Source organism: Lissotriton helveticus, chromosome 3_1 (assembly GCF_964261635.1).
Source record: "Lissotriton helveticus chromosome 3_1, aLisHel1.1, whole genome shotgun sequence".
Lineage (NCBI taxonomy): Eukaryota > Metazoa > Chordata > Amphibia > Caudata > Salamandridae > Lissotriton > Lissotriton helveticus.
In genome coordinates, this window is record NC_136061.1 from 1,294,455,973 (window position 1) to 1,294,600,151 (window position 144,179).

The window sequence follows — 144,179 nt, forward strand, 5'->3', positions numbered from 1 at the left end:
GGATGTTGGTTGCTATCTTGAGAAGAGAGGAGAGCAGAGCCAAACACGTTCTGATGTGGGCAAGTTTGCAATGAGATGGGTAAATAGACAATAATTGCAATGGACCATGGTTGAGGTTGGACAGGGCATGATGCTGTTTGGTAACTGTAACCATATTTTTAAGTATATGTTGATGGGTGTCCAGGATTAATTTAGATCTGGCCCTGGGAGATTATGGATTAAGAGACATAGGGCCTCAGTACGATGTCAGTCGGAAAACCTCTGCCCCACAGTTGGAATTTCCTAGACCGCATAGGAACCCTTCTGAATGACTGGGTCGCTATATAATCTGCCTGAACCATTACGATGTTCGGAAAGTAAAACCACTATTCACCAAGGCAGAACGGATCTACGACTCATTGGGTCTTCGACCTTTGAGCGCAGATTTATCCTCTACTCTTGTGCCAGCTCAGGACTGCCAACTTCCCACGATAACTAAACTCTCTGAGTGGTCGCTCTTTGATGATGTCTCCTTCACCTGCTGTCTAAAGAGCATCAAATCTGGCTCTCCCTGTGATCCTCTTCCGGCAAAAATTTTAAAACAGCTTGATCTAAACCCCCGTCACGCAGTGATGAAACTCCTTAATGCCTCACTGATAAAATCATGTGTTACACAGAAGTGGAAACACGCGATGGTAGTCCCCTTGCTGAAAAAGGCCGGAGCGGATGCTTCATACTTATCTAATTATAGGCCCATTTCGTTGTTGGCTATTTTCTCGAAAATCTTGGAAAGGCACATTAACTCTCAACTATCTCATCTGGTAGAGAGTTCGGACTTTCTGCATCCATCACAATCTGGATTCAGAGCTCACCACTCCACTGAAACTACTCTCCTGGGGGTTACTGAGAATCTACGGCACGGTATCGATTGCGGGGAGACATCGGAGCTTATCCTGCTGGATCTAAGCGCAGCGTTCGATACCGTGTCCCATTCCATTCTTCTCACATCCCTCCAATCCTTGGGAGTTGGGGGTTCAGCCCTAACTTGGATAGCCTCCTTTCTGAGCGAGCGTACCTTCCAGGTTTTCTCGGCCAAAGCATCCTCCTAAATTTGTGCATCGGCGTACGGCATTCCCCAGGGGTCTATTCTTAGCCCATTACTTTTTAACATCTATGTTAGACCCCTGGCCACTATTGTGGAGGAAGCTGGCTTAACCTTATTTTCGTACGCCGATGACACACAAATTATTTTCTCCCTGTCTAATAGGGAAGGCAATAGTACTTCGGCTCTTAAACAGGGTCTGTCCCAAGTGGCAAGATGGATGCAGGTAAATTTCCTTAAGTTAAATGACGATAAGACCGAGTTTGTGATCCTGGGCAAGGACAAAGATCTCTGGGGCCCCCAACATTGGCCCGAGAGTATGGGTCCTACCCCGAAGCCCGTGACCCAGGTTCGCAATCTCGGATTCTTAACCGATGAAAAGCTCACAATGCGACAACAGGCCGTTAAGGTGGCTTCCATTTGCTTTGCTACATTAAAATGGCTCCCAAAAATCTTGTGGATGCTTCCTGTCTCCACACAAAGGACGGTGGTCCAGGCTTTGATAACATCTCGCCTGGACTACGGGAACGTCCTGTATCTTTGTGCCGATTTGACAACTTTGAATAAACTTCAGGTTGTTCAAAATGCGGCCGCACGGCTGTTACGCAATGTTCCTCGGAAAACATCCGCCTCCCTAGCCCTTCGTGATCTGCACTGGCTAAAAATCAAGAACAGAATTAAATTCAAGGCCTTATGTTATAACTTCAAGATAAAACAGGGCTCTGCCCCCAGGTATCTTCATAATCTCATTCATGCTTACATACCTAGTCGCAGTCTGAGATCCGCCGGAAAAGGAGATTTTGTTGTTCTTAGATTTAGGCTGGTGAAGATGGGCGGCCGCTCATTTTCCCATTTAGGCACCAAATCTTGGAATGCTTTGCCTGTGAGGCTGAAGTTGGAAACTGATCTTCTTCAGTTTCGCAAGGGTTTAAAAACTTGGCTTTTCCAGCAATAATTTTGAACAGTTTTATGGTAGCTCCACTCATTGATGCCTGGTAGTTCTTTCTTCTCCAGTCTATCCCTTGGCGCCGGGAAACCCACTGTGGGTAGCTGTGCGCCTTATAAGTTTAAATAAATAAATAAATATTCCAAATCAGTTCCGACTGTCTCTCGGAGTATTTGTGTCTGTCGGAAATGCATTGTGCACCTCTACGAACAGCGTTTCCAACCGACTGATTACGATGTCAATTTCCAACAGCCTTTCCTAGTTGGCCTGTCCAACTTGTAAAGGCTGTCGGAGAGTGACTTTGGGGGCCCCTAGCAGGCCCCCTTCATCCTGTGTCCCCTGGTTGAGGGCCAAGGCAGTAGCTAAGTGACCCCCTGTAAATCCCTGCACTTTGTGGCAGGCACAATGTGGTGTCCGCTACAGGGTGCAGGGTTTTTCGCACACACCCCATTTCCTTATAACAGCCTGCTCGGTGCTCGGAGTTTCCGTAGCCCACTCCGAGCACCGGACGGAGCAAAATAGTATCAAATTGGAAGTACGGCAGGCGTGCACTGGTATCGCAGCACCACAGACATTAAGGAAGCTTCCCCACAGGAAACTAAAGAAATGTGACAGGGAATTATTATCTGAACAACAGGTCTCTAAGCAATGTCTCAACCGTGGAGCCCTTTATCAGCTCTCTTTGCCCAGCCTGAGAGGACGTAAAATAAGTATAGGAACATATCACAAGCTCGCTATAAACTGAAAGACAAGAAGAACCCATGATTTTATATATATGTATATGCACTTGTCGTTGTCTATGTTGGCCCTGATGAAGGTGACATAAATAATATGAGTTCACCGAAACGTACGTAGGCCCTACACACCTGAGATCTACGCACAAGAAGAAAAAGAAACAAAGGAATTAGTAGCTGATAATCTATGTACTATTAAGACAGAGAGATGTGGTTGTAAACTTGTGTAGAAACGTATAGATTCTCAGTTGTACCGCCGTTTCATGTTACTGTTTTTGTCGATTTATGTTGGTTTTCATCACCAGTATGAGTATGTATGTCTTTGTGAGAATGTCTTGGAATGAATGATGATGAGAACGCTTGCACTATTTATTTATATGTGGGGTTCATACAGAACTTATCATTGGATTGAATGAACTTCTAGTCTTTGAATAGTAGAATGTACTGTAAAAAATGAAAAAAAAATGTCATAAAAAATGGTCTTTTCTACTTTGAATTATGAAAAAGCAAATAAATGGTAATAAAGATGACAAATAACATGTCTGCCTGAATATTTCTCATAAGTGATGCATGTATTCCCTCCATAGCCTATTGGTGCCTGTGGCACTACAGGGACATACTGCCAAACAAACATATCACTATGAGCCCATACCATTTACATACTTGTATTATACAAACGTTTATAACAATGTAAGATGATTTTTTAAATTGTATCTGTTATTATTGTTTATATAAAGGTTAGTTTTTTTACATATCGTTTGTAATTTTAAGTGATTTAGAACGTTTTTTAAATAGTAATTTATCGTGTTATAGGGGGTTGTTGGGTTTATACTGGGGTAGGATGGGAAGTTAATTAATTAATAATTGTTTATAATGTATTTAAAAGATTTTAATTCAATCACATGACTGATAGTTACTATGTAAATTATATAATATTGATTTATTTTTGTTATATGTTATTTGCAGGCTGTTAGGGTTCTAGGGGTATAAAGTGGGAAGTTAAGTAAGTAATAATTAACAATACATTTATTAATTGGTAATTATTGGATTTTAATTATGTAATTTTATGGAATACTTATTTATTTGACTTATATTTTAGTTGCAGGCTGCTAGGTTTGCAGGTGTCTAGGGTAGGAAGTAAAGTATATCATTAATTGACAATTTAGTATTAACTTTTAAATAATTATTTAATGAATTAGTATGCATGTAAAATATTGAATACTGATATATTTTACTGATATTTTAGTTGTGATATGCTGGCCTGTAGGGGTATATGGCAGTAAGTTAATTAAGTAATATTTAATAATAATTTGGAATTTAGCTATTTAACTTTACATATTAAAATTATGGAATGTGTGTTTATGTTAATAATATTTTAGTTGGGGGCTGCGAGGTTTGTAGTGTTCTAGGCAGGGAAATTAATTAATAAATAATGTGTTTACTAATTATTAATTGATTTAAAATATGTTAACTATGGAATACTTATTATGTAAGTTACATTTTAGCTGGGGGCTGTTAGATTTGCAGGGGTATAGGGTGGGTAGTTAATTAATTAATAGTTGAATAATAACTATTTATTGAGACTTTAATATTATTTCTACATACATTGTGTTAGTTATATATGAAATGTGTTTAAAGTGAGTAAAACTCTTAGTGTAATACTCCACCTTGCCTGTCTTTCCTTTAGGGGAGATCCACACATATCTAAGTTTACCACTAAGGGGCTGATTACAATCTCGGAAGAAGCAAATCCGATTCGGAGGTTATGTTTACAAACAAATCGTCCCCCGAACCTAACCACCAAGTATGATGCGAAGATCTCATTCAAGCAGCCTGAATCGGTTCCGAACCTGTTCCTGTCGTGTGACTCGTTCGCAGCTGAATCGTGCCACGCAATGGAGCTGGCATCCGAACAAGCGAGTACGATGCACGATTCCGACAGCCATATCGACTTGGTTTTGCCGGGACAAACTTTGGGGGGCCATGGCGGGCCCCCCTTCACCCGGAGCCCTCCAAATCAGTCGCAGGGGGGTACCCATGGGTCCCCCTTTCCATGCATCCACAGTGTGATGGGAACCATGGGGTGCCTGCCACAGGGGGCATGCTTTTCTCCACCGACCCTTTTTTGCAATGGGAGCCAGTGAAAGCGTTTTGTAAAGGGGCTCCCATTAAGTTCAAGGGGCGACGGAGCGAGCCATCTCCGTCACTATATGGACACATCAGAATCAGTCGCTCGGACTCCCGGAGCACGAGTCATTCGGAAAGCTCGACAGATCCGAGTCATCTGGAAGGCTTTCTGTATGAGATCGTAATCAGGCCCTAAGTTGTACATATGAGAGGGGCCAGGAGAGCGGATGGAAAAAGGGGCATACTTACTGCTAAATTGGAGGGTTTTAGGGAGGAGTGAGGGGGGCGTTAGGGTGGCCTGGAGAGGGGTTTAGGGAAATACATACATAGCAAAAGTTCGGAGGGCAAAAGACCTGAAAAGGTAGGCGAAAACTCACTAATCTTCCCCTTACGATTTGATTTTCCAAAGACACCCAGGGTATTTGAATTGTAGTACCTGACATGTAAGTGCTATAAAAGTATTTAGGGTCTTTTGGCAGATGCAGAAAGTGCTAGAATTGTGTGGTTGTGTCACTGTGCATCATCTTAAGGAAGGCCATCATGTTCCTATATATTTATAAAGACATACTCTTATATCAATGAACTTATTCAGGATGGACATTCATTTTATTGCATGTGATTACTCTGAGTTCCGGACCTACTGCCACTACTTTAAATAAACCTTGACCTCTCAATGTAGATACGTTTGGAGAAGCAAGTGTAAAAGAGCAGTAACTTGCTCATTCTGTTGCAGCTCAATAATACTTAAGGTCCTATGACACTCCTGTTAGAAGACAATAGTCATCATTGTGGCGGCCGAGTAAACATCAACTGACAGTCCACAAAGGCATCACATTGAGTCACATGGATTAGCTCTGCATAGATTTCCATCTGTCAAGGGGAAGAGTACTCAGCCTTTGTCCATGACCCTTTATTTCTTAGTCTTCCTTGCAGGGGAGTGGTGATCAGATGTTTGCTGTAGTTTTGAGAGCAGGAGAAGTGACTTGAAAAGTAATATTTACTCAAGGCTCCCTGCCCTCCCCTATGATATCATAAGCAGAATCTTCCATTCAGAATCTGTCTCCAACCTTCACACTGCGCATTACACATTAAAAAGTGTTCATATATGCCTCTGGCAGACCCTCCCCACATTAATCACTCCCTTAGATTTAGCTTAGTCCTTTGCTTTTATCACTTTTTAAGTGCTGGGTTCTTTGATCATGTTTTCCTTAATAATTCAATCAATCAGGATTGGTAAAGCGCAACTACTCACCCGCGAGGGTCTCAAGGCACTAGGGAGGCAGCTCAGCTCCATGGAGTGCTGGGGTAAACCGAAGAGCCAGGTCTTGAGGTCCTTCCTGAACTGGGACTGTGTGGGGGCTTGCTAGAGGTGGAGGTTGTTCCAGGCCTTGGCTGGAAGGTAGGAGAAAGATTTTCCTCCCGCTTTGGTCTTGCAGATGCGTGGAATAGTGGCCAGAGAGAGGTCTGCTGAATGGAGGTGTCTTTTGCATGCGTGGAAGGAGAGGCAGATGTTCAGGTTTGTTGGTCTGGTGTTGTGGAGGGCCAGGACCTAACATTTTCTGACAATCCAATTGTGATCCAATCCACTTGTGACAAGTTTCTTGTGACACTATGCCACTTGCTGCATCATTTCATGTGAGATATTCTAAAGGATCGGATTTGGCTCAAACTTTCCTATGAATTTCCAGTTTTGCATAGCTCGACCACTCATACAGCATGAATACCAGGGAATAGCTGGATCACAGAAGGAGTAACACACAATGTGAGTTTCTAAACCCGTTTGGCATTACAAATGCCAATAAAGAAACATGTGAGTACATGCCTGTTTGGCCTAAAGTGAAAATACCGGTAATTCTTGCATGCATGCCCAGTTTGTGGGCGCACATAGCCTCATTGCAGTGCACAGAGACATTACATTGCCACACACAGAGGAAATAAATTAGAGGGAACATTGCTTCCCCCAACGCAATAGCTACACATCCGTACTGCCGACACCAGGGTCAACTCGCTATACAGCCGTCAGAAGACTGCCGGAGTGGTGTTCTACTGACGGATGCAGACACAGTTCTTGGGTGGTTGGACAGCCAAACATGTAATTAGACCCTTAGTCTTTTTTCCTAGAGTTTAAAGTCTGTCTTTGAGTGAGGCAAGATCCATGGCTGAAGTCGGTGAGGCTCCCTCACAGTTGCTAAGTCATCATCAAGTTTCCAATGAAGCTGCTAGTTTGGTGCCAAAATCAAGCAGAATAAAACTGAATTTTGCAGCCACTTAGGTTGCTTTCCCACTGGAATAGATTGACACTTAAACCTGTTCCAGCATTATACATTCTGACTGTCAGGTAAGGCCGCAGCCAGACTTCACAGGAGCGAAGATAAATACCCCTAACTTCCAAAAAGCAGCTCCCAGAATGGAATGTGAAACTCACTCTTAGGCACTGCTCTCCAAAAGTATGGGGGAATTAAAACCAAGGAGTGTCCACCACTCTCCCCATACGTGGATGAATGATGGCGAGGATTGGGACAGCCAGGAGGAGCAGGTGCTGGAAAGAAAAATAGCAATAACAACACAATGCTTTTATATACTCAAATTGCTGTGGTACATTGATATGTGTTCAGTGCCACTTCACACTCACCCGGGCTTTTCTGTAGGCATACAATAAAGTTGTCTCAGAAGTAGGACCGGAGCGGGATCCTTAAGGGTGTCTTTGACTTGGTAAGTGATATCAGGAACATGGCCTCCGATCCTGTATTGGGATGTCTACTGAGACATTCATTCACCATTCATACCAAGAGAACTGTGGTGGATCAAAATAACAACATAAGTAGTGCTAAAAAAATAATATGGCCTTGCAATAGAACTCAGAGGAAGGCCCAAATCCTAATGACCGGGATCTCAGGGGAAGGGATTGAGGTGTTTCGGCCAGCTCTTCCGACGGGGAAGAGCGGAGAGGTGTGCCGTCCGGCTCCAAGGGGCCAGTGGAGCGGAACAGCAACACGCTCAAGGGAGGAAGGGGAAAGACAAGACCTGCTCAAATAGAGGTGATTGAGCAGAGCCAGAACTCGCAAACAGGCGTAGGGAAATAGAAAAGTCAAGGGTTGGCTCACAGTTACATCACATAGCAAGACAGCAAGGTATAGGGAAAATATTGCAGCGAGGGAGAAGCGCTGCCAAAATAATACCGCTCAGTAAATCAGGAAAGCCTTCGACCTCGAGGAGAGATGAGACAATATCGGGCAAGCGGCACACAAGACGCTGAAACTACAGGAGACGCTGAACGCCAAACAGGGAACAACGCGGAAGCAAGGAAGGGGCGTGGTCACGGACAGGATCAGTAAGCCAAGCGTCAACCTGCATGAGAGGCGTCCCTTTAGAGGATTTAGGGAGCGTGTAAAAAATGTATACCTCGTGAGTGCGGCCCGGCTCTGAACACAGCTCAATGCCTTCCTCTTTGCCCCTGAACCCTAACATTGACTCAGTCACTATTTCGGTTCTCAAAATCCATCAATTGGGCACGACTTGAAGCTGTAGCCAGGCAAAGTTTCTTGAGGCTGGATAACTTTGCCATTAAGTGCAGCAGAATCAGTTTTTAACATAGTATTAATCTTAGAGTTGGGAGGACTTGTTATATTTGCCTGGCTTTGGTGGCCCGCCCATGGAAAGTCTCTGCACTTTGCCCCGGTCTCTGGATTTTGAAAAATAATTCTAAATCCCACATTTCTCCAATTCCTGATAAAGTTATTTTTGGTCACTTCTGCAGCCCGCTTGAGCTCATGGCAGGCTTCTATGTACCAAATCTCTCCCCAGACAGAGTTCCAGCACGGTCCAGTCTTCTGTGGTCAGGTGGGCTGCCTTGGAGTCAGGGGGACTTCAGTTTTTTTGTTTCCCTGTAGCAGCTAAATACAAGTACTGTAGTCTGGCCCATTGAGAACAGTTACACCCCTGTGTGTCAGCAGGACTCTGTAGTCCTTAAGTCGTAATCCTTCTAGCAGGGCCTTCTTCAGGTGTACTCTCCTGAGATCCAGGAATGTTCTGAAGCAGTGGTGGTAAGATGTCAGTCTTCTCTTGTGCACACCCATTGATTTTTTTATTTTTTTATTGAATTTTGCCCACCTGGTTATGTTTTCTTTCTCTCACTTTACACACCGCCTTGTGCAGTGCCTAATTTTTGATTTACTTTAAAAATTACCCAAAACCATGAATCCAAAATGGCTAACCCCTCCTTGAACCAGGACAGTCTTTGCTTTCCCATAACCATGCCCCTATTTAGATGAGTTAACCTTACATGTCTCCGGGTTCAAACTGTTCTGTCTCTGGCTGGGTTTGGTGCATGATGGAGGGCCCTGGGCACGAAGAGTAACAGATACTGTCTACCGCATTTGGCATCTCTAGCTAACGAGATAATATTAAAGCTGCCCTTTGTTCTGCCACCTGTCCTTCTCTTTCTCTCAGAGTCCTAATTCCTGCTTAGTCGCCACTTATTAACCATACCAGTGCCATCCTGAGCCCAGACACCCAGCCATTCTCCTCTGAAAACAGGATTGTTAACTCCTGCCTGGAATTAATGTTGAGCTTCATGAGTTGAGATGAATGGCAAAATTGGTCTTAAGCTAGTACTTGTTCAGGCAGTATAAATTACATTTTTACACAGCATGTTTCCACTGAAGTTATCATGAAACATCTGCTTCCATTATTAAATAAGATGCTTATAACTGAGTTGAAAATTACTTTGATTCATTTTCCCTGTATTTACCCAGCCAGAAATATGAATTAAGGACCTTAATTGTACCTGGGCATGTCCCTGAAGAATGTATCCTAAACCTACTCTGTGAAAACAGTTTGATCTGGGCATTCAGTCACTTTGAGAGCACACTATTCAAATTTGTAGTGTGCCACATTTTATATAATAAGCCTCCTGTCCTGCCCACTTACAAGGCACGCTTTTAGGAGTGATTATTTAAAAGCAGGTTTCCTAACATGGTGAAAGCACTTTTCCTTTTAATCTGTCTTTATAGTGCTTTTAAATGGTCATATATGTTTCTTATATATGTTAGTGGTTTAAATATGACAATAGCCCACAATATGGCGTTCATCTTCTATGCAGTTACTGCATTTTCTGAACATTTACTATAGCCTTGCTGGAAAGTTAAATAAACCAATTGGTGAAACCAATGTTAACACTAACATTTGACAGCTAGAGCATGCACACATTCACTTACCAGCAGTGTCACAGTACACAAAATCCTAATACTACCTAATAGCCCAGAAAAAGTGAAAACTCAACTTTAACCATGCAGAAAATGCTGATTCCCTCCACATAGCTATGGCAGGCACATTAATTTGCATCATTTTGTTTGCACTGTTGACTACTTAGCCACCATAGTAAAGGCCAAAATCACTGCCATGTACTAAATCAATCAATTACTTTCGTTACTCGTCACCCATGAGGGTATCCAGGCACTGGCAGGGTCCAGTTGATTGGCTGAATAGCCAGGTCTTCATGGGCTTTCGGGGCTTTTGGAAAACTGCAAGAGAGGGCGCGGTCCTTAGATGAAAGGTTAGCTTCTTCCATGTCTTAGCTGCCAGGTAGGAGAAGGAGCGACTTCGCATCAGTTATGTTGGATGCGTGAGTTGAGGGTTAGTGAAAGGGAGGCAGGGCGGAGGTGTCTGGTGGGCTGATGGAAGTTCAGCTGGGAGCCTTTCCAAAGCCAGTTTGCTCACAAGGGATCAGTCTGGTGACCATTACATATTTTTATTAAAGCATTTAAAAGTAGTCTAGCAAATAATTTGCAATTGGAATTTGAAAGAGATATAAGTCTATAGGTTGATGGATTCTGCCTATTACCATTTTAAGGTTAGATCAAAACAATGATCTGCTTTAAAACAGCTGCACGTAAAACAGACCTTCTCAAAATACCGAACAAAGAAAAGGGTGTGCAAATAATTTCCTTCTTAAATAACACTATTGAGAAATCTCTGAGCCTGTTGATTTCTCTTCCTTTGGTTGGTAGATCTTTTATTAGTTGCTAGCGAGGTAAGAGGGAGTTAGCATCGCCTTTAATTATCGTCCCACATGAACAAAGGTAGTCCTGTAATAAAGCCAGGACTACTAGATGAAGCTAAAGGGTTTTATTACTAACTCAGAAAAAACTGATATAGATGAGCCCCAGAAACATATTTTAAAACTATAGTATCAAAAGAATAAATCGGAATCTTCTGGTGAAATTCAACCTGAACAATAAAAAGCACACCAGAAACTCAGTGGCGGCTATGCAGAAGATTAGGAGGAGGATCTGAAGATTGAACTGCAAGATTCGATCCTAGACATTAATAGATCTAAAGATATCTAACTTATCATACTCTAAACTAAATACGAAAATTCTAATTAATCTAAGGAAAGCAAGGACAGGTGTCACCATTATGGAGTCTTTTGTAAAAGTACTGCAAGTCCAAAGAAAGCGTAGAATGAAGACATACAGTGAGAAGAATAGCAAAGAGATCTGCACCTCGTGAAATCCTAAGGGTCTCTGCTCTCCTACTAACAATGCTACACCTATTAACAAACAAAGTATTGTACCAACGTCATCCTCTCCAGTATTTTTCCACCTTCCTCAGTAGAAATTGGAAACATTCAGCTCTTCTCCCATACCCTCCATTGGGTACATTTGATCGACCTTAAGCATCCTTTCTCTGCCATGAGAACTCATGTCTAGCTTCCTTACCATGTCTTCTCGCCAAAAGTTCCTTCCTGTACCTTACCATGGCTAAAAATAAACAATGCCTTTTTACTAATTAATAAAGCCTTGTATTTGCACCTGCAGAGGAGAGAACATGCAAGCAAAACAATTCCCAGTGAAAGTTTAAACACTGAGCTCAGAAACCTAATGCCCCTAGTTATGCTAAGTTAGCACAGCAGCTAAATGATAGATATGATTACAACTAACACAAATAAATTAATATTATGTGGATTGAAAAACATCGAACTGTGTGTTACCTTTTGAAACATTTGTATAGCTATGAACGAGAACTACATTTTTCAATAGAAATGTTTAACATTAGTATGCACCCATTCTATAATTCTATGTTCGAGTCATGGAACATTCGAGGAATATATTTGGAACTTCATTGTTTATTCATGTCAGAACACATGAAATATAAAAGTGGCAATCTGCCCAAATCAACGTAAATATGTGTCGTGTAAGGCTGTAGCCAAAATGTAGCTGCTCCACCACTCATTGAAAGTCTATTAGGTCCAGGATTTCTCGCAGCTCGGGAGCCATTGCCAATTCTCTGAAACTATATGAAACTCTAAGGTATTCGACTTCCTGTTGCACAGTGCTCATTGAACCGCAAAGTGCCTCAATGTATGCTTACCAAGAATTCAAAGAAATAACGAAATGGTTGCATCACGAAGGAAGATTGCAACTCGGCCTCTATTTCTCTCCATTACACAGAGCCACCAATGGCCTGTCGGTCGCTTTTCGACCAATTACATTACAGATTTACCCAACCACCATAGTAAACACTTTTGGGGTTAATATTTACAAGGCCCTTCCGCCTCTTTTGCGTCATTTTTAGCATGGGAAAAGTGACGCAAAAGTGGCGCAAGGGGGCTGTAAATCTGCAAATATGGTGTAAATTCTCGGAAAAGGAATCATAATCTAAATGAAAGATATACATTTAATTAAGTTCAGGGCTATAAACATCGCACAAGAATGCGTGTTTAAGAGTAGCCTCCTGCTTTGCAAGTGGTGGGTGTACCCTAAATGCGCCCATTCACTACTCCCACATTTTGCATCTGCAGAACCGTTTCCAAATCTCTGCTTTCGAATCCAAGGTCTGGATATTGTCAACTGTGTCTGTGGTAGAGTCTCTAAAGCAACATAGCCCGTTTAACACAAGCAACTCTAAGGCCAAACGTTCGTTTTCTGGAAACACATTATATTATCTTCTTCATAGACTACAATCTGGAAACACCACTAATTTTGTAAAAACAGCTATAATCCACAAAATTAATTTGAATTCACTAACCTTGAGAGTTGTAAGGGGATGTGATTAGCTGATGGGCTATTATTAACGCGTATTTTTAAAGTATGTACTTGGTGGGTTTACATCTGGGTAAACTAACGCTCCCAGTTGCCATCCCTGGTCGTTTATAACAAGGTCAGATTGTTGATTTTGTGTACCCAGGCTGGTACTACAGATTTTCACTTGTTAGTCGTTTTATCTTTACCTGCTCAGCTTTTTTGGTTGATTAATACTGCTTCTCTTAATCGAGGTTAGAAATAATCCCATTCATTCCTTTTTGACCGGGTACCTACCCCCTTCCTACATGGACACTCACCTGGAGGTTGCACCACCAGCACTAAAGCAAAGGGATATATTTGGTGGCGTTGGGTTTTGTTTTATCCCCCAAATAGTATTTACTGCTTTCCCAATTGGCTTTGCTATTTCCATTTAAAACAATACAATGATAGTCACCGGAAACAATTTTTGTAGGGTGTACTTCAAGAATACCTCACAGCTGCTATCAGCAAATGATAAATATGTCAACGAGAAAAGGAGGCCTAACAATTTTACAGTCGATCCTGATTTAAAAAAAACTAATTCTGCCCCAGATCTACAAAGATAATACGATGTAATTGCCTTTCTTTAATCCCCTCCGTTGCACCTCAGAATGGCCCAACTGAACATTGTGCACGTCCATCCCTCCGCCACCACAGAGTTAAACATTGGTCTTCCAGTGGTGGCCGTCGGGGATTATAGCGCTGTTGAAAGTTGTGTTACTTTTACCAGCTGAGTTCACGCTGTTCTCCATTACTGACAACTTCCAGCAGTTTTCTTCTGCTAGGTGTACACCGTCATGGCCTTTGTTAAGTTGTAGCCTTTGATCATTTCTAGGCAGGTCAAGGCTTATGCCATTTTCAAAATCGCATATCCAGGACCCAGGACATCTTTCTCCATTACATCCAAAGGAGTGAGATCGTAAACACCCAAGGGCAAAACTACCGTTAAAGTTGACTGTTTTGTTGGGCAATTCTGAACTCTGCCTACTTGTTAAACCACTACTCTTCTATCATTGAGTTGTCAGGGAAAACTCACTTTTACATGTCAGATATTCAGCAACGCCACTGGACACTGCTTTCCCAAATTCCGTTGGTGTTTGACCACCAGTTTTAAAGATCTAAAAATTCTTCAGTTTTTCATAAATCATATTTTTTAATTCGGACACTTGCTGGGTAATGGACAAATGTTGGCCTTTCTAGTGTTGTCTAGTGTCTGGAGGGTTGCATTCATATGCCAAGTATAAGTTCCTGTCAGGGCATTTCATTGTGTTACATATAACCTTCAACAACCACCTTCAACAACTCTCTTACCGGTTGCCTGGATGGTTCCTCGAACCTTGTTGTCTTGAAGGGATTCTGAGAAAAGATGTCAGTCCTTCTCCTAAGCAGTTCCTTTCTCCATACTTTCCGTTCCGAGCTCAATATTGTTGGCAGACAGGCATGTTTGTAATTAATTGGGTACTGCATATTTCGAGGGATTTGACATATTTGGATCGGACATTAATAAAATGGAGTTGTTGCCCACTTTATCAACCGAAGAGAGATGAGTAGATCCCTAGTTTAAACACTACCAACGGAGTCTCGTGTTTAGTAGATTGCCCTTTTAGTGCAGCTACTACCTAATCTAATGGCACATCAGTTTCTATAGGCTCAAGACTTGCTGTATGAGAGTATGTCATTAATTTAGATATGACAGCTCCTCCTGCTCAAAAAATCTATTAGACACAGTTTAAAAGCTGAAAAAGTCGCTAGTTTAAAAGTGTTTTTTCCAGTTCTTCAGCCTGGTGTGCACCAAGATTTAGGAACACCTGTATTGTTTTTGTAGGCGTAGGACGTATCTCATTGACCTGTGTGACGTCATAAGGTTTCTCCCAGGCTGCAGAAAGAAACAGTGGTTTTACTGGTTGTTACACCTGGGATCCCTGGTTGGCTGAGGTAGGTACCTTAGGCCAAGTAGGGACCCGTGTTCCAACGTCAGGGAAAGGAAGGTCACCTTTTTAGATAGCTCCGCTCACCCCCTCAGTAGCTTGGCAAAAGCAGCCAGGCTTATCGTCAAGGCAAATGTGTAAAGTATTCGCAACCATGCTCACAATATTCCAATAATGACACCACAAAGAGACTCCACACCAGTTTTATAAAACAAGTTTAAACTTTATGTAAAAAGATATATGATAAGACCACATGATATAAAACCAACATATGAGGTTGTGTAATATTGTTAGGCCAGCCAGCCCTTGTAAGTTCTGGCGATGTCAATGAGCATTTCCAAACATTCTCCTGTACTCCTAATATCATATCATACAGTTCATAATGCTAGAATCAGAAACTTTTGCAATGTAAAAATACTGTAATGCGTTCCATAGCAATCAGACAATCTGCAGTGAAAAGAATGGAATGCGTAACGCAACAATCAGGCACTTTGCAAGATATAAAAATGCAATGCGTAATACAACCACCAGATATGTCATTCTGCAAAAACAAGGCAATGCGTATACACTAATCAGGTAGTTTGTTATGCAGGAATAATGCAATGCATAATACTTTAATCAGGTACTCCGTTATTGAGAAATGATGCAATGTGTAATACGACAGTCAGGTACTCCGTTCTGCAGAAATAGAATAATGAGTAATACACTCAGGCCCCGATCACCGGGCCTTAGATGGTCTCTCCGCCTCTCTGTCTGACCTGCAGTCAGCCTCTCACCGTTGCCCCCAACACAGTACGATGTAATCCCAAAGTGCAGCTTTGCACTCTGACCCCTGTACCGCCACTCCATTGGCAATAAGGGCCGCGATACGAGCTGAATCAAAGGCACGCGCTGCCAACATGAGAGAGAGGCCGAGAGTGTCTCCCTCCAAGCCCGCACCCCGCCCCAGGAGTCGACACATGTTACTCACTCTCCTCTCTTCGTTCAGCGGCTGGGCCTCCAATGCAGCTTTGTGAAATGGCAATGGCGGCTCGGGCCGGCAACTCAGCTCCTCTGGGACTGCCGGTCCGGGCCACTTCAATTACGTTCTCAGGCTGCCACAAAGCACGTGCACACAACGTCGCTGAGTCTTCCTTCACTCCGGGTGCACAATCACTGGGCACTTCTCACGCAAGTGCCATGCTGCACGAAGATCACACGTGCAGGGTCGCTGAGACTCACTTTACTCTGGTGTACACAATAACAAGGCAAATCCTCACGAAGGTCTCATGGTGCACAACGCACACGCACACAGCGTTGATGAGACTCACTTGGATTCCGCACACACAATCCCACTGAGACTCACTTGGCCGCCAGGTGGCTACTATTACAGGTAGTTCTTACGAGGGTCTCAGGCTGTAACAGGGACGCTCACACAGCGCTGCTGTGACTCTCCTGGAAACTTTTGTTTTCATGTGTTTCCGAACAGGGAGCCAGCTCAACTTAGGCCCTTTGGGATAGTTACTTCAGGACACAGCACACCACAAAGTCCTTCAAGCAGGGGGACACAGCACACAGCAAAGTCCCTTTAGCCTTTTCTTGGTTGCAACTGCATGCCAGCCCCAGATCACACAGCAAGGGTCAGTTCTATCATTCATTCTCTTCAGTTGTTTCTTCCTTGGCAAGGGTCCTCTTGACCATTAAGTAGCTCCAGTTTAGTTCAAGCCATTCTCCAAAGCTCTGGGGCTTCAACTCTCACAGTTATACCCCTCAATGGCTATGAAGTATTTGTGCTCCAGGGGGCACTGACCCTTGTTCAAACCAGTTCTGGGTGCCTCCCTGCCAGTGACACCTTTCTTCCTTTGATTAGTGTGGGTCTTGATTCTTAATCACTCAGCAGACTATGAGCAAATTGTTTTATAGCAGCAACCCAGGCCTCTTCACCTCTAGGGGCTTCTCCTCCCCCTACACTCTAGATGCAGGTCAGCCTGTTGCTGTCTAACCTCTTCCCCTGGGTCAAGACATTCCCCCGATCCTATCGCTTCAAATCCAGTCAATCCACAGCCAGGCACATGTCAGAGCACAAAACTCAGCCACTTCTAAAAGAGTGGCTTCTGAACACTCAATGCAAAAAACCACCTACATAAAAAGATGTGTTATTACATTGTGAGTTCAGGCTTACTAAACTTCACCTTTCCATCTTAAGCCTTTGGGATGATAGGCTGGAAAACATATTACACAACCGTCCCATTGTGTCCTATGGGCAAGATGGCCTTTCAACAGTGAAACAACGAAATGGAGATATTTCACTCTCAGGACAAGACACACACCTTAGTACATGTCCTACCCTTCACATGCACTACACCCTGACCTACCATAGGGGTGTCTGAGAGGGAAGGGTAAGGTCTGGCAAGTGAATGCACTTGACAGACCAACCTGGCAGTTTAACAAACTGTGTGCAGTCCCTGCAATGGCAGACCTGAGTTCCCTTTTTAAGGCTACTTGTGTGGGTTGCACAAATAGTGCTACAGGCCCACTAGTTGCAAAAACCACAGTTGATGGACAGAATGTAGAACAATGTCTTACATTCACCCCAGTACAAAGATCTGGGCCTAAATCCATCGTTTTTTTGCACTCCACACCACCCTAGGTCAGACAATGGCTATATGCAAATCAGCATTGACCCTGTGCCTCATGGGAACAGTCCAGCCCAAACTACCAAGCCAAGTCTTTCCCAGACCGGAATCAAGCATCCAAGGACCGGTTTCTGGCTATCAGGCCCACTAGTAGCATTTGCATTACCAGACCTGGCACACCTAGTGCACTTTACTATGGACTTTACTAGTAAGGCAAACATACCAATCATGGACAACCAATGACCATTACTTTATACAGGAAACACTTACACTTTGATACTGTTTAGCAGTTGCAAAGTTTCCAAAGCATCTAAGGTGGCAACCCCATGTCAGAAAAAAGGTCTAGGGGGGGAAAGCAAAAGGTTTTGTGACTTTAGCCCAAAAGGGCCAAGTCCTACACTGGTAAAATGAAAATCTATGGGACTTTACTGCCTCTGTTGCAGGGATAGTGAGATAAAGTGGGCACCTGTCGGTATCGTTGCACTGATGTCTACAACTGGCATTTTGTTTCTTCCCCTGGAAGAAACCCTTGTAAATGGATAATATTTGCTTATTACTCTGCTTAGTTTCTAAATGAAACTAAACATGCCTCACATCGCATCTCAAAACAGGCTGCTAAAACCTCTCTTTTATTTAGTACGTGAGTCTACGAAGGGCGTTGCCAACACCACCTGCTACTCATGACCTGGATATTTCCATAGTAGTCCCAATACTGACACACCCCACCTAACAGTACTTCGATTTCTTTGTGACCCACTATTTTATAGGCACTCCTGTCTAAATGGTTTAGTAGTTCATTTTGAGTTTGGGTACTCAGTCGCCTTCTCCACATTTGTTTTCTGAAATTCGTTTTTGTTGGCCTTAGTATTCAGTGCACTTTTCCACTGCTAACCGGTGCTAAAGTACTTGTGCTCTCACCCAAAAACATAGTAAAATTGGCACATTTGATTTAAATATGTTTCTAGGAAATTTGTTCTAGATGTACCTGTAAATTAAATGCGACTAGTGGGCTTGCCGCACTCATTATGTCACCTTACAACATGTCTCAGGCCTACTACTGCAGCTTGTAGTGCAGTTTTAAACTTTCAGTTTGAACTGGCAAAATAAACCTTTTGCCAGGCCTAAACCCTCCTTCTTAACACCCCTAAGTTACCCTTAAGGTAGGCCCTAAAGCTCAAAGGACAGGGTGCAGTATATTTAAAAATGTGGCCATGTACTTTTCAGTTTTACATGTTCTAGAAGTAAATAAGTCCTAAATTAATTTGTCATTGCTGGAAGGCCTGTCTCACCCATTGGATAACATTGGGTTACCTTATTGCATTTAATAAGTGATAACTTTGGATTGGGAACAGGTAGGAGTGTAATATTTACACTCTAATGAATTGTGATTTAAAATCTTCCTTAGTTGTACAGTCAGATTTGAGTATACAATTGTGAAAATGCCACTTTTAAAAAGTTGGCCTTTTCTCGTCCAAACCATTAGGTGCATGCAGCCTGTGTCCTAGATCACATGCCTGGGTTTAGTTGGCAACTGGCATGTTTGCATTTCTCTCAGACAGTGAGTTAAATGGGTACTAGGTCTTGGTATGATGGGCCATACACACAGATGCGTATGGTGGAGCTGTACCCTTCCCCACTTACCTTTCAAAGGGCCTGTCTCCACCACACTCACAAAGAACTTGACATCTGTTTATTGTCACCCCAGATTCCTTGGAGCCTGGGCAAGTGAAAGAAGGAAATTCCAGAACCAGATGTGGTGGGGGCGTTTAGAGGTTTCTCTCACTTCAAAAGCTGGCACCAGATATAAATATTGGACTCTCAGATCAAGTCTTCAGTGCCCTCCTAGATCTGCAGAGGATACCCAGAAGGACTGCTTGTACTTCAAAGGACTGCCTGCCACTTGAGAACTGCTTTGTATCTCAGACATCTACCATGCTACTACCAGAGGACTGTCACTCCTGTTGCTTTAAGCTTGCCCCGTACCCTTAAAGGACTTCCCTGCTGATTTGAGGCCTGCCTTGCAGCATAATCCTAGGACTAACAGAGTTACTTCAAGTATCAGTTGGCTGAACTCCAGTTCTGAGATACAGGGACAAAACAAGCTCCAGTGGCCTCTCTGCAACTGCTCTATTGACCTGCTGCAACTGGCCCTGCCTAGCCATGCATATGAACCAGCGTGGATCTGCTGGAGCCCTGCTAGTCTCTGCTGGAGTTCCTCAACCCCAAGAGGTATCTCACAAGGCCATGGACTCTTGGCTGATATCAGTTGAGTTACTCCTGAGAAATCCTGAAATTTTAAATTCTGTGCGCTGGTCTTTGAGAAAGCAACTTTTTCAGTGGGACTAATCTGGTCCCTGTATCCTGCTTGCTCTCCATTGCAGTCAGCCTTACCATGTGACTTTCAACTGGTCTAACACGACTAAATGATCGCAAGTGGCGCTTTGTGCTTTTACACGCTATACTTACGTAAAATCTTTAAATTTCATATCTCCAGTTCTACTGATTGGAGTCTTGTCGTTTTGGCCTCTATTTGCTAAAATGTTCCCTATTTTTCTAAATTGGTGTCGGATATATCTTGTTTCATGTTTCACTTTACTACTGTTTTTGTGCTGCATAAAAACTTAACACAGTGCCTCTAAGTTAGGCTTGACTGCTTTTGTGCCAAGCCACCAGAGGGTTAAGCACAGGTTCATTTAGTGACTTTAGTGACTCACCATGACAAGGACTGTGGTTGTTGCTTCAGGAGCGTATTCACCCCTTCAATGAAAATCTCAATTTCTTACAGCAAAACAGTAATCTACTTATTCCTCCTAAGTCTAATTAAGACTCTTAATCATTGACTTTGGCCGCCCAGATCTTCCATTCTGAGAACATGCAGCACATATTCCCTAACTTATGGTACTCTACACACAATTCTAGAAATTAAACTATGTTACAGGTTTCTGAATTTAAGTCAGACCTCCTCCACTAAACTGCTCCGCAAAGCAGGGGAGCACAATTTGTGGCACTAAAATCATTTACATAATTTTGAATAGAACCAGAAAAGTGCTCTGTAGTTTAAAAATGTGACATTCCTCTTTTGTTAACTAATCTTGTTGGCTTTTTCATAGCTCTGCAGCTTTTACCAAACCAACAGCACTGTGTGGAAAAGACTCTACGATTTAACGGCAGCCCAAAAAAAGATTCTCACTGATGGTCTGAGCAAGTGTGGCATGAATGTGACTTCCTCCAAGGTTATCCCCAGGTGAGAGAAGACATCATCAGTAACAATGTACATTGCCTGGAGTATTTCTCTTCACATAAGTGAGGCAGTGTGCATGTGCCAATCAAGGCCGGACTGGGAACCGAAACCAGCCTTGGCAAACTGCTCAGCTGGCACCTGGGGTGGGTGGGGGAGGGGGTGCAGCCGCGCTGGGTACTAGGGCCGGTTTCGGCAGATTTTGTCACAGGGGGCCTATATTGCTGGCCCCTGGTAACAAAAGTGCCCCCCAGCGCCAAAAAAGCAGCATTCACCCTGGCGGCCCACTTGGAAAATGCCCAGTGCCTGTTATGGCCAGTCTGGCCCTGGTGCCAGAGCCTAGCAGGAGGAGGATGAAAAAGAGATATATTTTTTCCCTTACACACAATATTATAATGCTTTGGAGGCACAGAACTGAAAATTGGTTCAGAGCAATGTGCGGGTATAACTAGATTTTTTGATCCATTTGAGATAGAGGGCCTTATTATGATGGCAGTCTGATGAACGTCTGACCGCCATCATTGCGGGATGGATACCGGCTGACATGTAGTCGGCGGTTCCACTCGCCTAATTACGATCTGACCACCATGCAGGTGGTCGAAAACATACCTATTTCTATTATGGCTTGTGCAGCGGCCCGGAAATGGCCTGTGGCACAAGCCACAATAGAAATAGGCATGTTTCAAAAATCCATGCACTGTGTGCCAGGCACCATAAGGTGCTCAGCACAGTGACCATGAATGTTTGGTGGGCCACCACATGTGCCCACCTGGCCCCATGGCGGAGGCCAATGGGGCACGGGGCCCTGCTAGTAACCTCCAAATTCCCTTTCTGTCTGTCGGCACTTGACAGTTGGATCGCCATGTACAGGCTGAGGGAAATGGTCATTGTGATCCCTACACCAATGCCTGAGTAGGCACCATGCTATTGTAGGGATTACGGTCTGACCGCTGTCCCGACGGGCTCCTTGAGCCCGTCAGAAAATCTGCGGTCTGTCCCTTCACTGATGCTCTCCGATCGCAGGATCAGAATCCAGCTGTCGTACTGCTTCAATGGATGGTGGTGGGACCGCCATCGATGGGTTGCTAGTGGCAGTCCCACCGCCATGGTACTGAACCCCATAGTTTTGTATATCTATTTTAGACTGAAAATCGTGACATATAGCGCAGAAATACACATTTCAGATTAGTCGTGCTTTCCGAAGTGACACAATCCAGCCGCATCTCCCTAATGCCGCATGTTCGGTATAAAAGTAATAAACAATTACAATTGCCCTAAATTAAACAAGACTACAATTTAAAATGTGGAGGACTAGGTGGTTTCTTGTAAGCTCCATGGAACCAGAAGGATACAAATCCTATTCAAATGTAGCTTGTCCATCATTCAGACAAAATAAAATGAAAAATTGTTTACATTAGTGTGTAGCAGTGCAGGCTTTTCAACCTAAAGAACAAAAACCTACTGAATGGTCTGCCATGTTATTAGTAATAATCGCCTTGCACGACCCTCATATGTTCAAATCAATTCAGTCAATATATCAAATGTCATTATAGTCAAGAGCAACAATGTCCATATAAAAATCTTTAAAAATGTTAAGATTGCTTCATCTTAAAAATATTTCACTCTTTCTCATTTCATTAGTCAAAAAGCCGATGAATTGTTTATAGGCGAACTATATTTGTGTCAAGAGCAAAATAAGGTATCCATTTCTTTGCTCTAAATAGGACCATTCCTATTAAAAAAGATAATACAATGTTTTTAAGACTGTATAATGTATAATAGAATTGAAAAGGCTCCACCAAATAAGTGTGCCAGGAGGCACATAATGAGTATAGCTATAGGCATCTTCAAGAGATTCCTAGTTCGGCCTCATTCGAGAAGGCTTCCAAATGTGCAAGATTTTTCCTTCTTAGAGCAAATATAATGAATGATATAATGGCAAGATGATGATTAAAAGCATCCTGATAGTAATATATTTTACCGGCTTTAAGAATTGCCGCTAGGTATTGTTTTCTGAGATCCTTATAAGCTACAGCACAAGATAAAGTATATTGTGCTTTGGCTGGTTCTACCATCACATGGGCATTTTGGTAATGTGTCAGCCCACTCCTCCACTTTTGGGAAGGTAACCCTCAGGTGCAATGTTCCTAAAAGCAGTCTAGTGAAGTAGAACCTATAATGGGTGTTCTTCATCATTACCAGGTAGTTTTGCAGGTCGGCGTGTACCGGGCCTGACAGGTATCTACAAATTTTTTGCGCTCACAAGAATCTCTTTCTAGCTCTCTAACTCCCGTGAGTATAGATTTAACCTCAGTCCTACTATATTATAAGAATGTAACTGTGTCTTTAGCTCCAATACTATTATCCACTTTTCTTAGGTGGTTTTCTATATAGGTCAGCCAACTTATCTTTCCCCATGTGTCTAAGGTTAGGCACTCTGATATTATATCCTTGGCAAACTTGTCCCTACTTTGCTCCATATGTTATACCACAACAGACCGGGGCTGGCATGTAGGTCATCCTCTAAAAAAGGAACTGCTACTTCCTTATGAGTAATGTAGGATGAGCTGTTTTTTGGAACAGCCAGGAGTTGGGATAAAAACAAAGGTTTGCAGAGTCACAATTTGCTCCCACCACCTCCACAGTGGGGCACCGTAACTAGCACTTGGCAGGTATTACTTTTATATAACAACAGTATTTCCCTAATAGCCTACTTTGCTTGCAAATCTAAAAATGGATTCTATGGCTCTCAGGAATTTAATTTGAGATGTGTTTAATTTAGTTTCCCATCGCCCTGATGCTGTAATTTGGACTCCTTGATATGAGAAGCAATGGGTCTCAGCTAATCTTACTCCCATAATCTGGTGTGCTCTCTTTTTTGCCCTGCCTTTCCCACTCACCATGATAAATGTTTTCTGTAGATTTACTCTCAGGTCTTTATCTTCCATAAGGGTGACAACATTTTCAATCAGGAGCTGTATATAATAGGATTGGAACTGGGCGGGATTCAACCATAGAGGCGTCAGCATTCACTTTCTGTAACATCTCATCCACTCCATTTATATGGAGTGGGAAGAGCAGAGGGCAAGGACACAACCCTGTCGTACCCCCCGGGCTACCTTAAATCGTGGGGTACATTCCCCTTTCAGGCCATAATGTACCCGTGCAGTCAGATGGGAATACAATTGTGACAGGTAGCTTTTAATACCCATCGGGAGCCCATGTCCATGGGAGTTTCCCATAGTGTTTCATGGTTTACCAAATCAAACGCACTGCTTAAGTCTGCAAAGCATAGATAAATGTGTCCTTCTTTTGCAACTGTATCTTTATTGATAAGCAAATGTAGTTTAACACATTGTTCTATCGAACCAACATCCCTCCTGCGCCCATACTGGGTATCAGTGAGGATATGTTTCTCCTCTACCCACTGTTCTAGCCTAGCCAAGAGAATTCTACCCATTAACTTGGCTTTGGAATCCAGAAGGGATATTGGGTGGTAGCATCTTGGGTCCCCTCTGTCTCCTTTTTTGAATATCGGAACAATTGTACTCTCTGTCCAAGTACCGGGGAGAAAACCTTTAACTATAGCATTGCACACTTGTGATAGCAAGGGGGCTCACAAAATATCATGTGTCTTAAAAGTATCTATTGGGACCCATTGGGGTCCAGAGCTTTCCCGTTAGCAGATTTACTTAAGGCGTTAATTACCTCTTCTAGTGCCAAAATGCTCTGCCCAGTCCCCCTGTTGTACAAAAACGTCTACCCTAGGATCCTCTATATCTTTCCGGAAGGGCTGATTTATTGTCTTCCAAAAAATGATATTATTATTTAGCTCTGCAGCCTTCAATAGATCATTCCAAACCTGTCTTTCATCTCTCTCTTCCTTTTATCCAGGTCAGATTTGTACGTAGCTCTTAGGGCCCGATTATGATGCGGTTAGAAAAGCATTCCCACCTAGGGCCCAATTACTGGCCAGATTCCGATCTCGCTCGGAAAGCCCTTTGGCTGACTCTGTCCCATAGAGATTTCTGAACGACTCGTGCTCCTGGGCTCTGAACGCCCAAGTATGATGCAAGTACGTGCTAACGGACTCGGTCTCTTGAAGCCCCATTGAAGACAACGGGAGCCTGTTGTACATTGCATACAGAGGCTTACCTTGAGAAAAAAGTACGCCGCACTGTCCTGGGGACACGTCAGTGCTGCCTGCACCATACATGCATGTGTAGGAGGACCCTTGGGTACCCCCTGCGACCGGGTCATAGGGCTACAGGTAAAGGGGGGGCCCGCTACGGTCCCCAAAAATCCCTTCCCAAAGCTTTTTCGAGTCAGAGGCTCAGAGTCGATCCGGCTGCTCGATGCACGCATCATATTGGTCGCTCGAAAATTGGACCCATAGCGCTGCACGAGTGCCTTGGGTCACTGACAGAATATCGACGGGCAGAATATCGAAGTACAGAAATATCGACACAAGAATATCGATGTGCAGAATATCGAAGTCCTATCTACATCATGGTAAGTACAAAAATATCGGAAAAAAATATTGATGTAAAAAATATATGTACAAATATTTGTTTTTTTATGTTAAAAAATAATGTAAAATAAAGTAAATAATACATACAATGAAAAGAAACATAGTACAAAATATTTTAAAATGTTAAAAAATGATAACTAATACATATGGTGTCGATTCCGATTCAGTAAAATGCCCACCGAATAGCCGTACGAAGCTTTTTTCCCGTACGAATCATATGCAGAACCGTACCCGTACATACAATGTAGTACGATGTGTACCCAAAGCAGTTCTCCGTACGAATCGTGCCGAAGACCATACAACTCACTAATCCGTATGAATCGCATTCGGAACGCGCAGTACGCAATGTCCGTACGGATCGAAGCTGCATTTTCCGACCCAGCAAGTACGAATTGTATTGACATCACTTCGTACGACTCTTTTTCTACGGGAGCTTAAAACATCCGTAAAAGTAGATTTTGCCTCGAAATGCGTATGAAACGGACCCCCCCCGGGTACGGTGCGTACACCCAATGACTGCAGGGGTATGGTGCATCAGGGTACAGTGCGTACACCCCTGGATTTCAGGGGTTCAGTGCATATGTCCACCTGCGTACACCCCATGATCGTAGGTGTACGGACCGTAGAGGTACGGTTCGTACACCCCAAGGTCGTATGTGGACGGTGCATACACCCCATGCGTACACCCCTTGATTTTAGGGGTACGGTGCATATGTGATAGTGTTGCCCTCTGTACGAATTGCTCATACGCGACATTTACCGTACGAATCACGTACTGATTCCCCGGTCCAGATCGTACTTGGCGGGTCGTGCGGCATTTTCACGAATCGTACTGTTCACTGTGCGGGTCGATGTCGTACTGATTTACCCTTCATTTTCGTACGGTTCGCAATGATTCGGACGTATTTGCTCGCAACGGATCGTACTACGCGATTCGGACGGATTCGTACGATTCGGATGGAAACGGCTACGAATACGAATCGTCGGACGGATTTGTTTCCCGAATCGGAATCGACCCCATAATGTAAAAATAAATTAAACATATACATATAAAATATAATATAATATATATACTTACTTATTAATATTCATAAATAATTATTTTAATAACTTATAATTGTTTAAAATCTTTTATAAATTATAAATACATATACACACATACAACAATAATATAAATACAAATATAAAAATGTATATAACAATAAAAAAATTACAATATTTTTTATCTTTTTAAAATAAATTATACACTACATTAACAAAAACAGTAGATGAAATATTGGATCGCCGAGGGCATAAAATTACTATTCCCACTTCAGAGAGTGTAACAGTAGGGAAAGTGTTGGATAGCGTAGGGGTAAAAATTACTATTCCCACTCCAGTGAGTGCAACAGTAAGGAAAGTGATGGATAATGTAGAGAATAAAATAACTATTCCCACTACAGAGAGTGTAACAGTATGGAAAGTGTTGGATAGCGTAGGGGTAAAAATTACTATTCCCACACAAGAGAGTGCAACAGTAGGAAAAGTGTTGGATAGCATAGGGGTAAAAATTACTATTCCCACTCAGAGAGTGCAACAGTAGGAAAAGTGTTGGATAGCGTAGGGGTAAAAATTACTATTCCAACTCAGAGAGTGCAACAGTAGGGAAAGTGTTGCATAGCGAAGGGGTTAAAATTACTATTCCCACTCCAGACAGTGCAACGGTAGGAAAAGTGTTGGATAGCGTAGGGGTTAAAATTACTATTCCCACTCCAGAGAGTGCAACAGTAGGGAAAGTGTTGGATAGCGTAGGGGTAAAAATTACTAATCCCACTCCACTGAGTGCAACAGTAGGGAAAGTGTTGGATAGTGAAAGGGTTAATATGACTATTCCCACTACAGAGAGTGCAACTGTAGGGAAAGTGTTGGACAGCAGAGGGTTCAAATTAACAAGCTTGTCACTTAAATATTTTTTTAAATTAAATAACCAATTAATAATTATTTAACAATACATTAATTATGGATACCAATACATTAAAATTCATATTTATTTCAATAAAATGAAATGACTTTCAATCAATCAAGAAATTTGTATAGCACGCTACACACCCGCCAGGGTCTCAAGGCGCTGGTGGGGGGAGAAGCAGCTAGTGGTCAAAGAGCCAGGTCTTGAGCAGTCTTCTGAACACCAGGAGGTCTGCAGTTTGGTGTAGGTGGAGGGGGAGGGCGTTCCAGGTCTTGGCAGCACGGTGGGAGAAGGATCTGCCTCCAGAGGTGGTTCTGTGGATGCGCAGGACGGTGGCCAGGAACAGGTTGGCGGAGCGGAGATTCCTATTGGGTGCTTAGAAGGATAGTCTGCTGTTGAGGTAGGCGGAGCCAGTCTTGTGTAGTGCTTTGTGTGCATGGATCATGAGTTTGAAGGTGATCCTTTTGTTGACGGGGAGCCAGTGCAGGTCTCTCAGGTGGGGTGATGTGGTTTCTGCAAGGGACGTCGTGGATCAGGCGTGCGGAGGCGTTCTGGATTCTCTGGAGTCTGTTGATGAGTTTGGTTGGGGCTCCGGAGTAGAGGGAGTTTCCGGAGTAGAGTCGGGTGAAGATGAGGGCGTGGGTGACTGTTTTTCGAGTGTTCGTCGGGATCCATTTGTAGATCTTGTGGAGCCTACGGAGGGTGTGGAAGCATGCGGAGGAGACGGCGTTGACTTGGTTGGTCATGCTGAGCGTAGAGTCGAGGTTGATTCCCTGGTTGCGTGCGTGGTTGGTCGGTGTCGGGGGGACTCCCAGGGAGGGGGGGCCACCAGGAGTTGTCGCACGCCCAGGGGTTGGGCCCCAGGATGAGGATCTCCGTCTTGTCCATGTTCAGCTTGAGCCGGCTTGCCTCCATGCAGGCGGCGACGGCCTTCATGCTCTGGTGCAGTTTGGATATGGTGGTGAGGGGGTCCTTGGTGAGGGAGAGGATCAGCTGGGTGTCGTCGGCGTAGGAGATTATGTTGAGGTTGTGTAGTCTGGCGATGCGTGCGAAGGGAGCCATGTAGACGTTGAATAGCGTCGGGCTAAGGGTGGATCCCTGAGGGACGCCGCAGATGGTCTTGGTGGTTCCGGATTGGAACAGGGGAGGAGGACTCTCTGTGTTCTGTCGGTGAGGAAGGAGGTGGTCCAGTCCAGGGCCTTATCTCGGATGTCTGGGTCGAAGAGGCGTGCTTGGAGGGTGTGGTGGCAGACAGTGTCGAAAGCGGCGGAGAGGTCCAGGAGGATGAGGGCTGCTGTTTCGCCGTTGTCGAGGAGCATTCTGATGTCGTCTGTGCGGCGATAAGGGCGGTTTCAGTGCTGTGGTTGCTGCGGAAGCCAGACTGGGATGGGTCCAAGATGTTGTTATCTTCTAGGTAGCGGGTGAGCTGGGTGTTGACGGTCTTTTCAATGACTTTCGCTGGGAACGGAAGCAGGGAGATGGTTCCCCCATTAACCCATAACCCACTCCTAAAATAAATTATCATAATTAATATAATAAACAATTAATAAAAAATAATGACCAATTATTAATTAATTAACAATAAATTAATTATCAATTCCAATAAATACAAATTAACAATTACTTTATTATAATTAATTTACTTCACACCATATTCCCCTATACACCCACACCTGTTCCCCCAAATATTAACACAATTAATATAATTATCAATTAATCAATCACTAAAAATTAATTAACAATGAATAATTAATTAACAATAAATTAATCAATACCAATAAATAAAACTTTATAATTACTTTACTATCATTAATTTACTTCCCCCCATTACCCTATAAACCCACAACCCACTCCTAAACTAAATTAACATAATTATCAAATAATGAATTAAGAAAAATAAATGACCAATTAATAATTTATTAACAATAAATTAATTATCAATACTAAAAAATAGAAATTAATAATTACTTTATTATAATTAAATTACTTCCCACCCTATTCCCCTATAAACCTACAACCCGCATGGGAACTAAAATGCTAAATTTAATTAAAAATAATTAATAATTTCCAAAATGTATTATTTAATTTACTATAATTAAATAACTTCCCACCCTATTCTGCTATAAACCCACAACCCTCTACGGTACTAAAACGCAAAATTTACTTTACATTTTTTTTACTAACTTTGAAAAATGTAATGCTTATCAAGCTTATTTTGTCTGTCATTTGTGCTTATTTTGTATCTCTCTTGATTTCACCCGTGTTTAGCATTTTTTTCTGTATCTTGTGCCTGTTTTCTTCATTTCTGACCGTCCTCCGGCCTGTTTCCCGCCTCCCTCGCCGCCCCCTGCTTCCCGCCACCAACGCCGACCCCGCGTTTTCCTTCTGCTCCCTCCCCGCTCCCGCCTCCCAGCTGCTCCGCCCACCCGCGCACTTGGCCTTAAATGGCGACCGTGCGACACAGGTGAGTGTGACCCACTTGTGGGACACCCCTGCGCCGCACGGCCACCAGCTGCTGCGTGTGCCCTTTCCCTGTGCCCTCTGCCTCGCGGCTTGCCTTGCTGCCGGCTGACCCTGCTGCTCTGTTGTGTTTTTGACAATCGTTTGTGCTTGTTTTGTTTTTTTCCCAGCTTTGGCCCGTGTCAAGCTTATTTTGTCTGTCATTTGTGCTTGTTTTGTATCTCTCTTGATTTCACCCGTGTTTAGCATTTTTTTCTGTATCTTGTGCCTGTTTTCTTCATTTCTGACCGTCCTCCGGCCTGTTTCCCGCCTCCCTCGCCGCCCCCTGCTTCCCGCCACCAACGCCGACCCCGCGTTTTCCTTCTGCTCCCTCCCCGCTCCCGCCTCCCAGCTGCTCCGCCCACCCGCGCACTTCGCCTTAAATGGCGACCGTGCGAACGCGCAGCGGGCGCGCCGATTGTGCGCCGAAGGCGCGCCAAAGGTAAGCCCGTCTGCGCCCGTCCGCGCCTGGACCGCGCCCAGTGCCAGGACCCCTGGCCCCCACCGACGGAAGCCGTCCCGACGAACCTACACCGCCGCCGATCTCATCGCACTCAACACCGGCCGCATCCCAGGATGTCACCAAGCCGCCCCGAAGCACACCCACGGACCCTTCAGCTGCCACGCCTGCAAGTTCACCTGCATCCGGACCTCCCCTGCACCCGCCAAGCCGAACACCAGCAGCAACCACCTCAAGTGCATCCTGCTCAACACCCGCTCCGTCCACAGACACGCCGTAGAACTCTGGAACCTCCTCGACACCACCGCCCCTGACGTTGCCTTCCTCACCGAGACCTGGATGAACGCCTCCTCAGCCCCGGACATCGCCATCGCCATCCCAGAGGGCTACAAGATCATCCGGAGGGACCGCACCGCCAACCAGACGGGAGGAGGCATCACCATCATCCACAAGAACACTATCCGCATCACAACCAACACCGACGACACCCTAACCACCGCTGAACACCTGCACTTCCAGATCCACACCAACCCGAAGACCACCCTCAGAGGCACCCTGATCTACCGAGCCCCGGGTCCACGCACACGATTCAGCGAGGACATCGCCGACTTCATCAGCCCGCACGCCCTCCCCTCCGCCGACTACATCCTCCTGGGGGACCTCAAGTTCCACCTGGAGAACAACAACGACCGGAACACCATCAGCCTGCTCGAAAACCTCGCCAACCTCGGACTCAAGCAGCTGGTATCCACCCCCACCCACCTCGCCGGACACACACTCGACGCCGTCTTCTCATCCAGCAAAGACGTCACCTTCAGCCACACAACAGGACTCCACTGGACGGACCACAGCTGCGTCCACTTCACCTTCAGAAGAACAACGATCCACCACCACCAGCAACAGGCTGCCCGAAGAAGCTGGAACAAGATCACAGCCAACCAGCTCACCGCGTCCCTGAGCCAGCACCCTCCCGCCAGCTCAGCGAACCCCAGCCAGGCCGCCGACAACCTCACGAAGTGGATCAACAACTGCGCGGACGAACTCGCCCCTCTGAGAACCCCACCCAGCAGACCCTGCAGCAGAAAAACACCATGGTTCACCGACGAACTCAAGAACTCCAAGAAGAACTGTCGAGCCCTCGAGAAAGTCTGGAGAAGGGAACCAACTACGGACAACATGACCACCCTCAAGCTCGCCACCCGGAAACACCACCAACTGATCCGCGCCACCAAGAAAAATACATACAAGGACCGGCTGGACAACAACGCACACAACTGCAAGGAACTCTTCAACATCGTGAAAGAGCTCTCCAACCCCAACGCCGGAAACAATGACATCACCCCGTCGCAAGACCTCTGCAACTCCCTCGCGTCCTACTTCCACAACAAGATCACGGACATACACAACAGCTTCAGCAACCAACCAACGCAAGCCACAACCGCAACAACGCCACCCACCACCACCCTCCGCACCTGGACTCCGATCAGCACCGAAGACACCATCCGCACAATGAACTCCATCCATTCCGGATCTCCGACTGACCCCTGCCCTCACCACGTCTTCAACAAGGCCGACGCTGTCATCGCACCCCACCTGCGGGACATCATCAACACCTCCTTCGACACCGCCACCTTCCCTGAGAGCTGGAAGCACGCCGAACTCAGCGCTCTTCTCAAGAAACCCACAGCAGACCCCACCGACCTCAAGAACTACCGTCCCATCTCGCTCCTCCCGTTCCCGGCCAAAGTCATCGAGAAGACCGTCAACAAACAGCTGGCCGCCTTCCTCGAGACGAATGGATCCCTCGACCCCTCACAGTCGGGCTTCCGAGCGAACCACAGCACCGAGACGGCCCTCATCGCTGCCACCGATGACATTCGAACTCTGATGGACAACGGAGAAACAGCGGCCCTCATCCTCCTGGACCTCTCCGCGGCTTTCGACACTGTCTGCCACCGTACCCTAGTACAGCGCCTCGGCAACATCGGAATCCAGGACAAGGCACTGGAATGGATCACCTCCCTCCTCGACGGAAGAACACAGAGAGTCCGCCTACCACCGTACAAGTCAGAGGCCACCGAAGTCATCTGCGGCGTCCCTCAAGGATCCTCACTGAGCCCCACCCTCTTCAACGTCTACATGAGCCCCCTCGCGGCCATCGCACGCCAACACAACCTCAACATAATCTCCTACGCCGACGACACCCAGCTGATCCTCTCCCTGACCAACGACCCCGCCACCGCCAGAGCCAACCTGCACGAAGGGATGAGAAATGTAGCCGAATGGATGACGACCAGCCGCCTGAAACTGAACTCGGACAAGACGGAGGTCCTCATCCTGGGCTCCTCGCCCTCCGCCTGGGATGACTCCTGGTGGCCCCCCGCTCTGGGCACCGCACCCAAACCGACGGACCACGCACGCAACCTGGGCTTCATCCTGGACTCCTCCCTCTCCATGACCAGACAAGTAAACGCCGTCTCCTCGTCTTGCTTCAACATCCTGCGCATGCTACGGAAGATCTTCCGGTGGATCCCCATCGAGACAAGGCAGACGGTCACCCAGGCCCTCGTCACCAGCCGACTGGACTACGGCAACGCCCTCTACGCCGGAACCACCGCCAAGCTCCAGAAGAGACTACAGCGGATCCAGAACGCCTCGGCCAGACTCATCCTCGACATCCCCCGTCGCAGCCACATCTCCGGACACCTGAGAGATCTGCACTGGCTCCCGATCAACAAGAGAATCACCTTCCGGCTCCTCACCCACGCACACAAAGCCCTACACGACCAAGGCCCGAGCTACCTCAACAACCGGATCAACTTCTACACTCCCAAGCGCCTCCTCAGATCAACCAGCCTCGCCCTCGCCGCCGTCCCCCGCATCCGAAGAGCGACAACAGGAGGAAGGTCCTTCTCCTACCTGGCCGCCAAGACCTGGAACTCACTGCCGACCGACCTGCGCCTGACCCAAGACCACCTCTCCTTCAGGAAGAAGCTCAAGACCTGGCTGTTCGAGCAGTAACGGCACCCCCCCCCACCCAGCGCCTTGAGACCCTACGGGTGAGTAGTGCGCTCTATAAATGACCTCATTGATTGATTGATTGATTGAATACATATATTAAAAAAAATACAAACCATAACAAAACATGTGAAACACATACATGTAAAATATATACTAAAATACATAACACTAACATAAACATTGATATTATTAACAACGATATTTTTGCAAACGATATTACTGACTTCAATATTGACAAAAACAATATTTCTTACCTTCAGGTCGATATTCTGGTCACCAATATTCTTGATGTCAATATTCTGTCCCTTCGATATTCACAACAAAATATTTCTTTACTTCGAAATTAAAAAGTCGATATTATGTCTGTTCACCGTCTACCATGTTGTAGTCATCTGGAGGGCTTTGCTGATGGGTAAGAATCGGCTAGAGCGTGAGGCGATATTCATATCGTACTAGCTCGCTCGTATGGCAGTATGAGTCGGTCGGAAATCACACTCGCGACTCGGACTCGCTCCTGACGGATGCCGTAAGGAGCCCTTCCGGGCAAGATCAAAATCTGGCACTACGTTGCGGTTAGGAAGACCTCCTAACGGCATTTTGTCCTCTAGAATTGGATTAGAAATGTGTCTTCCCAACCGAGGGCCAGATTATGATGCAGTTAGGAACATAGGTGCCCATAGAAGTCAATGATAGTCCAACCAAATCGTCTCTGGAAACATCCAGATGCATCACCCTCAGTCGGTGGGACTCTGCCGATTCGAGTCGGTCGGAAAACATTTCCAAACCGATTCGATCCAGTAACCGCATCGTAATCAGGCCCTAAGCCTGATCATTTTATTCCTATCTCTCGGAATGTCCCGTAGGGCTTTTCTCAGTTTTCTGTTCGCCTGGGAACAGTCCTTATAGAACCAGCCCTGCCTCTTTTTTCCCTTACTTCTAGTGGTTTATCTTAGCTTCTCTGATATTTTTGCGATTATTTTGCAGAAGACTAGCATGACACATGACGGTGGAGACCTCAGATCCGTACATATGTTAAAATCACTAAGATTTTCTGCCATGATTTCCCCTGTGATGGAGGTACCATTTATATACGCCCATTTTAGTCTGATGCCGTTTCTGCCCTGGGTTTTGATTTGGTTTATCATTTGTGGACCGTTTGGCCGTAAAGTATTTATATAAAAGACAACTGTCAAAAGGGCTTGATTGCTAAAAATGCTTGGAGTAGTGTTAAAAGAGTCTTTTAATCGATACTCATTTTCAGTGACCAGTACATGGTCAATAGTGGAGCTTCAGCCATTCCCAAAATACATGGGTACTTGTTGTAACCCTAGCCCTTAGAGGTGTTCTAAAAGTTCAAAATGATATTTAAAAATACATTTGTTAATTGCCCCTCCCTATGGATTGTGTGAGAAGTTTTTAGATCCCATCCTGTTGTATTGACTTAATGCTATTTGTAAATATTTTAATCTCCCTACTTAAGTTCACAATTATATGAGTTTTAGTTTTGGCAAAGACATTATTATTAAAGGATTACTTAAACAAGATTTAGCTTTTCCTCCATTTGCAGGTGGAGTAGTTGGAAGTAGGGAGTACGCGCATAAAATCTCATCAATTTCACTGATATGGGTATAGATATTAAAAAGGCCAGACCCCCCTTTGCCCGCCCTCCCTCTGAGGCGACTGCCAGGGTTAGAAACAATGCAAAGCCCTCCACATAAAAATCATCTGTTGCCCATGCCTCTTGTTGACAGAATAAGTGACTTTCACTGATGGTCTCCAGCCACTCTGGATTCCCCAGTTTAGATTTTACTCTTGCAACATTCCAATTCAAATTGTAAGGTTAGTGCTTTCATTTTTTATACAAGTCGATATACCCCTATCTTATGTGATTCGTAGTCTATGTTATGTGTGTCAGTTGAAATACTACCCTTCTTCCCCTCCCCGCCCAGTTGTCAATCTTGTTCATCGCAGTTGCAGAGGGCGGAAAACCAATTTGTAATTAGGACTGTTATAAGTGGACTGTGATTCAATTTTACTTGCTGTTGGTGGGCATTCTGATTCGCTGGTAGCCCTATTTGGGCAGAAGTACTACCTATGTCATGGAACATGCCTGGCCTGTTCAAAAACCCAAGGGGTTCAGCTAAAATGTTCCCTTGGGCATTCTCAGAACGTAGCTTACAGCTTAAATCAACGAGTCTTTAATCTTAAGAGATCGAAAATGAACAACAATACAGTCGCCTTGGCCAATTTTTCTACAGGGACCTAGTCAATCAACTCTTCTGACAATTATTACTTCTTGGAAAAGACACTGTGTGCTCCAAAACCGCTTGGCCAGCCAATGTATCACCTTCTTTTTTAAGTTTGATCCAGGTTTCTGTTACACTAGGTATTAATTTAGGGACATTTCTCAATATGATTACATAGCGTGTTGGTTCGAGTGGGAGATGTGAAATTGTGTTTACATGTGTCTCTGCATTCATCGGGGGATTACTTTCGGTAGGATCTGGAGGTGAATCTATAGGATCGACGTACAGTGTCGTAGTTGCTGATATGTTAGTTTGTGCCACTTTCTATGGGGCGATGTCCCCAGATTGATTATAAATTAGAGTGAGCACCTCTTTTACAGAAATCTCCAGTTTAGATATTCCAAGTTTAATGGCCTCCAGTTCCTTCCTTACCGAGTCTTCCAGTGTAAACAATCTGCCATGCAGCTTCTTTAATGTAAAGTCTGTTGTTTTAGTTGCATTTAGCGTTTTTTCCATATGGGTAATCCTGGGTAACTTGGGAGCATTGGGGTTTCCAAGCTCCCCAGTGGTTGTTCTGCCCTATTTTTTTTTATTTGAGGCTTCTGAGCCCGCTGGCTGACAAAAAGTTTTTGCTCTGGGGTGGACGCCTTGCATATAAGTGAGTCTTCACTGATCGGAAGGGGATCATTAGAGACACATCGGGGCAGATTCCGATTCGGTAAACTAATCCATACGACAAATCGAATCCGTAGCCCTTTCCGTACGAATCGAACAATTTTGTACGAATCGCGTTGTACGATTCGTATGAAAAATATACGACCAAATTGTTGCGAACCGTACGAAAAGCAAGGGAAAATCTGTACGATACAAACCCTCAAAGTGAACCGTACGAATCGTAAAAATGCTGTACGACCCGACAAGTACGATCTGGACCGGGGAATGAGAACGCGATTCGTATGGAAAACGTCACGTATGAGCAATTCGTGCGGAGAGCCACACAATGCATATGCACCGTACCCCTGCACTGTACCCCTATGCACCGTACCCCTATGCACCGTACCCCTGCACCGTACCCCTACACACCGTACCCCTATGCACCGTACCCCTATGCACCATACCCCTATGCACCGTACCCCTATGCACCGTACCCCTACGCACCGTACCCCTATGCACCGTACCCCTACGCACCGTACCCCTATGCACCGTACCCCTGCAATCATGGGCTGTACACACCGTACCCAGGGGGCGTCCATTTCGTACGCGGTTTGAGTCAAAATCAGCTTCTCCGGACGTTTTGAGCTCCCGTAGAAAAAGAGTCGTACGGAGTGTTGACGAGACGAATCATACTTGCTGGGTCGGAAAATGCTGCTTCGATCCGTACGGACATCGTGTACTGCGTGTTCCGAATGCGATTTTTACAGATTTTTAAGTCGTATGGTCTTTCGTACGATTTGTACAGAGATCTGCTTTGGGTCCGAATCGTACTTCACCGTACGTACGGGGACGTTTAAGGGTATGATTTGTACACAAAATATGCTCCGTACGGCTATTTGTAAGGGATTTTACCGAATCGGAATCGGCCCCATGGTGTTGCAAGCTTTTTCTTTTTGGGTAGAGCCCCTGGATCTGGTAGGGTATCTTCCTCAATAACATTGTCCATTGTATTGTGTAAGGCAGATTTAGTTGCAGCCAGTCTCTCCTCTGCGTTGGTAATCTCACTATTCAAAAGGCCCATAGCATTGGTTAAATAGTAAATTGCTTTAGTTGAGGCTACTGGCTTTGGTGCTCCCATCCCAGCTGCCTGGACCAATTTACGCTTGCCCATACTCTGGGATGTGTTTAGTATTCGTAGAAAATATTAAAGAAGAAGAGGCACTGACTTACCCGGTCTTTTATCTCCTATCTTGACCGAGTCCAGAGTCCAGGGTCCAAGGTGTTGCCAAATAGAAAACTAAAGAGGGGGGACCAGCCCAGCTTTGTACGGCTGCGCTGTAGGAGTCTGCTGGTGCCTTTGGGCATCTGGGAGGCTCCTCCTCCCTCTTGGCAGCAGTAGTGTTGGCTGGGGCACCGAGTCCCACCCCAGCACGGCATAAAAGAGCAAAACCCGGGTCTCAGTGCGTCCCCACAGTTGTACAGTGCGTCCGTTTTTTTCCACTGCCCCCCAAAGGGTGTTTGAGCTGAGGGGGGGTGGGGTAGTTGGTTGTCTACAGTTAACAACAATCAGTCAAATTCCAGTTAGTTCCAGATTCCGCTAAAGTGAGGTTGTGACACAAAGCAATTGGGCAACTATGGTAGTTACTGTGATACTTGAGACTATTGCGGTACTTGTGACCGTCAGTGTGATCGTCCCACAATAATATAATGAAATGGTTTAAAAAACGTTTAACTCAATGAGTTAATATGCTGTAACATTATATTTTATTAATTCAAGGTAAATAATAGTTAATAATTCATTTACGCATTTATTTTACAATAAAATGTTTTTAATATTTTTGAATGAATTGATAAACGTTATTGTTCGTCCCCTTACTTTACATAGTTTGATCTTCACCAGTGGTGGAGCAATCCGACTACATGTGAAAATGTACTTGTAGTAACTGTAAACAGCTTTAATTCTGTCTTACATGTCACCACCTCGAGATTTCAACGGGTAGAGACATGTAAGTTTGCACTAAGGAGAAAATCTACACTCAAAAATAGTAACTAGCCAAGCAAGTAACTAGACTTGCAACTAGGTGCAGATTATTTACATGTGAGAAAATCTATACATGTAAATGTAACTCTCTGAATAAGGCTCTAAGACCTTTTACATACACATGGCTAGGTACTGAGAAGTGTTGGTGTATGATCGCGGGCACCTCTCACCAGTGTTTTCAAGTTTTTTAGTTTTCAAGTTTTATTTATTTATGATAACGGAACTCTGTCGAGATCCACATAACAGTTTATCAGACAAAAGGAAGAACGACAATAATTACATAAATAAATAGAAATGTCAGTACAATGTTAGAAAACATTTAAAGAAAGAAAACAGTTTAAAACAAAACATTTCATTTGGGGGATTAAGCATAGCTACAATGAAATCATAAGCAGTAAAAATACCCAACTGAAAGCACAAAGGTTTTAACCATTAAATAAAGTTTACAAAAATCACAGATATCTGTACCACCATGCCATTTAAACAAAAGACAGTTCAGTGGAAGTAAATCATATCTCAACAAAAGAATAAATCGCCTAACTGCATGAGGAAGATTCCAACCTAAATATGCCTGAAGTTTTTTAATTTCACAAGAGTTACCGAAAGGGAACATTCCTCTCTTAGATTTTCGGGTCATGCTGTCTGCTCTAAAACTCAACTCCCAAGACGTAGTCTTTAAGGATAACTTTAGTTGGGCAGTTGATGATGTAAAAAGACTTTGTTCATCTATATGTAATAAAGTAATTGCCTGTCTGAAGTTCCTTACAATAGAGGAGTAGACATTATAGGAACCCAACAACTCATTTTTTATTTGAAACCTCAGAGTGCCAGGCTTTCCTTCAGCTATATTAAAAACCCAACGCACCACACTCGCAACTGCCTGAGACCGTGCACTACGCAGGCCAAATTCTTGTCTTAACGAAGACGTAGAGCTTGCAGTATTTACAGAGGCTAAGTTACGAAGAATTCTTCCTTCAGTAGAATCCAAAAAATTCCAGCATGCCATGTCCACTATTTCCAGTCCGTAGATTAGGGATGCGGGGATTTTTGCCCGATAAACTTCGAGCAGTATGGAAAAATGCCTCCGACCTGTCGCTTTATATAAGGAGATAAGACTCTTCCCTTGAGCGAGAGCTTTCCTACTATTTTTCTCTGTATGGGTTTTTTCTGATAGATTACTCGTGACTATCTTCCCAAGAAAGGGGTAGGATTTAACTACTTCTAGTCTTTCGCCCCCGACAGACCAGTAATAATCATTGTATTTAGGTTTTCTCCTTCCACAGAAGCACATTATTTTACTTTTTGAGGTATTAATTTTTAAGAAATGGGCCTCGGAGTAGGAGTTCAAACCTTTTAAACGATGATTCAAACCCTTTGGGGTGAGATCCAGAATTAAAATATCGTCAGCATACATTAAGCATGCGATGGGTGATCCCCCTAATACAGGTGCAATACCATTGCTAGTAGATAATATGGCTTTAGGTAGATCAGCAATGTATAGGGAGAATAACAGGGGCGCCTCTCACCAGTGCTTAATTTGCAGAAGATTAAGTAACAGGTCACAAAGTTTTGCTCAGAAGCCCACGGCCAGCACCATCAAAGGTTGAAATAGCGAATTGCCAGGTGAGTAATATCGATACCTCCTCATGCCTCTTTAATCCAATACGAGACACTACCTACTTCTTACACTCACTCTCACCCTTTTTCAGTCTTTGTCTCCCTACTTCTTTCTATCTATTGTGTTTTTCTGTATCCTGCTCTGGATCAAATTCTTTTGAGGAAAAATAAGTTCTGGTCCCCAAACAAATAAGTGCTGGTGGGCCCCATCTGCAACCACTGGCTGAAATTAAACACTGCCTCTCACTACGAACCATTTTCCAATCATACTCCATGACTGTTGAAGAATCTTTTAAAGTGTTTCTCTTTGAAATAACTATGGATGGTTCAAAGTGTGATATTAATATTTTATTCTAGTCTGGGACAGCTCTCCTGTTTCTTCGCCGACTTGGTTGAGAAGATGGATTCTAATTCTCGGGAGGCCCTAAACAACGCGTTGCCCAATTGCACCCGAAATGTGAAGGATGTAAGTAAAATAGAAGTTTTCTTGTACCTAGTAACACCTGCATTGTGCTGTAGAAGAATGTTCGGAAAGAGAAAAAGACGCTTTAGAATCTTTGTATTTCCAGACTCCTCAAGTCTCAACCCTTCAGTTTGAAATTCGCCCCATAGAACACAGTCCTGTTTTTCGCCAGCCTTAGTGGCCAAGTTGATGTAGATACAATCTCACAGTTATAAATCATAACTTGTTAAAACATTTTCTTTTGGTGCAAGTCATACTGGCGAGATCTTCTTAACCTAATACGTGTCTTATAGGTTTTTTATTCTCTTCATATTTCTATGCTTCTCTCCTTCTTTCATCCTCCTTTTTTTAGTTTCTCCACAATGGTGCAGTATAGCAATGCCTTCAATGGAAACTTTATATTGCGGATTCAAGAACAATTGACTCATGGCTCACTGCCAGAGAAAACTAAGGGGCATATTTACAATAGAAGTCACGTCTGAAACACAAGGCTGCCCCATATTTACAACAATATGGTGCAGCCCTGCATTTCCCCATGCGCTGGCGTTAAATGCTGCCTAGTGCCAACTAAGGCACCCTTGCACCATAGTGCAAGCGTGCCTGCATTGTAGAGGAAGATTATTTATGTGCAGTAAGGTCTCCCTTCCTGCACATAAACAAACTTTAAATGGTGTTTTGAAACTTCTATGTGCGTTGCTTAATGCAGCACACATAGAAGTTAAAAAACGTAATTAAAAAAAAAGTATTGTTTATATGCAGTAAGAGACAGCTTCCTGCAGATAAACAATCAATGACATTTTGCTAGTTCTATGTGTGCTGCACAACGCAGCACAAATAGAAATAGCAAAAGCGAGGAGAAATTAAACATTCCTCCTCGTTGCATCAGGGTAAAACTAGGTTTCCCCTGTTCTTAGTTTTGCCGCTGCCCCATATTTATGCCAACCTTGTAAAAATGGGACAGCGTCAAAATCTATGGGTGGTGCAGTGGAACGCCCGCTGCAACACCCATTGCCCTCCCCTTTTATGCTAAGTATAGTGTAAAAGGGTGCCTTATTTACAAGGCAGCGTTAAACCACAGATCAGTTGACTGGGGGTGAGTGTTTGATTTGCTCAGGTGCTCCGTCCATCATCCCCTTTTGTATCGCTTTGTTCGCCCTAAGTGTGGCAGGGTATGCTCAGACGTGAGTCCCTTGCTCACTTGGCCACTGGATTCAAGATAGCCTGGCTGAGGAGGATTATGAATCCGAAACCGGTCCCAGGATGCTTGTTTCCGGTCCATGGAAGACTTGGCTTGGCAGTTCGGGCTGGACTGTTCCCAAAAGGCACAGGGTCAGACTGATTTGCATATAGCCATGTCTGAAATGGGGTGGCTGAGTGGGCTAAAGAATGGTGATGGATTAAACCCAGATCAGTTGACTGGTGGTGAGTGTTTGATTTGCTCAGGTGCTCCGTCCATCATCCCCTTTTGTACCGCTTTGTGAATAAGGCAAAGCCCCTATCGCCCCACAACATCGTGAAAAATGACATTGTGGTGGCAATAGGGGCTTGCAAATATGAAAAAAATCTCTCTGCCAAAGGGTAAATTTCCAGCAAACCTGAGATTCTCCTGCCGACAGGAAATACTGCACCCCTTCCTAAGAGTAAGGGCAACTATTACATGGCCAGAAGAGAGGTACAACTCTCCCATCTTCTACCCAATGAGATTAACTTAACCCACAACAAATTCCTTCAGAGTTTCGTTAAAGTACCAAAATGGATCTATAAATATTTATTAACCAATTTTGAAGAGCCAGAGGGGTATAATAAATAAACTAGATTTTTAGGCAAGTAGATGGTCACATAATTCTAATACTTGAGTTCTACTCACAGAAGTAACGCAAACTAATCAGCTCGCTCAGAGTATTCTAAATGTATAGAATTAAAAAAAAATCTTTTATGAATGATAATATACATCGTATAAGTTTCATAAATGGGATCTTAGGGAGACATTTGATTGTTATCGTTGAAGTAAACCGTAGTAGGTACAACACATATTTTTGCAACCTGCGTTATTATTATTTCATATTGTAATAAAGCCTTTAATTAAATTAAGCAATTTCTGAAGATAAATGCCCTCCCTGAACCTAAAACCCTAAGGCTGGGTTACTAACCTAGTATTCCACCCCATGTAGTTGGGGGTTTATGTTTTTTTACTATAACAGTGGCCAGGCTGGCGATTGGATGGACATGGCTACAGAAGGAAGGTCCGGATCCCCTATCTTGTTGGCAGGAATGTGTATTTCTTTTCAGGCTGGAATTGCCAGTGAAGTCTGAGGGGGGGTCATTCTATTTTCACACCTGGTTACACATTAGAGATCTTAAGAGACACTGTTTATTAGCATTATCTGTATATTAAAAAAAAACGCTTATGTTTTCGATGAGTAATGAATTTTGTTAGACAATTGTAATCTATGTACAACATATAATATTCATTATACATATTCGATAATACTATCCAGATATTTATTATGCTGATTTGCATTGTACCAATGAAATGTTTTGAAATCTTTAACTCAATGATGCTGCCACATCTGCCAGCGCTTTTACTTTCAAAAGAAAAAGTACATTATTCTCCACACATCTTAACACTACATATGAACATATCAATTCATGTGGATAAGCAACAAACAGAGAGAATAATTCTTATCAAACAGACCCAAACACTGTCAAAATAAACCTCACCTTGTCCATAGTCTTTGGCAGAATTTTTTCCAAGTAATAAGCCACACCTATTGGTTTTATCCAGGAGTTCTTTGCATATTAATCACTCACTACCTACAGGCTTTGACAACAGTTTTTATGTGGCACACCAAGAGAGTAAAAAAGTTAGGCCCTCATTTGGAGAGAAAGGGGGTAGCCCAATATTCTGCCATCTCAGTAGAAGTAATCACCTCTGTTCCCCTAGCAGATGTTCACTCACCAGATCTGGAGAGTTCTGCCTGCTTGTTGGTTGCTGTGAAGGCTGAATGGTTTGGCAAGCGTGTGCTATGTCTTTTGTGCCCGCTTGCCCAAAGTAGTAGTTTGTTCTTGAAAACAAAAAATTAATGTCCCTGACAAGGAGCTTTCTTTATGCGCACAGGCTGCCACGGAGTCACTTCCCTGCACGGACTGGCCTGCCTAATATAGACAGAAAAATGTAGGTCGCCCCTTTAAAATAAATAAATAAGTCAGGGTAAAACAACTGTGACAAGGCATACAATTGGCACAAGAGGGGCCACGTTAAGAGTTCCTGCTAGTGCTGCTAATTACATCGGATAAGACACTGCCAATGGAAACTTAGTGGCTCCCCAAACTCCAAATAAGGTGGAAGGACAGCAAGCATGGCGGTGAACCTACTCTGCTAAACTCTACATTATCCCTGTACTGTTTTGTTTCCTGAAACACTGCTTACAATGGTTGAAAGCCTACTTCCCCACAAGCACACCCAGAAAACAGCCCCAGGTCTGACAGGAGGACCAAGCAAGTTAAACGGTCAAAGAATCTTTGAAATGGCGATGCTCTTTCCCGTGTGCCAGGACTCAAGCAGTCTTCCTACTGGCTTTCTGTTCCTCCACCTTCTCACTTCCCTAAAGAGTGGTGCAGGGCTCCATCCTAAGATCCACTTTATTACACATCTATATTAGGCCCCTGCTAACTATTTGTTTTACTCATTTGGTATTCTACGCAGATGACACATAAATCTACTTCTCCATCTCTGAGAATCCAATTTTTGCTTATTCATGAAAGCTATAGCCAAGTGGATGAATCAGAACTGTTTTAAACGGAGATACAAACTGAAGTTCTGTTCTTTGACAAAAGATCAATTAGCTATTCTCCCTACTAGTGGCTCCCAAAAATTGGACCCATCCCAGTCTCATTGGAGTCTGTAAAAATATTGGCTTCTTCAACACTCGACATCTCCTTGTCACCTAACAGAATAGTTAGGTCTCCATAACATATTTTGCACTGCTCAAAATGCTGTGGAAAACATGTCATGTTCTTATCACTTCTAAGATAGTGAATGGAAACTCAATCTACCCTGGTTCTACAGAAAACCTGATTCAAAGGCTCCATGCTGTGAAAAACTTTGCACCCAGTTTAATTCTCAAGCTCACTTCTTCTCATTCCATCTCGAAAAAGCTCATTCCATCTTTACATCTCTCTGTCTGGTCCATAATGCTATTTATAACAGAGGACCTCTGTTTCACCACCTCTATCCCCAGTTGCACCCTTCATTGCCCAACTTCATGCGATGTATTCCTAATTTCACTGCCTCCAGGAAACACTTTAAAACATGGATTTCTGATTTTGCCTTCTATCTTTATGTCTCAACTGATCTTCAGTGCCAGGACACAAATGGGGTATTTGTTTTGCTACACAAAACGCTAGACAGACGCAGACATTGGGTACAACCATGGAAACACACCGAGGGGTCCATGAATGGAGAAGGCTCAATACAGTTCCCTGTAGAGATAAATCTCTCCATGCACTTCATTTATGTAGACATCGTTCCCTGGTTCCTTCGCCACACTGCTTGATCAGAGAACAGGCCACAGGGCGTTGTTCTCCTCTTCTGTACAGCTTTTCCTCCTGGAGGGATACACTGTTATATCCTCTTCAAAAGTAGCTGGCTTCCTCCTTTAAGGCAAAGTTAAAGAGCACTCCATAACAGTTCAGAAGGTGAAGTCCTATTTGCAGAAGATAATAATCAGTCTACTGGGCTGGTGACATGCAAGCTAAGAGCTGCTCTAGGAAATGCAGTTCAGAAATTCCAATGATACATCAGGAAATCTGGCTTTCTTCCAAGCAGCCTTCCGCTCTCCTTGCAGTGGCTTGCTTCAGGCTTGCCCCTAACCTGAAAAAGAGGCTGGCAATCCATTATTCCTCACAATTTATCTCACCTGCAGAGTTGTGTAAGATTTGGCACTCATAAATGAAAATGTTTTACACCCAGAGGAGAGCAACAAGCTAGTACTCATTCGTGGATTGAACGGTCAGTTCTCTGCTATGTTTACCTTTTGAGAGACTCCTCCAATAGGATACCACATGCTTTCTGTTGTGAGGTACAGCAGGACTCACATTCAGTTTCCATTTTAGTTTTACGTTTTAGCTTGCCATAGTTTTCTAAGGGTGACTTTTTACAATTTACTTTTACACGGTATTCTATGTGTTGTTCATTTCTTAGTAAACATTATTATCATTTTATTCGTACACTCTGTACAAGGCTAAGAATATAGAACACAATGCCCTTGCATTAACGTTATTTGGTTGGAGACAGTTCTAAGGCTCCAGACACACCATCACATCAGCACTGCACCTTTGACACAGTGCGATTGGAGCAGTGCTTTCATTGTATAAACGGCCTCCATTTTACATTTGGTAAAGGGGCACTTCTGCTGGGATTCTTATGGAACGGGACACACTGTGGCTGAGATTCAGTCCTGCTGACTCTGACCTCTATCCTGTAAAGGACGATAACCTGTTCTACACAGGCAGGCTTCCTGATACATCACATTCAGGCATGGGGTGGTGTAGACTATCCCAATGGATCTGGTAAGGGAACTCCCACTATGCTCTCAATAGTATAGGCAGTGTTGGGTAGGAGTATAATCATATAGTAATTCTATCATGGTTGTACTGTTTATCTTTTTCAACATTCTTGTAATTCTTGTTAAATTGCTTTGCTTCTTCTGTCTAATAATTGCAGCTTATTCTTTTTATATAAGAATACGATTGGTTCAACAAATGTTTGAAAAACCAATACATATATATTTCTTGTGTTTCCCTTGGAATGCAAATGTAAATAACAAAAGAGTAAGTTCTGTTTCCATGATTTCTTTGGGGGAATAAAGAGTGGTCATGTTTAAGATTGCTGAGACCATTTGCTACCCTAGTAAAGTTAAGGGATTCAGAAGGGGCACTGTGAGCTAGCTAGGAACCTGGGCAACAATTTTTGATGGTATATGTGAACCAAGTTCCCATATTCTGAAGCTTATGTTTTCCAAAATTCACAGCCCTACCTAATTCATAGGAACTATATAACATGGTGCCGCCATAGTTGTAGGTCAGGCACATATTAAATGAGCCGCCTAAGTAGTTCTTGCATGTGCCCAAGGTCTCCTTTTCATCTCATACAGAGACATCTGTGGTGTTAGGGGTTTAATCCTCCTCAGCTAATAGGAACCCCCTATTTTATTCCATAGGTTGTTCATGCTTGAACCTATAAAAAGGATCACCGAACTATAGTCTTTTTCTTTTTTTTCCATTCATTAAAAACGGAGATAGCAGCTAACATTCCTGTTAACTGCAAGCCTTCTGTTACAGCAATCTTAGAACAACAAGGGCTCCTTGATAGAGGGTGAAATGTTACCTTTGTAGTAGAGGCCACCAAAGCATAGAAAACAGGTATTCTACACATGGGTTAACTTTCCTGCAGACAATGGCGCTTCACAAACATTTCACTATTGCACTCCAGCTGTATTACCAAGTCAATATAGACCTCATGAAGAATTAGAAATAGCAATAACATATCATTAACATCAGACGTGGTCCCAAGGTGGCCTCCCACACCCACAAAACAATGTGAGACTGGGTTCCCTCAGTAATGAAGAGGCAATCTGGCCAGTCCTAGCCGGCTATACACCATACCCAAGCCTAGCACCATTAAATGTCGCAGACCTCCCTGTTCTCTACACAGGTCTAGTTAGACTAGTCAGACGTTTTAACACAGTTTGTACTGCGCAAAATAGCAACTACGCCAGCGAGGGCTGTTCAACGTGTGTAGCTGCACATAGCTGTGCCTGTTATTAGTCCAGCAACTATTAATACAATTATGGGTAAGGTTGCTTCCAGACAAGAGGAAATTCCGTTCATGATTGCACAAAAAATAACTCAGCTTGAAACAGTGTTTCCCCGCACGGGACCCCAAGACAAACATAGAATTCTCACAATGTGCCTAACACTTGGAAAGGTTCCCCTAGTAGAGGACTATGCTTCTTGGGGTACAGTCTTTGCTGTCATATATACTATTACACATGGTACACCCTCAATAGCTGTTTTGTCTGACATGCTGAAACAGATTCAAAATGAATACACTGCTGCCTCTGCCCTGGATTTGGAGATTAAATTAATTAGCAAATTTGCCACAGTATATTGAATTGTATTAACTAATATTAAGGGGGAGGCGGCAGCACTGGTGGAATGTCTTGTGCAGATTGCAGTATTAGATCAAGAGCGTGAATTGCCAAACATTATTGCTGAAACCTATACAACCATATTTCTTATGCCAAATGGGGGTGCACAGCTCAAAAAAGTTCAATACGCCAATATAGATGGAATTGTAACTTCTTTATTTGAAAATATTTCTTTTTTTTAAAACATTAATTTAAGACATTCCAGCCTACGCGTTTCATTCCCATGTGGGGGACTTCCTCATGGCAAACAAAGTGTCACGTGTAAAGGTACAAATTGAAGAATGAAAATTCCAAAGTAACTGGAGCTTGTTGTCCAAACTGAAAACCGTTCACAAGGAACGTTATATTCCTATTAGGTCCTGTTTGTGATTGAATAAAATTTTAATCGGTTGCTCAGGAAAAGTGGAGGGATCCAACCATAAAAAGTTGATCACACCAATAGAGTTACTGACTTGGAGGTAGCTGCAGTGATCACCCAGGCCACTTCAGGGTTGGAGGACGTATTGAGTCAATAAGGCAAAGATGAGACACAACCCAAAGAACAGAGGGAATCTGTAGTGAACACCCTGGCCACTCCAGGACTGGAAAAATGTGTCAGGTCGCTATGGGGACAATGAAGCACAGCTCAATTTGGAAAATATCTCTTGCAGTTTCTATTAGACCTCCATGTGTTCTCCCAAGGTGAATTTCCTTAAAAATAAATATATTTCATCATGGTCCATACATTTTATTTAAAAGCTAAGTGTGAAGAACTCCTATCCAGCTTCACGTCCGAAAAAGTATTGTCTGTCTTCCTCCTATACATCCATAGGTCGAGATGATTTGGAAGCCAGACCTAATAAGCCACAGCTTAAGGGCATTGGGCATTTCTGAAAAAGAAACTGCCAAACAGGCACCTGAGTTTTATTTTAAAAAAAGCTGGCATAATCAGAAAAATAAAGAAGAAACAAAAGCAAGGGGAGAATCTCCACAACCAGAGCCCACTTAAAACCATTACAATTTACAAAGCCGTGATAGTCTTAAATAGCCTGATAGATATCATTATACTGATACACGTCCTTCTCGTTTCAGGACTCACCCAGCAAATGTTCGGAGAGAGGGGGATTTCAGGCAAGCAGGCTTGAAGAGTATGTGAAACCAAGAAAAAACTCATAATTTTCTTCAGACATCATAATAAAAAGAAAGAGAAACTTCCACAACAAAAACCAGTTTAGAAAGTAGAAAGTGGCAGCTATTTCCTCCAAACATGCCACACATATTGAGAATAATCCTTCAGAAAAAAACGTGGGCCTTGACACTGCTAGACAGCGCAGCAGAGTGACATTAATTCACCAGAATATTCGAGAGTTTCTGGATTTGAGAGCAACTGATGAATGTATTCAAATTGAAACACCAGATCAGCGGGTTAGCCCTCTAGACAGAGTATACGAATTGGACACCCAAATCGAGGGTGACGTACCGCGTACTAAAAAAATCAACACCTATGACATTCTCTTGGCTGATATGGATTGGCCACCAGAGTTTGTTAGAAAAGTCCAACAAGGGGAAGATGTCATTATACCCTCCTTCTCTGTTCTTGTTCTTGACGTTGTCAAACAAGCGTATGCCGCAGAGTGGGCAATAGAACAAGCCCCAGCATTATGTGGCAATCATGTAGGCTGGGCTAAAGACTCACCTTGTCACTTTACATCAATATTATCCAGCCTGTTAGTACAACACTCTGCCAAATTAAACATGAAGCAAAACCCATGGTTAGGGAATTTAACATTCAATTAGAATATTAAGGAGTAGTAGAGACTTGCCTTTCAGCATTAAACAACCCATTGCTTCTGTTAGCCAAACCATATCATTCCTACTGTTTAGTCTTCGATTACAGACATTTAAACAGTCACACACACCTTTGGAGTTCCAAATGCACACAATGCAGCACTAATGAACAACATTGTGAGCAAAAAAGACGAAACAACTTTGGACAATTACAATGGCTATTTCTGCCAAAATATAACTGCAGCAAACAGAGACCTAACAGCATTTAGCACTCCAGGAATACAGAGAAAATTCTGCTGACTTGCTTATTGGTACACAAACTGTCCTGGACTGTTTTCTACCTGAGTAACATCAATTCTGTATGACATTGACCCAGACCCAGAAGCATTTCCCTATGTTGTTCACATTTACCTCATGCATGATCACTTAAACACACACTTAGCCGAGTAGATCACATAGTTTTGGGATTTCATGAACAAGTCTACAAGTTCAATATCTAAAAATCACATTTCTCAGTGTCTTGTTCCTAGGATGCGATTTGTCAAATGAAGGCAAAAGCCTTGCCTCACATTTCTTCCAGAAATGTGCTCTCCTACCCCCAACAAATACCCTCAAAAAGCTACAATTGCTTATAAATGTTCTCAACTTTGGTAGAACATACATACCAAACTATGCACAACAGATTTAACCATTGCATGAATTAATTCATCCTGATTTTTCCAACAAACAATGGACTTCAGATTACACTGATATTCTAAGAACATTGCAAACTGATGTGCTTGCATCAAGAGACTTCCATACTCATGCCAGCACAACTAACTTGGTGATCCGCAAAATTTCAGGATTAACTGGTTATGCATATGTCACCTTTAACAAGGGTGATACTTTACCAATGGCATATAAATCACATTTATATTCTAAAGCTGAAATGCGTTTTGAATTAACAGAAAAAATACTGACTGTAGTTCAGACACCTTGTATAAAGGAAAGGTGTTGGCTCAGGGGAATAATTGTGGTTACTACCCTTCCATCCTTTGAGGTTATCACCAAGGCAAGCGTTCCTAACGCACAAGCCTTGCATCTTAGATGGAATAATGTGCTACCTCCTTAATAGATACTGATGTTGAATATGTCTTTGACCCTATCATGGCAACACAAAAATGATTCCAATATGAACAAGAATACCCTGTGCCCAGTGATGTTTCGCCCCTCGATCAGTATGATTGTGTAATATATACTGACAGTTCAGCTCAGCCCGCAATCTGCACCAAACAGTGATATTCTGCTGCATGTGCCACAGTACTCTATCAACAAAAAACACTTAGCCCATCCTTAGGGAAGTGTACGCTCAGGTGGCTAAACTAAAAGCTTCAACTTTGGCACTAGAAAATACTAATCCTATATTTCCCACACTCATTCTGTGTGATTTGTATTACTGTGTCCACTCTTTTAATTAACAGTTACATTATTGGTGCTTGAATGGATTCAGAGATTCTAAAGGAAATGTTATCTAGCATAAGTTGCTTTGAGGAAAATGTCTGCTTCTTAAGGATTCCTTGCCACAGGTTCATGTATTTCATACATTGAGACACCAGTGTCTTGGAATGCACATTGTAGGGAATTCATTGGCTGGTGAAGCTGCCAAATCAGTGGTTCAGACTGCTGTTATTTCTGCAATTACTTGTTCACACATGAGGATTGCTAAAGACATCATGGTTGCTGTCACCGCTTTGAGCAGTGGCACCCCATTACCTAAAATATATCCAGAAAAATACTCCTACTTACTGAGTGCTCAAAACATTCCCTCTGCTCACATTCCCAGAAATGTTATTTTTGGCATGGTGTGTACAAGCAGACTAAACAATATGTCATTAGCTGTAATATATGCCATCAAATTAAAAGTTCCACAATAGCTTGCCCACTGCAGATATCCCTTCTTATTTCAAACAAACCCCTTACACATATCTATTTAGACCACTGCAGACATCTGCATTTAGGTGGTGCATTCAAAGGTATTCTTTGGCCTTAGATTCATGTTCTAGATTCCTTCGGCTGTGTCAAACGGTTGGCTGATGCTTGAACTGTTACAAAAGATTTGCAAGTATTTTGTGGGATATATGCAGTAGCGGCATCCCACTTAAACGAGGGACCAGTATTTGCTTACTGGGATACCATGGGAATCCTGGGTGTTGCTGTGATTTACTCCTTCCACTAACAACCTTGAGGGGAATGCGATAGTGGAAAAGAAAAAAACATGACTTTAAGCATCCCTAAACTAGAGTATTAGGATTAGGTGGTAGTTGGATCCATCACTTATATGGAGTCTAGAGAGCTTTAAACAATGTGCATAGATGATCCTTGGGTGACCAGACTCCCTATGAAGTTCTCTTTGGGGTCCAAATGTACCTTCCAGATCTCGACAAGCCTGGCACAGTGGCGACAGAGATGCCTTCTGACATCAATGAACATTTCGCTGTCTCACAGGAATTACAAGACTTCCGAGATGAGCGCTTAAATGAAAATTCTAACTGTTCTGCCACTGAAGAAGTGAAGGAGCAACCAGTAACTTGCAGCTGGATTCCTAAGCTTGGGGAACTAGTTTGAGACGAGATTACTGACAGGCAAGAATTCGGCCCATTATACAGAGCACCAGTCCCAGTTCTTGGCATTCAGTGTACCAGAACAGTGATTTTGCCACTGCTTGTTGGTTGTAGAAACAAACGGTTAGTTTCCATCGAGATTATTAAACCAGTTTATTATGTGGCCAGTCCTACACAGTAAGCCACGAGGGCTCCTTGGTAGTTAACTGTCTCCTCTTGCTACCATAAGTAAAATCCCTCTATAAAGATTAAATAATATAAATATTGTTATTCCCTGGCTGGGGACTTCAGATGCTGAAGTTTTACTACTTCCTGTTATTAGTGCTGGCACAGGATGCACATCAGATGTGAATTTACAGTCTTCTACCGCTACTCCTAACAACAAAGCTGTTTATTATCAACCACCTTTGGAAGTGTCTACCACTTCATCATTGCCATGTGAGGTTCCTGTTTTTGCACAAACTACCTCTGGCTACTTTGCCCACATTGATGTTTTTCTTCAGCTGCTACACATACTACAATGCATGGTGCACGCGTATTTCTTATTTGGTTGAAACAGACGTATCTGATTCCTCCATGGTCCTATGTTTGGAGTTCCATTTCACTGCTTTTCCTTTTCCTTTTGATTGAATTTGTTACAATAATTTATCTTGTTTTTCAATGTGCATTATTCTATAGCGCTCTGCTTCAGAAGTTCCAACTGAGGTATTGAAGCATAAAGTGTGAAGAATCCTGTCATTTGTGAACATTTCTGCATTTCCTTTTCTCTGATGGAATTGTTAGGGATAAGATCCCCTTTGATAGTTTTGGCCTTGCAGGCACTCTGAAGATTCCCCATGTGTTGCAGGTAGCTATGGACAAGATTATTACTCTTGGATGAATCTCAGATAAATAGGATGTGGACACAGTCAAGAGCATGCTTTTGGAACTAGAATCTTATCAGTATTTGAAACTGAAGATTGGTATTTAAATTCTGCTAATTATGATGAAATGTTTTGTTATCCTCATCATGTCATCATGTCCATGACTACTTATACAGAGCTAGTACTCCATGTACAATTTGCAATTACACACATGGGAACATTACCCGACACCACCAGTGGGTAGTTCACAAATATACTTTAAAAAATGCCATCTTTTTCTGGCTGCAATCCTTCAGACCCATTTTCTTATTATTATAAGCTTACCCCTTCTCCTTTGAAGAAGAAAATGCTGACCGAGACAAAATTAATTTATTCAAACTCCTTCATTTCCCAGTTGGCCATACAAGGCTATGACTATTAGATGGAAAACATTGATTTTAAACAATTTAGGAAACACACAACAATGGCAAGTTTTAATACTGGGTGATAAACTCCACTCCACTGGCGGAGTTTGCATAGTTTTCCCACTCCGTGCTCTGCTTGGAGTGTGGAGTTTGGCAAAAACTCTGCCCCAACAGCCGCTTGACCGAGTTTACTGGTGCCACCACCTACGTATAATATGTGATAAATGTTAGCATTCAGGTTCATTCAAATCCCTGATGCAGACATAGTGTTGGATGTGATGCTGCAATTAAATGTGTAGATATAAATGTATGCCTGTATAAGTGTGAATTGTACCCGTGCAGCGCTGGTATTCAGTCCTTGACTGGCACACACCATGGTGCACATTGACATGTTCTTGTGAGGTGGAAGCAGGTGTGTAAGTGATATAGGGAGGCTGCTCAGGGCCCATTAACAAACAGACTTCTTCCAATATCCTCGTGAATGATAGAGTCTTTCTCACCACAGCTCAGGCCCACCCCTCCTTCGGCAACACCTCCTCTGACAAAACCTACATGCGTTCTCCCACAGCCGGGTGAGAGCCGAGCTGGTCCGTGCCTCAGCAGCACACATGTGCAGGAGCACATGCTCCTGGATTTCATTTTACCTATTAGATATGTAAAATTTGGTAAACCTTGCTGAAGACTTTCATGGTCTCTGTTCTCCCCATGTGTCCATGCTCTGCCTCACCCCCAGGGTGGTATATGCCCCGCTCTGGCAGACAAAGTGCAAGTGGAGCATCTGTGTCTCAAACTTCACTTTCATGATGGGCCTTCATTCAAGCCTTATTCTGAGGAGAGGCTTTAGCCGGCCTGTGAAGATCAAGGAGTCTGAAGTTTCTCTTCAAAGCCACCAAGGAGGACTGTATTTCCATCTAAGATGTTGAAGTCTTTTTGTTATTAGTTTGGCCTTATTCTGCCACATATTGAGCTACCAGGGAAATACATTTTCATTGAGATGCTGCCATTAAGGATCTGACCATCACGGGAACCAGGCCAAGCCAGAACTCACCGGCTGCCAGCTTCTCCTCACTCAGCGACTGAAAATGAACACACTCCAACACTTCCACTATGCCCTCCCAACCACCTCTCACAGTGACTTTGTGTTCCTTAAATGCAGAACACACCTTTTTACCAATCTTGCGCAGTGCTTTAAAGCCTCCTCTTAGAGACGTCACCACCGCCATATACAAATTTACTTAAAGCATAGGGTGGGCTGAGCTCTGTGAAATCTGACAGAGTTTTTATGTGACTCCACGTAATTCCACAGAGTAGAAGTGGAGTGGAGAAGCGTGGCTCAGTGGTTAGAAGCGGCAGACCCGGAAGCTGAGATCGGCCGTGGACTAGGGCTTGATTCCCCGCCTCGGCGGGTCTCGGGCCCAAAAATTCCACGGACTCGATCATTCTAGTTCCGGTGCCTACTTGACTCACGGGGTCACACTCTGCGACTCTGGGCAATAGCTTGCTTAATCTCCACCACGGCTCCTCGCGGCGGGATGCCTGGCTTTCACCTTGTGGATACCCTGCCGGGGTATATCACAGGGGAATACCAGGACGGGTTCCCTAAGCAAGCGCTTAGATACCGTGTCGGTGATTTGCGCTATATAAATACATGTACATTTACATTTACATTTTCAACTCCACGAGTTCTGTCCACCCCTAGCAAGTTCCGGGCAGTGATGCTATATTTAGGGCTTGTCTGATCACTAGACAAAGGATATTTTGAAACAAAACTGTGCAGAAGATTCCCTGCCTAGGTTTGGCTAAAATTAAAGAAATTACACACCTAGCTTTCCCTCTATTGCACATTTTGATAATTGGCAACACTGTTCAAATTTTAGAGAAAACCAGCTCAATAGTATGGTGCAGAATGGTGCATTCAATTCTTCAATTTCAGGTTAAGATGGGTGGTTAGTGTGGCAATTCGGCACTAATGGTTCTACAACACATTTTTGAACACCCTCCATGGGGATTAAAGCTAGCAGACCAGTCCCCCGATACATGAATCACAATATTCAGGGGAGTTACAACCTATAACGTAGGGAAGTTATGCCAGCAATGGTTACAGATTCCACCTTTTCTGCACCTAAATAACATCTTTCTTTCCTTTCTGATGACATGGATTTACAAGATTTCTTTTTGGGTCCTAGGTCACCACGTTCTACAAGATTCATATATGCAGCTTATAATAAACTTGGGAAAACCTCTCAATTAGAAGCGGCTGAACACTTAAGACAAATTAACAACATCAATTTTGAAAATGCATTGGCTGTTGTGGACAATGGCACGACTGCATTGTCAACTCAAATGTATTCTTTGAATAATATAGTATCTTCTGCATTTAATATAATACAGAATGATATGTCTCTCCTCCAGCAGGGGAAAAGCCAGCTAAGATCAATTATGAAAATGAGTTGGACACTGAAGGTGTTAAAATCAACCTGTGTACCTTGGAAATATCTGAATGCAGCAGAAATGTTTTTGCCTCACAATTTAACATGCATACAAAGACTGATGGCAAAGAAAGATGCGACATACACAATTCTAAACCTACACAATTTAGAGAAATTACCTTTTCCAGTAGTCGAAACCACATCTGTTGTATAACTGATCCATGGGTTTATTACATTACTAATTTCAACATTTCAGTTTACATCTTGTCTGGAACACTTTCAAGCAGGCAGATATTAAGGTTTAGGGGAGAGTTTTATTAACAAAACCTGGGTTTTGCCATTTGATTACAAATGTAGGAGTGGGGAAACTTAAGTGTTTATTAGCGGAAATGAATGTGAAACTTCTTTCGGCCATTTACTAGCTTATAAAGAGGTGACACTTCATGGAGCATGCTGTGCATCCAGGGCCAATTCGGCATGTTATCTGAAGGGCGCCCAGTCTATTTAATTTGGCCAGTGTTCAATTTACTTTCAAATGGAATCTATTTGATCCTGAACCACCATGGTTGTAGTGGGATGAAACTAGGGGTTATATAACACAACCGTTAGAGAAAGGGGTCCAAGGAAAAGTTTTAAAGACCACATACAATCACATTCCCACTCAGACAGTAAATGCACAAAAAAGTGATTGTGGGTCTGTAAAATAAAACTGTTGAACAATGCCTGAAGCTCCAGAACAAAAAATGCAGGACCAAAGTGAATCAAGTGCCACAGGATACCTCCACAATTGAAAAAGTACCGATCAGTTTTCAATCGGTTCCGCCCCTTTCATTATTTGGGGCTCCTCACAACGAGGAGAGCAATCCTGCAACCACTCGATATTCAAAGAGGTGGTTGCCCTAATGTGTTATGTGGTGTAAGGCAGATAACCGTGAAAGCTAAAAAAGCAGTGCATGAAAGAAAACATTTTTTTTTTGATGGTGTGAAAAATAGTGAGGGAATATAAAATCGGAGAACTAGGAGAGAAAAACTTTATTAGGTATCTCCTACGTTTCCAATGCTAAAAATGTGCTGAGATATAGTAGGAAAACAAATAACTACTATTATTGATGTTCTACGGTCGACATGTTTCTGCAGACTATGGACCCAGCGAGGTGCCCTGCTGCATTCTTCAGGACCACATCTCGCTACTGCTTGTGCCCCCAAACTGGAGGTGTGTTCAAATATAATATATGAAGAGAATTCTTTACGTTACGTCTCTTGCAAGTAAACCGATTGTCTCTTGGCAGGTACTGGTCCTCCTTACTAGAAAACAAAATGGAGACAAAAGGCACAGACAACATATAGATCAGTTAAATTGCAAGCCAGAAACGCATTGGGGTTCAAGCACAAAATGGGTATGATAACTGCATATTCCCGTCGATGTTATATTGTTTACATCTCAGGTTCCTATATAGGCCAGCCCCGTCTTACCTTCTAGGTAGGAGGCACACACTTCGCCTCACCTGGCTAATGAAACTAGGGGTGCCATACATGGTAACGGTTTCCAGGGTTGAGACTTGTTGTACTAATATGTTATTTTCACCAACGCATGAGATTAGAGAAGTTACCTTATGGCCCTCAATTACTATATTTTATGTTAACTTTGATAAGGTAAGCCAACTGAAAACCTTATTGTTTCAAAAGGGTGTTGCACCGATATCTGTACAAGACACGTTTGATCTCCAAGTTAAAAAGTCTTCCTCAAAAGTACAATCACTCTTGCGCACAAAATTGCCTCAGCATTTTGGTCAACTTCTACACCGAATATTTGATGCTTCAGATGCCGTGGGAGTGGAGAGTGGAGCACTTTTTTAAAGCTATTGGGTCTGGCTTTGTCAGCACTTTCCAGACTGTATTCAGAGTGTTTCCTTCCTTTTTCACTCTTAGTTTCCAGAGTATTTGGAAGTATACCGCTGGTGTTGTTACTTCCTATTGCACATATGGTCCTATATTTGTTGCTCCGCAATGTACAATCCACCTCAATGTCAAATGGTGATGGACTTACCACACATCCTGCTGATTTATGTATGCATGATGCAGTGCTTTGAAGTGGCATTACTCGAGGAACTGAACAACAACGTTTCTTTGTCCTTTAGACCTGTGTTTACACTGCATGCAGCCTGTGTTCCGCAGTCTGGGGTGCCCTTTCAAATGTGCTCTAGACTTATGTCTTCAATGCAATTGGCACTCTCTATGGATATAAATATGAAAATGTGTCCATTGAGGGCTCAGCTTCAGTGCTGTCCAAAGAGACTGCCACTGCTGCCGGATGCTTATTATGAGCTATTTTCACCCGCCAGCACCGATGCTTCGGCTCATGAATTCATGGGATCTTGATCTCCTATTGCGGTTACACTACCGGCTGACAAACATTCAACATATGTTTATTGGGATAGATATGACCACATTTGTCCTTTGGAATTTCCTTCCCAAGTGACTGTGGATGCATCGTCTGTGGGTGTGGGCTCCTTCCTGCACCCTCCTGACTCTTTGAACATGGAAGGCATTTCGGGAGTCTCCTAGATTTTTAATTCGGCCCCTAGTTTTAGACTAAATAGACAATTTTTGATTTTTATTATTGTCATATTTCTATATTGCCATTTTTTACAGCTTTCATTTGCTTTTAATATTAACGTATATTTTATTAGCAATGTTTTTAATATTTTAGTTTGGCTTTTATATTTATAGCTGAGTGTCCTTCCAGGCAAAGAGTGGGAGTTGTGAGGAACAACAGGGCCCATGCTCAGTTTCCATTTTAGTTTCACATTTTAGCTTGACATCCATTTCCAATGGTGACTTTTTACATTATTTACATTTACATGATTGTCTGCTGAGAAGTCATTCTACATGTAGTTAATTTGTTAGTAAGCACTATTATCATTTTATCCATCCACAATGTACAAGGCTATGAGCAAGGAACATGATGTCCTTGCATTTACATTGTCTGGTTAGAGACAGCTCTAAGGCTCCAGACACACCATCACATCAGCACTGCACCTTTGACAAGAGTGTAGTTGAAACAGTGTTTTTATTAGGTAAATGGCTTCTGTGTTACATTTATTAGAGAAGCACTTCTGCTGGGATTGTCCTGGAACGTGACGAACTGTGGCTGAGATGCAGTACTGCTGAGTCTGGCCTCTATTCTACAAAGGACAATAACCTTCTTTACACAGGCCGGCTTTCTGATACATTACACTGAGGTATGGGGGGGGGGGTTAGGCTATCCCACTGGATTTGGCAGAGGGTACTCCCACTATGCTCTCGATAGTATAGGAAGTGTTAGGTAGGAGTATAATCGTATAGTAATTCTATCTTGGTTGCACTGTTTATCTTTTTCACCATTCTTGTAATGATGGTTGCAATGCACCTTAGGAAGGAGGTACTGTAAACCAGAACTAAAGCCCACAGCTCCCCCAAACCTCTCTCTCCTTACCAAGCCTCTGCAACCCAGAAGGTCAGGCAAAGTGCTAACCCGCTGCTTTCTTAGGTCCAGGGGTATGATCCACCTGTTCCCTCCTTCTCATAATTAATTCTGGTCATAAGACCAAAGGAACAAGGCAGTGCTACCCATCTGCCTGGAGTTGTAAAGCAGCTATCTTTGACGATGTGCACTGTGGAAAATGATCCACACACCACAAGTCCTTTACATCAGAGAAAGGGTGCAATGGAGACAATGGGCGAGCCTACTGATTTACAGTAGCCCTCTATCCTCCAGATTCTTCATAACCAGGAAGGTCATGTAAAGATACGATATCTAGCCCTCCTATCCTATCCAGGCACATAATCTGCCAATCTCCACCTGCCCACATTCAATGTTAGCCCCGAGGCTAAGAGTAGCAAGAGGTTGTGTCCCTGACTTTAGCCTTAAAGTAAAAGTATTTAAAGAGATGTGCTGCAGACAAGGGCATTTAAGCAGGATATGCACACAAAGTCTTACAATATGAGGCAGATTTGGATGCATAACCTATCCCACCACAGTGAACCTCCAAAGCAAATAAATATTCAAGTATGGCTAAGGAACCTGGGTTCCACCCGAAGGTGGTATACAAAGAGATCAACCATCTATATCATTTCAGGCATTCAGTTAAATGTAGTCAATTAACTACGTATGATGGCAGATTAATTTGGTGCAGTCCGATTGGCAAAGAGCCTGCCACAAATATTTTGATTATTCTTCACTTTAGACCATTTACTTGGCTCAAACAATAAGTGACTCTCAATCTAAGCTGCATATCAGCTAGCAACTGGTTGAAAGTAAGATATACTTGCTGCACATTAGCATCACACCACACTGCTGCTGACATTGCAGTCAATTTTGATTTTGCAATTAAACCCAACAGCTATGGGATTATAATATAAATTGTGAGTTCAATAAAAGAACATCACGAGTAACATGACCACCTGAACTCACACTACTTTTTCTTGTATTGTTTAATTTACCATGGCCCCACCTGGTCTCCCTAACCATATCACTATGCTTAATCCTACCTAACTTGTTTGCCTTACACTCCACAAATCCTCCGCTGTGTATAGCGAAACTGATAACCCACTGGCACACATTACTCCATACCACCTATGGAGTCATATGCTGTAACTACACACACCACATTCTCAAATTTCGCAAAAGTCACCTTATCTACTAACTAAAGCTTACAGTCAAACAGGCCACTGATTTATAATGCAACACCTCTAATGAACTCAGTCTGATTTTGGCTATGAAACTTGTGAACAGGTTCACCACAAAACATCCTTCATCACTGACCACTTGACTCACATAACCCTTACACTTTTTTGCAGAGATTTGGAATGGCTCTAAGAGCTCAGCTACACCTGCAGCCTTGGTATTACCAATTTTCCAACACACTCCTAACAAAGCACCAAGAAGGGAGAGTGGGTTAAGAAGCATTTTCACAACTACAAAAGCCATCCTTCTGACCTTCTTTCAATAATAGTGTAATACTGGACATGGCCTCTTTCAAAGCAAATATTAGATCAATCTATCTCCAAGCTACAAAAATCACTTCTTTGTCAAACCCAGCTCACTGAAGCACATCACCCCAATCCTCCTTTTTATCGACTTCAATGCGATACTCAGAAATCACAGCTACGTTCTTACCACACTCTAACACTCACCTCTTACGAGTACATTGCCAAGGAAACCCTAGTGCTTGTACGTGTATAAGGCACACTATTAAACTCCAAACAGACAATTACCCCATCTCCATCTGATAATTTAATAGTCATGTTAGTCAGCATTCCCCCACCACTCCCAATAAGCCAGTATCCACCACTTCCAAATAGAAACACTCCCTATTCTCCCAGCCAATATTCCTGCACAAGCTTCTGAATGACCTCACTCCACTCCACCCAGCACATAATTTGATTACTTTAACATTGTCATCAAACAAGCCTTCTATAAACATTATCCATTATGCCTCTCATCCTCCTACGATATCATAAACATGACTCTGAATACCACCTTATAATCATATTCTTAAAATCAAAACAAGAGCTTCTTTTTTTGTAAATGCCAAAAGAAACAAGGCCACCTCTAAATTTGAGGAATGCAAACAAGCAATGCAATGTAATGCACATTTAACAACATACTCTCGTATCTAGAACAACTCCCAAATGATCTAGGATCATTAGCCAGTGCTATCCCTGCATGCTCCATGATCATTAGTCAGTGATATCCCACCATGCTTATCGTAAAAACCTCCAAGCTAAGAAATGTCCCGACCACACTGTGACTGCTATTTCACCACCCCTTTTCCCTCTCTATCAATTTCCACCTAACCATCTATAAGTGTAAACTTCACCTCTGCATGCCCATCCAAAATCATGCTTAACATTGTCTTTCAATACTGACACAATCACACCCATTGCACTATAGGCTGTCCTCACTTCTTATGCTATTAGATGTACAATTATTTACATTTTTCACAAGAACTAATGTTTGTATTCCATCAAATGTTGATATACTAAAAAAATGTTGCTCTATCTATATATAAAAACGAATGTATGTCTGTCTGTCTGTCTGTCTTTATGCATTACTACACCATTCATCCGATCACCATGTAACTTTGGGAAGTTGTTGAGTACACTCCCGCGAAGGTTTCTGGCATAAATTTGTTTTAAATATCGACCCCCCAGGCCCCTCATAATCTTTCGAATACTGATGTACGCACCAGACGGAATAACAACAAATCGAGTATCCACAAGCACTCGAATAAATAAATAGAAATAAAACACCATTAATCCGATCACCATGAAACTCTGGGAAGTTGTTGAGTACACTCCCGCAAAGGTTTCTGGCATACATTTTTTTTAAATATCGGCCCCCCCCAGGACCCTCATATTCTTTCGAATACTGATGTACGCACAAGACGGAAAAACAAAAAATCGTGTATCCACAAGCACTCGAATAAATAAATAAAATTAAAACAGCATTCATCCGATCGCCAGGAAACTTTGGGAAGTTGTTGAGTACACTCCCGCGAAGGTTTCTGGCATAACATTTTTTTAAATATCGGCCCCCCAGGGCCCTCATAATCTTTCGAATACTGATGTATGCACAAGATGGAAAAACAAAAAATCGTGTATCCACAAGCACTCGAATAAATAAATAGAATTAGAACAGAATTCATCCGATCGCCAGAAAACTTTGGAAAGTTGTTGAGTACACTCCCGCGAAGGTTTCTGGCATAAATTTATTTTTAAATATCAACCCCCAGTGCCCTCATAATCTTTCGAATACTGATGTACGCACCAGACGGAAAAACAAAAAATCGAGTATCCACAAGCACTCGAATAAATAAATAGATTAAAATGACACTTTGAAATGTTTTCCATATTAAAATAAATAAGTTTCAATAAAAATGACACAATGTAAATTGAATGTTATCATAACGAGTTTCCTTGAATTTCCTTTCTTCGGAGATTGCAGCAACGCGCGACGGGTAAGCTAGTTACCTATAAAACAAGTTGTGAATTATGACATTGTCTTAAAAAGAAGTGTTAGAAGTTGTTTGCTGAGACCATATGCTCAACTATGATCAGTTAATATTAGAAAAACACAAATGATAAAAACTGAATGTTTACAGATTATTCTCATAAATCATTAATATGTTCACTGTGTGTCAGCAGCCGGGAGCGGGTTAACAAGCAGCACCATGCTTGGCATTTTGTGCAGCCAGCAGTACTGCACGGAGGGGGCCTGGTTAGGCATGCAGGGCGTCCAAAACTATGGGAGTGGTGCATACCACTTTAACCAATCAACCTTGATACAGGTCCCCCAGTGCAGTTGCAGGATGGCAGCACTTTGAGACAAAACCCCCACAACAGAACAGCTGCACAGGAGCAGCTCAGCGGCCGAACAGGGCAAGCATGCAGCGATGGCATTCTGGCAGCATATGGGCCCAGAGATACTTTGTCCACAGCAGGCTCTTCTGTCAATGCAATGGCAGGTTACTTAAGCCCCTCAACCAGCTAGTGTAGCCACGACCATTAACACAAACAGCAGCAGGCTATTTGCTGGGTCAGGCAGAAGCTCAGGGCATGCCACTCCAGAACTGGGTTTCTCCTGAAGTGTCAGGGATGCGGTTAGCTCATAGCCCAGCAGGGCAGGGCCAACCATCGAGGTGACAGTCAGAGGAACATGGGCAGTAGGGGGCCTGTGACTCAATAACCATCCGCAACAGCAAGGCAAGGTAGACGCAGCCAGGAGCAGTGCAGTGTAGGCCACTCAACAGCAGCTGGCGGTGGCGGCGGCGGCACCTTCAACAGAAGAGCTACAAGGGGACAGCCAAGCTAGGACACTGAATCTGGCAATAGTTTGGCTGAGAAAACTGTGCTACTTGCATCAGGGCGAAAACCATTCAGCTTACGCAAGCCATTGGTTACCTTCACCTTGAGTGACTGTATTTTGCTCTTTCACAAGGAGCACATCCACACACAAAGTTGTTGTTTCCTTCAGTAGCAGCGTTTTGTTTTTGCTTTATAATGACTTTAGTGTTGTCTCCATGTTTAGAGCCTGATGTGTTTGTAGGATGCTTTAGATGTGAGCACAGTGCACATTCTAGCTTGATCAAATCCCATCTACTGCAGATGCTGTTGTAAGTTCCTTTCCCAGTACATATGAACTCTGAATATAAGCTAAACAGTAGGCTTTATCATTCTTTACAAACATGTCTTTCTTTCTTTCCTTCCTTCTTTCATTCTTTCCTTCTATCTTTTCTTTGTTACTTCTCTTTCTTTTCTTTAATCTTTCTTTTTTTATTTTCTTTATTCCTTTCTTTCCTTCATTCTTGCTTTCTTTACTTCTATCCTTCCTTCTTTCTTTGTCTTTCTTGCCTTCTTTCTTTCTTGCCTAACTTCTTTCTTTCTTTTTTATTCTCCTTTCTGCTTTCTTTTCTTCTTTCTTCTTGATTTCCATTTTGATTGATTTATTTCCCGATTTGTTCATTTCTTTCTTGACTTCTTTCTTTTTTTCCTTCCCTCTTAATTTATTGTCTTCTTTCATACCTTCTTTTTAAAATGCAAGAGACTGGCAGCCAAAGCCAGGCCACTTGACTTTTTTAGGTCTGTGTTAACCAAGACCTTGTAATTTTGCTAAAACTATATGTATAACATACTTATAGGGAGTTTCAGAAAGACTTCATACATCAGTCTCTGGTTCCATCATTCACATTTTTCTTCCACCCACTCCAGCGTGCATCAAAGGGCACTCTGTAAGCCGACATTAGTTACTGGCTGACTTCCCTGTGACTTCTGACATTCTGCTTTTTCAAAAGGAGCTCATCCAACATGCATACTAGTTCCCTTCAGTACCTGGGAAGTACTATGGTAATGTTTGCTTCTTTGAGACCCAAACATTTTTTTGTCTATAGCCAATATTTTTTTTTTTTAGATTAATGAGGGCCTGATAGTGTCTTGAACAATAAAGTTCCACAAAAAACATGACAAATCAAAACAAAAATTGCCAAAATGCTATCAGCCAACACCAGACCTATGGGCTTTGCCAGTGCTTGTTTGTAGGGTAAGCATAAGTTTAACTATCAGTACGTGTCATGCTTCTAGAGGGGATTAAATGCTTGCCCACAAAGCCGTAGCCTGCATTCCTCAACCAGTGAGTATGGAGGGCCTCTGTTTACTTGTAGCTGAAGGCCAGTTTGTGTCCCTGCTAGAGAATTGTTAAGGCCTGGGTGTGGGTGACAGTGTAGTCTCAATTCTTGCAGAATTACATATAGTCTTGAGGTGAGGCAGACAGGGGATTTTGCAAACATGTTCCAAGGTCAGCAATACTTTCTTTCTCTTATATGTACTTTTGCTTTTTTATACCAAAGTCGAGTCCAGAATTACACTCCAGTCGATCTAACAGAGTTATTAATTGATTGAATCCAGTGCCTCTCTTCAGTGATAAAGGAAGAGAGCTGATTAGGTAACCCACTAATTGCCTCAAAAATCACTTTCTGCTTTAGCCATCAATAAATCGTTTGTGTGATTCCACAATTGTAATCCATGGTGTTGGTAAAACAGCATCGTTGTAAAGTCTTAAGCCTTTTCATCATTACATAATGGAATCTCAATATTGCTGCTGAAGTCTGTAGCAAAGTCAAATGACTGTCACCCTGTGAAGTCCGCGGCACATCTGCGTTTTTTATCACTTTTTTATCTCAAGTGATCTTCGGATAGACTTGGCCACCATTTGAATATGTTGACGTTATGCTAAAATGTTGGATGCTTCCTAAAGACTTTCAATGTATGGGTGTGTCACCTTAATTAATATCTGTTTATCTTGCTATATTTAATCAAATCCCATAAAAAAGCAAGAAGAGAATTCTTAGTGAAGGCCACCAGCACTGTGGTACGAGCAAAAGACAAAATAGGGTTGTGTCTGTGTGCCTGATGCAGAAACACCTCCTCCGACAACCAACCAAGAGGGCTTCAGATCGTGGGTGAAGATATTAGAGAGGCTTGGGTCCGGATTTCACTCTGGCTCACCCCAACCCCAATAGCAAGGTGTTGAGTCATCCCTCCCCTTATGCAAAATCAGACACTACCCTGCATAGATGCATTGGTTTATACGTGAACTATAGCAGAATTCCATCAAAGGGGGAGGCTTTTAAACGGTTGTATGTTCTTACAACGCATTACGTTGCTACGCATGCCTTTACCATGAATGCGTTACAACGGAATGGTATTTCTACGCATAAGCTTTTCCTCGAATTTTTCCGTGTTGACGTCATACGTCGTTAAGAGGAAGCGGAAGTTTTTTTCCGTTTTCTCTTAAACGACGCTGATTGTCTGCGTATCCCGACGGGACTTCTGGTGAGTTTGTTTTTTTGGGGGGGAGACCCCCAAAGCCCCCTTTTTTTACTTTTAACCTTTACCACATATGCCTTTACTACATACCTTGTATTAAAGGTATGTGTGGTAAAGGCTTTCGTGGTAACCACGCATGCGTTGTACTGCATGCGTGGTTAAGGTATTCGTGGAAACGGCCGCGTTGTAGTGGCAGTTTCCCCTTTTAAACTTGTGCATGGTCGGCAAACCTGCGAGAAAATGTTCTGCTGAGCAGCGAGAGGGGCAAGTTTATAGTGTGGGGGGGGTAACATACAGGGGTCTGCCCTACATCTATATAGAATAGGAGTGTATTCGCCTGAAGAGGCTTGTGAAATTTCGGCAGGGGTGTGTTAAGCTAGCTTTACTGATGTTATACATTTATGTTTAAGGGCGTGAGCTGCAACAATGCAAAAAGATGATTATTTCTAATAAAGGATTAGGCCTGGCATGGCATTCTTGCCTGGAAAGATGAGCCCTGACTGTATGTTAAACAATCCCCATTCGTGAATTAGTGACGCCTAAAGTGTGGCATTTATTATCAAGACCTCTAGTCACGCGCAGAGGAGGATGCTGGGAAGGTTACCACAGCACTGCTAGAATCTTTTGATCCGTTGAGCAGTAGTCAAACACAAACATAGTATATTTAAGTTTGGAATCTGAAGATTTGGGAGGTAACCTTACAGGTCGCCTCATCTTCCTTTTTTGTTAGAACTGATGATGCCATTTCTAAACCCTCAAGGTTTAAAATTGCCGATTTTCAGTTTCACCGGGGATGGAAATTTCTAGAAATAAAAATACATTGTTTAGCCCTTTACATTTCCCGCCTCTGCCCCATCATGGTCACTGCAGCTCTAATTCTTGATGTCTTCTTTTCCTTTGCAGATTTACCAGAAGCTACTTAAGTACATAGACTTTAAGAATCTCACATCCGACACACTGAAGAGTTTGGGGAAAGCAGCCACTGGCCTCAACAGGGACCAAATTGTCAGTCTTTCGCCCAGCGTCGTCAACCAATCACTGGAGTCCCTCGGCAAGCTCAAAGGCTGGTCAATGCAGCAGCGCAGATCGCTGGTTAAGAAAGTGAACGTGAGTACCCATCATATGGAAGAAGCATATACAATCCTTAAAGCAAGCCTTTAACATCTGCTGAAGAGTTTACAAAACCACAACTCTGACAGAGCTAAGATCTCAAATGGATGACACAGCTGAAAGTAAAAAGAAGAGGTTGGGCATCAAAACAGTGGCCTGTTTGGAAACTAGATTTAGCATGCTCTGGCCACTGAAGAAGTTTGAAGTTGAAGTTTAGAAGTTTATTGCACAGTTAATTAAAACCAATGCGATACAGTACACAATAGCAAAATGAAATACTGGCCACTGGCAATAGCTCCTGGTAGCATTCCAAGCATAGTTAGCCCATTATGCCACACTAAACAAATGCACGCCTTCACAAATCAGTATTGACCCTGCTCTTCATGGGAACATTCGGCCCAAACTTCCAGGCAAACCTTCAAGTGATGAATGAACCTCATTTAACAGTACACGTAACATATTACACAGAACAAAACCCAAACCTTTGGATGCAAATCGCTCGGCTAATCAAAAAATCTTTTCCAGAGTTGGATCGAAATCTACCAATTGTCCACCCCTAGCTTCCTAAGGCCTTGTGCACAAGGATTGGTAAGGGTGACTGATTAATTATGAGTGGTGCTGCACGGAATAAATTATAATTGGCTACACCTCTGTAATGATTAAACCAATCTACTACTCCTTGCTTCTCCCGGCCCTTCCATAATTCCTTCTGTGTGGGTGCCAGCACCTGGGTATTTTGCTAGTTCCTGTGGTTAGCATACACAATCTAGGCATCTCCCAGCTGGATGCCTTACCTTACAAGGCTGGTAAGATAAAGTGGCACATTAGTCTGCTCAATGGTGGAACAAAATTGCTCCTTCATTCTAGTGGATAATCACCATCTCTTTATCATAGGGTTGTAAATAAGCACTCTCTACAGCAAAAATGTTGCTGCAGTTCAGTTTTTTTTTTGCCTTAATGTCCACCTTCCTGAATAGGAAATCTGTTTTAAGTTTAATCAGTCCTTTATCTAAATATTTTGTTATTGTATTGAATAAGCATTGTTTATTTGCTTTGACTTTAAGAATTCTTTTCTATTAATAGGTTTATTTTATTTGTTTTTGTTAACCCATCCTAAGTGTAGTGGTTTTTGTGTTTTCTCAATTCTCAAGAAGGAATTTAGGGATCATCTTTGATTAATTTAGGGAAAATGTTTTCCCTAAAATCTGACCAATTTTAGTTCAAGTGCATTGTAAAGCTCCTATCATAGCAGTGGCCACGTCATAGTTACAATATTGCATGGTTGAGTACATCAGTGTGTCACAGAAACTACTTAGAGAGCTGAAGACTGTTATAAACTGAATCATTTGTATTATATATGGCCAAAACAAATGTGGCATGTATCAGTTGCGACTTGAAGTGGAATGATCCAGTGTTAATAGACCGAATCATGTGTCCTTAGGATTATGCGGGAATTGGTCAATACAAGTATCCAAGTTGTGTATCAGGAATAATATCAAAGCCCGCTGTAATAACAGAGCTTCATTCTAGTGGAGATCACAAGTTAGTGACTGCAAAATATTTTAAGGCTCAACCAAGAGGTAAAAACCTCTGGTAATTTAATGTGACTTTGTTGGAAGGATGCCACAGTGCACCTTACTGTGTCATATATTCCTGTTTACTCCATTGGCCCCCCTCTAGCCATTGGCGTCCATTGCAGAGCCCGCTGTGGTCAAGGAGTCACTCAGTGGCAATATCTGAGGGTATTCACTCTGCATTTTGTGGTGTGTTTGCCTCTGTCGTCAGAGTGTAGGTGATAGCGGTACAAACTAGCAAGCATGCTGTACATACGTTGTAGAAACTTAAAGTGTGTAATTTGTACTCTGCTGCTTGAGGCTATATGCCCTCTCTGCTGGAAGCAATATAACCATTTATATAACCACCGTTTATCTGTAAGCTATGTCCATAGCTCCAAATCCTGTCCAGCCTAAGCGCACCCCTCAAGGTCTGACGCGTCAAGCTGAGCCAAATGGTATAAAACTGAAACCAAATGTGTAGGACTGAGGAAGCTGAACAAGGTATGTAGAGTGTTAAATGTGGCAGTCTCCTGCGGAAAGTCATGAATGGCTGCCTCAACGTTGTGTTGGAGTCTGATGTAGTGAAATATGTCTAGCAGTGTTAGTGATTCCTTAGCAAAAAAGGCTCAGGGTTAATAAATAGACCATCAGAATATAGATCTCCCCAAGTGTTAAGCCCAGACATAAGAATCATAGCCCTATAGGCCACCTCATGTGTCACAGGAAAGGCAAAGTGGTAGGTCAGTGGGATAAGTGGTGAGTAGAGTAGTGGCCTACCAAGCCATTTAGTCAATCTATCCCACGCCACTGTAGTGCATGCAACAATGGAATCCATTGTCCCGGCAGAGTCAAAACACATGCCAAGGTAAGCAGATGCTGAGATAGGGGTCATGTAGCTCTACTCTACAGACAGGTGTGGCATGAAAGGGATGGATCTATACCAATGTATGGCATATTGTGCCGGGCACATAAAAATAGAACTTCATGTCAGGTGCCTTGAAACCTCCTTTAGAAAATGTTGCAGGAGTATATTCCATTGTATACAGGGTTTCTTACCGAACCAGGCTAATCGTATCAGTTTTGTTTTCAGTGATTTGAAAAAATGCCACCCCAGCAAATAAAGAATATTGGGGAACAAATGGAGCAGTTTTGGTAGTATAATCATTTTCATGTGGGCAATACATCCCTCCAAGGAAATCGGCAGTGATATCCATTGTGTGATTTTATCTGTTATGGCATCGAGGGCGATACCATATTTTACATGGATTAGTTCTCCTCTGTCTCTGGAGATCAATATTCCCAATATTCCTTGAGTTCCGAACCATACCACTGCAGCAGAAGTCTGATTGGAATCACGCAGTGGCAGAGGTGAAGGGAAAGAGATGAGATTTCTCTCAATTGATCTGGATGACCGATATGCCACCAACGTAGACAAACCCGCGAAGCACCCCATTCAGGATGATCCAGGGTCTCCGATATATAAAGCGAAATCATCAGCATATAATGATACTAGTATGTGCCTGGTGGGATATCTGATGGCATAGTCGCAGTGGTGCTGCCATAGCTTGGCTACCAGGGACTTCATCACCAGAGTGAAAAGCGGTGGCAACAGTGGGCACCCCTGCCTAGTGACATGTTCAATGGTAAATGGGAGGAAACAGGTGCCATTGATTTGTGTTTTAGCTGTTGGTTGGGAGCACAGCAGGGCAATCCATGCCTGGAAATTCGGGGGGGGGGGATCCCATGCACTATAGAACCACCATCAGGTAATCCCACACCACTGAATTGAAAGCCTAGGTGGCATCAAGAAACACTGCAACCACATCAAGATCTGGGTCAATATCTTGACGGAGCTCAAACAGGGTGCGCAAATTAAGTGCGGTAGCCAACCCAGGTTTGAAATCTGACTGGTCAGGTCACACCAGAAAAGTCATCAAGAGGCTTTCGCAGTTTGCAAGAATCTTTGCGTGGATTTTAGCATCTCAGTTTATAAGGGTTAGAGGCCTGTAAGAGTCACAATATTCTGCTGGCTTGCCAGGCTGGAGTAAGATAATTATCATCGCCTCACTCATGGAAAGTGGCAACAGGCCAATCTCTTTTGGCTCTTGATAGACTGATTTCAGGATCTGAACTATTGTGCCAGGGTATGGATTATAAAAATCAGCTGGTAGCCCTATAGGGCCAGGAGTTTTACCCGAGTGTAGCTGCATAATGGCCTCCCCTATTTCATCTTCCTCTTTGTGGAGGGGAATTCCTTCTGTGCATCGCCCAACCAATTCAGAGCCATATCCTCTAGAGATGTATCTATATCAACTGTTTGCAGTCTATGAGAAGTATAAAGAGGCTCGTAAAACATAGAAAATACTATCAATATTTTTTGAGTGGCCCAGACCATAATATCATCCTCATCTGTTATTTCGAGGAAGGCATTGGTGTCTCGGGTGTTTTGCATCATAGTCGCCTTTGCAAGCCTTAGCCACTCCCCTCTCACCATACTGCATTGCCGTAAAGTATTTGCCCCAGAAAAGACATTCTTGCTCAGCTGTTTACAACTAGTGGCCTCCCTAATCTTACCAGTCACCTCAAAGTTTGGCACATCACCTAGATTCACTTCCAGAGTTTAGATTTCCTTTCAATTCTTTAAAGGCTTCCTATATAATGCTAATCTGTGGGACAGAGTATTTGTTTCTGGAATAAAACTCCACAACCTCTTGTTCAACTCCTTGCGGAATGCCTCATCTAGGAGTAATGCTGGAGAAAGTCTTCAGGGCGCAAGTAGGGAGGGGACAACAGGGGGGCACAGCACCATTGACACCAGGGAGTGGTCTGAGTGGGTGCATGTTACGTGGGTTACCCCATGCGGCCAGGTTCCCAACTCTCCAGTTATGAGCCAATAATCAATCTAGACCAGCTATTATGGAAAGCGAGTGGAAGGTGCCCTCCTTTGCCAGTGATGGAGTGTCCTCCATGTTTCCAGTAGGCTATGCTCATCAACAATGGCTTAGATGTGCCTGCCTGCGGCAGTATGACAATGGGGTGTTGTATGGGATCTGTCCCATTGCGCATTAAGTGCAACATTGAAATCTCCTCCCCAAACAATGCATCTGGAGCAGATGTTAACAATCAGCCTCCAGAGCACGTACAAAATACCCAGGGTCTTCCGTGTTTGGATCATAACAATTGACAATGGTGATGGATACAGAAAACAGTCTTCCCCACACCAAAGTGTAACAGCCATGGGGTCATTGAGCGCACCCTTTGGAGCATGTGGAGTGCTCTTATGTATAAGTGTTGTGGAGACCTTTGCATAGGTGGAGTAGGTTACAAAATATTAACAGGATGCCCAGCAAACAGCAAATGCAGTGTGCAGAGATCCCTATATGAGTCTCCTGCAATAGGGCAATGTTATTATTATGCTTATCTAGGTATTCCAGTGTATGGTGACGCTTGCGTGAGTCACCCAGCCCTCGGATGTTCCAAGCTAAACAATTATATATAACCCATGTATTGTTGTTTTGTGGTTAGCCAGCATCAGCCATTCCTAGTGGAGTGTTGATATGCTGTTTGCTCACTTTGAGTCCCACAAGAAAAATATTCGTAGGGTCAGCAACCATAGTGGAGTCAGCATGAGTGGATGCGCACTAAAACACACATGTAAGGATCAGCTCAGCTCAATCTGAACCACGAAGTTGTCTCCCTCCACATAAGCAAATAATAGTGAAACAGTCTTAATGTCAGCCAGTGGATTCATAAAAGGTTTCAAATACAAAATAGACCAGAAATATGTGTGATCCATGGTTAGTTCGTACAGTAACAGCCCTCAAAAAAGGCAGGTGTAACAGTGAATAGAAGAAAAGAGGCGATAGAGGAGCTTAAGCAGCGAGTGGAAACATTAGAGCGTAGAAAAGAAGAGAAAGGAGGAAGTGTATATTCAGTTGAGGTAAAAATAAAGAGTGATAGTGAAAGACAATCTACAAACAGGAAAGTAGATAAGGGGTACCCTTTGAGGAGGTCAGCCAGAGAACCCAAAGGGTCCTCCTTAAGTGAACGAGGGTGTCCAGGGGACAGACGTGTACCTCAGTTGTCTCTTCTCAGCAAACAGAGGATCTAATGGGTTTGGTCGATACGCCAAAATGATTTCTTTTACGAGGTTAGGGACAATAGTAAAACTGCACGTCAGTGAAGGACAAAATGATCCCATTCTGTGCTCTGTATGCATAGCCAATGAGGTTGCTCATGACTCTCAGAGGTCTGCCTAGCACGCTGCTGATCTTTTCCACGCTGTGAAGTTAACCGACCTCTGAGAGCAATGAGAAGGATCTGGATATCTGTGAGGTGTGGGCAATAGGGGGAGTACGTTCCACACTACATGTCATAACCTCGCCAACCTGCTGCGTGTTGTTAAAGACATGGACTTTACCCTGGTGGGTGTTGTGGAGTCTTGCAGGAAAGAGTATTGCATACTGAATTTTGGCCCGCTGCAGCTTCTGCTTTGCTTGTTATGTATTTCCTTCGATCCTCCTGAACTGCCAGAGTGAAGTCTGGGTATTTGGCCACTGTACTTCCCTCAAATTGAAGCGAAGGTTTCATTCTAGCTATTCTTAAGGCAGGGCCCTTGTCACATTAGTTCATCATGCGAGCAATGACCAGTTGTGCAGGCACTCCTGACAGGGCACGATTCATCAGGCCCCGGTGACCATGCTCCACAATAGGCATTTTGGAGAAAGAGTTTTCTCAAAACAGTGGGGTGAGCAGTCGTTCCACAAACTTCTCCATCCTGCCAGTGTTGGTGGTTTTGGGGAGCATCATGATGCGCAGAATATTTCTTCAGAACCTTGCCTCCATGTCTTCATCCTTGGTGGAAATTATTTTGAGTACTTTCTCCATGTTTAAGAGTTGTTCACTCTTCTGTGAGACCCTCTCCTCCACTGTGGATATCCTCTATTCTGTTTCAGTGAGGCATCCATCATGTTTGTCCTGTATTTGCATAATGGAGCCCATCCTGGAGCACATGGCATTCACTTTGGATTCATTGGAGGTGAGACTCTGAGGCATAGAGAGTAGAAGGGATTTCTTGTCAGCAGCATCGGTCGCCTCCTCCATGGGGGTAGTCGTCAGAGCTATTCAGGTCAGCGTTGCCACCTTGTGTACAAGCGGATTTGCGGGCATCAAAATATAATTAAGTTTGTTTAGCTTCATGTTGGCAACAAGTGGCTTATGCTGGCTATTTCCCTCGTGGTGTGCTGCAGCATGGAATTAGGATCCCAAGGATTATTGACACTCGTTCATACATATGCGATGCTACCAGTGCCCAGATCAGTCTCCAATGTACAACTGAGGCCCAGAGAGGCACCAGTTCTCCCGCAGCCCGCCTCACTTCCACCAAGCAATCGAAGATGTACGAGCAGACCTGGGCGGCCAGGCTGGCTGGAGATCCTGACTCCTGCTTCCCTTGCCAAAGGAAGGCACTGGCAGAACCAGGCACCTCTGCACAAGCAACAGTGAGGCACACAGCTTTGACAAAGTTCTATAAGGCAATAACAGTGGAATCAGACAGTCACAAACTTTCGCCCAGTTTTACAACAATTTATCCCATAGGTGTATGTCAGTGCAGGCATATGTAGTTGGGGGACATGTGACAGGCACTAGGATGTTACTAGGGGCTTAGGTGTCACTGATTATGGAGAGGCACTGAATCAAACAATGTGGTCAGTATTTCGGGGCCCACTTTCGAGGGAAAATTTCAGCCCCGCCCCCACAGCTCCACACTACAGATGTCGACCGAACTCTCCGGTGGAGGGCCTATACGTGTGCTTAGTCTGATAGGGCAGCACAATGAAATGAAATTAAATTAAAAGGAAATTTATAAAGCACGAGACATTCACCCAAGGATATCATGGCACTAGCTCAACACAGGACATACCGGACCAGTAAAGGCAGCCTCAGAGATTAAAAAGCCACGTCTTTAATGCCTTCTTTAATGGCAACAGGTGAGTTACTTCCTTAAGCCGCACCAGAAGTGTATTCCAGAGTCTGGTCATACTGACCAGGAAACTTCTGCCACCCCAGGAACACTTTTTAAACCTGGGAACAACAGAGGGGCAAAAGGCAGTGTCATGCAATTTTCTGCTTGGTCTCAGCTTTTCAGTGTCATGCTGGTCATCAATGCACTCCCTACACCCGCAGAATTATCCCTGCTGCAAAAAGAGTGCCACCCTCAAACTCACCTCTGTGCAGGTCGAAGCCGGGATCCAATGCGGGTGAGAGGCAGGCAGTGGGCATATGCCCGGCTCATGCAGGACATTGGGGCACCGACTGCGCAGCCAGCGGCAGTCTCTCCCAGTACTCACTGCAGCAGGCTATAGGCATCGCTGGCGGGTCGCACCCCAAGCGGCGTCCTTACTCGATGGCCAACCATGGCTGCAGTTGGAAGGGGCTCATCCCTCAGTGTCACAGATCAACGGAGCAGCGTCACTCCAATTTGCCACCCAGCACTAATAATATTCAGGTACAATGGCAATCAGTTTGGATGGCAGCCGCCATTACATGCTCAGCAGTATAAACAACAAGGGAACCCGTATAGATAGTTGAGGACCTCGGGTGGTTACTGGAATTTCAAAACAACAAGGGTCCTGAACTTATATCAATAAGATTGAAAACAATTAACATAGACTTCAATGAGAACTATGTCTTTTTGTTCCAATGTCCAGCCGGGCAAAGGAATATTTATTTTATGAAATAAAGGGAATTTCAAAGATCCGAAACAATTCATAAACTGGGCACAAGCCTGTACCAAGTAAGAGGGGGAAAGGACAATACATGGGGAAAAATAACAGGCAAACAGAGTGGAGAGAAAGGTGGCTTACAATACAATGCACTCATGTGTAAGCACAAACCAACAGTAGCCGCAATACATGGTATACAATTGAAAGTTGCGGTACTGTTACAACAGTCGACGTTTCGATCCATATCTCCAATAATAAAATGGGATCATCTTCAGGACTACATAAAATGCTATTGCCTGAATTGTTTATAGAGATCCTGTTGGAATAAACAGGAAGCAAAAGGGGAAGAGACAAAAATTTAAACTCAAGAAAATTACAAATTTAAAAACCAGCATGTCAAACATTTTGAAAATTTGTGACAAGTGTTCAAAAACCAGTGCAAGGTTCTGTTAGGATGACTGACGTGAAGCGGCGTCTATTGTGCACACGGGGAGTGACAGATAATAGAATTGACTAAAAATTTCACAACGGCGACGCACGGTCTAGTGACCCGTTAGGGTGTGAGGCCGGTCGTGTCTTACTGTGCATTTACCGTTTTCGTAGTGAACGATGGACGGCGGTAGTGGTGTTGGTGCAGAAGAGCCATACTGACCTGATGAGCAGGCAGTGGAGGGCCGTCGGCGTCTTTATCTGGAGCCCCAAGGTTGGTGCTATACACCTGAGGGCAGCAGATAGCAAGTTAGAATTTTAGGGAAATTCACGTGTGCTGTTAAAGTTAAGAGCCATGATCAATGAAAAGGGATTACCTGATATTATAAAAAGGAGAATCTGGTGAGGCTAGGTGGAAGGTTGCGAGGTGTCAGAGACGTGTTCTTGACCCAATGCGGGTGGCCTGCAGAAAAGGGGATTGCTTTAGTTGGGGGTGCCATCGTTTAGAGTGAAAACAGTGGGTAACATGCAGCAAGGTGAATTACCTATCCAGACTGGCGACGGCGCCAGGCAGCGGGATTTAATTGGAAGGATAGCCTCGCCAGATTCTCCTTTTTATAATATCAGGTAATCCCTTTTCATTGATCATGGCTCTTAACTTTAACAGCACACGTGAATTTCCCTAAAATTCAAACTTGCTATCTGCTGCCCTCAGGTGTATAGCACCAACCCTGAGGCTCCAGATAAAGACGCCGACGGCCCTCCACTGCCTGCTCATCAGGTCAGTATGGCTCTCCTGCACCAACACCACTATCGCCGTCCATCGTTCACTACGAAAACGGTAAATGCACAGTAAGACACGACCGGCCTCACACCCTAACGGGTCACTAGACCGTGCGTCGCCAATGTGAACTTTTCGGCACCCGGTCACAGCTGAAACCACCGTGGGCCCCCAAAACCTTGTTCTAATCACAATGCACTGTAGACACGGAAAATACTACGAGAAATATGAGCACAATTACTCCAATGCCCTTTCCAGTAGTCAATTCTATTATCTGTCACTCCCCGTGTGCACAATAGACGCCGCTTCAAGTCAGTCATCCTGACAGAACCTTGCACTGGTTTTTGAACACTTGTCACAAATTTTCAAAATGTTTGACATGCTGGTTTTTAAATTTGTAATTTTCTTGAGTTTAAATTTTTGTCTCTTCCCCTTTTGCTTCCTGTTTATTCCCACAGGCTCTCTATAAACAATTCAGGCAATAGCATTTTATGTAGTCCTGAAGATGATCCCATTTTATTATTGGAGATATGGATCGAAACGTGGACTGTTGTAACAGTACTGCAACTTTCAATTGTATACCATGTATTGCGGCTACTGTTGGTTTGTGCTTACACATGAGTGCATTGTATTGTAAGCCACCTTTCTCTCCACTCTGTTTGCCTGTTATTTTTCCCCGTGTATTGTCCTTTCCCCCTCTTACTTGGTACAGGTTTGTGCCCAGTTTATGAATTGTTTCGGATCTTTGAAATTCCCTTTATTTCATAAAATAAATATTCCTTTGCCCGGCTGGACATTGGAACAAAAAGACATAGTTCTCATTGAAGTCTATGTTAATTGTTTTCAATCTTATTGATATAAGTTCAGGACCCTTGTTGTTTTGAAATGCCATTAGATGCTCAGCATGCTGGATTCAGCTGACCAAGCCGATAACCTGCAAGTATGGCTCTTGATTTTGCTAATAAAAAACAGCAAGTTGTATAGGCATCTCCCATCATATAAATCAGATGTGATGACAGCATTTCAGGCTGGATTATGATGGATTTGAGTCCCGGATGGCTGGAGCCTCACTTCAGTGTGGCCTTCTTGCTCATTGAATCTCTAGCGCCACCATGTAGCAGAACGTAATGCAGAGCCTGTTCCAACTTGAGATGTTCTGTTTTGCACAGCCTAGCTCCTATGTAGCTCATGAAGAGTTGATCGTCCATGCGGAAGCCTTTTGTACAGTTTAGGCAGAGGGATGAGGCAGAGAAAAGGAGGTAAACAGGGTGGTGTTTTGGCCTACTTGGAAGGGAGTCATAACCCTCAGACAGAAGGAGGCAAGTGTCCGGAGGGCTAACTTGTCTGAGAAGAAGGTGGTATATGAAGGGGGTGCTGAGAGCACCTGTAATTTGCTGACCCTTGTGGCCAATGTTATGGACTCTAGAATGACAGTTTCGATGGTCAAGAGCCTAAGAAGGCTATTGTGCAGAGGCTCAAAGGGTGCACACATCAAGAAGGCAAGAACCAGATTCAGATCTCACTGGGGGAAATGTGCTGCAAAGCTTTGGGAAACCTAGCCCTAGCAAGTGACTTAAATAAAGAAGGTTGATCCGGCAACTGCAAATAGCCGAAATGGCTGAGAGATAACCTCTGTGTCCAGAGCAGAGCCCTTCTGGGCTAAAGAGAGAGCAAATAGAAGAACGTGTGATAGAAGTTTAGAAAGGGGGTCGATAATGTGGGAATCACACCATGTCACAAACTTATCCCATTAGCAGGTTATACTGACTTGGTAAAGCAATGCCTAGCTGCTAGCTTAACATCACAGTCTTCAACAGGAAGGTCGAAAGCTATCAACTGTTGCCACTCAATCTCCATGCATAAAGGTGAAGGGTGCGCAGATTTTAATTCAGAACCCTCCCCTATTTCTCAAATGGTCAGCCTGATCAAAGGGTCGATTGTCATGCTCAACAGCTCAGGATACCAGGCTCTCTGTGCCCAATTGGGCTCCCCAAGAATAACTTGGGCCTGGTCACTCCTGATCTTCTTGAGAACTCTGAGCAGGATTGGTATTGGCAGAAAAGCATACAGGAGGCCAGAGCTCCACTCGAGATGAACAGCATCTCCGAGCGAGAGTCGCATTGGAAACTAAAGAGTGCAAAAATGCTGACATTGAGAGTTCTTTATTGTGGTGAAGAGATCTTACCATGGCTCTCCACTCTGCTGAAGGAGTCCTTGCACCACCTTCAGATGGAGATGTCCTTTGTGGTCTGTTGGTGAATATCAAACACAAGGGCACGTAAAATACACACCCGTCCATTACACTGCTCTGTGTCGGAATATTTACTTACATTAAACACCTCATCTTCTGTTATACCAAATGTTATCCTGATGTCAAACCAATAACTGTTTCAAATCCTTATTTCATCTTTAATCCATACGTTCTCAATCACTTCGCAGACAGCTTGATTTCACCATAATTCTTTTATTTCACATATTCAAATGTCCTCTGCGTGCCCATCCGGGCTTACAGCTGCAACACATGTGTATGAACCATTCATATAAAGTGGACATATGGATTCACCCAATGCATTTCGGGCCATCGCCCCGTCATCAGGGGTAACTAGAATAAACAAAAAAGAGACATCTAAACCACCTCTTCAATATCAGCCGTCTATGTCAAAATGATTATTTAATAGTGCTACCCCCATTAATCCTCCCTTATACAAACCCACCTCACTCCCGTAAAACACTCCCCTTGCTTAAATCAAACATTAATATAATAGATCCCCCAAACCACTAAACAATTACCTGTATTTAAAGAGCTATTTACCTATAAGCACCCCTTAAAAAGAATACATTTTGCCAAATTGCTGTAGCACGCTCTTAAGAAAAACCCCTGCCAATCTGCAGTGTAGACAAATCCTTCAATCCTATGCCACCAACCCCTCGATATCCCTATGCTTTATGAACTATAATACCTCCAAACTGCGTCCTGCAGCCTAATCAGCTTATCCACGATGTTCCTCGACTGCCGTAACGATGTCATGCCTCTGCGTTTAAAACTACTTTTAAACTCTAATGAGCCCACGATCCCCTAGTTAATCAAGGAGGTGTGACCAGACCCTGTGACCCATCCTGATTAACTTAAAGGAGTACTCAGTGCACTCTCTTAACATCCACGATCAGCCTCAAGAAATGAAATAACATGAACGCAAATAGCAATTGGACCAATCTCCCCATGCACAACCTTAGTAAATCCCCTTCTTTTTTCCGATATAATAAAATACAATGAAATGAATGAAACAAGGAAGTTGCAAACAAATAAATACCACTGTGAGAAAAAGAAATAAAAACGCAATCATTAACAAAAAAACTTTGTGATCTAAAAGAAACAACTGAATTTTGAACAGGATGTAAATGTCCCAAGCACAAATGTTAATATTGCTTTCACACAATCCATTTTTTATCTTCTGTGTCCACTCGCTGCCTCCGAAGTGATAGCACATTCTCTACCATAACTTAATCACAAGTTAACATAGTAGGCCGTGTAGGGTGCAAACTAGTGTAGGGACAGCAATGTTGCTGAGCAAGTGAAATGAAAATAATGCACTACTTTCCTTGAATAACTTAACGTGTTGATGTTATGCAACTAAATGTTACGTGCAAACAGATCGTGACCTGTCCCAAAAGTGGTCTGTTAGGCATCTTCGGCTGAGTTCATCCCCCTTGGCATTCAGAGAGCCCGCCAGCTGTTGACCAAAATACTAAATGTTCTGACCTTCCAGCAATGTCCAGACATGCAGAGCCTCCTGACAAAGGGTCCACTACCCCAACCCGCCCTGTTAGTTACAGTACTACATGACGGTGGTGTTGTCCATGAACACCTGCACCAGGCTTCCCTGATTGAGGTTAAAAGGTCTTCAAAGCTAAGCGAATTTCTTGAAGTTCCAACAGGCTGATATTGAGCTTGGGCTCTACTGGAGATCTGATCTCCACCTCTCTCAGATGGCCCCCCCATCCAAGAAGCGATGCATCTGTCACAGCAGTCAGCTTCATTTGGGGAAGGGAGAGGGGTCTGCCCTTCACCCAATTTCAGTTCATCAGCCACAACTGCAGTTCCCTCCGAGACCTGGACCAAGTCCGAGAGATCCCCAAATTCTGTGCCCACATGAGACTTCGGGTCCCACTATATAGCCCGCATATGCCAACGGGCATGAGTCACACACAGGATGCTGGAAGCCATGAATCCCAACAACCTCAGGGTCCTTCTCACCAAAATCCAGGATAAAGGCTGAAACATTGGTATCATAGCATGTCTGGAACAGCTCCAATGAGGGGGAGTCAAGTGTTACTTTGACAAGTTGATAGTGAACCCCAGTGAGTGCAGGAGGTCTGCCATCATCTGAAGGTGGGAGATGACAACCTGGGGTGAGCACCCCTTCAGCAAACAATTGTCAAATAGGGAAAGACTGGAACACCCAGTCTCCGCAGATGAGGTGCAACCCCCACCATCTCTTTCAGGAACACCGAGGAGTGCCGGTAAGGTTGAACGGGAGCACAGTAAACTGAAAGTGCTCTTAGCCCACCGTGAATCGTAGGTAATATCTGTGGGCAGGCAGGACAAGGATCCTGCACATCCAATGCAACTAACCAGTCTCCTGGATCCAGGGCAAATAGAAATTGTGCAAGTGTGAGCATCTTGATCTTGTCATTTTTCAGAAAGAGATTGAGAAGGCGCAGGTCTAGGATAGGAGAAAGGCCTCCTTCTTTATTGATCACCAGAAAGTAGCGAGAATAGCAACCATGTTCTACTCCTTATGCCTACACCCTCTCAATGGCTCCCTTAGCCAAGAGAGCCAGAACTTTCTGACGGAGCAAGGAGAGATGATCCTCTGTCAGCCATAGTAAGTATGTAGCATGGGTGGATAGGTAGTCACAAAGGAGAGGGAAAAACCCCTTTGGACTTTTTGCAAAAACCAATGGACCGATGTTAATAATCACCAGTGGTGCAGGTGATGGCATATCCTGCCTCCCACTGGATGCCCATAATGGTTGGAGGGCAAACTAAAGGGTTTTGGAGGCTGCTTCTGACAGAGGGTGGAATGACCCGATGCCTGTCTCATGTGGTTTATGAGACCCACGTGCAGGGAAGCCAGTGGTGACTGGGGGGTATGGACGCAGTTGGAGACCCCTTCCATGGTCACGAAAGGGGTGGAAGGCGGGCTGGGTGTGACGAAGGGCCATGGACAATCTCAAGGACCTAGCTGTAACTTTGCTGTCCTTGAGGCATTCCAGTGCTGAGTCCATTTCCCTCAAAAAAGTCAAGAGCCATAAAAGGGCATGTCCATAAGCGAGACTTGGGCATCGCTTAAAAAAACCTGTAATTCTCAACCAGGTGCAAAGTCACAGGACCATCGACAATTAAATTGCTCTACACCGGGGAGTCAGTTGTGTCTAATTTACATCGTATGGTAAACTTTGCAGCATCTCTCTTGTCAGCAATAGCTTGAGAGAGTAATAATTTATTGTTCGATCAATAACATTATCATGCACAATAAATCACATAGTGCACAGTATTGTATAAAAACATTAAGAACAAATTTAAAACAGTAATGGTCTTACTGGTCAAACCAGCATTTAAAACAGTATTACAGTTTTTGTTTTCACCATGTAACAATAAAATCAATTAAAAAGCTCATTCATTAAAACAGTCTGTGCCCATCACTTCCCCAAAGACCCACTGAACAGCTATGCCAACGACTTGCCCAGCTTTTTGGGTGAACCTTTATCACAGTTATTCTTGCAACGTTCGGTCTCTACCCCCAGGCATAGAGCAAATATCTAGATATTGCAAAAACAAGTCACTTTGTTGTGTCTGACCTAAATATGCATAGAGAATCAAGGAGGCGTGAGCAGGAAAGCAGTCAAAAAGCCAGAATGATCCATAATTTCCTTACGTTTACAATAACGGGACAAAGAAAAATAAATGTTCTATGGTCTCTGGGGTAGAGAAACAGGACGGGCACAGGGGGATATAGTAACATTTACCGAACTATTTTTCATTGAATTCAGTGGGAGAATTCTTGCCCTAAATTGTATATAAAGTGATTGTGCCTGAGGAGGTTCCATATCATCCATATACAAATCTAAGCTAAAACAACTTTTAAAATTGAGCAACTCAGAGGTTGAAGTGCCACGTGCCCTTACATCAATGCAGGAAGATTCAACAATTGGCCAGAACCTTTTTTGTACAGGGTAACCACCTTTTTCCCAATAGACTGTGGATCCTCCCATGTGGCACCCAAGCCCAATTTAAAAAGCCACTACCTGACCTTATTGAAAAAGGGCAGACGCCCCGTTTGTCTTTGGAGAGTTAATAATTTTGCTACTGCATCCTTTAAAGGGACCTGAGAACTACTAGTCCAAAGTCTCATCCGGAACGTTAGTGCTATGAGAATAGCGAAGTGTGAAATGGACTGTAGTCCAAGGTCAAGGCGTAATGGTAGTATGGGTGTGTTTGTTGGGAGGTTACAAATAGGCCTTAAAAATTAGTTTTCTAAGACCTCTAGCTGTTTAAGGGTCTCCAGTCCCCACAATTCAGCCCATAAAGGGCAGTGCCTAAACCTTTGGCCCGTTGTATTTCAAGAATGGAAGAGATTGGGCGGAAGGCTGAGCATTTTACCCTCTTTGCCTCTGCACAGTCCACCTGCTGTGATTTCAGTACATTCTTCCGGATTTGAGCTGACCATGCTAGGTTGCCACTAACTCTGACTCCCAGGGAGTCGAAAGCCTTGTCCTGTTCTAAATGTTGTATAACCAACATCAAGTTCCCCTTAGTGGATTTATAAGTGATAAAGACCATAAACTTTGTTTTTCGAACAGTTGATCTCAAGGCCCGATCTTTGCATGCTTCAGCGAACTTACTTAACACACTCTGAATACCTATTGGGGTTTTTTAAATCAGCAGTGTGCTGTCTGCAAATAGCAGGGAGGGTATAAGGCTACCAGCTAGCTTTGGGGGGGGTCACCTCCACAATAATAAAGTTCGCTTATGAGCCCATTCATGTACAGAGTAAACAAGGTTGGGGAGAGCACGCAACCCTGTCGCACTCCCTTGGAGACGAATATGTTGTTGGAAAGACTGCCATTAGAGTTCCACCTGACTTTGGCGTAGTTACCTTGGTGTAAGCAAGCCAAAAGTTGAAGCAGATCGCCTGCGAGTCATTAATCTTCTAAAGCGGCCCACAGCTTATTACGGTCAATAGAGTCAAATGCAATTTTTTTTTGTAAAACAGATTTTATTGTTGAAACACACATAGTATGCAAAGCTCTGTCATCCAGAGTCTACTGCCATCATCAATTAATCTGCATCATCTTCATCAATGTGTAATAAGAACATAAGAACTCCCCCATTCGGAATATCAGAAACAACAGGATTAGGCGCCACATCCCTCCCCCCAAGAGTCTCACCCCCCTTTGCGTAGCTGCTCGCTCCACTTAACCACATTACCATAACAGAATGCTATCCATATGTACCATACACCAACAGTGTTATTTCATAGTCCAACGTATCAGAGGGTTGGGAGGGTGACCACTTCATGCGGTGGGTCCAGGTCCAGCCCCCGGTATTCTGCCCACCTCTTCCAGATTTTGTAGTGCTTTCCAGGAGATCCCCTAGCTACAACCACAGGCTGCTCCAGACCCATACAATAGTCCATTTCATTCCTCCAGGCGGCAAGTGACGGGGCCCGATGCGCCTTCCATTCTCTAGCGATATCGCGCTTCGCCAGTGTGAGACCCAGTAACAATAATTGGCGCTTGTAGCGGTTGCCCCCAACCCCAGCCATGACATGCAATAGAGCTAACTTGGGGTCCCTCTGAACCTCCCAGGCCAGATCCTCCACTAAGCAACGATGTACCCAATCCCAGAACCTTCGCAGCGCTGTGCATTCCCAGACCATGTGCAGCAGGGTACCCGCCTCTAAAACACAGCGGAGACACTCGGGGGATGCAACCATGCCCGCCCTCCACAGACGCTGCCGGGTATAGTATGTGCAATGTAAATAGCGGAACTGAATCAGGCGCAGGCGCGTGGATATTGCCGCCCCCCTGGGACTTTCTAGTGCCTCAACCCAGTCCTCCTCGTCCAACTCACCAACTTCCCGTTCCCATGCAGTCCTAAGGCCAAGCAGGTCCGATGAGCAGTGGCGCACCAGCGTCTGGTATATGTGCAACAATTTCATGTCCGGCAACTCCCCCATAAAAAATTTTGCTTCCAGAGGGCTAAACTCAGGAAGCTGCTCCAGGCATACCAGATGGGGCGCCAAAGCGTGATGAAACTGAAGATAGCGGAAGAACTGGGTGCGGGTCATCCCAAATTCCTCCTGCAGGTTCGTAAATGATTTAAGATCACACCCTGACATAACATCACCGAGGGTAGAAATACCTATGGCATCCCATCCCTAAAAGCCCATCAGCGTATTCAACTGGGGCAGCTGACTATTTAGCCAGAGGGGGTTTCCTGGGTAAGCACGTTCCACCACCCCATCCTACGCAGTGCCTGCCTCCACATGTGAAAAATCACTTGCGTGGCCGCGGGAAGAGATTTCCGAAGTGGCGCCGAGTACAGCAGTGTATGTAAAGATGCTGAGCCCATCAATGTCCTCTCCACCGCATAGGCCGGGTCACCCCTGTCCCCATACCACCAGTCATTCAGCACCAGGAGGTGTGCCGCTTGGTAGTATGAGAGTACATCCGACGTGGCCAATCCCCTGATGTATGTGGATAAGAAGCATGTCCTCAGGGCCACGCGCTCAACACCCCCTTCCCACAGAAACCAACTGAGCGCTGAATTCAACTGTCGGAACCAGTGGGGCGGGATCACGTGCGGGTGGTTTTGCAGTTGGTACACCAGGCGTGGCAGCGCCACCATCTTAAAAATGGCAGATATGCCCAGTATAGACAGCGGCATCTTAGTCCATACCTTCAAGTCCTCACGTGTGCGATCCCAAACCGGGGTACGGTTGTGATCGCGGGACACCGCCGCGTCTTCAGATGGGTAGACTCCCAGATATTTCACCCCATCCGTTGCCAGCTGGAGGCCCGACGCCCAGTCAACTGCGACTCGCTTAACACCCAATATCCAGAGCGTGGACTTGCCCGGGTTCTTGTAGAGGCCAGAGGTTTCGCAGAAAATTTGTAGTATGCGCAAAAATCGCAGCCCAGAACGGGCCAAGTCAGTAAGAAAGAACAACACATCATCTGCGTATAACGCAATTCTATCAGAGTGATCTGTAGCCCACCGAAACCCTTCAAGTTGGGCGTCGATGCGCACCCACGCCACGAGAGGCTCCATCATGAGCGCAAATAGATACAGGGAGAGGGGACAGCCCTGCCGCGTCCCCCGCTGAACCAGAAACGGTCGGGAGACCGCACCTCCAACGCGCACCGATGCCGTGAGGCCGGTGTATAGCAGTTGAACATATTTCAGGAATCTGGGACCAAGATTAAGGCGCCGCAGCAGGGCAAACAAATAAGTCCAGCTCAGGGAGTCAAAGGCCCTGTCCATGTCCGCCAAGAACAGCGCCGCCGGCTCCCCAAGGCACCTCCAGGCAGATATCGTCACCCGGGCCCTCCTAATGTTGTGCCGAGTAGCCCTCCGCGGCATGAATCCCGCCTGATCTGGATGAACCAGGTCCGTAATATAGGGTTTGAGCCTAGTGGCCAGGGCCTTCGCAAGAATCTTCGCCTTCGTGTTCAGTAGGGAGATGGGGCAATAGGACGCGTGATTTTCCGGGGGTCACCCGGGCTTCAAAAAAACCACAACCTCAGCATGTCGCCAGTCCTGTGGGAGCGCCCCACTTTTGCACACCTCCTCCAGTACCGGCCGGAAGTGTGGGCCCAGCTGGACCAAAAACCGGTGGAAAAATTTGCTTAGAAACCCGTTGGGGCCCGGCGCTTTACCCGGATTTAATTCACCCAAGGCCTCACCCAGCTCCTCATCCATCAGGGGCCGATCTAAGAGTTCCCGTACCTCATCCGAAACGGCTCTCGGGGGAAGATCGTCTATGAAGCGCTGGACAGTCTCGGCCTCCAGGCACTCCCGGGTCATGTACAACCCCTCGTAGTACCCGGCGAAGCTCTCTGCTATCACTGCGGGTTCAAGTATGGGTTCCCCCTCAGGGGTCTCGATCCAAGGCAGCGGCTGAGCATGCATGATGCCCTGACATAGGCGGTGTAGCATCTTACACGATTTGTCACCCCATTGATAGATCTGACTGCTGGTGGCCAGCCAGGCCTGCCTCGCCTCGTCCATGAGGACCGTGGCATATTGCTGTTGCGCCAGGGCCAGTTGTCGTCTGGCGGGGCCACCATCCTCCTCCTGACCCCTGCGTTCCAACGCCTCCAGCTCCGCCTCGCGCCGCACTAGATCCTTGCGCTTCTCTCTCCTGGCCGCAGCGCACCAGGATATATCCACGCCTTGCATCGTCGGCTTCATGGCCTCACAGAGCCCAAGTTCATGGCCAGGTACCGGTATATCTCGACAGTCATGTGCGCCCTGTACTTGTCCTGCGTCAAGTGCCAGGTCGACATTTGCCACCAAAACGGCTGCCTGTCCGGGCCTACTTAGAGCGTGATGGCTACCGGCGAATGGTCCGAAAGCGCCCGCGGCTGAATCTCCGCTGACAGCACCTTGTGGGCCAGCACCCTGGGGATGAAAATGTAGTATAATCTGGAGAAGGAATCGCGCGCCGCGGAGAAGTACGTGTAGTCCCTGCGAGCCCATGTTTATACCTCCATGTGTCTATCCAGTCAAGGCCTATGGTCAAAGCATGCACCCTTGTGGTGGGCCCCTTCCCCTCCGGTGCAAGGGCCACCGCCACACTCCACCATCTATCACAGCTCCTATCCAAGATATCATTCCAATCTCCCCCTACGATGGACAGGGCATCCGGCATGGCACACCAAAGGGACAAGAGCCTCTCCACCAAGGATCACTGTAGCGGCGGCGGGGCATATACACTACCAAGAATCACGCTATCTCTACCAATTTCACCCTGCAGAAAGAGGTACCTGCCCTGTGTATCTGTCCATAGGCGTTTGTGTATATATGGCACTCTCAGGTGTATAAGGACTGCCACTCCCCTAGAGCCCCTTGAAAAGCCCGCGTGGTATGCATGTGTGAACCCTGAGCGCTGAAGACATAGGGACTTCGTACCAAGCAGATGGGTTTCTTGTGACAACAGTATGTCTACTCCCATTCTTTTGACGCACTGAAAGATCGCCCCCGTTTAACTTTGTCCAGCATCCCCTGCACATTCCAGATCAAGATTCGCAGTGAACCAGGGCCTACCCGCCCTCCCTCCCCGACAGCAGACATTTGATTGGTATATCACATGTGGGACAAGTGTGCCCAAGGCACAGCTGGTGCGGTACATGGCAAATAATGAGCATCAAAGCATATGCAAACACCCCCCAACCCCCAAACCCCAACCCCCAACCCCCCCGTCCTCCGCCCTCCGCCCTCCCCGTACCTCCCAAACATGGAAGCACCTGTCGCGGTCCGATCGCGGCCTGGTCCCCAACGGGAGATCCAGACCCACGTCCTCCAATGGATCCCCTTGTGCCAGCCCATTGGAACTAGGCTGTCTCTCCCACCCACCCATTCAGACCGGGTAGGGCTCCCAGCCTAAAGCAATAGTGCACCTGAGCATCCACACCCCCTATATGCATTGAGTCACGTTCATGGCCCACGACCATCAAGTTCCATCAGTTTGCTGTTCCTGTGAGGGGCTTTCTCTGCCGGCGACCGAGCCCGATCGCGAGCCCCTATTCGAGCGCGATCTTCTGCCGTGCCGATGCTGGCTTCTGAGGCCCTCCCAGGCAATTCCACTGGAAGAGGAGTCCTACTCCCTGTCTCTGGCCGCGTTGACCCTGACTTTCACGGTTTCGTCTGTCCAGTGGAAGACTTCCTGCGGAGTGTCGAAGAACAAGGTACAGGACTTGTAGATCACCCGCAACCGCGCCGGGTAAAGCAACGCGTACTGGAGCTTAAGGCCACGAAGGCGGGCCTTGGCCGCAAGAAACGACTGGCGCTGCTGCTGCAATAACCTCGTGTAGTCTTGAAAGATTAGGATATTTGCGTTGTCGTGCGTTAGCGCGCCCTTGAGTCTCACTTGCTGCAGGATGGTATCTCTATCTGAGTAGTTCAAAAACTTGGCTATGATAGGCCGTGGGCACGCTCCCACAGGGGGTTTCTTCACGAGCGCCCGATGGGCCCTCTCCACCACAAAGCAGTGAGATAACGTGTCTGCCGGGATCCAGCCTTCCAACCAGTGCGCCAAGAAATCCTCAGCCTTGTCCCCCTCGCAACCCTCCGGAAAGCCAACAAAGCGTAGGTTATTCCGCCAAGCGCGCCCTTCGGCATCCTCGACCCTCATGGCCAGACCCTTCTGTATCTTTTCCATAGCCGCGACTTTTTTCTTTAGGATGGAGACATCGTCTTCAACTTCAGAGATACGAGTCTCCGTACCAGTGATTCGCTCTACTGCATTCCGCAGGTCTTGGCGGAGAAGGGTGACATAGGCTCCTACCGCACCTATTTTGGCGTCTAGCATATCCCTCGACTGCGTGATGGCCGCCAGCAGCACCGCATTGTCAGGTGCCGGCGCCTGGGATCCCCAGGGCCCGCAGCCTCCGTGAACTTGTCCTTCGGCCCCTGCTTGCTCTGGCCCCCCCCGGCTCCACACCGCGCCATCTCACCGCGTTCTAAGCAATAGGAACTCCTTATGTAGGCAAGCTCACAATCCTGAGCTAGCCGTGTAGGCCACAAGCAAAGCAGACAGTTGTCCAACGCAGATTGTAGACCTAGGGGCCCGCACACAACGCCACAGAGTCCCTCTTGTAGTCCCGCAGGGCCAAAGTGCCGCCGGGCCACACGCAAAAGTACTCTTCGGGGGCCAACAGCCAACAATGTCCAGGCAGCCCCAAGGGACCCTGCGCACAACGCCTCCACTGGACCCGGGTGCCTCTAATTCCCTTCCGCCGGGGCTAGACCCGACCCCCGAAGCACCCTACAGCAGGCAGTCACGACCCACCACTGTCACGACGGTCCCACCAGTCGCTGCCGCTCGTCTCTCACAGCACCGGGCCTGGCAGGATCCCTCTGCGCCCCCTCGGTGCTCCTCCGTCTATATAGTGCCGCCGGTGTCCCACTCGCTGCTCCAGCGGAGAGCCCAGGCAGAAATGGTGTCACAGGGCGTCTCGGACAGTGGAACCCCCGAGCACCGGGACGCACTCCAAGGTCTTCCGAGGGCCAGGCGCGAAAACCTGGGATATAGCCGGTAAATGACCAGGACGGGTCACCAACCTCTGGGGCCACACTCAAATCCACCGGCACCCGTCCTCAATCCCACAAGCTTCCTGGCATGCTGGGCCACAGGCTAGGGCACGCTCTCTCCGAGGGCCAGCAAACGACTATGTTAAGGCCACGTCAGGGGCCCCTCCACATGTAGTCCTTGTCTGTGCTGGGCGCCGCCTGTCCTCCCCACCGGGGCCCGATCTAGCCCCCGAGGCACAGGGTCCCTGGGCAATCCCCACTCACTGCCGCCACGATGACTCCGCTGGGCTGCGCAGCACTTCCCATCCTATATCTGGCAGGCCAGGTTCGTCTGCTTCGCGTTAGGGATCTCTGCCGTGTGGGGCCCAAACCGGCATCGCCCGGCTCCCGATGATCAGGGCAAGCCGAAGCTCACACCACTCCCGCAAGGGGCCCTCCACTGCCCGCTGCTGCCACCCGGCCGAGCAGCTCCACGGCAGTCAGGGCGGCCCAAAATGGCGGTTGCCTCTCAGAGGTGTCCCCTACGAAGTTCGGCCACACAGCTCCAAGCAGGGCGCCTCTCCGATGTACAAAGGCGTGGCCGCCGTGAGGCGCGGGGGGCCCATTGATCAGTCAGACCCTCGGCCAAGCTCCGGCAACCCGCCGCGCCTGCCGCCGCCAGTCACACCCGATCCGGGCGGCACCAAAATCGAGGCCCCGGCTTCGTAGGCCTCGTCGGATCTTCCGGGACCCGCGGCGTTGCCGGGTCATTACGTCGTCCCCAGTGCCTCCACCAGGCCGAGTGTATCTCACGGGTCCAGCAGCAATATCCACTGACAGGGAGCCCTAATGTATGCCCAGGGCAAGGATAGTAGTGCAGGATAGAGTTAGGCTGGTCGGAGCTCAAGCTCTAAACGACCGCCATGATCGCCGGCCTAGCCATGCCTCCGTCAAATGCAATTTTAAGATCAACAAAACCAACATATAATTGACCCGTCATAATCTTCACTTCCTTCCAGATGAGCAGCAAGAATCTAAACACTTGGTCTAGGGTGCTCATAGATGCCCTCAAGCCTGCCTGTAAGTGTGAGATGATATTGTTTTCCTCTATCCAGTTTTGGAGACGAAATAAAATAGCTTTACAGAATACTTTTTGAGACACATCTATGAGGCTTATTGACCTGTAATTAGAGGGGTTCCCTATGTCACCTTTGTTAAATATGGTGATCATTTCAGCACCCTTCCACGTTGGAGGGGTGTCCCCTCCTTGCAGAGTGGCAATAAAAAACCTTTGGAGTAGTGGACCCCAAATGTTAGGCTCTGCTTTGTGCAGGTGTCCCGGGAGTCTATCTAGGCCTGGTGCTTTCCCAGTCAGGAGCAAGTTAATTGCAAACAATAAGAGAGAGTAGGGTGTTTTACAAGAATTTAATATAGAAACTCCCGGTCCCCTGTTCAATATTAATACACAACAAAGAGAGGAGTACCCCCTGCAGGCGTGACAGAGAAATTCTTTGTGCCGAAAGCTAAAGGCTTCATGAAGAGCTTGTGCCTAACCTATATACAGGACGAAGCATGTCCTTTAAGAAGACCTCTCACTCACCAACCTAGTTGGTGACATGCTTCATCATCAGGGTCCCACCCCGAAGGCCGAGTGCCAACAGGGTGTGCTTCGACACCTGATTACAGTGGAGCGGATAATTTTTTCTTTTATATGTGCAGTGATAAAAAGGTGGTAAGTGGTTTAAAAAGGGGCCAATTCTACTCACTCCAAGACTTTATTCCTGAGTGACTGGACACACTATAAAAGAAATGTGACACCTATGCCTAATTAGGTAGACTTCGGTGTTCAAGACGTGTAGTGTAATAAAATAGCGACGTGTGCTATGTGAAGTAAAATATAGGTCTACATGTTTCAACCATCATACGATTGTGGGTTTTCGTCAGGACCAGTGAGAAACAGACCTGGGTGGTGCGCACACGCTAAGGTGCGCACTGCCCTCGGTCAGTGACAGTTGGAAACACAAAATTATGTTTCTTATCAAAAAGTAGTCTTCTTCCCGGTCTGGAAGAAAAACTCAAATCGCGGAGAGATTCCGCTTCATGGGCGTCCGGGTTCCACGGGGCATACCGTCCTGGTAACCAAGTAGGTTTACCGACTGAGGAGCAGAAGCTGCAAGTGATGCAAGCATCGCCCTTGGAACCCTAAAATATGTGTATGGTGCAGGTGAAGGTACGGTGTGGGGATGTGAAAGTAAAACAGGGAATAGTGGTCCACTCAGAACAATTTTAATGAGTTGAGGTCACTACCCAAAATAAAACCAGAAAAAAGGTGCACACTCCCACTCTAAGGTATGTGAGATAATGTGCTGGTGAAATAGGTCAACATGTTTCTTGTCTGTTATCTATTAATGGCAATTCTTCAGGACCAGAATTGGATCTACCTACACTTTTTGGTAGTGGTCACACATACAGTGAAGTGTAGAAACGACCACCTTTACAGCACCCTAAATAGTGGTACCTGTAGATCTAAACCAAACCCCGATCAGGTCAAAGGTTAATGACATTGTCTACTGGTAGAAGGAGACACTAAAGTGTAGTGTCAGTTAAGGTGCGTGGAATCGCCTGTATTCCTACCCTCCTGCTTCTAACAGACCGGGCTAATAGCAGGTATCTGTAGCTTATTAATACCCTAGCCTGCTCTTCCTCCTGTACTAATTCATGTACAAAGTCAACTGGCTCATAGGTCATATTGAAGTCGCCAGCTAAGATAAGATGAGCCGCTTCCCTACAGGTATCAAGAAAATTGAAGAGCATTGTTAGGGTTTCTGAGGGCCTGTAATGGCTACTAAACCTGTTATATATATTAATTAGTCTAACTTGGATATTCCCTTTGGGTCAAACCATGTCTATGCCTAGGATCTCCCAGGATTCTACCTCAAGTGGCTTAATTTTATAGTCCAACGATGTCTTAACCCAAATTATTAGCCCACCAGCCGGGCGACGAGCTAATGATGGCCTATCCTCAATGCTGAATGTAGAGAACCCTACCCTGTACACCTGCTCCATTGCCTATGTTTCCTGAAACAGGCATACATGTCCGCTGTCCACCATCTTTCCCCACTCTGGATCATTAAGTTTGGACTTTACTCCCGCAATATTCCAAGAAATAATCTGTAGTGGCTGGTCAGTACTCATTGTTCCCTGGTGCGGGTGACTAATTATGGACTTTACAAGCATATGATCATGTGCAGGCACATGTGTGGTTGGCTGGATGGGTGAAATGTTGTTTGCTGTCTCATCTGGGGAGATATTACCAGTGTGTGTTACTCCCTCAACTTGGCAGGTTGTAACTACAGCACAGTCCGGTGAGGAGTTTACAATCCCTTGGTTTATTCAATCTGGTCTATCCAAGTCAGTAAGAGCTTGACATCTATTTCTGGTTTCTAAGGGGAATTGCTCATTTCTATTTAGAAAATGTTTGGGTGGTGCAGTTATCAATTGAAGGAGATGGCCCAATTGGCTTAATATATTCATAAAAGAATCCAAGAGGCACTAACTCAATCCCATGACCGAAAACCCACCCTGGAGGTTTCCTCCTGCTTTGGAGCAATTGCCCTGCAAGATCTGGGGATCTGCAGTTGATCACAATGTAATCTCCTTTTGCAAGCTTTCATGAGGAACCAACCCAACTAACTCTTCGGACATACAAGATGTCATGAAATCAAGAGTTTGAGAAATCAGTATTTAAGGATAGCCTATGACAGACTTTGTTCTTCAATTGGCTGGTGGTGTCTTTGAGGTTACACTGTAGCAAAGGAATGTTGATTAGGATCACTACATACGGGCAGCTCTCTGCGGGAAGATGTAGGATCCCCTCATTACCGGTATCAGTCCTGACAGCACTGTTATCTTTTTGTGGGTTGGGCCGCCCAGGGAGTTCAGCTCCCTTTCTATTAGGTGAGGTACTATGAGAATTAAATCCAAAGAAATTGCCCCTCCTTATTTGGGTGAGTGTTATGCCTCATTTCTGTGAATTTGGAACAGGCTTCCTGTGTGTCATGACCTTTTTCTTGGGCAATGGGGGCAGCTAGGGGTTGCTTTGCTTTGCAGAGATGGTTCCCTGCCATAATGTTATGGTTTCCAGTCATTTTTACTCCAATTTGATTGGCAGAATCAGATTGTGAGTGCCCATGAGTCCCAGTCCATGACATAAGGCTAGTGAGAGATTTTTAAATATTTTTTACATTGGCCTCTATTTTATCGAGCCTATTTAGTATAGGTGACAAGTTGGTTAGCAATATTTTTTCAAAATCATTAATTAAAGACTTAGGGACAGATTTATGAAGGCCTTGCGCCGCCGGTGCGTCACTTTTTCCCATGTTAAAAATGACGCACCGGCGGCGCAAGGCCTTCATAAATCTGCCCCTTAATGTCTTGGCAGGAAAGGCCTGTGGAAACAGAAGACACAGAGGGAGAATGATGTGCAGTTGGTAGTGCTAGCTTAGCACTGTCGTGATCCACATTGAAGACCTCCTGAGATTTTTTCTTGGATCTAGAATTAGGTGCCCGTGGAGGCTCCAAGTGTTTTTGTTTCTTCTTCTTTTTGGCTGGGGGGGGCAAACATCGGAGGTACTGGTGGTTGGGAAGGTAATTTTTCAGGGAGGAACGATTCCAATGAGGGTAGGTTGGCTGTAGGGCTCTCTGAATCCAAGACACTAGCCTGCTCACATAGTAGTGTATCCGAGGTCATACCTAAAGCAGGCCCCCCTCCATATGCAACCACCAGCATTCAACTAGTTGAATTTCTTCATCTAGAACTTTTGCCACCCGTGATAAGAAGCAGTCAAGGGTAGAGTCCTGGAGGGATTTAGATATACTCTGCCTATCTCCCAATTGTTTCCGTTTTTCCATTACGAGAACAAGCACAATCAGACTCAATAGGGCTTAAGACAACAATGAAGACAACATGTGTAGTAGACTTACTTGACAGATCTCTTCTTTGGAGCAGGTCGGTGTGTCAGATAACCAAGTTCCAAGTAAAAAAGGAGGCATATAAAGGAAATGAGGCCCAAGAGAGTAGGCCCAGCCCATCCTCCTCTGGGCTCTGATGGGTGTGGACGGGTTTGCCCTTGGCCCGGGCTTTGCCCGCGCACGTCCTGCGCTGCGGGAGCCGGAGACAGTCTTTATGCGCCCCCGGTGCAGGGCATGTGGTTCCTCCTGGTGTGTAGGAAGGTGGGGGATGTAGTCCCTGTGTGGCAGGCAGCAAGGGTGAAGTTCGGTAGGGGGCTCCCGCACTGGGGGAGCTCGTGATGGCCTTTATGCTTCCACCGGCACAGGGAATGTGACACTGGTGCCTCCTGGTGCGTAGGAAGGTGGGGGATGTAGTCCACGGTGTGTCCGGCAGCAAGAGTGAAGTTCAGTTGCAGGCTTGGGAGAGTTTGGCTCGACCTCCTCTGAGATGATGGGAGCACTTGAGCAATTGAATCCCAGTTCATATGGGAATATTGGTCCAAAAGGCATGTGTCGTTCATTGACCGCAGAGCAAGGCTGAGAGAAGAGAACATTCTCTTTCTCAAGGTATCCAGCCTTTTGGATTCCCTATTCAGTGGAGTGGTAGGAAACACGTGGGCCAACAAGCTCTCCGGGGGTGAGTGCTGAGGAAGGAAACTGGAGTCTCCTTGAGAGAGGGCGGTAGGCAGTTGTCCTATGCACTGGAGCCCCGGTGCAGGGCTTGGCCAGGCCCGAATAGTAAATCATTAGTGGCTTCATTAAATTAGATGGGAGTAAGGGCTCTCGGCTGAAGCACCTCTGTCAATATGGTTTTATTGGCTGCTACTGAGGGCAGCTGAAGGTACAAGACCTCAGCCACCCTAAGCCCCACCATAGTGAAAGAGGCTCCCTCCTCTGTAGCCACAATAGGAGGAGAAACCAGGCCATTATCAGGAGAAGTATCTAGCCCACTAACCTACTCAAGTTCCTCATACCAATTGCCCTTCTCGTTTAAGGGATGTTGGTAACCATAAAGGTCATCAGACCCCTCCCATTTCACTCCAGGTCTATCAGGAGTAAAAGGCACTGGGTCTGCTCCGGAGAGCATGATCCTGGTCAGCGCTGGAACTGGCATCGGGTGACACCCATACAACTCTGTGCTGAAGACTGGAATGAGGATTGAGATGGCACCACCATGGGGAGTGGGTGGTGCCAAGAGCGTCAGCACTGGAGCCGGCACAAAGGAAGGTGTTGGACTTGCCAGTGACTACCCTCTGGATCCAGCAAGGGATCCATGTGGCCGACTGGGGCTGAGGGCAAACTCGCCAGTGGGGATCAAGTGAGGGCCCATCCTGAGCCTGAAAGCACTCCAGAAAGGCCGGGCCCGCCCAGATATGAGGTGCATGGCCTCATAAAATTCTTTGAGCTGGGTGGGGGTTGCATTTGCTCCTGGAAAATCAAGGAAGCGTGGAGTGGCCCTGACTCAGGTTCCACCAAAGCAGGAGGACTGGGGTGCCAACACCTCCACGCCTCTTCAGAGGACTTTGACGGGCACAGTAAAGTCGAAGACCTCTTTGACGCCTTAGATTTATTTTGTGTGTGGGACTTACCAGACTTCCTCGGTGATTTGGAGTGTGACGATGATCACAGTGTGAGGCTCTGCAAATGATTACAGGCCCTTCCGTGAAACCAAGATCTTGAGCTTTGCTGGGTCATCCAACGTCGGGCAGTGAGGAGTTTGACCGATCACTCACTCTGTGCCTTTGGGTGCAAGCCATGGCCGTTCTCACAAATCTTGAAGTTGGGGTCTGTCACAAACAGATGTCTGTGTCAGGCTCCACTTGGCTTGAAACCAGCCAGTTTCTTGGGTGACATCCTCACACCAGGAGAGAAAACTCTCAAAAAGAGTTGACAAAAGTCAGCAGAAAAGCCAGTCAAAAGCTGACTGAGGGTAACTCAGACCGGATCAGTGACATCTGGTGTGGAAAGGAAAGAACTGACATCAGTGAGCCCGGTTGGCACCTATATAGGTACCGCACACATCACTTCCGACATAAATGAAACCGATGTGGAGCCGAACGATGTCACCTACTGCCACATTGGGGGTCCTGCTAAAAAATCTTCCAGATCCAGTCTGATGCCTTGGGAATATCCTATGGTAAGGAATTTGTGGTTAGAAGCCTCTATCGGATTGTTAGGTTGACCAATATGTTTGAAGCAGTGGCAAAGGCCATTTTCACTTCCTGTTCCAAAAGGGTTAAATGGAAGCACTAACACATCTTGAGAAAATTATCAGGAGTCTTCTAAAGTCTACAAAATCTAATAAGGCACAGTCATGTCCATCATAATCAGAGCTAGATAAGCTAATGAAAGCACTAGCCTACCTCAATTTACTTGTGAGAATTACATTTGTTTTTAGAAGGAGGTAGAGCTAGAGCTGAGCCAGGCGGTTGTGTAAAGAGTGACCCTTTTGGTCCCCAGCAGTGCCAAACATATTGTTACTTGCAGCACAGAGACACAACCTTTCACAACATAGTCAATCCCCTGTTGACTACAGACGAAGCTTGCTCATACCGCCTAATGCTACTGAACCCCTCTGCTACCTTTAACATAGTCAACCATCCCACCCTCATCTGCACTTTGGAGTCTCAAAAGAGATTTACTGCCAGTGTCGTTCACTGGTTCTTCTACCATTCCAACCAACAGTTTATTCATATGGGCATCTCTAGGTCCCTAAAGATCCCTTTCACCTGTGGAGTTCCCCAAGGTTCCATACTGTCTCCTGCCATCTACAACCTTGGGTGCTCCACTCACTGAGAACAGCATCCAGATTCACCACTATGCCAATGATGCACAACTTTACCTTTAAATCTTGTCTGCATCAGACATCCAATGTTTCAAACACTGCGTGCACATCATCTACACCAGATGCCAGCACCTACTTGGAGCTCAAACCAACTAAAACAGAATTCCTGTTATTTGCCAAGAACAATAAACAAGATACAGTACAAATCTGGATCAATGGCATGAAACTTGATGGCTCTGAGTCCAAACTTTCACTGAATGCCAAGTCACTTGGAAACTCGCTGGACACCAACCCCGTCCTCAAGGAAATGCTGCCAAAAAACAAAGATAGCCTGGTATCAGCTCTTTCTCCTAAAGAAAGTCGCCCCGTCTCTTAGAGAAAGCAACTTCATAACTACCACTAATGCCTTCATATTCTTTCATTTGGATAGTTGTGAAGCCAAGGTTGAGGCCTCCTCAACTCCACACTAGCACTCATGAGGGGCATCTTGCATACTGAAGCACTCCAAGGCCTAAAGAAATATGATCACCTCACTCCCATTGTGAATGAATTCCATTGGCACCCTTCACCGGTCCCTACCATCCCCAAAACCAGCTGCATTATTTACAAAGCTCTTATGACCTAAACCCCTGTTAATATTCCAGACAATCTCACTGAAGACTAAGTAGCACAAAAAAGAAAAACAAGTAAGCAGGTTTTTCCCATCCATGTACCCAGGATCTGGAACAACATCACAATATCAGTGGGGACAGGCCCAATGCTTCTCGGGTTTGCGGTCTCTGATTCATTCAGCCAACTCTTGCCACTCATACAGGCCTGAATAATACGTTCCATGGATGGTCTGGGCACCACCATCATGGTTTATATCTACTGAATATTGGAATTGTCCTTCAACTGTAAGAGCTCTAATGTGATTTATTTAATCATTTGTCCCTGCCAAAAAGGCTACGTGGGACAGACAGGTCGGGCCATGAATGTTAGGCTGACAGAACATCGGTCTGCAATCAGAATAAGCAAATTAACAGCTCCCATGGTCACCCATTATCTAGAGCATAACCATGAACCTGATGATATGTCCTGGTATATCCTGGAGAGGATACGCCCGAAGATAGGTTCAGACCCAGATAAGATCAGAAAACTACGAGACGTGTATTGGATCTTTTTATTGGGGACAGCAGCAACAGGATTAAATGCAGAAATACCGTAGGATCAAGCCATAATATGAGTTGTATTTATGGTTACTGATTGTATTTTATGTTGTTTCCATAATTGTGCTTAGGGATGATACAGTTGACGCATATTGACATATTCCGAATATTTATACAGTAGTATCGAGTGGTTTGCCAGATTTAGATTTATTATTGTAACTTTGGGCTAATTAATTACAGAGGTTGCAACAATAAGATTTTATACATTGTCTTTATCATTGACATATATAACCTGCTCGTTTGCCCATTTTTGCTCTTACTTATACCGTTCCTACAGGTGCGGTTCCCATAAATCAGCCAGACACGACTCATACCATTACCATCAGATGGGATGTTTCCAAGTGACAATCCGCGATTCATATCTTTTAGTTGGCAGATTGACTCGAAACTTATCTTCACATTCACAGATTCCATATTGGTCAGTCTATCCTCATAATCTCTAGACGACCAGTAAAGTGTTCGAACTGAATGGCTTTAGATAGAAACTAGACATATCATTTTTGGTATTGCCAGGTTTGTTCATATAGTTAACTTTTGCTTTATATTACTAACCATCAGGAATACTATCTGTAACCGACACATATATCTTGTGACGATGGCTATACCACCATAGTCAGATTGAACCTTTCCAAGATGGGGCTCTCTTTTTCTTCACATCTCAGAGTGCCGCTATGTACAAATGTATTCATTTGCACACCTCCGTAATTTCGCGAGACTCAATCAATTGCGCGCAAAGTTTTTTTTGCTTAAAACGGATCCCTTAGATGGGCCCAGCTGTACGAGGGATCGGCAGGAAGACGCCCGTATCACGGACCCAAACACACGCCAATAGTAAGTGGGGAATTTTGACCTATGGGGTCTCTATCCATTTTACTCACTACAGATATCGCTACCCTCTTAGAGAGAGGGGACTCTGTCTGTATGTTTTTTAAGCGGTAATTTTAACCACTCAATGTCCATTGTTCCTTCTTGCGATAGCATCTAGATCCCAGCTGTTTATTCAGTTTGTTAGTTACTTTTTTAGTAGTATCATTACTTTAAGGGCATTTCCACCGGAAACATTGTATTTTAGAGTCCTAGATAAATCATGGGTCCATGTCTTCAAGCCTCTAGATACTACTAATCGTGTTGCGATACTGTACAGATATCAGACATTTACAATTGAATATATCTATCATCTCCTCTAGATGGTGTGCATGCAGGAAATATGACGGATTTGAAATATTTCAAACAGAACCAGAACCCCCTGTTCGAGTAAGACTAGTTAACACATTCAGGTACGAATAGCAACTTCGGTGGTTTTCACCAGGTTTCAGCCTTAATAGATCATAGATTTATAGAGTGTCTGTCTCTTTCCATCTATGCAGCACTTCGTTGAAATTCGAGCGGGTGCCCATGTTCGTCTTCCTTCCACCAACTGATGCATTTGTTCCTCGTTATACCTTCACATACAGGATTCTCAGCGTTAAAGGTACATAAGTACTAATAGTGCTGTGACATACCAATTAATTAGTGAGTACACATACATCGTCACTAATGGTTTCGTGGTGTTTTTACCTCTTTTCCCACTAGCGCTGTAAGATACACAACTAGATACATACCTGATTAGTGGTGATTCGTAGTCTGATCCACCTCTTGAACCCAGTCATCCATCCTTTATTTCCAACCTCTAAGGTACCGTTATTTTTTTCTATGTCTATGACCTTGTTGGCTAAAATAATTCCAAATATTAGTGATCTAGATCAGCCCATCACCACCTTGTAGGATAATACCTGTTTGCAACCCTGTAGTACGCGTCTAGAGGTATTCATATTTATGTTACATAATAGCAAACCTGGAAACCTCTTGCAACAATTTCACTCATTTGATTTACAATCGAATTACTCCTGGGTATTTCATTCTTAACTTTTCATACCCTTGTTATATTAATTTGGATTATTTAATATAAATTGATTGAGTGTCTCATCCATAAGCATATATCGGTTTTCCTGTGCTCTCTACCAGTTGTTAGTTAGGTTCTCCAATTAGATGTATATATGTAGATAGTGTACAGATTACAATATGCTTTTGGTGAGAGACAATCACGCACTGTATATAGATAATGTAATGTATGTATTGTTTTAATTTTGACTAACACATCATTAATGGTATTGGCTTAGTTCTTCTACTATTCCAAGTGTTTAGAGTTTGATTCAAACTGAATAAATGATTAAGAGATATGTAATGTAAATCATGTGATCAATGAAGACGCTGTCCCTTGCTAATGGCATTTATTCTTTATTTCATAGTTTACGTAATTGTGCATGAATACAGACTTCCTGAAGAAGGCTAACGCCGAAACGCGTTGAAAAAGGGAATGCACTTCTGTATTTTATAAAGTTGATTGTCTGTTATCATTCATGTAATGTTTGACACATGTATTATAATTCTGTATATATTAATTTAAAATTAAATTACCAGAGTTTCTATATAAAAAACAGTTGATAAAAAAAAAAATATTCGGAATATATCAGCAACTAACTGTAGTGTGAGTGCAGACATTAGCATACCAGTCTTCTTTACCTCAGTACCAGTGGCACATAACCCGGTGCAATTAGGTTCTCCTTTTTCTAAAACTATTGTCCTTCATTGGCCCATGCCACTTTATGGGCATTTCTGTAACCAGGTTTTGGACTCCAATAGAGCATTGCAAGATTGATGAGGGTCACTTCACCTGTCCCCTTGTTCTAAGGAAGATCCGCATGGCTGAGGTATTAAAGTCCCTCGGTTGCCGATAAGCCGTATTGAAATGTCGATGCTCCCCCCTACCGCACCTGGACCAATTTCCCCTTCCCCATTACCCCTGTTTAGAGCCTTAAGAAAACTCTCCTTACAACTTTAGAAAATATAATTCAAATTAATAATTTGCATGTGGCCAGGTTGCATCTAACTGTTTATTGGATATCAGTTCTGTACAGTCTTGTAAATATATGCCCTTTACTTTTCTACAAACTTTGAGCTCTCTAGACTCCTATATATACACTTGAGCACTTTTTCTTACACGTTCCCTAGAACATTCTCCTACCTTCTTGACCCTCTAATGATTGTTCCTTTAAATAACTAAATAAATATATTGTAATAAAACTTAGTGGTTTTTCTGCACATCTGTTTGTTTTAATTATTTTCACGATTTACAGACGTTTGTGGGCTGATTAATGTAAGCTCAAATAAGTTGAGAATTCTGTTAATCTAACTCTTCTTTGAATAATTGGTCCAGCACCATTGTTTCTTTATAATTACCGATATCCAGGTCCAGGGACCAATTGGGAATACCCCATTGTTTAAAATGACAGTCTCTAACTAGACTGAAAAACTATTGCAAAGAATGCATTCAAATTAGTTGATAAAGAAAGTAATTAATCGTAATTGTGATCCAATTGTGTTTTCCTTAGATTACAGAACAAGAAATTCCCAAATTGGGGGCATTGATGGCAGGATTTAGTGTTGGTGTGCTTCAAAAATTCAAAGGCAAAGATATTCTGAAAGCCTTCAACTCCAGTGATGATGCTTTAGAGTCCGCCAAAAACATGTCGAAGGTACAGAGTAAAGCCATTGTTGCTCAGGTGAGTGTACTGCTAGATGAAGGCATAAGCTAATGACAATGTGAAAGAAAATGAGATATTATAGTAATTTATGCAATGAGGCACATTTTCTATATAACACTATAGATACATGCCAACAGAAAAGGCAAAGAAATTTGATTGTTTCTGTCTGAATCACATTTATGTGATGTTACTGCACAGAGGAACATTTTCTCCTTCTGCAAAATGCATACAATATAACAGGTCGGAAGGAGAGGAAATCTATGGGAAATGCAGAAACTGTTGGTTATCTCTCGCGGCAAGCAGGAAAACTCAAGAGGGGGTAAGTAAAAAAGGCAACAAGGAAATCTCACAACCTTCAGCAGCTGTGTTTTACCAGGCAGTTTTACTGTATCAAAATATCAGGCCGCCCACAATGAAAGCCTAAGAGCAAAGGGCAGGCAATAATACAAAATACATGAGGTAGAGGTACGGCAGGGAGCGACAGGTAGTAGAAAAATTTGGAGCCTTTATGTAGGTTGCCAATAAATTCATAAACAGAAATACCTCTAAATACCATAGATCACACTATTTCTTTTTGGCCTCAAAAGTCCTATTTATTGACTCAGGGCAACAAATTCTTTATGTTATTTACTTGAATTGTTTTTTTGTTGTGTTTGGCATTTCTTACATCAGATATATTTACACGTCTCTTTTTCTCATATTAACACATGAAAACATTTATATACAAATACACTTATATGTACAACATTTACATGGATATAACATTTAAACACACCCAAAAATACTTGGACAGAATTATTTACATGATATTTGACAAGACGCACTAGACATCTATATTTCACTAACGTTTTAAACACAAACTAAATTTACAATTCGCTTTTGTAGTCCTATACTGTTAAAAAACTGAAATATTTGTTTGCTGCGACCAAATATGCCTAAGTCCTCAGAATGTCCTAATCTCAAGGTCTTGTATAGGTCGGAGATTAATTACAAAAGATGTTATGAGGGAACATGAAGGTTTCCACTTGGCTTCCCAAACGGGGTCAGTATTTCCTTATCCTAGCTTGCTCAGAGCCTCTATCTATTCAATGCCGACGCGTTTCGACCTTATATAAGTGGGACCAGACACTCCATGTCATAAAGGTCCTCTTCAGGGATGTACTTTATTTCTGATAGGGGTAACAAAATTGTTTGCTTTAGTGTGTGTTTTTTCTATTGACATAACTATAAATTTATATAGAGTTGTGTACTCACGTACCAAATTGACGCTGCAATGCACCCAATCAACTGTTTCCTGCCTGTTTGGAGCGAAAGGATAGAATCAATTCCATTTATCTAATGACTTACAGAGCTGTTCAAACAGTAGTCTAAAGTTCAAGGGACCTACCGGGCTCCAATGGGTTCTGTAATTCCAGTGTTTCTGTTCTGGAAGGTGTCTGTACTTACAAGGTTCGTGCTTCTGTTAGAGCTTGCACTTCCTAATGGAAAATAACCATGTTTTAGTGGTTCCTATAAATAGACCATGTCATTGTAGTTCTTGTGAATAAAGTTATTATTGTTATTTTGTTGTGACATTCCGTTGCGTTATGTAATTATACATGAAGCGCCCACAAAATCCCACAGCACGTTATTGTCGAGGTCATTGATCTATAGTTTTACTGGTGGGGGTTCGCGCTCCTCTCTCCATGAAGACTTTTCTGTAGGCTATCTCTGCTGATTCTCAGGCATGATTTTTATAGGGCATGCATGTTCGGTTGTCGCATGCATCTCTAGGCGTGGAGCGCCCGCATGAGCCCACCACACGTTGTTATCAAGGTCGTTTGTCTATCAATTTTCAGGCGGGGGCTCGCGCTCCTCTCTCCATGGAAAAGTGTCTGGAAATGATCGCTGCTATAACCCATGCGTGTATTTTACAGGCCGTGTATATGCAATAGTCAACAGTGCAGGGATTGTCTCCTGCTCGTACCTTGTTTTTCTTTTCGTGAGGTTAAGGGCGCTCTTCTTTCCTGATGTGGCTGCCTCGAATCTTCGGCGTTCTCGTAGTCCTTTGTGAACGGCAAAATGACGTGAGACGCCATTCTCCGCTTGATTTGTTTATTTATTTCCTGGTTGCTGTGGAGATGTAACGTGAGGCACGCATGTTAACTTCAATGAGTGCATGGGCCCTCCATAAAGTTATTTATTGAGTAATACTTCCCTCCCCTTCTAGATCCTCCATCAACTTTCCCCATGACTGCAAAAATCACTTTGGTGGTGGAACATAGTCACCTGGGGCATTTCCCCTACAAAGCACTAGGATGTGGGAAATGTTACTGATCATGTCTCTCTACAAGTCAGTGGATAGCTTCCAGCTATACCAAAGCATGTAATAATGAACAGCCTTTCTGGGATTACCTTGCTGAACTTTGGATTTTTTAGTACTTTTAGACTGCTGGGCTGGTCTGGTCCCTGCATCCTGATCCACGAGGACCTTGGGACACACGCGGACGCTGCCGGGGCCGGGACTGCGAGACCCAGGGTGCCTAGCGCTTTAAGATCTCAGCGCACCAGGTGTCTCTTCCCGCCCCCAGCTCTCCGCCCTTCACTGCACTTCACCGACTACTTAAGGCTCGCGGCCCCCGCTTCGCGGGAGCCGCTCGCAGCCTTTCTGGGATTACCTTGCTGAACTTTGGATTTTTTAGTACTTTTAGACTGCTGGTCTGGTCCCTGCATCCTGATCGCCGAAGACCTTGGGACACACGCGGACGCTGCCGGGGCCGGGACTGCGAGACCCAGGGTGCCTAGCGCTTTAAGATCTCAGCGCACCTGGTGTCTCTTCCCGCCCCCAACTCTCCTATTTCAACGTAGTGGTGAGCGCGCACGCGGGACGCGCGCGGGACATAGCCCGGGGCTAAGCCCGGGCAAAGGGCGGGCCCTCTGAGGCCCTCCGAGGACCGAAAGCACCGGACTGGCCCGCACCCCCTCATAGGTGCACCGCTTATATTCCGGCTGTTGCCTCTTTTGTGTTGTAACTATTCCAGGGATCTTAATATTTTAAAATTGTGTTTATGAAATCTATTAGCTTTGTCTGCTAGTATTTAGTATTGCAGGGTTGTTGTTACCTACGTGCATATTCAGAGCTTCTTCTCGTAGTTGTTTTCGGGTCGTTTACTATGTCATCCCGTAAAACCCGTAGCCAGGCGATGGTTGGAGCAAAGATTAAATCTAAAAAACTCACTAGCACCCTGGATAATTTTATTTTACGTACCAATACCCTAATTGATGAGGGTATCGTCCTTATGGAACGGAGGGTGTCGCAAGATTTAATACGTGCCAAAAGATCGTCCCTGGGTGATATAGCTATGGCATGTACCCCGATTAGAAACCAGAGTAACTTTGATTTATCACAGCCAAGGGTGGCGGTAGTCTCCCTGACACCTACTATGTCTGAGTTCACGTGTACAGATATACCACTTGTAGTTACACAGTCGTTACCATTAAAAGCGCCACCACCTTCAAAAAATAGTGCTGTTACTTCTGCTATCATACATACAGCTAATTTACAATCTGAAGGGTGTCTTGTGGAAGGTACAACTGCTCCCCCTAATGTAACTCCCCCACGGATGCCCGATGCTATTTCAACTATATTAACTTCTCCAATTAATCATGACATTTTGCCTAGACAGGGAGATCCAGCTTGTGTGGGCAACGGTGCGGAGGTGGGGGTGTCTAGTGTTGGAGTACCAGAAGTGACTGTTAGGGCTGAGCGAGATTCTCACCCCCTACCTATAGCGATACCAGATGTATCAGTCTCAGACACAAGTTTGGCTAGCATTCTTGACAATAGTAGCTCTAGTGAATGTCTGGATGTTGTTGAGGATGAAAATGAACCCTTTTTTGATACTCTGGCGTCACTTATTAAATCCCTATTACAGCCCTTGGAGATTAGGCTCCAGGGAATAGAACAGCACCTTAAGACCATATCTAGGGATTTGGATTCTAAGGGGAAAAATCCTACACAGGAGACACCAAACAACCTAGGTCCAATTAGTAATTCTCTGCCATCTCCCAAGAATAAGACATCGCTATCCATTCCATCCTCCAAGAAATGCCCCATTGTGCCATCAGCACCAAAGACTAGTAAAGCAGTTCCTAAGACAGCTTTTACTGCTGTTGCTAAGCCCTCTGAAACATTGGGATCAACGGCTCCCACCACTGCCCCAACCACTGTTCCATCACCTTCCCAGTCGAAACCACCAAAAGCTAGGCGAAATATTAGTTTACCACCGGATGCCAGCCCATTTGTGATAGTATTAACGGGTGTCCCCGAGCTTGCACCGGCCACCTCTGAACCATTTTGGGCTCTTAAAAATAAAGTTTGTTATTGGCTGGATAGGAATTTTCCCCCTCCTCCTAATATCAACAAAAATGTGCTTATGTTAGAAAGAGCGCCCTGGGTAGGCGATAAAAGGAAACATCTAAAAGGAGACTGTGTTGTAATTACATTTGAAGACCCACGCTTGGTAGAGTACATTTGCTCAGGGTCCCGGTGTAGGAACGACACAGCAATTACTGTTAAACCCCTGTCTTATTTCTACACGCCTACAGGGAATTTTGATAATAAATGAAGCTGGTTGAGGTCTCCCACCTATGGCAGTGGTAGGCAGAGACCTGATAACTATGGAGGGCAAAGTTCCACAAATTGGGGAGAGGACACAAATGGTGGCTGGCAGGAAGTACAAAGAGGAGCTGTTAGACCTCTTAATGGTGGTAATTGGCTTAGGGAAGGTTGGTTGGGACCTCAGCTTGATTACCCTATACCCTGTTGTAACCGTTTCAATGGTCTGGAGGGAGTAGATTGACTCCCTATCAAACCCCCTGAGCAATCACAGGGTCGGGAGGCAAGAATCCCACTTGGGGATTTAATATATACAACTGTGGAGGGAGTAGCCACTATAGGCCCAACAATTAAAGGTTGTGAAGTGATTGAACCCAATGTTATAGTTGAAAACCCTATGATGGATGTAGTTAATAACGGATTACATCATGAAGGATTAGGAGTACGGGCATCTGGTGACTCAGCTAGAATTATGGAAACCATGGTACCCTCTACCTCTATCAATATATTATCCTGGAACATAGCGGGATTAAAGAAGAATTTGGATAATCCTGAGTGGAATGATTTTATCAACACCTTTGACATATGTATGTTCCAAGAAACCTGGTGCACATCCCCGCAATATAAGAATGGATATTCAACTTTGTATGTACCAGCAGTTTCGTTGGGGAAGGGGCGCCCCTCAGGTGGTTTACATATCTGGGTAAAAGTGTCTTTAAATTGCACGGTTGTTCCCCACAACTTTGTTTCAAATGACATTCTGCATATTACTCTTAAGAATAAAGTAGGGGGCTATAGTTATGAAATTTTCTGTATTTACGCTAGAGGCCTACCGGGTGGGCGTGCATCCCTGATATTAGATTTATTAGATGTGAGGTTATCGAACCTACCACCCCGATCGAAAATACTGGTTGGGGGGGGATTTTAATTGTACTTTCGAACCCCTATATGACGAAGAGGCATCAGGGCTTAATATTGAGGATGGTAGTCAGATTATACCACCTCTAAAATTTACACCCCTCAAGAAATGGACATCAAGAGCTATCCAGTTGAACGCCCTGGTACTAGATCATAGCTTATGGGCTCTTAACCGCCGGACTAGGTCAGACCGTGAGGGAGCAATGACCTTCAACAGGCTGGGTTGCCCCTCTCGTATTGACTGCATCCTTCTTGACATACAATCTTGGCCTGATGTTATTGATATGGAGGTCAGGCAGTCTTCCGATAGTGATCATAACCCACTATGTATGGAACTGCACTGGGTAAGAAGGTGTGATACTAGTAGGAGAATAGAGCTGATCACTAAAGAGGTTATCCCCTCAAATGACAACCGGAAGCTAAAATGGAATGTGGTCAAATGTGATGAGGACAAGCTCCAAAATATCAAAGAGCTTGTCTCAGAAGGTATAAGTGGCTTGACTGCTCTAGTTCCATCCCTGGTTAATCTAGCAGAATTCAGTCTGTTGGACTCCTATAATGATTTAATAATCAAAATAGGAGCTCATTTCCATAAGAACCCTAGGGCGAAACCTTGTCGGACTGGTATCCACACTAAGAGTAAGCCTTGGTATACATCAAACTGTAGATCTAAAAGGAAAGCAATCACCAAAGCAATAAAAGGGAAGGATACTGTGACCGTCCGGCTGGCCAGGTTGGAATACTCAAATAGTATAAAAATAGCAAAGAGAGACTGGGAGGAAGAACACTGGCAGCAGCTAAAGGTAGCAGCTCGTGGTAAAAACTCTGTTATTTTTTGTAAATTAATAAGTGCCTTGGATAGAAGGGGTGCAGGGCCTATTTTAAATCATATTACCGAACAGGAATGGTATTCCCATTTTTTTAAATTATACTGTCAGGACAGCTTGGATTGTTCATTATTATCATCTTTTAAAGCCACTCAAAGTATGTCCTATGGAATTCCAATTGCTAGGGCAGATCTATTCTCCCAGCGTGAAGTCCAATGCGCTATTCTCAAATTGCTGCCGGGGAAGGCCCCCGGCCCTGATGGCCTCCCGGGGGATTTGTTAAAGCATGATTCAGAAACCTGGGCGGAGTACATAGCATGTCTGTTGAACCTGATACAATATGGTTACCCTGTTCCAGATTCCTGGAAGGGTGCCGAGGTTATAACCATATATAAAAAGGGCGCAAGAGATGATCCTGCCAACTACAGACCGATAAGTCTGATAGATTCCATTCAAAAGGTAGTTGGCAGGGTCATCATAAATCGTACAGAAGCATGGCTCGTGGATAATGGTATCCTGTCCCACTTTCAGGCCGGATTTAGATGTAATGTGGGTGCAATAGATCAGGTATTTCGATTCTGTGCTGTCTGTTGGAAGTCAGTGTTAATAGCCAAGGGCAGTTTATACCTGGCTTTCATAGATTTAAAGACAGCATTCGATGTCATCCCATGGGCCAAGCTCTGGTCAGTCCTATCTGATATGGGATTTCCCAGTTATTTATTGCAACTTATCATTAAACTCCATGAGGGGAATTATGCCAGGATTCGCTGGGGAACGCAGGGTCAATTGACTGAGAAGATACCAGTTAATAGGGGTGTGAGACAGGGATGTGTGATGGCTCCAACCCTATTCTCCCTCTTTATAAATGGGGTGGTGGACGATCTGAGGGAGGACCCAGCAGATGCCCCTGTCCTTGCAGGAGAGAAAACACCTACCCTCCTCTTTGCCGATGACACTCTCCTCATGTCGAAATCCCCTATGGGGTTGCAGAAATTGCTTGATCGTTTCTGCACCTTTTGTGAAGTTAGGGGATTGACAATAAACACCACTAAAACAAAGTTGATGGTGTTGACCGGCAAAAAGAAATTGAGGAAGGTTAACCTATTGTTGAATGGCACTCCACTTGAGGTGGTGGATGAATTTGATTACCTTGGAGTAAGACTTAGTAATGATTTGAGATGGTCTTCTCATATTGCTAAAATGGTTTTAAACCTCAAAAGGGTATCAGGAGTAATATTTAAGAATCAGCGGCTATCTACTAGCAGACCCATAGCTCCTACTCTGGTGGTTTATGAAGGTAAAGCGCTTCCAGCGGTAGTTTATGGCTCAGAATTGTGGGGTGCGGAAAATATTAAAGCACTGATAGTGGCTGAAAATAAATTTATTAGAAATATAGTTTCACTACCGGTTTCAACCCCGCTGAAACCATTATTTTTAGATTTGGGAAAAAGATCAATTTCTGACCCGATCCAAATTCGCCCTTTGTTATTTTGGGTCCGGCTTAGAAGGACCCCTGAACTTTTTTATTATGCTAGACTTCTGGATGAACTGATTATTTTGAATGTAGCTAATAAAATCAAATGGCTCAACAATTTAAAGAGACTGGTGACATCTATAGGTCTGGAGGACAGTTGGACATCCCAAATGCCACCTCCAAAACTAGCTGTTAAAAAACTTTACTGGGATTGGATTGTGGCTAAAGAACTTTGGAGTCCAAATTGGGGCCCCCTTACTAACTCCTTCCTTGACCATAAGCCTCTTAGGAAATTAGAACCATTCATGGACTTTATCCAGGTACCCCGTGACAGATCGCTATTTTTGAAACTTAGATATGGCACATTACCCCTTAATTCATTTAAGGAGGGATGGAAGGGTCGTAGTGGAACAGATTTAAAATGCCCTAGTTGTCCCTGCCCGAAAGAATCGTTAGGCCACTTTCTGTTCGCCTGTGCTGCTTATAAACAACCAAGAGCAAAATGGCTGAAACCTATTTGTAGGGATTTTGGGGTGAGAGACCATAGAATAGCTACGAGAGTCATTTTAACAAATGCCTCTTCAATGTATATTGTTTGCGGGGTGGCCAAATATGTGGCAAATGCTTGGTTTATCAGGTCAAAATTTTCAGTCGATGATTGATGTTTTTTTTTTGTATAGTTGGCACAGTTATTTGTTTTATATCAGTGATATGCCAAATTGTAATGTATTTCATGTCGTATTTTGTACTTTTATGAAAATTTATTTTCGAATAAAGTAACGTCTCTCGGTAATAATGAACAATTGACAGCTAGAAGATCCAATAATGTGGGAATTAAGCCATTTCTCCCCATCACATGTTGACAGATACATTTTATAAAGGGCAACTCTAAGGATATCAGTTAAAACAGTACTGCTTTTTCTTTAATAACAATGATAACAGAGTATAATGCTAACTGTCCCTAATCTCATCCATGGCTGAGTGAAGCTTGTGCTTGTTATAGGAACTCACAATCTATTTTAATTGTGGTCATCAGCACACCTAAACTATGAAAGAGGCTTCATAGTTTGTCAATGTATGAATCTGGCTCTATATATAGTGCACTAAAATGAAGTACACTGTGCAGAGAGTCCAGAGAAACCCAGATTGGTATACAGAGGCAAAAGGTGATAATACTGACGCTCTATTTGCTGTAGTGTGGGCGAGCAGTTAGGCTTATCAGAGGCTGGTGCTAACCATTAGTTGTACTCGCAGACGCAATAAATGAGACTCACACTCAAGAATAAATCTGAGACCAATAAAAAAAAATAACACAGAGTTTTATATTTTTAAGACCAAGAACGTTGTTCACAGGTAAGTACTTTTTGAATTATGATTTTTCAAGGTTCGGAATAAATCACAGTTATGTGGCAATTACACACAATGAAACTCTGGTGAAAAACTAAAATGCATATCAAATTGTACAGTTTTTTCAAGGGGTTCCCCTTCGATGTTTAGGGTAGCAGCAGGGCAAGGTCCAATGTTCCACCTGTCAGATCGTCTGGAGCGACCCGGATATGCCCGGGAGCAGGGTGCTGAAGTCGTTGGTAGTTGGTGTGCCACGAAGAAGGGGGCCACCTCAAAACAGGTTGCACAAAGGGGCTTCCGGATACGCCTGGGAGCAGGGTGCGGAAGTTGTTGGTAGCTGGTGTGCCATGAAGAAGGGGGCTACCTCAAAACAGGCTGCACAAGGGGACTTACAGGTAAGTCCATGGGACCCCAAACAAGGGATTGGGTCCCAAGGGCTTCAGGACCATGGGGGTTCATCGATAGCCAGGCTGGGTGCAGAACAGATGGGACAGCCAGGCTCTCTGCGTCGAGATGGTCTTCGCTATCATGGGCAGGCAGGTCATAGGGACGATTTCGGGAAAACTGAGCCACTCAAAAAGTAGGTCTCAGGAGTCTTGATGTCCCTCAATGAGTGCTTGCTTCCTGGGCAGTAAGAGTCCAGATTGGACTCTTCATTTAGGCGCCAGTTGGGCCAGTGCCTGTGGCTGGAGGGGAATAGTTCCTCTACTGAAAGGGAGTTTTTTGGTGATTGGCGAAGGGCTGAGGGTACTTCGAGCTCTTGGAGGCCTCACAGCAGCAAGGCGAGACAGCACACCACAATGGTCACGTTATTGGAAACAGCAGACAGGGTTTTGCACCAAAACTTCAGCAGCAGGTTCTCTGTTCTCAGGTCAGCAGCTTTTCTTTTCCATTTTCTTCTTAGGTCAGTTAAATATAAAGTTCAGGGTTCAGGGGTGCTACATATATACTAAATTTAGGGGTGTTACAGGGGAGACAGGTAGTAGCCACTAAGCGACCTACCTTTAGGGTGCATACACTCTCAATAAGACCACTTCCTTTGCGGAGTGGGCACAACCCTTACCCTAATTGACTACTTCCAGCTCAAAGAAGATGGGAGTAAACTGAAAAGTGGGGTCCCCATCCCCCGCCCCACCTTAAGGGTGGTGCTGACTGAATGTGGGCACACCTCCTAATTGAACTAATTTTCCCGCCTGCTCTCCTGGCAAATGTGGAGCAGGACAGGGGGGTGGCATCCTCCACTATCTGGAGATGCCTGGGTTCCATTTCAAAGGTGGCATCGCCTTTGAAGCTTCCCTTCTTGGAATGCCATTCTGGCCTGAAGGAGTTATGAAGGACCACCGCCCACAGCAGGCGTGGTTTCTGAGAGTGCAGGTTCTCACCTCAAGAGGTCAGAAACATGTATGCTATTGGCAGGCTGGCTAAGAGTAGTCAGAGACCACACCAGTGTTTGGTAGGTTATCAAGGGGCGCCTCTAAGGGGTCCTCGTTGTGCATTTATTAATAAATCCAACACTGGCATCAAGGGGGATTTATTATGATGAGATGTTTGGTACCAAACATCCCTGGGTGCAGTGAAGTGACTATCATGGTACTGGGAAACTCGTAATGACGGGTGTCTGGCCCATGTACTCTCTATGGTTTCCCTGTGAATTTACAATGTCCAAGACTGGACTTAGATATCGTAGGGTCAAATCTGCTGAGGCAGAAAGTACCACACATGTTATAGTGCACCCTGCCTTAGGAAAAATGTGTCCCCATATCATGTGCAGATCCATAAATGGTGGTTGCTGCAGCGGTGACAGGCATGCTAAGTTAGTAACTTCTCATTAGGTGCAAACTGTCTATATTATATATACACATCAAATGTTCAACTAATTTCGGGAGATGCAGTCAGTGGCAATCATCCTCTAATGGTGGTGAAAATAATAATCCAGCACATGCTCTGATAATTACAATATCTATGTGTGATGTTAGGCCAAAACGTATTAAATTAAGGACCTACATTAAAGAACACATGATATAAGCAAGATATCAAGTACCACAAATGAAAGACCACTGGATGATGGGCTGTGTACTTACAACTGGAATGGTATCAGAAATGTGTCTATATCAGCTGGTCTTCATTTCTTTAAGCATGTAACGCAAGTGCCATATATGATATTAATAAAGCTCATGTGATTGGAGCAGAAAGAGGACTAACTATAAAACGTATGGGTAAGGGGGAGGCCCCATCTTGGATTAGAGTGAAAGTGAGTTCTTTCTTGTGGTCTGAATAGTATGGAGAACAGCCATTACAACGCGGGGATTACCCCGCACTACCATTACAACACGGGGATTACCACGAAAGTCGTTACAACGACTTTCGCTGGAGGGCGCTGTTGGATAGGGAATAGTTTAATTTTCTATCCAACACCTTCCCTACTGTCAATGTGGGTTGGAGTTGGAATAGAAAATTAAACTATTCCAATATCCAGCGCCCTCCAGCGAAAGTCGTTGTAATGACTTTCGTTGTAATCCCCACGTTGTAATGGCATGCGGGGTAAAAGCCCGTGTTGTAATGGCATACAACCGAATAGTATTCGGGGTGATTTCAAGAGATAATGTGCTGGGCACTTGCCATGGTATCAAGAAATCCATCTATTTTAGGCAATCATTCCATCTATCAGCATTGAACCCAATAGTCAAATAGTGTAAGAATGATTTTATTATGTAAGAGGCTATAGTTGTGAAAAGGTGCAGTGAGGTAACTGTTAAACTTGTCAGTGGGGCACACCCACCTGTAAGGGGGAAATTTACGGTGTCACCCGCAATGCAGGTGTGTTTGTGTGGTCCCGCGGTCAAGTGGGCGGTGATTAATAAATTATGGCATTGCCAGATAGGCTCAGGTAGACCGCCTGCACTACGACCGATGCATCACATCAATCTGGGGCCCAAGTGCTATTTTATACTGCTGTGCAAGGCCCAACATTGCTGCATGCTCATGTACCCTACTGACACTCCTCACAACACAGAGCGACCAGCATCACACTGGCGACGAGGTTGTGCTCAGCCCCCAGTGGTCGTCAATACACCTGACGACAATCAAGCATGTGTTCCAGGCATGTGGTCTGTGTATGGTGAGCGGTGCTCAAGCTATATGTGTGCTCTTTTGCATTGGGCCAAACAGGCGGGGAGGAACTGCTCCAACTACCTCGCCCAACCTCCGGCACGCACAGGCTTGTAAAAGGAGAGGACACATAAGTCTTCATGCTCCCAAAGTAGCAACGCCTGCTATCCCTCCACATGGTAAATGGCCCCACATGGCGCCTTGGCAGCCTCTGTGCTCTCTAAAGGTGGCTCCCAATAATGTTTGTGCCCTGGGGTATAAGAAAAGGGGAGGTGAACTGCGATGTCCTTCACACTACCAATAGGGAACTAGAAGCTAGCAGTACCTCAAGTGCCTGAGGCTGAGGCCTAACTGTGAGACAATCAGCCTGGGCACCCTGAGTGTCTCCAGTCAACCACCATAACCTAGAAAGGGGCCCTCCCAGGGCGTGGAAGCCCGGTGGATGCCATCGCCATGGCCCACCTACTGGCTATTGAGCCTTTTGTTGTAGAAAGGACTTCATCTGCACTAGCACCTAAGTGGAGAGACTGGGTATAGAGGCTAGAGATCTACTTTGAAGCCATAGCCATAGAAATGGCAGTCAAAAGGAAGAGAGCCATGCTGCTCCACTTCGGGGGCACGACCATCCATAAGATCTCAAAAACAATAACAGAAGTGATCCTGAAACGCATGCCACACTCATAGCAGCCCTCAGTGCTTACTTTGAGCCAATAACCAGTCAGGACTAGAGAGCTTTATTTACCATCAAGTTTGGTAACACCCAGAGGAGTCGATTGACATATTTTAAATCAGATTGAAAGAGCTGGCGAGCACATGTGGATTTGTGGATGAGGGGAAGGAGATCCGGGGCCATATCATTCAGGGTTTCGCCTCAGCTAAGCTAAGAGAGCACATCCTACAGGAATCAGGCAAGTTGCTGCTGGACATTCTGACCATGGGCCACTATAAGGAACTGTCAAAAGCTTGTGCCTCCCACATGGAGACAGCACTACAAAGATCAGTAAAAACAGAGCCGGTCAATGCTGTCATACCCTGAAAGGGCCCAGATAAATCCAGGATGACCCAGATACCGTCTCAAGCATGTGGGTACTGCGGGGGCCAGTCCATCACCCAGCAGAGTGCCCTAGGGAAGGCAAACAATGTGCTGGATGTGGAAAGTTCAACCACTTTGCGCAATCCTGCTGATCAGGCAAAAGTCAGAGAGTGCGCACAACAGTTTCACCATATCCGAAACCCTGGAGGAAAACAGTGACATGGATGACGATGGGGTTATAGAGCATACAGTGCACTCTGTTTCCACCATTGGGACAGCTGCAAAATCACAGCACCAACTACCCTGGTGTGAAATGCAGGTGGGTGTGCACCTGCTAGTAGCCATCATGGACACTAGTGCGTCCATTGACATGTCAGTGGAAGCATTCAAGGTCATGCAGCCAGCTCAATCCCTCCAAAAGGCGGCAATCAGGGTATTTGCGTATGGCAAGGACACCCCATTACCCATGCTGGGCAAAGTGAAAGCACCAATAACCCATGGGTCCTATACTGTAGACTCCTCCATCTACACCGGAGCAGGTCGCCACAGCATGCTGCTTGGCTGTCACACAACTGAGGCCCTAGGGGTTGTCAATACTGTCTCATTTGGTGTCCATCAAGTAGAAATATCCCAAATACTGACAGAGTTCAGTGATGTGTTCAATGGCATTGGATTCCTAAAAGGAAAAAAAAGAAAACTGCATATTGACCGGTCAATGTAACCGGTATCCCCACGACACTGACGCATTGCATTTCACCTGAGGCCCCAGGTGGAGAAAGAGCTGGAGAAGCTGGAAGCCACGGGCATCATTGACAAGGTATTGGGCCCCACTCCAAGGGTGTCACCCATCGTGTGTCAGGGTGGAATTTACGCTGTCACCCACATATGTTGGTGCGTTCCCGTGGTCATGTGACGACACAGCCAGGCAGAGTCAGGGAAACCAAGTTCACCACGACCAATGCATCACATCACTCTAGGGCCTGAGTATTAATTTACGCTGCCATGCAAGGCCCGACATTGCTGCATGCTCATGCACCCTGCTAGTGCTCCTCACTTTATGGAGCTTCCAGCATCATACAGCCAACAAAGTCTAATATGGGAAAAACAATAATAGAGGAAGAAGAGACATATAAAAATTAAACAAATAATAATAGTTTTTAATCCTTTTATGCATACACAAATCAATATTTATGATCTGAATATGAAAAATAAATAATGTTTATCACTCCTGTTTTAGACACATTTTTCATAGTTCTCTTTATTTATTTGTTTTAGAGATCGCTTGTGGTACAGTTGCAGAATGTTGAACATTTGAGAAGAGCATATCGACAGGGACATCTTTTTGTTTCACACGTTTTGCAAGTTCATGTACTTGTAAATTCTGTCTTTAGAAGCTTTAGAAATGTTGTAGGATTTAGCAGCCCATCAATTTCTTACCAACCAAATTCACACAGATATTTGTCTACATATGCATGATCCAAAACATTCACACATCTTCCCGATCAAGTAGAACACTCTTTTATTGTGTCCATGCACAGAATATGATGTTGATGGACTGTCACTTAGCTGGACTCATCTTTTAAACTCAGTCTACCAAAGATCTTCAAATGTGTAACAGTCAGAACTCATTTTCCACACATGCACAATGGTATTTCTCTACATCTTTAAAGTCACATTCTTCTGTCTCAGCAAATACTTTTATAAACTTCACAGGTTCAGCAGTTAAAGCTCCAAGTTTTGTCTCAATTTTTCTCATTGTGTTATCAGCCGTAAGCATATGTGCCCTAATAAGAACACTGGGTATCTCTGGGTCAAGTTTCTTATACTGAATATGAAGCGGGATTAAATGCCTTTTCTCGCCTGTTCCATAACATATCCATAACTCTGACAATCCTTGGCTTATGAACATTGCAAAAAATCTATGTAGCACAATATTAAAATCTGTGTAATTGGACAGCAGACTGACTCGATTGGAACCATTTTGAACAGCCCACTCAACATGTGGCACAATACGAGGGTCAGCTTCCTCCAATTTTCTGTTAAGTTCTTGAACAATATGACTATACCTTTTGAATATATCTCTGCAGGCACGAACTCCTCATTGGCAATCATTCCACTTGCAATAATTGGAAATTCAGTGTTCACTGAAGCATCAGCAATGTTTTGGCGAATAAATAGTTCAAAGTTCATCTTGTTCGATGTTTGCAACCAGAATTTATCAAGTTGCACAGGTATAGGTGCCAAATTTTTGATGCAGCGATTCGTCTGATTTTCTCACATTCTTTGATAGCTAGTTCAAGAAAACTTTCAAAGACAATGTGCAGTTCTTGCAAGGTGCACACTGACTTTGATATCTGTACAACAGTCTGAACAACCTCTCCGACATTTTGCATGGATGAAATCTCGGCCATTCATAATTGTGGCATTTAGTCTACAACAACAGCAGTATTCAATGAGGACAAGTTTTGAACTGAAAATCTTCAGGTGACAGATTTTTTTCAAGCTCTTGCGCGAGTTTGTGCTTCACTGGGTTGATTGCAGCAGCTCCATCAAACAATGCGTTTGTTGGAAGAAGATCATGCAATAAATTCACCCTTTTGTTTTGCTACATCCATCTCTCTATGTGCTTGAGAGAGTAGTTTTTTGTAACCTGTTTTCTAGTGCCTGGTTGAATGAAACTCAAACTATGGCAATTCATGCATGGAAATTTAGCTTTAGTAACAGCTTGTTCTCTTTCCATACAAATCTCTCCTACTTCATTTCTGCATATAGTTTGATTGATGTTCCAGGACATCTAGTAGACATATCTTTATTTTGTTATCAAAGCAAACACAAGGAGATGATGGACGGAGCGCTGACATTTTTCAGACACTCACCCCCATCTCATATCTGTGCTGAATCCATCATCCTTCGTCAGCTCACTTCGCCACCCCAGTTCAGACACAGCTATATGCAAATCAGTTGTGACCCTGGGACTGGTTTCGGGCTAACAGTCCTCATCGGCCAAGCTAGCTTGAATCCAGTGGTAAAGTGAGCAAGGGACCGACGTCTGGGCATACCCTGCCAACTTAGGGCGAACAAAGCAAACACAAGGAGATGATGAACGGAGCGCTGAAACTTTTCAGACACTCACACCCAGTCACAGATCTGGGTTAAATCCATCATCCTTCTTTAGCTCAGTTTGCCACCCCAGTTCAGACACAGCTATATGATGCAAATCAGACTTGACCCTGTGTCTCATGGGAACAGTCCAGGCCGAACTGCCAAGCCATGTCTTCCCTGGACCGGAAACAAGCATTATATGACATTGTTCTGCATTCTGTCTATTAATTGTTGTTTTTGCATCTGTAACCCAGAGTGGGACGGGTATGCCCAGACGTGGGTCCCGTGCTCTCCATACCACTGGAGTCAAGCTATTCTGGCTGATGAGGGGTGAAACCCTGAAACTGGTCCTAGGGCACTTGTTTCCAGTCCAGGGAGAACCTGGCCTGGCAGTTCGGGCTGGACTGTTCCCACTGGGCGCAGGGTCAAGTCTGATTTGCATATGGCTGGGTTCAATCTGGAATGGCATGGGGAGCAAAAGAATTATATATTTAAGCCCAGATCTCTGTACTGGGGTGAATGTATGACATTGTTCTGCATTCTGTCCATCAATTGTTGTTTTTGCATTTGTCACCCCGAGTGGGACGGGTATCCCTAGACGTGGACCCTGTGCTCTCCATGCCACAGGAGTCAAGCCAGCCTGGCTGATGAGGGGTGATACCCTGAAACTGGTCCAAGGATGCTTGTTTCCAGTATAGGGAGGACCTGGCCTGGCAGTTCGGGCTGGACTGTTCCCATCCGGTGCAAGGTCAAGTCTGATTTGCATATGAATGGGTTTAAATTGGAATGGCATGGGGAGCAAAAAAAAGATGGATTTAGGCCCAGATCTCTGTACTGGGGGGAAAGTATGACATTGTTCTGCATTCTGTCCATCAATTGTTGTTTTTGCATTTGTCACCCCGAGTGGTACAGGTATGCCCAGACGTGGCTCCAGTGCTATCCATGCCACTGGTGTCAACCTATACTGGCTGATGAGGGGTGAAATCCTGAAACTGGTCCAAGGATACTTGTTACCAGTCCAGGGAGAACTGTGTCTGGCAGTTCGTGATGGACTGTTCCCATTGGGAGCAGGGTCAAGTCTGATTTGCATATGGCTGGGTTCAAACTGGAATGGCATGGGTAGCAAAAAGCGATGGCTTTAAGCCCAGATCTCTGTACTGGGGTGAATGTATGACAAATCACCTGCATTCTGTCCGTCAATTGTTTTGGCATTTATATTGTTATCCACATATTGTTTGGTCATGAAGTTGTGTAGTTGAACAGTCTCAGTCATTTCAAAGGGGTTCTCTTACTGCTGCATGAAATTAAGAAGGCTGTCAACATGTTTATTAAAACATTCCCATCTCTTTCCCACAAGATCAAGGAGAGGAACAGTCTCATAATGGTCCATTAATTTTGAATTCAGTATCTCTCTGAAAACATTGCAAATAGAAAGGACTTCATGGTAAACTAGCTGCCATTGAGCAACATATTAATTTTACGTGTCTGACCAACAATACCCTCAGAGTTTTTTCGTGCTCTCTGGGTTGTCTGGTGCAGTTTCATATCTGGAGTCATAGCATTGAGCCTTCCCTCTATATATTTTGCCAAAAAAGGACTTCTTGATGAATTTGTTGTAGAGGTCTGGCTCTAGCTTCTTCACTCTTTCCAAATACCAGGACCCACCTCTCATGTAGTTTATGCAATTGAATTTGTGAAACACAGTAATTAGTGACTCCACAGTCTTCACATATAGATCTCAATCACCTTCCCCTTCAGCACGTACTACGTTTTTCACTAGAGCTATCATGTGTAAAACCTTCCTTAGTACTTGCATAGTTCTGATTTTTCTTCACATTCTTTGACAAACTCTACAAACTTGTTTTTCTGATTTTCTGATTTATGAACTGAGTGGATTGAACATTGCCTGGCTTTACATTATTAGTTTTTTCCCAGTGAAGTGCACCCTGTGCCTTGTTCACTTCTGAGACAATACATGCAAAACCTAATCTGTCATTCTTGTTCCAGAAAGCATTCCAACGCAATGTTTCAATAGCCTCATACCTTGTAACAAATAAACATAATGATTTCCACTCAATACTGAATGGACAATTTTGCTTCCAAAGATTTCAGCCTTGTCTATGCCTCATCCACTGAGGTACCTTCCTGCACACCACAACGCAACATTTATCATTTGGAAAATACCCATTATTGGATAAAGTGCCTACAATTTTACTGTATTGCTCAGAAAAATGTCAGCTACAATACGGAAAACACCTTCAGGGCAGAACATTTTCAGAATAGACTGGTCTTTAAAGAGCATGCACATTTTGGAAATTATTTAGAGCTGTGTATACTGTTGCATATTTTGTGACTGGAGATGGTTTTACTGGTAAAACCCGAATCTTCTTCAGTGGGACGAAATTCTGGGAGATCAGAGCAGGAATTTCATCCCACTGAGGAACTGACTTTTCTTCATCTTTCAGTCAGGACCAAATAAGCAATATGATCAATTCTGTTAGAAGAAGAACCATGTCTGCAGTCACTTTGAAACTTTCTGGTAGACTGGGATGTGTTGATGGCTTGTAGTGATTTTGCACACATTGGCAAGGCAGTTGCAGCTTTGTTTGTTTATGCCTTCAGCTGACACAACTTGTTTTCCAGCAGCTCCTTCATTGGTACAGAGTTGAAAAAGCATCATGGCAGTATCATATGTGCTGAATGTTCCAGACAAAGAAGAACTTTCTTAAAAATCAGAATTATCAGTGGGTCACTCCAAGTAGAGTGTCAATCTGAAAACTATTAACTGTTCAAATCTAAAGCACTTGTTCAAATATCTCACTGTGCACACGGTCGAGTTCCCTCATCGTGTGATTGGGTTGAGTTCCATCATCAATGTTGTCTGCTTCTGTTCCAAACTCAAGAACTTTAGTTTATAACAGTTTTGCTTTGCTGATATTAAACAATGATGTAAAAAATGTTAAGACTATATCAGTTGTTGATTCCCATGATTAGCGGAGCTCTGGGACATCAGAAAATCTATCAATAAATCCAAAATCTAAATCTTTCAGGACTTTTCACAAAATGGTTCCTGCTGTTTTACTGCATCCTGTGATCTTATTTTGGCAGAACTTGAGCCAAATCAGCTGAGAACACCATAATTGGCTCATTCTCTTTGTTACACTGACAAAATAAATTCTGTCATTGTACATTCTCACCAGAAAAATCTTAATTTTATTATCATGGATCAACACAGTTTTATCAATGTTGACCATTATTTCTTTGATCTCACTGAGTTTGAACCCGTAGCCAACACAGTATGGCTTTAAAACCTAATTTGCTTTTTCAAAGAGTGCAAACCTAACTGAAGCCTGGCGGTTACTTTGCTGCTGGGGGCTCATTGATAATTCATATTTTCAAATGGATGCATGCATGCAGTTTGGGTGGGCATACAAATCCTCTGCAAATACATCCACCTTGCTGTTTGGATCAGCTACTTAGCTGAAAACTTCATCTCGGAAACTAGCTGAAGATTAAAACATGTTTGCCCTTTGAGACTTGCATACTCTGTACTTTCGTCAATCCCTTTGGCCCTTGTTCTGGCTAAACCACAGATAATACATTAAAGATCCTGTGCTTTCTGACCAGTTGTTGGAAGTGGACAATGAGTAGCCATCAATTTTCTAAGTGTTTGGGCATGGGGTTTGGTTCTAATTGCTTTCTCAGAACAGTTGGATTCTTGCTGTGATTCACAGGTATCTGCTATTTTTTGGTGATTTTTTCCCCCAGCTTTTTACCATTGTTTACAAATAGTAGCACATGTTACAATGATAACATTTGTGAACTTTTTCGCCCATTGGTTTCACTCTTTTGTGAACTTTGTTTTGCTGTATTTCTGCAGCATCTCGAACTCACTTCTGTCCAGCCGAAGTTGATGTTAGCTTTTCTTTTGGGTTAGTTTGGCATATGACACATTTTTCTTTGTTGAAGGAATCCTCAGCAACACTCTGTCAGACGGTAATGATCCTCTGCCACCACCTGTTTTGCTCCTGTTTACGAATTTGAATCAAAGGAAAACCTGAAACAAAAACAATATTAAAATAAAGTACCAATATGATGGGTAAAACACATCATTTTAGAGCTGATGTGTCATGATAAGTAGAGGAAGGTTTCTCTGAGGTGTAATTTTCTGTCTATATAAGACTACTTGACCCCCAAAACGTATGTTTTGACACCTACATGAATTATGTAGGTCTCATGGTTCTTGAAATATTACTCCATCACTGCAACACATCTGCTATTTTAAAAAATGTCATCCAGAAAAAATTCGGACCAGATTAGCATTGTCTATCTAAGCTAAATTACTTCTCTAAGGATACAAAAACACAAACCAAAAATGAAAATTTCTGGACAGCAATTTTCTTACGGATGTATATCAAGGGGCCAGGACTATTGCAGTGTAGGCTGGGCCAAAGTGCTTTTTTACATGACTTTCAGGCATGCTTCTATTTAACATGGCTAAGAGTCTTTGACATTGACAACGCTAAAAGCTCTCGGATCTCCGAGACCTGTTGATTTTGCCAATGATTGTTATTTATGGCATCTGACCGATGAGCTCCGGGCCTGGGTTTCTCAACTAGGACCTTTCACCACATTTATGAGGCATGGAAACAGAAGAGCAGCTCAGTCACCGATTTCAGAACCCTGTCATTTCCCGATGCACTGACTTTAATAAGCAAGATGCAGCTAGTGGTTGCGCCTATGGGAGCAGTGCAGCAATGGATACAAGGCTCCTCCGGAGTGTTGCATGACCCCTTGGAGAAGGGTAGTTGACCAGTGCTCACACCCAGGCTCTGCCAGATGTTAGTGTTCACCATATTCCCAGACTGGAGGGGGAAACATCCTTTACATCGCGGTAAGTAGACCACGATGCAGTTGCAACGCAGTCGTTACAACGCAAATTGTTACATCGACTTGCGCTGGATGGCGCTATAACCTAAGGAATAGTAAGATTTACTATTCCAACACCTACCCTACTGTACGTAGACTGGTGTTGGAATAGTAAATCTTACCAGTCCAGCACCCTCCAGCGCAAGTTGTTGTAACGGCTTGCTTTGTAAAAACTGCAATGTAACATACCACGATCATTTTGATTGCGCTGTTACATCACATATTCGACTCGAGGGCCTGAGCCGGCTCTAAAGTGGGGTGAGAGTGCGATTTTACAATAAAAAAATGTGCAGGTGGGCTAATCGTGTCTGCTTGCATGCTCATTCTTATTACAAGGTGCCTTCTTGATATGGTTCTATACACTGCATTATGTCCTCACTGTCTCAATTGGTAGGCAATGGTATTGACTCTCCCCACCTTCTGGAAAACTAATCACCACACCTGGGTTGGAATTCTCTGATACCACTATATTTGCCAACAAATGGCGCATTAGCACAAAGAGTGTCCCAGGTTCTGGTAAATCATCGATCTACGCAGTCATCGCATGCTGCCAGTGGGAAATCACATAGCTCCTGTTGTACTGGTTTCCTTTTACCTCTCTGTGGCTGTACTGGATGTGGGCATTGCAGCTGCAGAGAGATCATATGTGGCTTGTTTATCAGTAAGAGGCTGATAAACCAGATGAGAATAATAACTGCTGGGGGCAGACTCTGAAGCACAGGCGATAAAATAGATAACAATGTCTTCTAAAAAGGTTGGGCAAGGGTCTTTTAAAATGAGGACCTACCAACCTATCTAGGCAATCTCTATGATACACTTTAGAATATGATAGCCATGCAAATACAGGTCCTAAAAGATTACCTCGCTCCTTGCCTCGTTAAACTTACTAAAGAAATTAATTATTTGGGCAATCGCTTATCAACGAATGAAAAAGGCATTATTGCGATGAGACAGGTACTTGAAAAACTACAGTACTCTGGCACTAAATTGGAGGCAAAAATCACAATGCTATGGGAGAACTGTACTGACCTAGAAGGTAAGTCATGGCTGGACAATATTCTAATTAGGAATGTTTGAGAGTCTGAGGAGGCAGATGTTGTGGTTCAGTTGTTTGCAAATCTTTTTCATTCAATTCTTAAAAAGGGTCAAGCCTATAAAATACCTGTTATATGAGCGCAAAGATTCGGTGCACTCAGACCCTCCTCTGGCAGTAAACTAAGAGACAACAGGACTAAGTTAGATTGATCGTAACTGAAGGTCAGAATCTTGAAAGAAGCAAGGACTCTCAATCAGCTTACTCTTCTGCGTCAACTGATTGAACTGTTTCAAGACCTCTTCCAAGCAACCCTAAATAGGAGATGTAAGTTGGCCTCAGTAGCAGCTGGACTATGTAGACAATAAATTTCCTAACCCTGGTCATTTCAAATCACCCTGTGATTTCAGATTGACTCCAAATCTCATACACTTAGCACTCCATAGAAACACAGAAAATCTTGGGTCCCTCATTGGATTGTCGGCCATCAACGAAAGAGGGATCTAGCCAACAATAAATATCCCAAGGAAAAATGGGAGTGACTTCCTTTTGTGGTCTACAACCTTGTGAACTTGCACATCGAGGTCGAACACACATGAAGATATAGACAACATCATCTACTCAATGGAAACAAAACTTGATAGTTGTAGTCAAGTGAAATTTCTTGAAATAACTAAGTATGGGTGAATTTTGTGAATCTGCGATACGCGAATTCGCGGATTTTCTCACAAAATCGCGGATTTCTTTGCGATTTGCACTGGAGTACTTTCTACTGGCTAATCCAGTATGTCCTACCTCGTTGGGTAAATGTATAGTGCTTTTCCTACACTGCAGCTGCGTAAAGGGCTGGAAGATTTGTCTCCACTGACCATGTGTGTCTGTAACTTTGCCACCTCGCCAAAAGGCGCCGAGGTCCTTTGAGTGAGCTGTCCATCATAGTTGGGAAAGGGCGGAAAGACGTTTGATACCGCTAGTGTGTGGTGCGGGGCCAAACGAGCAGGGCTTCTATACGTGTCAACATGCCTCTTGTGTATAAAGGGTCAGAGAGCGAGCAGGGAAGCAGGTGAAGACAAAGCAGCCTCCTGGTCACAGGAACTACAAGGGGATCGCGCTCGAGAAACTCATGGATGCAAAGACCTCCCTCGAGTATTACAGCTAATTTTCGACGGCAGATATGGGGTTAAAGCACATTTGCCCAGCCTCGACCGTGCTCACTAATGTTTTGGGCTGATTAAAACGTTACTGAATTTGAGGTTCAACTCGGGCACCTGATATATCTGTAAGTGCTTCCTGTTGAGGTTTAATTTTTGTGACAGGAGCCTCGTGCCATAATGAATCCTGCCCTGCATAGTTATCCACGAAGATGCCACCGTTTTGTGCAATACCTCTACTCAACTGGAGTACTTTTACTGGCTAATCAGTAAGTGCTACCTCGTTGGGTAAGGGCGGGAAGACGTTTGATACCGCTAGTGTGTGGTGCGGGGCCAAACGGGCAGGGCTTCTATGTGTGTTCACATGTTCTTGTGTAAAGGGTCAGAGAGCGAGCAGGGCAGCAGGTGAGGAGAAAGCAGCCTCCTGGTCACAGGAACTACAAGGGGATCACGTTCGAGAAACTCATGGATGCAAAGACCTCCCCGAAGTATTAAAGCTAATTTTCGACGGCAGAGATGGGGTTAAAGCACACTTGCCCAGCCTCGACCATGCTCACTAATGTTTTGGGCTGATTAAAACGTTACTGAATTTGAACTTCAACTCGGGCACCTGCTATATTTATATCTGTAAGTGCTTCCTGTTGAGGTTTCATTTTTGTGACAGGAGCATTGTGCCATACTTGTAACTATTCTCTGACCCTGCTTCGAGGGTCAGATAATAGTTGCAAGTAGGCAACGAACTCTCTGAAGGCGCCGGTCAGGAAGCACTTACAGGCTTACAGCAGGTGCCCAAGTTGAAGTTCATTTCTATGTAACCATTTTGTAAATAGTTACAAAGAAATTAGCTTCAACTTGGGCACCTGCTGTAACCCTGTAAGTGCTTCATGTACTTCAGTTTTGGAAAATCCGTCCTGCTCGCGGATTTGTGGATTTTTCTGCAATGTTGCGAGATTCGCGGTTCGCGAAATTGCAGAAAATCCGCAAATTCCACAAGCGGAAGAATTTTCCGCCCACACTTAGAAATAATGAGATTATGGTAAGCACTCATGAAGGAGAGCCTTTGAGGATTGTACACTTAGACCTGTGTGACTTGATTTTAAGTGCGAACTTGTGTCTGAAAAAAACATTGGAAGACATTGAGGGACCAGGTGAGCCCAGGGATGGGGGAGGTGAGGGCCAGTGGGTTGCAATACGACCCAAAACCAAACTAGGATGTATCCAATCGCTTCCTCACAAAGTCTAGAATCAGGGGTGGGGTGTAGGGGGAGGAGGGGATGTCTTTGGGTTTGGTGGAGAGGGGAGATGGGGATAGAGGGAGAAGCTTGGTTTCAATCGGTTACCAGTTAAATTTGGTAGATATGCTTAAAAAATGCCCTTTTTAGTCTCTCTAGTATTAAGCACACTCCCTTGGGAGGGGCTAGTGTACATCAGTGGTTTTGTAGACAATTCTGAATACTCAGAACATTGGTGAAAATTCATAACATGTAACGTAAATGGCCTAAACTCTCTGGTCAATCGCCAAAAGGTATGAGGAGAAGTGAGAGGGATCGCTCCTAATATAATGTGTCTGCAGGAGATGCATTTGAAGGCCGCTAACATACACTTGATGAAGCATTCGATGTATTCCACCCAATTATTTGCTGCCACCAGCGTTAAGAAAGGGCAGTTATAATTGCTCTTCAGAAGAGTTATCTGTTGGATGTAATAAATGTGGTTAGGGCTTTACTGAGGGTCACCATATTTACATGAAGGGCCACTACCACAGGCATCCTTATAACATACTTAATGTCTATGTCCCCAAACATGGGCAGGACCAATAATGAGTCCAGTTTCTGACAAAGCATGAAACTTGGGACCTAGCTAGCTTGATATGGGTTGGTGACTTTAACTTAGCACCAGATGCATTTCTTGACAGACACCACCACAATAAGTTTTTACATGGAACTCTGTCGAAGGCCTTGCTGCAGGGGATGAGGGGTCTTGATCTAGTGGGTCAATGGAGAAGTAAGCCTCTAGATCAGCAGCAATTTGCCTTTTTCTCGCATGTAAATAGAGCCTTCTCTCGGACTGACCTTTTGTGTGTTTCTCCAGATAATCTAGAAATCATGGAAGCCATCACACATAATTCGATAATGATATCAGACAATGGTATTTTCAATGGGAAAGACAGCAACAAGTATAAGAGACCTTTTTGGAAATGTAACAAATCCCAACTGAGGAATAGACTAACCCGCCAAGTATTGAGAGATACGGTAACACAATATCTTGAGGAGGATAATATGGAAAAGGTAGTCCCCAATGTAGTGTAGGATACTTTCAATGCAGTCTTTAGAGGGAAGTGTATTGCAGCGAGAGCAAGGCATTGCTGGATCTGTGGGCAGTACAATGCATTCTTGGAGGTGGAGCTCAAGGCAGCCTCGGACCAACATAGAAAAACTGGCTCCTTGAAGGAAGGACTTGTGAGAAATTATGTCTCTTATAGGGAATATTAATCTCTTAACAAAAGAAAAGTCTGAGACTCCATTACTCTACTTGTGGCAGAAATGTAATGAGTAGGCAAAAAAGACTGGCTGGCTCTTAGCAAACAGATTAAGAGAGCATATGCCTACTAGGAAAATTCCCATCCATGAGCGCTAGCAGGGTTGTCATCCTTAATTATAACAACGACAAAGTAAGTGCCTTCTAAGACTTTTTCGCGTCCTTATATCGGGAGGACCCCGCTTCACCAGATAATGCAACGGTCTTTATCAATGCCGCACTCCTACCAAAACCTACTCATGCCAATAGTGAGAATTGGAGGTGTTAATAACAGAGGAAGAAGTCTCTGCTGCAATTCTAGCTACACACCCTGAAAAATCCCCAGGAACAGACAGGCTTATACATTGTTTTTATAAATATTTCAAAACCACACTTATTTACCCCTTTGTTTCCCTGTTCAACTCTTTTGTTGTCCTACCAAATGGTATCCCCCTTCATACCCAAAGCAAACATCACTTTGACACACACGCCGGGTAAAACTTTTGAAGTTTGTGGGGCTTAGCAGCCCATTATGCTGTTAACACGTAATGCAATGTTTTTACAAAGGTCGTAGCAAATAGACTTACAGGTATCTTATCGGCCCGGATCAGTCATGATTCATCCTGTATAGGCAGGAGTTGGATAACATCAGAAGGGTCTTACACTCAATAGAAAAGGCCAAATATAAGAGTGTCTCGATCCTGTAATGGTAAGTGATAGCGCGGAAATCTCGCGGTAAACTCTGTTTGGAAATTTTAGTAAATGGTGCAGAATTGAGCTTCAATTACCATTACCTTGTTTCCACGCCATTATCTATTCTAAAGGTGAAGAATCTTTGTCAATGTATTCTGACCAAAAGAGCTCCTTCATTAATACAGGAAAGTAATCAAATACAAATACACATTTTAATACATAATGAGAGTTACAGGAATCAATAGGGTTACAGAATTGATAACAGAAAAATGAAGTTAGTACAGAGCATATCATAAATTGCATGCAGCGCGTTCCATATGGGAAAGAAATCCTATTCTAAGAAAATGAGGCACAAATGATATCAGTCAGAACTAATAAAGAGTTCAAGTATAAAAGCAAGAGTGAGATTACCATGAAGCTAAATCAATAATTAATCATTCCAGAATCTCCCATTTAGAAAAATGAAGCATAGAATAAATAAACCTGGGCAAAGCCAGTTATTCAAAGCATAAAGCTTGGGGATTTTAATAAAAGTCTGAATGTAACAAAGCCTGCATCGAGTTTGCTTTCATCTGCATCTGTTGTGCTCTCCATCAAAGTTTGACCTCTCCTTCCCCGCATCTGCTCTGCTCCCTTCAGTTCTGCATCACAGTCTAAAACTCCTCTGCAACCCTCCCGTCTCTAAATATGTCTAAGTCTGTCACTCGGCAAAGGTTCTGAGGCAAAGGTCAGAGGCAAATGTCTGAAACTAGTAACACGTTTATAAGTCAGGAAAACGTTGCAAAGCATGTGGCATGATCGTCGTACTGCATCCAATTGGAATCTAGCATTCTCATCTCCACCTCTCTGCCTTCTACATACCTCATCCATCAGACAGGTGAAAATCCTTCCCACTATATATTCTGCATTATTTAACATAACTTCATCTCCTAACCTTCCTCTGAAGAAACATTTTGTTTTAACTAAATAGATAACATTTGCTGCTGAATAACTATGGTATTTAAGCAAGAATCATTAAAGCATAACATGGTAATGCATTTTTAAAATATGTGTGTTTTCTAAGCTCTCTAAAGCCAACAATTAACGGAGACTTTGTTTAAACATTTCCAAAAGCTAAATAGGCAGCTCATATGCTGTAAAAGATGTAAGATGTCCTTCTTTCACACAAGAAGAGACATTTGTCTGTTATCTGATGGTTAAACTGAGCTATTTCTGTGTTTCTATACTTTAAAATATAGTGTTAATTCACTACAACCATATTTTACTATTGCACACGTTTAACATTTTTGTGAATTAAAATCACATAAGACGAAATCTAAACTAGCCACCTTAAATTAAACTATCAATTAATTGTGCACTGTTTCACATGATTTATTAAGTAGAAAGTGTCTGACTAAAGCCTGCGAATATCAAAGCCTCATAATTTCAATTTGCAACACCAAATGTCTGGGTGTCACTTTTTAAATGCAGTTTTATGTCTGAAGCCCAAGGCAGGTTTGCCATTAGTAATGCTTAATTCTATAGGGTATGTTTACGCTCTTTCAGAAGCTGAGAAAGCCTTTGACAGGGTCAGCTTGGTTTTTCTCTCTATAGTCTAGGACACAATAGGCATTGGTCCCAGAATGCGTCCTGGGTGGCAGCCAGTTACAAATTCCCAATGGAACGTGTTATTTTCAACAGGGAAAGGTCGATATACATTCCCGTCTAGTGGGATGAGACAGGGATGCCCACTGTCCCCTCTGTTTTTTGTGCCTGTTGTTAAGCATCTAGTGGCAGATGGAGGTGAACATCATACAATACATTTATTTGCTGATGACATGCTTCTCACATTACAGATTCACTAAGTTTAATCCGTAATGATGGAACTTTTGAAGTTCTATAAAAGGGTGACAGGGTACAAGATGAATCAGCATAATTCAGAAATGCCCAGTTTGGGTTTGTCTTCAAAGATTAGAAATAGGCTACCAACCATGCTCCCTCTATTGTGGCCTACAAATAAAAAGTTCAAGTACTTGAGTGTATATATCACTTAGCAGCATCGACTGATTATGAGGCGAATTACCATAGACTGCTCAACGCTATAAAAATTAATTCCTCAGATAGAAAAATGTATACATTCCGTGGCTGGGTAGAGTGGCGATAATTAAGCAAAATTTCTTGCCTAGACTACTCTATCTTTTTCAGATCCCAAGCTGATAACGGTGCTGGATGTCTTGAATGTTAAACTTGCACTGGAATATAGGCTCTACAAAACTATATAGATGTTTTCATTTGGGGCAGGATTAAAGCACACGTTTCCAGGAAATAAATTAGGGCTTTTAAGAAGTCAGTGGGTAGTGGCGTTGTCTTCCCAATATAGAAAAATACTGCAAGGACACCCAGTTCAGAATTCTCTTTCAATGGTGATCATATGAAACCGAGCATCACTGGGTTCACATGGACGAAGCAGTAGTGAGACTCGTCCCCGGGGCTATACCATGAATTCCTAAATAAGCAAGGCCCTCAGTTTGCTACTATTCCGAGATTCTCAAATCGACTTTGGATGTCTGGGACTCACTCACCAGGACCCAAACTCCTACCACTTTCCTATTACCTTTCACCCCTTAGCAGGGAAATGTGGATTTCTCCCCAGGCACTGTAAAGGGCAGTTTTTTGCGGTGGGCTGAGGGTGGCTGTAGGATGTTGTGTGACCTATTTCATGGGGTAAATATTAAGGAATTTAATCAATATGAATAAGACTTTTGGGTCCTGGAAGGCAAACATATGAGCTGCTTCCAGTTGCACCAGTTGGCCCTATCAGAACAAATTGGCAGCTACTAGACCACTAACGGGATGGGAGAAATTGTTTATTACTTACGCTGTCCCTAAAGGTCTTATTTCCAACATTTATGCTCTTCTAGCATAAGTGGTGTAGCGTGCGGAATGTACCTATATGAGACATTCGTCCCAAACCCTCAAAAGCCCTATTCCCATGGCACATTGGCAAAAACTCTGGATCGATATTCCTTCCCTTTGTATAAGTGTGAAAATTACGGAATCAATGTATGAGCTCATGATGTTGTGGCATAGATAACCTGTCAGTTTGAAACAGATGTATGAGACAACAATTGGTTGTGTGGAAGGATTGTGGCCAAGGTGAAGTATTGCATATGCCTGTGCCCCAAGTTAAAACTCTTTTGGAAAGAGATTCTCAGTCATAATAGGGAAATGATTGGTTATCTGCTATGACCAAAGTCCACAACTATTTTCCTTGACCTTAGACACGCAGTTCATGTTCATATGTACCACGTGGAAAGAAAACGTATTACTAATATGCTCCTAGCCTCAGAGCAGCTGTTAGCAGTGCAATGGTAGTCCCCGGTGATTTCAGTGGTACAGGAATGGGCGGGTATGCTATGGATGGTGCTCGCCAGGGAGAAGCAAATTGGGACAAGATCTCGAAAAGATCAACTGCGCAGCTTATAAAAAGCTATTTTGCCTTCCATCATGCACAAGGAACACTTTAATTCGCTTAGAATTCAATCTCAGCCGGCAATCCTTGGAAGAACTGGCAAGCATGGCAAAATATTATTATTTAACGACTACAGCACCAGAGAACTCGATGAAGCAGGTAATAATCAAAATATTTACAAAGTCAGGTAACCCATGGTCAGCCAGCCTAACTTTAGCCAAAGAGCACCGGAATCTAGCAATAGAAAACTGGGACCCTAACATAATAAAATATACAACCATCAAATCAGTTATGAAAAAGCAAGTAAGAATTTGCTCACGAAAACTGGACATTGAAGCATTGACGGTTAGAGGCTTCCATGAGTCTCAAAGCTCTCCTCACATTTTAAATGGCCTCAAACCACATCTTGTACAGTCGTTGGGTAGGCAAGCCCTACAAAGGATTCTGGCTGCAAGACTGCATGTGCTCCCCTTAAAACAGCTGTATCCCTCTGTCAAAGTTGGCCCAGCGATCACGGAATGTCGCCTCTGTCATTACAAGTGTGAAACTCTATCTCACATTCTATTATACTGTCCTGCCCTGCTGTCAGTCCGTAGAATCCATCTAAGGCCCATTCTTCTTCAACTAGGTGTACAGACGGTAAAAGAGGCAGTTTTTCAATTATACTTGTTGGACACGGTGAAGCACATGGCCAACTTTGCCAAATCCATTTACCATGCGCAAACAGCATTAATGGATAAGACAACCATGGTATAGAGTGACTTTTTACCTGGGGGAAGCTTTCATGTAGTATATGCTTCCAAAATATACATTGCTTTACTAAATTTTAAACATCCTTTTATAATGATTGCTTTTATTTATACTAATTGCTATCTTTTGTATTTATTTTTATTAATCATTCAAATAAAGTATTAACCTGTAACCTGCTCGCCAGGGAGAAGCTGACCTGGGGGCTCAACAATATGGATATGAATATTTGATAGTCAGTGGCATGTTCTGGTGGATTGCTTAATGTACAGAGGGGCAGACCTTGGTTATCCTAAACCTTTGAGATAATTTCTGCTAACAGTTTAAGAAGAGAGGTTAATTATATGTTTTGTACGTATTTGTTAAAAGTGAATGATAATGTACCATTGTGATACTGATGTCTTTTACCCAGGATGTTCATTTCCCCTGAGTTACCATTAGAAAGAGGGGGGGAGCTGGAGGGGGAGTAGGTTGGTTTTTCAAAAGCTTTTATTTTGTATGTCGGCTAATTGAGCATATTTATGCTGATGGTAAGAACCCAGTAAATTCATATGAATGTCATGTAACCTGAAATCTTAAGAAAATATATTTTGGAAAAAGATGGTTTTGGATCATGGATAACAGTCAGACTGAACTCATGATACCCTGCCAGCTAATAATCATGTATATCCTCGACTCAATAGTCTCAAATGTTGGTAGAAGACACGTATAGATTGTAGAAGAGAAGGAGAAAAAAGGGCTAATTACTAATGTACGTTCAAAATACTCTTTCCAAACATTGTTGAAAAACCACCATACCAGATATAGTACAAAATGCATGAATCACCCAGAAAATTATGATATTCAGAGTCTATTTTCAGCCCCATCTCCCCTGCTTTGAGCTTCATGACACAAAGGTCCTCTGTTCTCTGTAATCTAGGGGCCAGATGTACATAGGTAAACATTTGAAATTACCAAATGGCGAATTTTTGTGATTCCCTATTTGATCATCACAAACACCCATGTACAATTGTTAATGCAGCGCCGAGACACCCCCGTTGGGGGTAGCCGTGCGCTTTATAAGCTTCTAAATAAATAAATAAATAAATGAGGTAGGTCTTGGTTTGCGACTTATTGGGGTTCGCAAAAATTACAGGGATGGTGGCCAGCTGGCTACCATGCCTGTGATTGATTTTCAATGTAGCAATTTTCTTTTTTTTTAAATGCAGCACGTTTTCCTTAAAGGAAAATGGGAGGCGTTTCACAAATAAAAACAGAAAGTTTTCTTTTAATTTTTAGGTCGACTCTGGGCAGTGCATGTGCTGCTCTGCGAGTTATGCTGTATTCACTTCTGCACACTTCTACAGGCTTTTGGCCACCCCCTCGCTGCTAATTGGTTAAAGTGTGTGTCATTCTAAGAGGCTTTCTTCTGTATGGTTTGTTATACTTATTACTGCCACCATCTCCTATGTTACTCCTTCCCTGGAGTATTGGCCTACTATGGGATGCTTTGTTGGAAGTGTTTTTCCTTTTGCACTAATGCACTTTTTTTGTTGCTTCCATTCTTCATCTGTGTGCCGGGCCACCCTGATGTACATCAAAACAAGCCAGGGGCGCTGCACATAGTCTAGAACCCACAGCTATATATAATGATACTGCAAATTATTCAATCAATCAATTAGATGTCTTGTAAAGAGTGACTATTCACCTGTAAGGTCTTAAGAGGGGAGGGAGGGATGGGTAAAACGCTGGTTCGTCGAAGGCAGTGTTGTTCATTCAAAGAGGCTGGTCTTGATATCCTTCTTGAATTAAGGCAGTGACAGCGATTGCAGGAGGTGGAGAGGCAGGGTGTTCCAGGTCTTTGCTGTGAGGTAAGAGAAGGATCTTCCTTCAGCCGTGATCTTGCCAATACGTAGGACGGTAGCCAGGGCCAGTAGGGCAGAGAGAGGTCTATGGTGGGTGCCTGGAATGCACGGTGGTGGTTAAGGTACATAGGTCCTGCGTGATGTAGATCTTTGCAGGCATGTGTGAGGAGCTTGAAGGTTACTATTATGTTGACTAAGAGCCAGTGGAGGTAGCCAGTGATGATGCAGCGACGGGGGATGTCGATGATGAGTCTGACGGAGGTGTTTTGAATGTTCTGTAGTTTCTTTAAAAGTTTCTGGGTAGCGCAAGCATAGAGTGCAATGGCGTAGTCAATTCTGCTGCTGATGATTGCATAGGTGTTCGTCTTTCTGGACTCAGAGGGGATCTGCTGGAAGATCCTTTCTAGCAGGCATAGCATGTGGAAGCAGGATGTTGAGATGGCATTGATCTGGCGGTGAATGGTGACAAGGAGTCTAGGATGATGCCTAGGTTTTGTGCGTGGTGCGTGGGTATGTGGGGTTACACGTGTTACGGGCCACCGGTCTTCTCTGAGTTGAGCTTGAGGCAGTCATTCTAGTCGGAATAAATGAGGAGAATCTATAAGTGATATTACGATATATATAGACAATGCAATATGACGCGAGGCAACACGTAAGCAGTTTAGTCAATGTCGGACCGGGTGGTCGATTCGCGCTGCAGTTAAAATTTACATATCCACCATGTCAGGGTCTCCGAAGGCATGCTAAACTGTGAACAAAGCACCTCCATCTTGGACTGGTAATGTGAATCCATAACTGTGGACACATATCATATAACAAGCCACTGCTTGACAAAACAAAAGCAACAGCCACATCGATATACATATAATCTACCAAATGCATCTAAAGGAGAGGTTCGTGCTCAGCAAAACTAGCCATCTATGTACATATGCTGGTACAAGAGTGATATCAATTAGCCCACTGTGCCCTTGCTATGTGAAAGCCACTGTGCCTGGGAGCTGGACCCAATGCAGTTTGCCTCTGCAAAAGAGAGCAGCAAGGAAGTGAAGAAGTCGCTGTCTGAAACACAGCTCCAGTAAGCAGGGGCCGTGAAGCTTGCTGGCGTATTCTGTCTCTGCCTTTGATGCCTGTTACACCTCCTAGGATGGTGTGCTCAAGGCATATATCCACTGAGCCGTCATACATCAACACAGCAGTGAATTAAAGTCACCCGAAGGCTGCAGCATTTCATGGCCCCACTTGTCCAGGACACCTTCCATCCCTGTTCCTACTTGCTGGAATTCTCACTGTTAGTCCATATAAAGCATGCACCTATTTTTTAAATGATCACTTCACTGAAAAAGAAAAAAAAAACATTTCTTTTCGAAGGTCAATGGCTCTAAATTTAACAAATGCAAGACATATTGCATCTTAAATGCTTGTTTAAGAGTAGACAGTGGTCAGTAGGACCACTATCTTTCTCAAAAATGTTTTTCCAAACATTCACATATGTGAAGGGTTCCCTTATGGACCCCAACACATTTGCGACTGGGTTACCACCTACTTGAAGTAGGCAGGAACATGCAAATGTTTTTCAACCTCATTTTGGGTGCAAAACCTTCACCCTTACCACTGCGATTTGGTATTAGGAAGGGACACCCTAAGCAAAGCCATTCCTAATACCGAATCGAAAACCCAAAATTGTTATTCGATAACAGGTTATCAAATCACAAATTTGGTCTTTGTACATTAAAAAATGCCTTTTTTGTGTTTGCAAAATGCATATTCTGCGAATCGGGCCGCTTGCAAAAGAAAAAAAGGTTTGCACAGCTGGCCTCTAGTTCTCTATTACAACTCCTAGGGTCAATAAGAATTTGCTAAATGCCATGACATTTAAAATTGGTGCGAATACTGTGTACTGTGCAGGCAGCATAATGGATAGCAACGGGATACCTGGTGTCCATTTGTTTGATATCTCTGTAATGCTCTGAAAGTCAGGCTTTTAGTACTTCATTAGTATTTTGCACATTGATCATCCAACATGCGAAAAATCAGTACATTAACTAAGATATTTGAAAGTACAAGACCTGATCCTAAAAACTGGACTCGAGGTATAGTAGAAAGAATTAATTGTGTCCATTGCGAACTGACATATTACAGGTGCTACATCTATGAAATCATTTCTTCAGGTAAGTTAAACAGTTGATAGAAGAGCTAACTACTGGATAGCTGGCACTTAGGAATGTTCCTGATTGGTTTTCCTCTATGGAAGATAATGCTAGGGTGCCTAGTGAGCCATTAGACAGTGGTCTCATCATCGACTAGTAACTATCTGTGTTCATGATCTGCACTCATAGATATTTGAGACTATCATTTTTAGCTTTCGAGCCAGTACTACATCAGCAGCAACACCCACTGGGTGGGAAAAGTCCTTAGATTTTTCATGTTATAGTCATGACACAGTGCCAAGTAGCCCCTGGTTACTCTTGCTACCCACCAATTAGTTACCTAGGTAGGAAGCCATGGCCCTAGTTACAAGTTTGGAGAAGTGGTATACCTGGAGGGGACTTGGCAGTATGATACTACTCAACTCTATCACAAGAGGTATGGTGTTACAGAACCAAAAACTAGCAGGTTCAATGACAACAGACTAAGTTTTATGCTTTGTGATTCACCTATGTGCTGCCTCAGGGCCACGACTGCAGGTGCCAGAACTTTGCAGCTCTAGCCTAAAGCTCAAGGAGCACCAATGCTCACTCATATAACACTGAGGTTTACCCAGTACATCTGCACGCACCAAGCGCCCCCACACACACAGCAACCCGTGTGGCCTCGCCACTCCCATTTACAGCCTGCACAAAGGAGATAGTACATGGAAGTGCTAAACCTTCTGGAATCTGAGAATACACCCGAATACATGCAGTTTAGGAGTTAGTAGTGTGTGGTTATTCCCCATTCTAGGGGCTTTTAACTCCTAATTAAATTATGAAGGCGTATAGATGCCAGACAGAATTGGTGGGGCTACACCTATATTCCAGGGCACTTGTAATAGGTCCCATCTCTCCAGTCCAGAAAAGAGAGGCTACTATCTGGCAACCTCAAGGCCATTTGGAAACTTTCAAAACCGCGTCACTGGTTGTCCATTCTATTATTGAGTCGTTTTGTATAGTGTCTCACTCCACATTTTGCTCTTCAGAGTGCTTTGGAGGTAGGAGGTAGGAGTATGGAGTTCGGTAAACGCCCAGTCTTGAATCAAGTGGGCATTTTGTTCTTCCCTAGTCAGTGAAGTGTGCATTCTGTAGTGGTATCCTTGTAGGTAAGAGGTTTGTGCAATAGATTTGACCATGTAGATGTAGGACCCCATGGATTCTATTCATTGTATTTTTGAGGAAGAGGTGATTTGTCCTAGGTATCTGTCCAGCATGTTAGCTAGACAAGTTCATTAATTTGGAGTATTGGGGTGTGGGGGGGAGTGTGTCTATGTGTGTGACAGTGTGTAGAGGGTGAAAGCAGTTGTTTGAGTCCAATGCACGCGAAGGAATGGGATCAAAATGATAAATTCTTTTGGTTTAACTATTTAGTGTTAATAAAGAAGTTGAAGTTCTTCTCTGCACAGTAGTCTTTCAAGTGACACTTCAACTCTCCTAAGTTTTGTATATATGTTTTATTCTGCCTCAGGCTGCTACTGCTTCCAGTGTTAAAGGAATGGATGTTAATAACATCAGATACCCCCCTTTATTTGGCAAATAACTTACAACTTCTCAATTTTCTCAAATACATTTAAGTGTTTCTTCAAATTGTTTGCAGTTTCTACTGATGTGCTTCAAATGTTAGGCTTTCTTGCTTTCACATACTATCTTTATGGGGGATTTTTTATTATCAGGACTTAACTAGAGGCCTATGGGAGAACTGTTTGGATTCAACCTGCCAGCCAAGGCATGAGGGAAGGGTACTTGTTTACAGTTAAGGTCTGAAGGGAGAAAGGGTTGACACGCATGGCATGGCGTAGACTCTGGTATGGCAGTGTGGAACATGCTTTCATATGCAGAGCTTGAAAGGGGAGATTATTGGGGAGCCACCTCAAAGTAAGGCCTGACAGCAGCAGTGTGATGGAGAGGCATTTTGCAGTTTTGGCTTTAAGAGTATGATGCTTTTTCTCAGCCGCGGCCCGTGCAGGTAAGAGCAGTGGGGTGGTGGGGCAGGGTGGCGGTATTTTGAGAGACGACGACAAGGGTAAATAAATTATTAATTAAATTTTCACTCTTATTTTTCTGTCCAATCCCCTTTCCAAATACCCCCCACCGCTCTTACCTCTAGGGGCCAATCTGCTTTTTCTAGTGTAAGTCCAGAAAGATGAGGGATGGATGAAAGGTATTCTTCCAAGTACAAGGCAGCAGGCCTATGGAGTAGACTCTATGTTAAATATATAATAGTGAATGTGTGAGTGTCACAATGCATACTGTACAGGAGATTTACAGAAGAAGTGACTGCAGGGATTTGGAAGAGCCTGGTGTATGGAATATGACCCTCATCAATTGTCTTTCTCCGCAGGTGTTGAAAGCTGGAGACATAAACTTTGCTCTCACCCACTTGCCCAAAAGTATGGTTAAGGAGATCCCTCTGGGTTTACTAAAGGCGGTGAATGCCAGTGTAGTTGAAGAGCTACTCAAAGGAAATCCAGATTTAAGCCAACCACAGGTAAGCAACAGCAGAAATAAATGAAGGGGATTTTTAAGGGCATAACATTTCCTTCTGTAAAATCTATCAATTGTACCTTGAAGAAATGACAATAAGAAAGATTGAGTTTCACATGGAGAACATTTCGAAACTATTTTTGAGAGGCATTAAATATTACTGTATATAAACAATAACAATGTATTCAATGAATGCCAATGAGCAAAATTGAAGCCTTACTTAAAAGTAACAATGTTCTCAGTTATTGTAAGTAGATCTGGGGTCAGTTATTCAAGAAGAAACTTCAGAAACAACAGTAGCAAATGCCAAAATATTGCGAAGGGAAGCTGCAGATGATGCCGAGAGCTATGATGTGACAGATAATATGTACAATTAAAAATCAATGTGCTCAATTAGATACGGAAGCCTGCAGCAAACATAGGTTTAATTCCATTTGAAACACACTAACAGATGGTGACTATAAATGGTGATATAAGGCCAATAAAAAAAAGAAAGAAACACACAAAGACGATTACGACGTTTCGACCCCTAACGGTCATGAACTGGACAGGGCCATTCTCAGAACATAGAGAGGACAACGCTACTTGCAAAGGGTTTCAATTGTAAAAGGGAAAGAACATATCAGCAGCAATATTGATATGTAATAAATGGGGGTTTACATTTCTATCCCAAGTGTCATCCTAGATAAAGAGCCCGGTAAGCAAGGGGAATTGCTCCAAATGTGGAAGAGCTACCATTCCAGTGCTGAAAGGGGAATCAATGTTCATGTGCCAGAACTCTGGGAGTATATGGGAACAGTTAGCAACAGGGAATGAAACACTTTCATTGGAGCCTATCCTTGCTATAAGCATTGGAAGGGAACACACCTAGGTTTTTGTAGTATATCACATGGAGAACCCCACAAACGGTAATACCCCAGGAGCATTTTCATATCCTGAGAAGGGACAAGATAAATACTCAGAGAGAAAAAAATCAAAAAAAGCTTCCACTGAACAGCTGCCAACTAAGGTGAGGTCCTGGTTGTGGGAGGAATTAATCACAGCAAGGTCAGCAAATAGGATTGCGACCCAAGGTGGAGACTGAAGTGTGAAAATAGTACAGAGAAATGGGGAGGGCAGTTGTCCTACTCTGGCAAAGCTACAGGTTTTGCGAATGCTCCCTAATGAATGCAACAAGTAAGTAAAAGGAACAATTTGTAAATGCTTTCAGAAGACAGTTCAACTTAGAAGAGGATGGAAAAAGGCGCAACATCAACTGTTCTTACCCAAAGAAATAATCAAATCATCACAAGTTGCTCTGACAAAGAATGGAGTTAGTCTGGTAGATAACCGGATCATCCAAGATGGCAGAGTACCAAACACATGCACACCCACTGCCGAGTGATCTTACAAAGAGAAAGATCAAAAAATCTATTTACCAACCCAAAGAAAAGTAATAATTGGGAATAGCATTAGCGATGTTCATAATCTTTGATAGCAATAAAAAAACAGGCGTGAATTAAATACTACCATCTCCGAAGCAGTAGGCGGAAATATAGCCTAAGGACTAATAAAAAGACGGGACACTTGGTGTGAAATTTTACATGTGTACCCACATAATTATGAACCAACTGTAATTGAAGAGATCAGTGCCTGTACACATGCAATTGTTTCTGAGTATTGCTCATGCCAACTTTTATCACAGTATCTAGTATGCAGTTTTAGTACTTGTGTTATGCTTCATTTTCAGTACTTATTCTGATGCTTTGCTGTTGTGCACCTACTGATCTCTTGTGAAGTTATGCTTTTTAAGAGATTCTATTGCAGAAAAATGGGAACCTTGGTGGTACAGAGAAGTGTGGATTAAGATTAGAGGTAATTGATTTGCATTGATTTCAAGTCACATTGCGAGCTACAGAAATACGAATCTGAATATAATGGTCCAAATGAATTAAATGGTCAAGTCAAACCACAATGCCTCATTGGTTGCCTATTTGCAATGAACCTTGTAGAGTTCCTTTAGTTGGGCTTTGCCTTACAAGGGTTTGGTGCTGCACTTCGTCTGCATAAGGTAGCAGCTGTTTAGCCGGCTGCCTGGTAAATAGTGTGTTTTCTCTATTATTTTCTCAGATTCTGGCTAAATAGTAGAAATTAATTACTGTTTGGCCATCGGCCTTCAAAACAGCAGAGAACTTTGCCATTAACCCAGCTACTGGCTAAATAATAAAGAACCTACACTGGTCAGCGGCCGTGCAGACAGCAAAAAAACTTTACTATTAATCTGGACGCTGCCTAAATAGTAGAGATTATGAACTGTTTGGCCAGCAACCATGAAAACCACAAGTAAACTTCACTATTTACTTGCTCGCTGTCGAAACAGCCGAGGTTATGTACTATTTGGCCAGCAGCCAAGCAAGCAGCAAAGAAACATCTCTCATTATGAGGCTGCTGGCAAAACAGACATTAGTTACAATTAGGCCAGCAGCCATGCACTCAGCAAATACAATTCAATATTTTGCTGGCGGCTGGTTATATAATAGACATTCAATTTTATTTCACCTGCAGTCAGGCAAATATCAATAAAAAAGGTAATATTCAGCCGATTGCTGGCTAAATAGCAGAAATGGCGTACTGTTTGGCCGAAGGCCTTGCAAATAGAGACGACATTTCATTATTCACCTGGTGGATTGCTAAAAATCAGACAGTATGTACAGCTTGGACAGTAGCTTTGCAAATGGCAGGGAAACTTCACTATTTATCCGGCTGCCTTCTTAACAGCTTGAATTTAGTGTTATAATACCATAGTGAGATTTCAACACGTAATAACTAAGAGATAAAGAAGGAGTGAATATTTTTGGCTTCCATCTCCTTTAGAAAATTAGGGTTCTGATGTATTATTATTTCATTTGCAAAATGTGGTCGCAAATTGTATACATTCTTTTTGAGAAGAGAATAGTATTTTACAAACAGACCTATGTACTATTAGGTTTGTCCACAAAATACTGAATCACAGGAGATTGCAGAACAACCGGCCTGAATAATATTCATTATGCAGGTACCAATTTGAGCTCATGTGTCATTGACTGTATTCCAAAATTAAAAAGTTTTGTTGAAAAGGAGCCAGTGTTCCTTAAAGGAACCATTACTACTTTTAAAACTAATAAGAGATTTTCATTTTGAAAAACTTCTCCCTAGTGAGGCTCCTAACGTGATTCCCAAAGGTAAAGAACTCCTAATAGGACCCATCGCAAATTAGTTACCACCCCAACTTGGGGCTTGTTACCTCATCAACTGTGTAACAGCAATATGCAGTTACAAACTATCAATTAATTCCTTTTCAAATTGGAAAATGAGCTGGGGAAACCCCTTTCATGACCCCTACAATTTGCAATTCAGAAACAATTGCAAAAGTCTTTTTTAACAGTCAAAAGAATGTTCTAACATGTAAAAAGGGTTTTATACATAATGATGAACACTTTTGGGGTCATAAACCTTGTGATTCTGCCATGAGGCCTTTGGTGCTAAAGCCTGCTTAGATACAAGCACTAAATTATAGATTGGCCTGAGCGGAATTTTAATTATACCAGAGTACTCAGAATAATTTTGGCAAATACAATTTGATCTTGTGATGCGCAATTATAAAAAATTTGAGTAATTTGAAGCACAAATCCTACCGCATGAGCACTGGAACAACATACCTATCAAGAACAGTCAGCTGGTGCTGTTCCTGTTCTGTTGCATTTAGTGCTATTTTCTTACCTCAAAATGCATCCTTACATTGATTTTGGGTGTGAGGGTGCCTTTTGCACTATGATGGGTTATGCTCCCTGCATAATTCCACTTAATTTTTCTGTAATCAGGCTACAGCAAATTACACATGTTATGCCCACCCCTACTTATGGGTCTTAAGGTCCCAAAGGTTTGAATATTTCCAAGTTATTTTCACAGACATGGCACAGATTGCAAATACATTACACTTTAGGCCAAGACACAGTGGCTTGAGAAGCCCTTTATGGAGATGTCTCATACTCCACACATGCTCCTAACCCTTTTAAGTTTACCTGCACAGGTGGCTAATAATAAAGATGATTAGCACCTTTAAAATACAAATTGAAGCTGCTTACTCTTCTATAGCCATGTACTCGCTGTTACTCACAAAGCTGTGGGAATATACTAAGGCAGATATCGAATTACCAAAAGGCTCCATATTATCAGAAAAACTTTTTCTGCAGCAAATCAGTTATTAATTCTGGTTCACTTCAATGAAACAAACCAGACTAAAATACCAAAAAAATGGTTTGTAATAGCAAATGCCAGAACTGGAAATTGTGTATCCTAATGTCATAGTGACATCTGATATTTAGGGTGAATGTTTTCAAAATGTTTTAAGCACTGACACGCCTTACAGTAATTGTCTGCG

At 43.8% G+C, this 144,179-nt stretch overlaps 1 protein-coding gene across 1 annotated transcript; it reads left to right on the plus strand.

Annotated features, from left to right (window-relative positions):
- The first annotated feature begins 19,654 nt into the window (after nucleotides 1-19,654).
- Nucleotides 19,655-104,569, plus strand: LOC144824243 (otoancorin-like). The gene is made up of 6 exons (XM_078683385.1): nucleotides 19,655-19,723; nucleotides 20,605-20,738; nucleotides 40,104-40,212; nucleotides 66,752-66,955; nucleotides 102,184-102,354; nucleotides 104,546-104,569. The coding sequence occupies exons 1-6, from the start codon at nucleotides 19,655-19,657 to the stop codon at nucleotides 104,567-104,569; spliced, it is 711 nt and encodes a 236-aa protein (XP_078539511.1).
- The last annotated feature ends 39,610 nt before the right edge of the window (nucleotides 104,570-144,179 follow it).

Excerpts from the sequence above, each read along its gene's own strand:
- LOC144824243 (XM_078683385.1), top strand. The coding sequence starts at position 19,655 with ATGCATATGAACCAGCGTGGATCTGCTGGAGCCCTGCTAGTCTCTGCT. Across the intron at positions 40,213-66,751 it reads GCACCCGAAATGTGAAGGAT|ATTTACCAGAAGCTACTTAA; the intron begins GTAAGTAAAATA and ends TTTCCTTTGCAG. Across the intron at positions 66,956-102,183 it reads CGCTGGTTAAGAAAGTGAAC|ATTACAGAACAAGAAATTCC; the intron begins GTGAGTACCCAT and ends TGTTTTCCTTAG.